The sequence below is a fragment of the Rousettus aegyptiacus genome, unplaced genomic scaffold (assembly GCF_014176215.1).
Source record: "Rousettus aegyptiacus isolate mRouAeg1 unplaced genomic scaffold, mRouAeg1.p scaffold_m13_p_8, whole genome shotgun sequence".
Taxonomy (NCBI): domain Eukaryota; kingdom Metazoa; phylum Chordata; class Mammalia; order Chiroptera; family Pteropodidae; genus Rousettus; species Rousettus aegyptiacus.
Genome location: NW_023416311.1, coordinates 26,946,101 through 27,082,211, shown reverse-complemented (window position 1 = coordinate 27,082,211; position 136,111 = coordinate 26,946,101). Strand labels below are relative to the sequence as shown.

Below are 136,111 nucleotides of genomic sequence, written 5' to 3'. Positions count from 1 at the left end.
GTATTTTCTTTCTAATGAATGTGATATTCTTACTTCATAATCCTTCAAACTATAAGTACAGGTGGAGGAATTTGAGTCAAATCTCCATTTTGCCCCATTCCGCTCCCTTTTCCCCGCTCCCTCCCGCTGAGCTTGCCCTCCTCGCTTAGAACAAGGTAGAAATGCCCTTCTGGAGAGGAGAAACATTTAGACCCAAAAAATTCACCTTCCAGAAAGGGAAAGGACATCGGGGTGAGTGCGGCTTTGAGAAATTGCTCTTTGAGAAACCCCAGGAATCAGTAACACCACCAGGAGACAGACTCCAGACAAATGGCCACTCTGGAAGAGACGCCAGTTGGCCCAGTAAGAGCCCCAGACTTAACTCCTGCCAAGACACTGGGTGTCCCTGCAGTGACCTGATGGGGTGCCAAGCCAGGAGAGGGGTGCTCCACTTGGCGATGGGTGTCACTGCATGCTAGCTGAATCTGAATCCAAACTCCTGAAGCAAAACCTCACTTTGGTTTCTAAGAACCTTTTGAGGTAAATTGTGAGATGAATAAGTAGGTGGGGGTAGGCTGGATCATTCATTATCTGTTCTCAAAGAATAGGTTTGCCAAACCCATCCGCGTTGGGTTGGTTTGGTTCGTAGTTCATGAGACCCCCACACATACAGTGTACCTCAACACCCTCTGCATAGGGAAAATGAAAGTTATTTCCCTCGAGCGGCTGCTCCTCCTGTCCCCTGACCAGGCTTCTGAGCTGTCCTCCCTCCTCCCACTCAGCCTCACCCCATCGGTCACCAAGGTTGAGGATTCTGATTCCTTCATGGCCTTCAAATTGCACTCCCACCCCAACTGTTCACCCCTCTGCCCTGCGTGGATCAGACACTAGGGACTTGATCACTGCCACACCTTCCCAGCGAGACTCTCCAGTCCCTGTCCACGCTCAGCCAGCCCTCTTCCACCAGCCAGCCCTGTCCTGCCCTGGCTTAAGTGCTTCTGTAGCTCCCAGAAGTCTTTGAGATAAAGTTCAAACTCCCCAATTTAGCGCAGAAGGCCTGGCCCCGCCTGCAGGCACCCTGTGCCAGGCTCCTTGTCTTCTGGCCAACTAGAGCCACTTGTGGTTCCTAAACATCCACACCATTCCGCACCTCCCTGTCTCCTGGGTGCTGCTCTCAGGCTGTTTCCACTTTTTTTTCAGGGCTTAGCTTAAGACAGGATGCTAAGCAGAAGGCCCAAGGCTCACAGGCTTACAGTGGTGGGACTGGAAGTCAGGACATGTGTCTCCAGTTACCTACAAGCTGCCCCAACAATCATGGAGAAGAGGGCGGCTCAGCACGAAAGTGGAACTCTCTGTCTTCAATCTAGCAAACAAAATCACAGAAGCTTTTTTCTTTGGTATTAAAATGTCTTATGTTTTTGAAAACCATTTTATTTTCTGTATATAAAAACCACACATATAAGGTAGGTAAAAATACATGCATAAACCTGGAGGGAAGAAAAAAATTAGTTTAAGCTGTACTTCCTCCAGGCAGCCTTCCTTGACTACCCTGAGATAGCTGCCTCTAGGATGCCCTGGCCCCTGGTTTCCATCACACCACAGCAATCGGATGTGGGGGGGACTTCCCAAGGCTGTGAGCTTCTCGAGAGCAGCAACTATGTTTCATCTGGCTTTGGTTCTCCATTCCCCAGCACAGTCAGACAGGAGCCCTGGCTTGTCAAAGGAATAAATGGATCTCATTTATAGGGTATCTCCACACATCTCATGAAATCCTATGGACAAATCAGAAAGATAATACATAATTGATGGCTTAGGATGAGGTCCTCACTGGTCTGCCTCGTTAAGGAAAACTGGTTCAAGGACCCCCCGACAAAAGAGAAAAAAGGCAAATCTAGGGTGACTGGCTATGAGCTCAGTATGAGCCGTGGGTTGCAGTGACTACTAAAAAGGGCAGGGCAAGTGCTGGTGGGGGCGTGCTAGGGGACAGCATCCATCAAGGCAGATGAGGGCCTGTGGTTTATGCTGGCTCACACCCCAGCCACAGGACCCCAGGCAGGTCTGCAGGCTGCAGATCTGAGGATAGTCACCCACCCAGAGAAGGGCCAAGGGCACTGGAGGAAGACGTGATCTGTTTCTCACTTCTCTGCCTTGATGATGGATCTATCTCCTTCCTTGCTGGTTGTGAAAGCCAAACCCAGTCCTTGGGGTCGGGAGAGCCCTAGAGACCACAGCAGACACAGCTAGTTTGCTAGAAATGCAGTGAGCGTTTCAAACTTAGTTGTGAATAGTTGTTGGAAAACTCAGAGTTGACCGGGAGGACAAGACCACTGTGATGTCAGCCACCTTTTCTCATGGTCCCACCTCCAAGAGCCTGACTCGCCAGCCCAGGGGTTCCTCCCCTGGGCACTGTTGCACTGTGCTTCTGCTAGGGCTGTGCACGTCTAAGCCCACTTCTCACCCACCCCTGCAATGGGCCGGGCCCCTCAGAGGGCCTCCCTGCCAGGGACATTGGAAGGCCCACTTCCCCCACCACACTTGGCATGCCAAGTATAAAGCAGACACCCAGGTAGGCTGGCCCCTGAATGGCCGCAGCAGATAGCTACCAGCCATCAATAGCACAGTGTCCCCCAGCACACAAAGAGCCTTACTCAGGCTCTGTGGAATGGATGTGAAAATCACCAAGGTGCGTTTCCAACCTCAGAATGACTCAGCAGCCCGTTCCTGCGTCACTGATTCCCTTTTTGATTCCATGAGGAGGCCCTTTCCAACCTCACCCTTGATTCTCAGGCTCCTTTCTCTTCCAAGTACCCACCCCCTCCGCTCTCCCCAGGTACAGCGACCTGGCCTTCTCCACCACAGAGAAAATAAAGCCCATTGAGCCCCACATTTTCCTTCACCCCACGTCTTCTGTAGCTTTGCCCACCTCACCTCCACCCCAGGGTGCATGGGTGGAGAAGTGTCTGCCCCTAGCTGCTTTCTGTGCATTAGATCCTGGCCCTGTCCAGTTCATCAGCCATCCCTTGTTCGTGACAGATTTTTTTCCTTCTGCCTCCAAGCATGGCCCAGTCTCTCCTTCCTAACAGAACATTCCTTCAACTCCACCTCTTCCTACCCCCAACGCCAGACCACTTTTATTCTATTCTATTTATTTACTTCTTGAAACTGTAATCCATTCAATCAATCCTTGCTCCTCACCCTCCTCCTCCTCCTTTCTCACTGTTGGCTGTTTCCTAGTTATCTTTCCAGGAGAATTAACAATTTTTACGAGAGAATATCTTCATATATTCTTCCTCATTGAAAAAAAAATTGAAAAAATTGAGATATAATTCATATACAACATATTTAATTCTGTTAAGATATACAATTCTGTGGTTTTTTTTTTTTTAGCACATTCACAAAGTTGTGCAACCATTACCCTATCTAATTTGAGTATATTTTGATTGCCCTCAAAAATGCTATACCCATTATCAGTCAAGCCCCATTCTCCTCTTCCCTCAGTCCTTTTTATGACTGAATAATATCCCATTGTATGGATCTACCACCTTGAGTCTACTCATGCATCAGTTGATAGACATTGATTTGTTTCCACTTTTTGGCTATTATGGATAATGCTACTATAAACACCCATGTATATTTTTGTTTGAATACATGTTTTCAGTTCTTTGGGGTATGTACCAAAGACTTGACTGTCCAGTGAGCCCTTTCCTTCTTGAAAGAAGTCTTCCCCCTGTGGACCTCTGAGATCGCCTGCCACCTATGACCATTCTTTCTTTCTTAAAATTGCTGGGTCATATGGTAATGCCCTGTGTGATCTTTTGAGGAACAGCCCTATTGTGTTCCACAACAGCTTAACCACCAGCCATGTCTGAGTGTTCTGATTTCTCCAGTCCTCACTAACACTTATTTTCTCCTTTTTAAAAAAATTATAGCCATCCTACTGCATGTGAAATGACATCTCATTATGGTTTTGATTTGCATTTCCTTAATGACAACTGAAATCAAACATCTTTTCATGTACTTATTGGCTATTTGTATGTCTTCTTTGAAGAAATGTCTATTTAGATCTCTTGACCATTTTTTAATTGGGTCATTTGCCTTTTAATTGTGGAGCTGTAAAAGTTCTTTAAATATTCTTTCTCTCATTCTGTAGATTGCTTTTTCACTTTTTTGATGATGTCCTTTGAAGACCAAACGTTTCGATGGGGTCCAAAATTACCTATCTGTCTTTTCTGTTGTTGCTTATGCTATCGGTATCATATACAAGAAACCATTGCCAGATTCAAGATTGTGAAGACTTATCTCTACAAGAAACCATTGCCAGATTCAAGATCATGAAGACTTATCTCTGTTTTCCTTTAAGAATTTTATAGCTTTAACTCTTATATTTAGGTTGTTGATCCATTTTGAGTAAATTTTTGTATACGATATGAAGTAGGAGTGCAAGTACTTTCCTGTGCGTGTGGGCATCCAGTTTCCTAGCACCATTTGTAGAACAGACTACAAAACTATTGAATGGTCTTGGCACCCTTGTCAAAATCAATTGACCATAGATGTATGTGTTAATTTCCAGACTCTTAATTCCATTTCACTAATTTATGTGTCTATCCGTATGCTGCTACCATACGGTCTTGATTACTACAGCCTTGTAGTAAGCTTTATAATCAGGAATTTTGACTTCTCCAGCCTTGGTTGTCTTGTTTGTTTGTTTAGCTATTCTAGGTTCCTTACATTTTTTTCCCATGAGTTTTAGGATCAGCTTGTCAATTTCTGTAAAAAAAAAAAGTCATTTTTGGGGGGAATTTGGTGGGGATTAATTTGAATTTGTAGATCAATTTGGGGAGTATTGCCATTTTAATAGTAGTATGTCTTCTAAACCATGAACATGAATGTCTTTCCATTTAGGTTTTCTTTAATTTCTTCCAAAGATGTTGGGTAGTTTTCAGTGTATCTTGCTCCTTTTTGTTAAGCCTACATTTGCCAGGCTTTTGGCCGAGTTGTCTGCATTTGCTTTCTCAGCTTTTCCTACCTTTATTGCCTCTTGGCTCATTACTGTCACCATTCTGTGGACACTACTCTGGCTTAGATCCTCAGTGACCCCTTAGTTGACTGTCCAGTGAGCACCTTCCTTCTGGAAAGAAGTCTTCTTCCCACGGACCTCTGAGATCATTTGCCACATTTCTTTCTTAAAATTCCTTCTCATGTTCCTTTCACACACTATTGTCCTTGTTCTGCCTGTCTCCTTCGCTGACCCTCCTCATCCTTTTCCTCTCCTCTTCCCCCTCTCCTTCACCTTCCCCCAGTCCCTTAAATGTTGGGGTTCTGTCCTTGATCATCTTCCCTTCCACATAAAGAGTTCATCTCAGGTCAACTCATCAACTCCCAAGGGCCCAGCCTCCATCTTCATTTACTTCAGAGCTTTCTGAACCTCCCCCTCTAACATCCCCCTCTCTGGACTTTCCATGCTATACCTCCAGGGGCCTGAGACCACCCTTCTCTGGTCTCTCCTCCATAACCTGGGACTCCTCTCATGTTCCTGAGGTTGGTTAATAATAACACCCCAGCCAAAGCCACCCAGGGGTCACCATGCTTGACTCTCCTCTCTTTCCCTCACTTCCCAAATCACATTACTTGTCACATCCTGTGGCTTTTGCACCCTAAATATTCAAAAGACAGATCTAAAGTGGCATAGGTCAGGTTCCTGCCTTCAGTTTCTGCCTCTGTGCATGGGAAGCAAGGTGGGAGTGCAGCAACCTATCCCTCAGCATCCGAATCACAAGTGCCAAATGATGGATGCAGAATGCAGGCTCAGAGGAGGGGCAGGGGGAGGTGGGCATGCACTGATCTGTGAAGGACTGAGGTCAGAGAAAGATGGAGGAAGGACCAGAGCCAAGCTGCACCATGGGAACCCGGGAGTATAGGGTTCGGAAGCTGTCAGTCCTAGCCAAGGTGGGAGGGAGAGTGCAAGAGGACAGAGGGAGTAATGGCTGGGTGTGGCTGGGAGACTAGCCAGAGTCTGAGATGACTTAGCTGCATTTCATCCACATCCCTTAGACCTTTGTGACCTGGGGTATAGCATTTAATATGAAAGCCTCAGTCTCCTTATTTCACACCTGGGTTGTAGTGGGGATCACCTGCGATTATGCTTGTGAAAATCCTTTGGAAATGGTAGAGTGCTGGACAAATTCGAGGCAGCCCAAGGCCAGACAGGGAAGCAGGCTGCACATTGCGAAAGCCACAAACACCAAGTGCAAGGCTTTTTTTTTTTTTAGGATGACAAGCATATTAGGTGGGAATCTTTCAATTCCAACTGACAAGAGACCCAACTTGAACTGGCCCAAACAAAAAGAGAACGGATTGGCTGTCCTCATGAGTTGTCCAGAGGTGGCTCTGTCTGCAGCACAGCTGGATCCTGGGGACCCAGTATGATTTCCTTGTCTATGATTCTCTGGGTTTTCCTCATTTTCTCTTGCTCCTCACCTGCTGCACCTCTCATCTCTGCTTCCCTCTTGAGTCCAGGGAACCCCTAGCTGCCTCAACCTCACCCCTTCAGGTATCAAGATCCAGAGCTTCACGCAGCTTTCACACTGAAAATTTTGATTGGCCTAGGGTGGCTCACTCTGAACGGCCAACCAGGTTAGTGCCCTCCTCTGCATTGGGGTAGGAGCCCAAGTGACCAGGAAGAATTGGGAAGGAAGGACCCTCAAAGGCCAGGGGTCCTGACTGACATGACCTCTCCCACTGCAAGGAGGAAATTTTGTGGCTGAACAGAGTGATTAATCCTCCTGTGAGGGGGTGAGAGGCAACGCCTTGGAAAGGGATGAGGAGGGCAGATCTGGGCAGTGGTCAGGAATGCATGTCTCATAGAGGAAGACCCTGGCACCCCACAGTTCTCAAGCAGTCCTTACCTTTCCACAGCCTCTTTCCTCAGCCTCACATGAGTCCTGAGAAGTAGGGAAGGATGACTTGCCTGTGCCCATTTTATAGGTGTGGGTGAACAGCTTTCCCAACATTAATGAAAGAATCTTCAGTTGGCAAATCATTACGCTGCCCATCTTCCACGGGGGATGCCTATAGAGAGCCAGCATGGGGCGTGCAGGGTAGCAGGCACGGGCCCTTTCTTTGGCCCAATAACACATTTGGGGGTGAGAGAGGCTTGCACTGGGTGAGGGGCTGCAGGGAGGACCAGACCCTACTGGGGGCTCCAGTCTTGCAGGGGCCTGAGGAAACCCAGCTATGGCCTTTGGTAGTCCAGTGCAGGATGACCCAGGCAGACTTCACGGAGGAGGCTGCCTTGAGCTTACCGAGCACCTACCGTGTGCTGGGGACGGGGATGAGGACGAGCATCCCTGGAGCAGAGGACAGCCCCAGCCAAGGGCGGCAGGCAGTGGCGTGGACCTAAGTGCAGAGACGGGAAACTCTGGAGGCTGCAGGTGCGCCGGTGAGGCTCGGCCTGGAAGTCACGCGCCCCCCGCGGGCGCTCTTCCCGCGCGGCTCCGGGGTTCCCGCCGCCCGCCTGGCGATTTGGGCGCGTCAGCAGAGCGGAAACGGGCGCGGCGCCAGCCTCGGGACGGCGGGGACGCGGCCTGGCAGCGCGGCTGCGGCTCCGCAGCTTCTGTTCCGCCCGCGTTTGTGTTGGCAGCTGCCCCCGGCGCGCGGCCGGGCGCGATGAAAGGGCCTTCTGTCTGCGCCCCAGCGGCCCTGCTCGGCTTTCATTCTTAATATAATCTTCACTTCATTTTTAACCGAGCAGAGGTTCTCTTGGAATTTTTTCCCTTCTTCCAAAAATACATGCGCGTGTGTGTGTGTTTGCAAAAGGCCCTTCACGGTGAAGGTCGAGATTGTCCTTGGGAAGGAAAGTGTGAAACCCGAGGCGGATTCAGAGCGAGATAGAAATGCCTTTTTTCCTGTGCAGGGGCCTACTCGGGGGTCACCGCCTCGCCGAGGTGCCCTCATCCTGCCCCCATCCCCGCTTGAGAGGGGAGGATGAGGCTCTTTCTTTAACCACTCCATGTTGAATGGACAGTGTGGAAATCGAGGTCAGCGGAAAGGGCCGGGGTGCTTCCTCAACGGGTCCCTGACCAGAGCCGGTCAGAGAGCACTGTCGTTCAGTGTGGCCAGCCAGGGCTGTCCTCCCAGAAAAAGTTGGGAAAGGGCACGGGTCCCCCTGGGTCCCAGGTTCTGCATCGGGAGACCATACTCTGCTGATTCCCTCATGTGGGCTTAAAACATACTGCATCAGTGCCTGAAAACCTGTTGCCAGCCAGCCATTCACCTGGCTAGGCACAAAGATGTTACGCCTAATGTAATTTTCTGGGTTATACCAAAGACTATTTGGAGAGACACCCCCCCCACCCCACCCCCACGACCACCTCAAACATCACAGGGCCAGGGCTTTCCATATATATTCCCAGGCGTTAGGTATGATTATTCACACAAGGGGAAAGGAAGTCTCAGAGAAGCTAAGTAACAAGTCACAGGGCATGAGGGTGCTGGGGCGGGAATTTTGGAAGTAGACAGCAGGAAACCTAAGTTCTCTTCTGCCCCAGTGATTTTCAAACTGTGTTCTACAGAGCTTCTGCCAGCTTTGAGGGCCCTGAAAATTTGTGATTCTGATTCATAAGAAAAAAATTAATTTAGATTTATATTTGGACTTCTGTTTTGAGCATTATAGTAGATTAGATAACCTGAAATAACATGGGTAGATCTTGAGATTATCATGCTAAGTGAAATAAGTCAGACAGAAAAAGTTGAGAACAAGACAATTTCACTCATATGTAGGATGGTAAAATGAAAGCAACAAACAAACATGACAAACGGACTCATGGGCATGGACGGCGGATTAATGGTTACCATAGGGAAGGGGGAAATAGATAAGGGTTAAAGGGATCAAATATTTGATGACAGAAGAAAATTTAATTTCGAGTGAACACATAATGCAATATACATATGACGTATTTTAGAATTGTACACTTAAGACCTATTTGATTTTATTAACCAATGTCACCTCAATAATTTTAACTTAAACAAAAGCTAATCTGAAAACCGTCCTTCTCTAAATACCTAGGAAGGCTAGGGTAAAACAAAACAGACAAAAACAACAAACAAACGAACTCTCCAACAAAGAAAAAGAAATCTCTAAAAACAAGAAATGAAGAGAGTGATGAGAACAAGTTGGCTACAGCCGCCCTAAATGGAAGAAGAGGGTGTGATGAGGGCACAGGCAGGAAATGGGGGCAGATGAGGCCTTGGACCTATCCAAAGTGGAGACTGAAACAGAGAACCCCCAGCTAAAACCGGGGCTGTCTAGGGCTATATCCTTAGTGAAATAATGTGCTAGGAAAAAAGAAAAAAAAGAAAGAAACTTTAAGCACAGAAAGACAAGACGGAAATTTGTCTCAACCTAGCTGGCAGAATTTTTTTAAATCCCCCTTGAGAGTTTGTTACCATGAGCCAGTGCTCACAGAAGTTTTAGGTTCAAATTGTCTCTACACTAAAACTGAGAAATTAACATAAATATTAGTCCAGGCTTAGTAATATCTCTGGAGTACTTAACAGAAACAAATTCGAACAAGTCCTCCATGGAGGCTACACAGGACTCCCGCAAATAAAGCCCTATCGAAGATAAGTTGATAGTGCACAGAAGAAAACTCAACCATTATCAAAAGTCTAGAGATACACATATAGCAAGATTAAACACGCCAGCACAATCTGATAGAGAATATAAAATAAGTATGTTTAAAATGATAATAGGAAGGAATAAAAAACAAGAGGAAAATGACACTATGAAAAAAATAGGCAGATGAGAGAAAAATAGAACTTCTAGTAATAAATAGTACAGTTATTTAAATTAAAAATTCAGTGAATAATTAAATAGCAATTACCCATGGTGAAGAGAAATTTAGTGAACTATATAATTTCCCCAAAGAGAAGTAAAGAGTTTAATAAAAATAACCATGACAGGTAGTTTTATAGATTACTTGCAAAAATGGTCAAAATTATTCCACTCCGATCCCAGTTTATTCGCTAAACCACTATCATACGCAGGCCACAAATACAGAAGTATAATAAATATCACTTTCCTAATTTTATAAATTTCAATTTTTCTTCACATGATTTTACAGCTGCAGCTCCTATTATCAAGAAGTGGAGTCTTCCCCCACAACATACCCCTTTTATCTAGGCTGCCTTCGTAACGTCCTTTAACCAATAAAATGTGGCATAAGTGCTGTTGGTTCTGACCTTTGGCCTCAAGAGACCTTGTGTACTTCCATTCACTCTCATAAAACCCTTAATGATTTAGCCCAGACTAGTCTGCTAGAGGATGAGGGACTATGTGAATTACCATCCCAATTGAGGTCATCCTAGACCAGCTAGTCCCTAGCTGACCATATATGCATGACTGAGCCCAACCAAGACCAGAAAAACCACCCAACTGAGTCTAGCCCAAATTTGTGATATACAGAATCATAAACTAAATAAATGGTTGTTATTTTAAGCTAATACATCAAAAGCTTTCTGATACAGACAGAGTAAGAGACATAAATAGAATGAGAAGGTCTGACAATCTAAAAGGATTTCTATGGGGAAGAAACTAGGCAAATGGTGGAGAGGACATATTCAAAGAGCTAATATCCATAAAATAACAGTTTTTGTGAAAAATACAAATCATTGGTTTCAAAAAGCACTGGTTCTAGGTGAGATAAATAAATCTGTACACATATACATCACTATGAAGCTGCCAAACACCATAAAAATCTTAAAGGAAATTAGAGAAAAAAGACGGATTGCCTTCAAAGATATGACAATTACACTGCCAGCAGATTTCTCAATGGCAACATCAGAAGTCAGATTATCTTGAAGAATATCTTCAAAGTGCTAAGAGAAAATGAGAGTGATATAGAAATTATTTAGCTAACTTATTATTGAAGAGCAAGGGTAAAAAGATCTTTTTAATAAAGACTGAGAGAATTTACTACTAAAAGACTGTTATTGATTGACTATATATTTATATACAGGTATATAGAGATATATATTCCTGTATGTCCTTTGTAGTATATGTACATATGATATATATCTCCTATGTATGATATACATTATAACCCAGGAGGAAGTAGTGAGAAGAAAGAAGCAATGATAAACAAAAAATACAAATAAAAATGAATAAACATGTGAGTAAATCTAATAATACAACAATAACCAATTAGGGGTATAAAAAATGTAATTAAAGTATTGGACACCAAAAGGCGACTAAGTTACTTGCATTTGTCAAAAGAGTAGACATACACTATCATCACTGTTAGTTCAAGTATAAAAGTTAAAATTTTAAGAGTAATCTACAAAGGGAACAAAAGGTAATGTATTAACTTCCAAAGCAATATATGGAGCAAGTGCTGGGAAGAAAAGAAAACTGAAAACTTTTCCAATCTTATAGAAAATAATAAAGGAGAAAAATAAAATAAGGAAAAAGGAAGATAAAATAAATAGCACAATCCAAGCATAATTAACCATAATAAATGAAAATGGGCAAAATTCAAGGTTAAAAGAGAACGTTAGATTAAATACTTAAGCAAAAGCCAAAAACACATAAAGAATAGGATACAGAGATATCGTAAGTAATAGAAGGGGAAAAGTTTTATTAGGCAAAGTCTAATCCAAAAATATGATGTAGCCATAATAATATTAATCCAAATGGACTTAAGTTTCTATTTCCAGATAAGATGATAGATAAGATGGAGCAACATACTCCACCCCATCTCTCCTACAGAATAAAACTATAAAATGTGAACAGATTATATATGAAGAAATAATGGCTGGATACTTTCCAAATTTGGCAAAAGATATAAACCTACAAATTCAATAAGCTCAGTGAACCACAAACGGGATAAACAGAAAGAAATTCACACCCAGACATATTTTAATTAAGCTATTGAGAATAAAAGACCAAGAAAAATGTCATGAAAAAAGCCAGAGGAAAAACATACATTTTTAGAGAGGAACAACAATTGAAATAACTATAGATTTGTCATTAGAAACCATGGGCCAGTAGGACGTGAACAAAATTTTAGAGTGTGGGAAAAAGGAACTGTCAATCTATAATTCTATGTCCAGTAAGAATATCCTTCAGGAATTAAGGCAAAAAGAAGATATTCTCAGCTGAAGGAAAACAAAAAAAGAATTTGTTCCCAGTATACCTACTCAAAAAGATTTACTAAAGGAAGTTTTTCAGACAGAAGGGAAATAATACCAGAAGGAAACTTGGAATAGCAGGATTGACAGAAAATCAACAGAAATGGCAAACATCTGGGCAAATACAATAGACTATTCTCAAGTTTTTAAAACTATGTTTGATGGTTGAAAGCAAAAAATTATAAAGTTGTTTGATGAGATTTTCAGTGTTTGTCAATGTACTGTATGACAACCACAACATAGTGGGAGAGAGTAAAAATATCTATATTATGGTTTCTACATTCCACCTCAAGCAATAAAATATTAATTCTAAGTAGCCTTGAAAAGTTAAGTATGTATATTGTGCTCCCTAGAGCAACCACTAAAAAATTATACCAGAAGATATAGTCAAAAACACAATGGATAAATTTAAATAAAATACTAAAAAGCGTTCGAATAACCTAAAGAAGACGGGAAAGGAGAAACAGAGAAACAAGGGGGAAAAAAAACCAGAAAATTAATAGTATAGTAGACCTAAATCCAAACAGATCAATAATGACATTAAATGTAGATAAACACAGCAATTAAGTGAGATTGTCAGAAAGAATAAAAACAAGACCTAACTATATGCTGTCTACAAGAAACGTATTTCAAATATAATGATATAAATAGGTTAAAAGTAGAAGAATGGAAAAAGACATGCCATCAGAAAACATTTAAAAGAAAGTTGGAGTGAATACATTAATATAAGACCAAGTATTCTTCAAAGCAAAGAAAATTACAAGGAACAAAGTCAATTTACCAGGAAGACATAACAATTCTAAATGTGTACGTACCTAAAAATAGAGCTTCAAAATACATATAGCAAAAGTTGACAGAAATGAGAGGAAAAATAGACGAATTCACATTTACAGTTAGAGACTACAGCTCTTTTCTCTCAGTAATAATACCAATTGACAGAAAATCAGAAATATAATTGAAGAAGTGAACAATACCATTAATCAACTGAACCTAACTGACGTTTGTAAAACACTCTACCCAACAATGGCAGAATACACATTCCTTTCTAGTGCCCATGGGGCATTCACCAGGTTAGACTATATCCAGGGTCATAAAACTAACCTTTACAAATGTAAAAGAAATGAAACCATACAAAGTATTACCATAGTGAACTTAAATTAGATATCAACGAGAAAGTGATAACAGAAAAATATTCAAACACTTAAAAATGAAACTGCATCCTCTAAATAATCCATGGGTCTGAACATCTCTAATTCATTCTATGAGGCCAGCATTATCCTGATATCAAAGCCAGACAAAGACATATGAGAAGAGAAAACTTCAAACTGACATCCTTTATGAATGCAGATGAAAAAATTCTCAGTAAAATACTAGCAAACTGAATCCAGCTGCATATAAAAAAAGAATATACAGTACAACCAAGAGGGATTTATCTCAGAAATGCCAGAGTAGTTCAACAAACAAAAATCAGTTAAAATCAACTCAAAATGTATCCAAATATAGGAGCTAAAATGATAAGACTTTTATAAAAAAAACAGAGGGATAAATTTTCATGAACTTGGATTTGGCAGTGGTTTCTTAAAAGCGACACCAAAAGTGTGAGAAACAAAAGAAAAATACGTAAATCGGACTTCATCAAAATAAAAAAAACTTTTATGTTTCAAAGGATACCACCAAGATAATGAAAAGATAATTGACAATATGGGAGAAAATATTTAAAGTATTCTAAAAACCCAACAACTAAAAGACCAACAACCCAATTAAAAATGGGCAAAGTACCTAAAAAGACATTCATTCAATGAAGATATACAAATGGACAATAAGCATGTGAAAAGATGCTTAACATTATTAGTCATTAGGGAAATGCAAATTAAAACCACTATGAGGTACCACTTTACATAAACTGGGATGGTTATATTAAAAAAAGAAAGGAAAGAAAAAAAAGAAAAAGAAAGAAAGAAAGAAGAAAGAGGAGAGAGAGAGAGAGAGAGAGAGAAAGAAAGAAAGGAAAGAAAGAAGAAAGAAAGAAGAAGAAAGAAAGAAAGAAAGAAAGAAAGAAGAAAGAAAGAAAGAGAGAGAAATAAGAAGAAAGAAAGAAAGAAAGAAAGAAAGAAAGAAAGAAAGAAAGAAAGAAAGGAAAGAAAGAAAGAAAGAAGAAAGAAAGAAAGAAAACAAAGAAAGAAAACAAAGAGAAAGAAAAATAAAATACAAACTGTGAACAAAATATTCTAGAGAAGATAAAAAGAGGAAATGTTTACTAACTCATTTCAAAAGGCTGATATAGTATTAAACCCAAAACCAAACAAAAACAGGGGGGAAAAAATAAATTATAAGTCAATCTCTCTTAATAGCATAGACTACATCACAAATGCAAAAATCCTCAGTAAATTTAGCATATTAAATTCAATGATTAAGAAATAGGACATTATGACCAAGTTGCAAATTATACCAGATATAAAAAGATTATTCAATGTCAGAAAAACCTATTAATGTAATTTACCATCTTACTGGATTAAAAAAGAAAAACTATATGGTCTCAATAAATGCAGAAAAAGCAATGAGTAAAATAACATCCATTTATGTTTTAAAAATACTCTTAGTAAACTATGAACACAAGGGCATTTACTTAATCTGAGACTGCTATATTATCCCCTTAAATCTATCCCTTCTTCTTTGGTAATAGAATTTTTAGCTGGGCACCTGCATTACCAGCATAAGGACTAATTTTCCCAGCTTCCCTTGTAAGCTTGGTGTGAACTGCTATTACAAAGGGATACAAAGACACATTTCCAGAGCCTTCCTTAACAGACAGTTGGTGTACATCCTTTACCTCTGCTTCATTCCTTTTTTTCATCTTGTGTAGAACTCAGAGGCTGCTTCGGACCATGATGACAAGGGCCGCATCATAAAACAGTGGAGCAATGAGCTGGAAGAATCTTGAGTCTCTGAAGATTCCTTGTAGAAGAGATGTCATACCAGCTCCTGCTCACCTACAACCAAACTGCTTAGTCAAAGAGAAGTAAATGTTTATCTTATTTAAGCCACTGTTACTGGGGGTGGGGGGATGGGGGGACAGGGGTGTTATTTACAGCTAAAATTAATCTCAGATGAACAAACCTGATAAAGAATATCTACCAAAAGCCTAAAGTAATTGCAATACTTGATAGTGGAATATAAGAAATATTACCTTAAAATCAGAAATTCTATTCCAATCAAGAATGATAAAAAGACATCCACTCCCACATCCTCTGTTCAGGATTATACTGAAGTCCTGATCAGTGCAGTAAGACAATAAAAATAAATATGATACCGTTCCAGGATGTAGGGGAGTTATGTGATTTCCCTACCTATGACCCAATCATTCCAATTCCATGCATAAGGAAACATGTACAGGAATGTTCATTATGTCATTGTTTTTAGTGAAAATGTGGAATCAATCTAAGCATCCATTAGTAAAAGAATGGGTAAAGAAATCAAAATATTTTCCCATAGAATCAAATTTTATATTATAATTAAAATGACAGAGTAGAGTTACACATGGATAGATCTACAATATAGTACTGGTTTTTTAAGAAGTGTCTTTATTTCTTAGAGATACCTATTGCAATTTTACAGATGAAATTGTTTTAAAATAATTCAGAAGAATGTTTGGAAATGAGTAGGGGTTTTAATGAAGTATGTGTAGCCATAACTGGTCATTGTTGAAGCCAGGATATGGATACGTGGAGATTTATTATAGTATTCTGTTCTTTGTATACACTTGGAAACAAACATGACATGAAAAGAAAGCATGTTGAATAACGATATTTTCAAACTTAAACTATTTACGTCATTTAAAAGCATGCAAAACATTACATTCCATAGTGAGAAGAGAGAGAAATGGAATAGGAAAATTTATGTGAAGAACTTCAACTGATTTTGTTATATTTTGTTTCTTAAAAGAAAAATTTGAAGTAAATAATGCAAAATGTGCAGATTTAACAAAGATGGATTGTGTCAGCTGTTGGTTATGTAATTTATTTTCTGAATCCTTTTCTGAGTGCTTGACACATTTGTTTAAAAATAACATTTCTGGCTATTTACAAAAGATCAACATACATACTCAAAAGTATTTCCTACCAAATGTTTACACAAAGTAAAACTTATGGCTAAGATTAATTCAGTAAATGATTGCTATTATTATAAGTAAATAAATTTGACCCTATAAAAAATATACTAATTAAATAACACTTCCATCTGTTCTGTGTATTGAGAATCTCATACGTAAAAAGTTATAATTCTTACTAGGTATTGCATCATGAAACAGCTCATTAAATAATAATTCACAAAACATACAATTTAAAGTATTCAATTCAATAATTTTTAGTATATTCACAGATATGTACAATCTTCACCACGGTCAACTTTATAACATTTTCAAAACCTCAAAAAAATCACAACAACCTTGTAACCATTAGCTATGGCGCCCCTATCCCCCATCTCTCCCAGACTTAAGCAAAAATTAATCTACTTTGTGTTTTTTATAGATTTGTCTATGCTGGACATTTCATATAATGGTATCATACAATTTGTGACTTTTTGTGACTGGCTTTTTTTTTAAAGGTTCATTCGTGTTATATCGAGTAACACTACTTCTTTCCTTTTTATGGCAGAATAATATTCTATTGCATGAGTATACCAAATTTCATTTATCCATTCATCAATTGATGAAAATTTGGCTTGTTTCCATCTTTTGGCTTATAAGAATAATTCTGCTATAAACATTTGTACAGAAGTATTTCTGTGGACCTATGTTTTCATTTGTCTTGGGTAGAATTGCTGGATCATATGTTTACTGAATGTTTAACTGTTAAAAGAACTGCCAGGTTGTTTTCCAAAGTGACTACCATTTTATATTCCTACTAACAGTGCATGAGGTATCTGAATTCTTGACATCCTTGTCAACACTCTTTACTATCTGACTTTTTATTACAGCCATCATGGTGGTATGAAGTGGTATCTAGTTGTGGTTTTAATTTGTATTTTCCTAATGGCTAATAATGTTGACAATCTTTTCATGTGCTTATTAGCCATTTGTACATCTTTCAAGAATTGTCTATTTCGATCCTTTGCCCATTTTTAAACTGGGTTATTTGCCTTTTTATTATTGAGTTATGAGAGTTCTTTATTCATTCTAGATACAACTCCCTTGATTTCAGATGTATGATTTGTAGAATATTTCTCTCATTCTGTAGGTTGTCTTTTCACTTATTTGATAATGACCTGTCTCTGAAGCACAAATTTTTAAATGTTGACAAAGTACAATTTTCTATGTTTTTTCTTCTATTGCTCAAACTTTAGGTGTCATAGCTAACAAACTGTTGCCTAATCAAGGTCATGAAGATATTTCCCTATGCTTTCTTCTAAGAGGTTTATAGTTTTACCTCTCATATCTTTGATCCATTTTGAGTTAATTTTGTGTATAGTGTGAGGTAGGGGTCCAACTTTAATCTTTTGCATGTGGCTCACCAGTTGTCCTGGCACCATTTTTTGAAAAAATTATTCTTTCTCTATTGGATAATTTTGACATCTTTGTCAAAAGTCAGTTGTCCACAGACATATGAGTTCATTTCTGGACTCTCAATTCTATTCTACTGATCTATATATCTATCCATCATTACTTTGCTCTATAGTAATTTTCATAATCAAGGAGTGTGAGTTTTTAAACTTTTTCTTTTTGAAGATTGTTTTGGATATACTGGGTCTCTTGAATTTCCATGTAATTTTAGGATCAGCTTTGGTCCCACCCATTTTATTTGTGCTATTGACAAAAATGTTGTATTTCTATATTTCATAGGCCCAACAATACATTATATACATTGCTGTATACTATTGCTTTTTTAATTAGTTAAAAAATGAGAAGACAAATGAATTTATATTGTCTTTTATAATTACATAGTTACCTTTACTGGCATTTTTTTTTCATGTGAATTACTGTCACTTGTTTATGAGTCACTTGCTTTCATCCTGAAGGACTTCCTTTATTATTTCTTTTAAGGCAGGTCTGCTAACAACAAATTATCTCAGTTTTTGTTTATTCGGGAATGTCTTTATTTTGCCTTGATTTTTGAAAGATAGCTTTGCTGAATATAACTTCTTGGTTGATAGGTTTTTTTTCTTTGAACATTTTGAATATGTTATCCCAACGCTTTCTGGCCCCTATAATTTCCGATGAGAAATCAGGTGTTATTGAGGTTTCTTTGTAAGTGATGAGCTGTTTTCCTTTTGCTCCTTTCACAATTTTTCTCTTGTCATTGTCTTTCAGCATTTACATGATGTTGTCTATTTGTGGCTCTGTGTTTATCCTAGTTGGAATTTACTGTGCTTCCTGGATATGTAGATTAATGTTTTTCAATAAATTTATGAAAATTTCAGCCATTATTTCTTTGAACATTTTTCTGCTTTCTCTCTCCTCTCTTCCTCTCTGCCAATGCATATGTTGGTGGGTTTGATGTCCTACATTTCTCTGAGGCTCTATTGACTTTTCTTTATTCTTTTTTATCTCTATTCTTCAGACTGCATAATTTCTATCAATCTATCTCAAGTTCACTAATTCTATCTTCTTTCAGCTCAAATCTGCTGTTTTGCCTCTCTAGAGAATTTTTCAGTTGAGTTATTTTACTTTTTAACTCCAGACTTTCCATTTGATTCTTTTTATAGTTTCTATTTCTTTATTAATATTCTCTCTTTGGTGCCACTTTGCCATCGTACCTTCCTTTACTTCCTTTAGTTCTTTAGACATATTTATAATAGCTGCTTTGAATTCTATTGCAACTTCTCCCCTTCTCAATGTGTAGCCTCTGATGTTGCTCCTGAAAGGTGTGCCCCTGGGTATCCTACAATCACCCTGGAATGACAGTGGTTTTGGCAGGGCTCTCTTTGACAGTCTCTTTCCCTGACCACACCCATCTGTTAAGCTCCACTAATTACTGGCTAATTGCTCTATTATTTTCAACAGTGTCCTGTGGCATGAATTGTTTACAGACTATCCAATCAAATTTGGGCTCATTTGAAGAGATAGTTCACAGAGTCAATGTTTGAGATTTGTTCTGATCCCAGAAGGGCTTTTTCCAATTGCCTCTTCCCCTGGTTCTCTCCTACAAACCAGCCAGCCTACATTTTAGCCTATGTCTCCAATGAATCTACATATCTCCTTCCAATTGATTTTCATCACAACCACCACTGTTTTTGAGAGCACCTCTAGGCTTGAACTTCTCTACACTCTCTTGCACAGAAGTCAGTTTCCTTTGGGAAGATACTGGGAGCTTGCTACTCTATAGCCTGTCTCTTCCTCTGGGAAAACAAAAACAAAAGCAAACCTCTGTGCTGTGACTCTGGAACTAAGGATATAGACAATGGTGTGCCTATCTCTGAATGATACCCTTGCTTTAGGAGCTAAGTGCTCAGTAGAGTAGAAGGGCAATAATGTCAGGTCTTGTTGGTTTGCCTTTTCCAGGACAGAACCTCTGCCTTAAAGGCCAGGGCAAGGGGGGTCAGGGCCCGAATATTCTCAGTGGTGCCACGCCTATGGTAGAGTGGGGTCTGAATGGAAGAAAGGAGCTCCCACCTCTCACCCACACTTGCCCAGAACAGCATCTTCATAACAGGTAGCTGAGGCAGGCTGAGAAATGCCGATATCCTGCCTATTCTGGGAAAAGAGCCCTCTGACTGGGAGCTCGGGGAAAGGGACATCCATGGTCTGAGCTGCACAGGTCTGGAGTGGAATTTCCATCTTGCTAACCTGGAGATGGGGAAAGATCTTGCTCAGATGCCACAGATTCTCACTGTTCTTACCAAATTTTAGTAGAGTTTCTTGAATAAATGTTTCTTCACTTGTGATAAGCCTTTAGGACCATTTCCAAAGGCTGCCTGAGTGTCCTGATGAGCAAAGTTGTCCTCCCACCCCTGGTGGAAAGCAAAGTGAAGTAGAAATGTCCCTTTTCTGTTTTAAGAAATTGAGAGTCAAGAGTTTTTGTCACCATAGCAAATCTAGCTTAGTGGTTCTCAAATTTGAGCAGGCATTAGAATCACCCAGAAGGCTTGCTAAAATACAGAGTTCTGGGCCTCACCCCCTGAGTTTCTGATTCAGCAGATCTGAGGCTGTGCCAGAGAATTCATATTTCTAAGAAATTCTCAGGTAAAGATGATGCTACTGTTCCAGGGACCACACTTTGAGAATCACTGCTCCAGCCATCCTTTCTGATATTTGGGGGTAAGTATAGTACAATAGTATTTACCTCATTACAGAGTTATAAAGATTATTGCATTAACACTTGCAAAGCATTTAAAATAGTGTCTGGCACATAGACAGACTTAGTATTATTATTAATATGTCCCAAGTTTTTTTTTTTAATATAAAGATATTCTTAGGTGTTTAAATTTTAATACTATTTGGCCTTTTACTGAAATATCCGAGATGACGAGACTTTCCAGCATTTGCAGCTGTCTCTTTTTATGACTTCTTGATCCACTTATAGTTCAGACCAATAACTGAGGAAAAATAGTCTTCAGGCAGGATTGTTAACTAGACACCGTAATCTTACCCACCTTTCTCAGTCAGCGTGCCAGCCCCTACAGAGCCGAAGGCAGCTCTGTTCCTCTCTCTGCTCAAAAGTGCTTGGGCTTTGAGACTGCAATTCCCCTCTGTTCGCTTCGGGAGTTCTCCTTTCTAGTGAACCATCAGCACCTGGTACAAGACCCTAAAGGGATGCTAATGAGAAGGGAGAAGATAGTAAACAAGTGGCAGATTTCTTCCTTGAAAAGTAAAAACGAGACCAAGTCTTGGGGAACTGGGTGTCCATGTTTTCCTCTGCTGCCTATGTCCTTCTCCTAGGTACATAAGGAATCAGGAAGGTATCACTTATTTAGGAGACTGTGGTCCAAGAGGAAACAATCAGAGGAAAAGGCAAGGGCGGGCCCTTTGAACTCATGAGAGAAAGAATGCTGAGGCTGCTATAGGATAAATTATGATTCTCTGTCTCCGTTGCCTAGTAGCTTGTCATCAGTGCTCCCTGGGAGGTCCTTGGATCAGACACTGACAATGACAGTAGCCAAAATTCTAAGTCATGTGCCAGTAACTCATTTAATCCTCCCAACAGCAGAGCAGGTACCATTCTTAACCTCATTTTACAAATAGGAGAACTAAAGCAGAGAGGGGTTGAGGATTTTGTCCAAGGTCACACAGCTAGTTAAGAGTCAGAGCCAGGATCAGAACCCAGATGGTACTAAAGTCTCTGCTCTTAACCTTGCAACTGTGGCACTAGATATTCCCTGGAATGTAAGTGCCATGTGCACAGGGACCTAGCCTGTCTTGTCCCTGGCATACCCCTGGCCCTGGAAGAATGCCTTATCCATAGGGGGTACTCCATAAACATTTGTAGAATGAATGAAAAGAGTCCTCATGTGGAGTTGGTAAGCAGAGACTTCTGTTGGATATGTGCTCATCAAGTATTGGTTGCACAAAGGAGGCTCAGAGGAGAGCAACTCCTCTGAGGTCTCCTAGGGTGTGGTGTGGCCAGAACCACTGCTCTAGTCTAATTAGATGAATTAAGTGCCTGCAGGCTCTGCCAGAGCGAGAGCCTCTCCCCTCGGTGCCCAGGGCATGGCAAGATTCTACCCGGGAAGAAGCGCCAAAGTCCAGGGAGGCGGTGCCCAGTGAAGGTGGGAGCAGGACAACTTGCCACCCCTGGTCTGGTCCAGGCCACACGCCCACATCCTGGACATCACGAGAAAGAGACACTGAAAGCAGCTCTGTGACAATACTGAGCTTAGATGCAAGAAAGAATCTAGGGTTTTCTACTATGACCCGGATAGACCATGGGTTGCAGTCAGAGAGACCCAAGTTCATATCCCAGATCCTTCATCCCCAGGAAGGCTGTCTGTCCTCCCCCAGCCACTACCAACTGGAAATAGATTTCCCAGAGAGAGACTGGGACACTGGTAGGGTGTGATCATGCCTCAAATAGGTCACTTTCCAGCTGGTCACTTTTTCCCACTGTTGCTGACCCAGAGACAGCTGGAAAACTGGCTTGCCTGAGGAGGAGGAGAGGTGGTAGGCAGGACAGCAAGGAAAGGGACTTGACCCTGTCCTGCCTCCTACCTCCCAGGCCTGGCTCCAGTCTTGTGGTGGGGGTGGTGCACCAGAGTGGAGGCCTGGGCTTGAGGCAGAGATCAAGGGCCTCGGAGGCTGCAGGGGGCTTGCTTAAAATGCAGTGCCGCCCCCATCCCTTGAGAGTCCAGGCCCTGGAATCTCCATTGTAAGAAGATCCCCAAATTACTCTGATGCAGGCCTCAGACTGTCCTTTGAGGTGCACTAGCCGAGGGGTTTTCCCTCAGCACCAACCCTGGCTCAGGGTCTCGCTCAGTTTCTCCTTCCCGTTCTGTCTCGGTGTCACTGGTATCAGATAACAAGAGGCCTAATGGTACAGTAGGATGCGTATTTGGGGTTTTCTGCTTAAGTTCCCCCAGCCCCAGCCCTTATTCCTCACCCACTGCTCAGCCCTGAGTCTCTCCAGCTTGACTTCGCCAAAGATTTGTGCTGTCCCCCTCTATGGCTGGCCCCTCAGCAGTCTCTACCCAGTTGACAGGGCCACAGGGGGCGCCCACCCAGCAGCTCTGTTTGGGAGGCACCCCCTTCCATGGAGAAGAGGCGCAGACAGCAAGCCTGGTGCCTGGTGGGGAGGAGGTGGTGGAAACTCCATCCCGGTAGTCAAAAGACGTATGACCAGAGGGCAGGGCCAAGGTAGGGGTTGGGGGGGTTGGCTGGGCCAGCTCCGTTTCATGCACAAGCGTGTGCAGGATGCCATGTGGCTATTTTTATTCCTGCCAAGGAAATGAAGTGATTTATGTGAGGCCTGGTCCCCTTCAGGGTTGTGTTATAAATACACCTGGCCTCACACTCTCGTTCGCTTGGAGAGGAAGCCTGAGCCTGTCCTTCGTGGCCTCTCTCCTGCTTCACTCAGCTGTGTCCACACATATGTGGCCTTCTTGGGGTGTCCTTCCTCTATGTAGCTGTCCCCCTTACGGTGGCTCACTCTCCTCAGGCATCAGGGCCTTGGCGCAAGTGTGTTTATCAGACACTTTCAGGAGTAATAGTTGTCTGGGAGCTGGCTTTGATGAGGGAAAAGAAGGAGAGAGGCTTTGAATTTGAGCTTCACATTTCCTTCAAGAGACAGGTCTGGGAAACAGGAAGGAGCGAGGGACACAGGCAGTAGGGAGGCAGGCTTAAGAAAAACCTCTCTTCCAGGATGTACCCATCTGACCAGTCCCCTCCTAGAAAGTAGCAGGCAAGACGGAGAGGGTGACCATGCGCCTGTTTCAAGGGGCCTCCCTGGGCCCAGAACTGGTCCTTGCCCTGCCCCTCCCTTCAGCTGCAGCAAGGCAGGCAGTGCCCTGTTACAGAAAAATCCCAGGCTCAGGACCTCTGGCTGAGCTACTCCACTTACTAACTATGTGATCTTGGGCAACTCCCTCAACTTCTCTGACTCTCGAGTTTTTCTTTTGAACATGGGTGCAAAGATTCATACCTTCTAGATTAATGTGTGTGAAATTCAGGCCAGGTTGGACCAACAAGGGTGATATTCAGGGCAGGCAGCCCCTGACATCGCCCTCTTCCTCCAAGGAGCCTTGGTCCTTCACCCATGAAGCAGGGTCACAAGGCAACATGGATCAAAGGCCCCACCTTTGCTCTCCCTTGAAGAAAGGTGCAGCTGCTTCTTCATGAGCTTCTGGGGCACTCAGTTCCTTTGCTCATGGGAAGCAGAGATCATTTAGGCCACATCCAAGCCGGAGAAGAGGATATTCAAACCTGGCTGATCAAGTGCCAGAACCGGTCCCCTTATAAACACTAAGAGATACAAGGGAACTTAGGGTTCACTTAGTATTGCCAGTCAGCTATTGCCACAATAACACTTCATAACGACTACTGGAAAACTCAGAAGCTTAGAGCAACAAGCATTTATTTCTTGCTCATGCTTCTGCCGGGCAGCTGGGCTTGGCTGTAAGCCCAGCTGGGTCCAGGACTGCTCCATGCTTCTCTCAACCTCCTTGGACCAGCAGGCTGGGTGAGGCATGTGCCTCCTGAGGCTCAGGCAAGAGCCCAGGGGGCAAGCCCAATTGCACAGCACTTTTAAAACCTCTGCTCACCTCACATCTGCTCATATCTCATTGGCCAAAGCAAGTCACATGGCTAAGCCCAACCATAATGAGTAGAGGTGCACACTCCTCCCATGGTGGGGAGTGGGAGGTGAGAGGGTGACTATTGGTAACTGATAATCTAATGAGCTGATTTTTCATCTCTGCCTTGCACAATGATGGGGGTTCCAGGAAATACTTCTGAACAAGGGAAAGGAGAAGGAACAGACTGAATGCAACACTTCCCACCTAGCTCTATTCAGAGCCAGGAGGCTTTTGTTTTGAAGGTGGGAGTGGGCGGGAATGTTTAGTTATTCATGTACTTTACTCCTTTACATCTCTGAGCCTCGTCCTTGTCCTCGGGGGAAGATCAGGATTTGTTTCAGAGGATGCAACATAAAGAGAAAGAGGAAACACAAGGGGACCTCTGACGTTCAAACATACAATTTTGCCATCTTGAAAAAAAAAAAAGAACTTAACACCAGTATCTCCCATTATAACTTACCAAGGTCCAGGACTGGTGAACTACAGGGGACCATAGAGTTTATTATGAGGAAAATAATGCAGATGAGAAGAAGAGGTGAGGGGTCCTCCACTTCCCGGATTTGGGAATTGTGGGAAAGGAAGCAACCGAATTGGGTGTTCCGACCTGGGCTTCTGCCTGGAGGGGTAGTTGTGAGGGATAAATGGAGAGAGGCAGCACAGACAAGGTTCTCTTGCCTTGCTACCCACTGGGACTGTGGAGGAGACCCCAGCAGGGATGCCCCTGCCATCCCGGGCTCAGACTCATCAGAACAGACCCAGTAGCCATTGTGGCCAGGCCAGGAAAGCCCTCAAGGCAGAATTCTCCAAGGCTCCTCACCACGTACCCTTCAGGAAAAGTCGCTGGGTTAAAAGCAAGTGAGTCAGCTGCAGAGACAGCTGTGGTGAACAAGGTGCCACCTCAGCCAAGGGCCGGGAGGGGGTGGACACCAGGCCTGTGCCCTAGAGACTGGCAAACGTCAGCAGGCACCAGTGCAGGCTTTGAGCAAGCAGGAAACTGGGCCCTTCACCCCTCACTCCCTTCCTCATCCAGGCCATCCTCTGTGAGAGAGTAGAGGCATGTGGAAGGAGTGCTTATCAGAGAGACAGGGTCTGTTTTAATCTATGAGAGACTGAGAGCTACTCAAAGGGACTTTAGAAATTATTAGAGTAGACATTCAGGATTCCCCCTGCCACCAGCCCCTACCCATCCACTAATTCAGCCCCACACACTGCTGCTGCTGGTTTCATCCTTCCACAAGATAAGACGGAGCGGTTTACTCTCTTGCTTAACATTCGTAGCCATGGGGCTTCGGGTCCACTCCACAGTCTCTCCTGACTCTCTAGTCCCTCTTACCCCAGCTGGCTCCAGCCACTTCGAGGGTGGCAGAGACCTCTGGTTGTCCCCAGTGTTTTTCCTCCCTTTCTTTCGCAGCATTTGAACCCCTGAGTTTTAGCTAAGCATGTGGCCGCCTAGAATAATCTCTTGGCTGTCCTTGCAGCTAGCGTGGTTACGAATCAAGTTCTGGCCAACAAGTTATAAACAGTGTAACCTGCCAGCTTCTGAAAGCCTTCTTTCAGCACACCAACATGTACCCTTTGCTCTTTTCTTCTCCATCTCTTCTTCCATGCCAACGCCTGGAATATGGGTGTGATGGTTGGGATTCCAACTGATGTCTTGGGCCAGGAGGTCAAAAACCACATTCCAGGGGTGTATGGTGAGCTGGAAAGAGCCTGGGTCCCTGAGGAATTCACGAATCTGAGCCACCACGTCAGCCCTGACTGCCTCTCTCTGGACTTTTGCATGAGAAGTAGGTGAGAGGTGGGGAGAGAAACATCTACCTTGTTGAAGCCACTGCTAATTCACGTCTCTATAACTAACATATTCGAACTTCTCACTGTTCCCAGAATGGGCTGTATTCTTCCCAGTCTCCAGGTCTTTGCACATGCCCTTCTCTTTTTCTGGAATGCATTTCCACTGCTGCCACCACTACTTGACAGCCAGACAAACTCCCATTTACTCTTAAAAACTCATGTCAGACACCATCTTCCCTGCGAGGCTTCCCAAACTCTCAGAGTTAGACAGGTCCCCAGCTCAGGTTCGCCTGGTTGTTAGCCCTGTGCAGGGACCTGTCCCTTCAGCAGAGCAGCACACTCCTCGGCACGGTGTGTGTCTTCACTCTCCTGGTCCTTCATGAAATTCCATTCATCTGTGAGGGTCTGGTAGGTAACATGCTGGGTGAGGGTGATTCTGAGCTCCAATCCAGTCCTTTCTTATTTTTCATTCTGTCCCCCTCACTCCCATCTCAGGCTGACAAAAGAATGGGAAGATGCTGAGGGGAGAGTCCGGACCAAGGGCAGGCAGGGGGCCCACACACCTGGGCTGTGCCACAAACAGTGTGGGCGGTAGGAGCCCCAGGTGGGGGCCTCCACTCTATCCTCAGGAGGCCTTTGGAAAGATGTTTTGGACAGAGAAGACCAAGGGCCTCAGACGAGGGCTGTGGGTGATGGGCCCAGGTGTCAGGGCTGTGGAAGGGAGAGAAAGACGTAACAGAAAAGGATGGATTCTGCTCCCCAGAACTTTATACTGCCTGGCCCGGGCAGACAGTCCAGGCATTGCTGCACCAGCTTTCAGGTGGGCTGTCTCTGCTCCCAGCTCTCCAGGGCATTACTAACAGGGGAGACGTCTTGTGGTCAGTGTCCTTCCCAGCTGCGATGCCATCAGAGTTCTGGGTCCCTCTGGGAAATTCTGCTTCCCTGACTCTTCCTCTCTGTGCTCAGAGGGGAGATGCCTCCACACAAGGACTGGCCCTGGTACTGAAGGGAAAAGACAGCCCAGCCCCTGATGGTAGGCACCTGGTGTCTGGCCTTGGAGCCACACATCTGGAGAACAGACAGAGGCCCAACTTCAGACCGAGCTCTGCTGGTCTGAAGGTGTCCATGCGGGGCCACATTAAAGTCAATATGCCAGAGAGAAAATCCACCTGTCCCTAACATTTCTTTTTTGCTGTCTGGTTCTCACAGAATAACTAGTTGGACAAATGAACAATGACCATAACGTTGTTTGGTTGCAATAACCAGAATGGATTCAGGATATTTACTGGAGGCGGTGAAGCCTGCAGGACTGGCTGACAAATTGAGCATGGGAAGTCAAAGGTAGTCCCAGACTTCTAAACACAAATCACTTGCTGGATGTGACGTCACCCACTGAAACGAGCATAAGAAGAAGGCAAGTAGGGGGCAGGAGCGGTGGGGAGAAAGCAAGAATTCTGTTTCAGACATGTTGCATGTGAAAGGTCTCTGGGGCATTAGTGGAGACAGATGTCAGATACACAACTAGATGTCAAAATTCAAAGGGGAGATCCAACGGGAGATGAGAATTTGGCAGTCACTGTATATAGATGAGAGAGGTTACTGACAGAATGAGAAATAATGCGTTCAGGCGTTCATAAAATAATGAGGAAACTGAGACCCATCCGCAAAGTGCAGCAACGCAGGTCAAGGTGAGGTCTAAACACCTTTCAGAAGACTCTAGAATGTAAGCTCCATGTGGGCAGGGACCTTGTCACTTGTCTGCTTCTCCTACCTCGGCCCTCCTGGGGAGCCCAGGTGGAGCTAATCATCCCTCCCCCCACCCCAAAGGACTCCCATCGGCATCAGACATGCCTTGCTATACTGTATATCTCTTTTTTAAAGGAAAAAAAAAGATATCAGAAAACATAAAAAATATGCCTCCAAACTCCTATGGCATTAAAGTTTGGAGAACACTAACTTAAGAGACTAAAGCCTTAGTTTGTGGAAATGTGTTGTACAGTAGTCCCCCCTTACTCACTCCCAAATGCAGGGACTCACCGTGCGCCTGTGAGGTGATATCCTCATTTTAAAACTGCAGAAACTAAGGCCTGAAGAGCTTAGGTGACTTGTCCAGGCCAGGCAGCTGGGGGCACAAGGCCCTCCAGGCAGCCAGTCCCTCTTGAACCTTTTCTGTAGCTGGAGGGGAGGTTCTTTCCCCAAGGGCACAGCCCTCCCAGCTGGGACCTGAGCCCATCCACCCCAGAGCCCCCTCCACCTACTGCCAGCTGCTGTCTTCCCTGCCTGGGGTCCCTCTGGGGGTTCCCTGGCTCCTGGCTTCCTCTCTGGGGGCAGTCCCTGGATGAGGGCAGGGAGAGGAGGCACAAAGCAGCCCAAACCCTCATCTCCCAGAGGTCAACCTCCTCATCCCACCCCTGTGGTCACACAGCAACCATACCTATGAGGTCGGAGAGGGGGAAAGAAAACCCCAACACCCCGCTTTCCACCCAGGCCCCAACTTCTCTGTATTTGTTTATTTACCTTGGAAAAGGCCCCACGGCCCAGGCAGGAAATGGGCCAATTCCAGGAGACTCAGCCGGGCTGGGGAACAAGGAGCCACATTGTGCTCCAAGCCGGGCCGCTCCCCAACCTGGGCCTGCTGCAGAGCCCAGAGAGGGGGATCTGCGTGGGGGCTCGGCAGGAAGGAGGCGTGGGGCTGAGGGGCAGCCAGCGCTCCCAGACAGCCTGCCCATGAAAGGGCTTCTGTGCGTGGGCAATGGGAGCGGATGAGGCAAGGACACTAGCAGGGTATGAGCCCTCATCTCGGTCTAGGGCCCACCTGGCACCTACTTGCCAGCCTAAGGTGGAGGGAAGAGACCCGAGAGCCTCCAGGCCCTGGTGCACACACACACCCACCATGGCACCCCCAGCTTCTCATGGGCAGATGCCACCCCTCGGTGGTGGGAGGTCATGCCTTCAGCTTCCCCTCCCAGGTTCCAACCCCTGCCAGGCAGCTATCCTGACCTCAGGCATCCCTATCCAAGGAGGGATGAAGGCTGGAGAGTCCTGTGGTCAGAGCCTTGGCCTGGCTGATGAGGCCCACCCAGGCTGGCATGGGGCTTGATGTCGTCACGGTGGTACTTGGGTAGGGCTGACCCCTCTCCAACTCTGGATCTTACTTACCAACAGTCTAGTGTCCATATGGGCTGATCTTTCATTCATTCATTCATTCATTCATTCATTCATTCATTCATTCATTATGTGGGCTCCCTATCTGTTGGACTCACACTCTCTCCCTCTCTATTCCTGCCTGACTCTCCTCCAAAGCCCTCTTCCCAGTTCCCAGAGTGCTATTTGAGAAATGCAGATCTGATTATGTCACTCCTGTCTCTGAAAGTCTTCACAGACTTCCTACTACTTTCTGGGTAAAGGTGCTCACAAGCCCTGTGAGTTCAGCCCCACCTGCCCCTCAGGCCCCAGAACACCAGTGACTGAGTGTTGGGGGGACCCTAGGGGGAGTCAGAGGTCAAATGGATTTCTCCCACTCAGCACTCAGGAGGGCTTCAGGATGGAATCCTTCCAGCTGGAAGAGTCTGAAGGACTTCAGAATTGGGATAAAGACCTGAGATAAGAAATGTGCACAGCAGTCACCTGGCTAGAGCCTTGGCGTCCTTCCAGGGCAGCCCCTCCCCTAAATTACCACCTCCCACCCACACTTAGGTCATTGCTCTCTGCTCCCACCCCTGCTGTCCTCACAGCCAGACATTACACTGTGTACGTGTTTATCTGGTGTTCCCCTCCTGACCAGACTTTTACTGTGTCCACAAATGTGGGATAGTAGGTGCTCAGTAAATATGTATGGAATGAAGGAAGCAGGTTAGGAAGGGATAGAGGACGGAAGGAAAAGACCAGCATAAAAGGAGAGATGATCTGTTTCTAGACGGATAGGCTCAATATTGTAAGAATGTCTGTTCTCCCCAAATGTAATCTATAATTTCAATAAATCTCTAAAGCCAATAGGATTATTTGAGTAGCTAAATAACAAAGTTCATCTAGAAGAGAAAACAAGGAAGAGCCATGACAATGACCAAAACAAAGAACAATGACAGCGTGCCTGCCCGCCCGGTATTAAAGCCATCCGCACATTCATAATAATTAAAACAAGGGGCAGCCATTGCTTACATGTGTCAGAACTATTAGGAACAGCTTTTCCTATATTGACTCAATTGATCCTCATGTGAATCCCATCTTACAGCTACTGCCATTTCCAGATAAGGAAACCGAAGCACAAGGGAAGGAAGTAACGGGCTCAAAGTTAGCCTAGTGTGCCCTAGGCCCTGTTCTAAGCACTTTGTATCTACCATCTCACTCCATCCTTACAATAGCCCCATGTGGTAGGTACTATTACTAATTTCGTCCAGCTATAATATATTAATACTGAGCAAAATGCTGTGACACAGTGGTAAAGAAGGCAGACTGAGCTTTAAATGGGTCTAAGACCCAACAAGTGAAAACAAGCTACAGGATGATACATATTTAAGAAAAACGTAGAAAACTTTTATCTTGCGCCCATGTGTAGGTAGAGATAAGTGCATAGAGAAGTGGAAGGAAACCCAAGGAGACCCACAGCGTTACTTCTGCAGAGAGGAGAGAAATGGAATGTTTGCTCTTTCATATACTTCATGTATATTTTCCTTCTTAAATAGTAAAATATAACACACAGAAAAATGCCCAAAACTTAAGTGTTCATATGAACACTTGTATGACCCACCCAGTCACAAAGTAGGAGGCTGCCAGCCCTCAGCAGCCTCCCGCCTGCCTTTCCCAAACCTAACCAACTCCCTGTCCCCACCCCAACTGCCACATCCTACCTAACGATTACAACGTTCACCTCTTTGCACTTCTTTACATTTATCATAAATATCCATCTAGTTTCATTTTGTCTGTTTCCAAACTTTATATAAACAAACAGTACACGTTCTGTTGGACCTGTTTTCTTTCACTCAACCTTATGATTTAAAGACTCACCATGTTGATGTATGTAGCTATCATTTACGCATTCTCCTTGCTCTATAGATTCTTACTTGACATATTTTAAAAAATGTTTTATAATGAAACCAGAACAGGGTGATGTGAAAAAGATCAAGGTGCCAGCCGATTCACTGTCTGGTGAGAGCCTACTTCCTGGTTCATACATGACCATCTCCTCCCTGTGTCATTACGTGGTGGAGGAGACTACGGAGCTCTCTGGGGCCTTTTTTATAAAGGCACTAATCTCATCTACGAGGGATCCACCCACATGATCTAATCACCTCCAGTCCCCACTTCCCACTACCATCATCTTTAGGGTTAGATCTCAACATAGGAATTTGGGGCAAGGAAAACATGAATAGTCAGTCTATAAGCAAGCCCCAAACTAGAAACAACCCAAATGTCCATCAACAGAAGAATGAGTAAATAAACTGTGCTACATCCATTTGATGGAGCACTACTCAGCAGTGAGAATGAATGAACTCCAGCTACATGCAGCAACATGAATGAGTGGCACAGATAATTTGCTGAGTAAAAGAAGCTAGACACAAAAGAGCAAATATTGTATGATTCCATTCCATAACAATAAGAACAAGTACAGCTTAGCCAGGATGGGGGCAGTGAGAACAATGGAGCCTCTGGTGGAAAGGGGACCTGAGGGAGCCTTCTGGGGTCATAGGCATGCTCTGTGTCTTGATTAGGATAGTAGTTACAAGTGTGTGTTCACTTTGTTAATAATTCATCAAGTGGAACACTCAAGATTTGTGCATTTTAATGTAAATTATGTTTTTTAAAAACTATAAGCATGTATTAACTTTAACTATAAAATTAATTATAAATAAATAGAAGCACCCTGATTTTATTCACTTGTAACTATCTGGAGGGACATATTACCTACTGTTAATAGAAACACCTTGCAGAGAGGGGAAAGGTGGGGGCCGAAAGAGTATGGATTTTCACTTATTATTATTTAAATTCAAATATAATCTAAAGTTGCCATAATGTTCATTATTTTAAAATATATGTGCTTATAAATTATATATATTATATTTATTTTTCTTTAAAAAGAGTAACTCAGAAAGCAATGGTGAATATAGTCAGCAGAAGGACAGTCCTGAGCAAAGACAGGCCCAAGACCAGGGCTTTTGGGTGTGTCTGGGGCCAATGAAGAGCGTGAGTAGTGGGACCCTGGGCTCCATAAGTACGAAGTGGGCTCTAGTCAGGAAAGCTGGACAATGAGGCCAGGTCAAGACCTGAATTGCTAGGCCGAGTCTTTTGTGTCTGATCCTACAGAAGGTAGGAGCCAGTGAAGGCTTTGGAACAGAGTAGATGTGATATGTCAGGAAGATCTAGCCTGTCTTAGAGGGACACCATTTGGGGTCAGGAGACAGGGAAGGGAGCTGCAGCAAGATGGGCTGGAAGTGCCCCCAGGGTGGCCCTACCTAGATAGGAAAGAGTATGGAATCATGGACATTTCTCATCTGCAAAGGATGTGAGAGGGCCTGCTGGGCTCTCCTGGGCCAACCCTTCTACTTTCACAGCAGGTAGCTTCCTTTGCCCAGGCGCAAGAGAGAAGGAAGGGAATCCCAGGCAAGAAAAGAAAAAACAAAGCTTCTGTTAGTTTGTATGCTAGTCTGAGGGAAGTTCTACACCCGGCCCTCAGGAGGAGATGAAGCTGGGCCCTGTCAATAGCCAGGGCCAACTTATCCTTCAGGCTCGTGGGCACTGTGCCAGGGCCCACAACACCTTTAGAGACCCACTAAAATATTTTCTTTTAAAAACAGAAGAAAAAAATAAACTTTTAGGTCAAAAAGTGTTTTTATTTATAACAATATATTCATGAAATAGTGTATTCATAAAATATAGTTCATAGTCATAAAATATAATTTTTAATATTTTGTTTTAATGGAATAAAAGGTCCAGGAAAGCAGAAGTGCCTAAGGACCATGAAAGTCAAAGTCCCAACAACAACAGGGCTTTGTGTGAAGACTTGGGGCTTTGAGAGAAGACTTGCGACAACCATTTCCCAGGAGTCCTGGAGACTGAATGAAGAACGTGTGTGAGAGAGAGGGAGTGAGAGGAGGTAGGGAGCGTGGGGAGGGAAGGTCTGAGTGTGAAGTGACAGTGCTCATGTGTGGAGTCCTCACCCTGTACTGGGCTGAGCTGCCACCTGAGAATCATCAGCCTCCCTGGTGGCCTTGGAACATGGGCTCCCCCAGAGTATCCTTTCCCTGCTGAGAATACTGCAGCCCAGAGACATTGGACAGATTATCTAAGATGACAGCTGTGGGGCACAATTTGAGTCCAGGCAGCTGAACCTAGAAATGGCGTTCCGAACCATTCCGTAACCTCAACTCTCAGGGCCTGAACACCTCAAAGATAGACGTGCAGTTTTCCCTATGTGGGTGCCTGTGGAAATGGCAGTACAAGCACCAGAACATGACATATGGGTATTTGGAGCGGGGGGAGGCGTCTGTCTTTCCTGTGAAATAACTCCCCCTTCCCTTCCCCACCTCATACCTGGGAAAGGCCAGGAACGGGCAAGGATCAGGATAAGCCAAGATGGAGGGGCATGCCACCAGCCCATGGGAGCTCCTAGTGCAGCCCTTTGTGCTGGAGAGACATGCAAGATTTCAGACATGTGGACTGGGCCGTGGAAGCAAGTGGACCTGTCTGGTGTGTTGATCTAAGGCAGAGAAGTAAAACAGAACACAGGTCTAGTGTCGGGAGGCCTAGGGTCCAGTTCCATTCCTCAGCCTCAGTTTCCTCATCTTTAAAATGGGGGCAAACAAGGTTGTGGCTATGAAAGGGCCTCACAGGATACAAGGACTACAGGATGGACTGTCATCCAAGAGGGCTGACCCAGGGAAGGAAAGGGGTACTCTGGAGACCTGGGAGGCCCTCCTCAGGTGTGGTGGGGTCTGGGGGCAATGTCTGCACCTTCTCCTCCACAGGTCCACCCCAGGCTGAGGTTGGACATGATCTGGAGTAGCTTAAGGTCACACCTCTGCATCTGACAGGGCTTGTTTGGGCTTCTGCCCTCACAACTTGAGGGGCCACTGTGACCTAGAGATAGGCTCCTGCTCTGGCTGCCTGGCGGGGCTAGGCCAGGGCAGGAGAATGCCTCAGAACACACTAGGGACCATCTTCCCAGTGGTGGGCAGAGTACTGAGGCAAGGCCAGCTTGCCCAGGAGGCTGGTGACTTTCCCCAGAAGGAGCCACAGAGGGGCTCCCACAGAGAGCCAGCAGCGTTGGGGAGGGTGGTGTCCCAGGTCTTGGGCAGAGGCAGACCCACCAGGCCTCCGTCTTAGAGGGCAGTGTGAGGCCCACAGCTGCTGGGAGAGCCTGCGAGCCTCCATCTGAGGCCCCTCGCTGGGCTGGGCAGGATGGCGGGAGGGTGATGGGGCCCAGGCTGGGGCCTCTTTCCTCCTTACTCGGCAGCTGAGGTTATTTTTTTCCCATCGGCTGCTGCCGAATTTCCCTTCGAGTTGGATAAATAAGCAGCAAGTTCCAACGTCAATGAAACAGGAGCTGGAGCTGCTGCACAAAAGTGGCTTTCAGCAGTGGCAGGCACCTCTGGGAATCCTGGCCACAGGGTGCCCACATCGGCCCAGCAAGGCTGGAGGATGGACATCGATGGGAGCACCCTGGAGATGGGTGCCCTTTGCCCCCACAAACACAGGCACCACGTCCCTTCCCAGCAGCTCCTCCAGAGTCCCTGCACTGAAAGGGCCTGCTTCCCGCTGTTAGCTCTGCCTTCTCTCTGCCTTCAATGCCCTCCTTCCCTCTCTGCCCTTAAAGCACCTCCGTCTCCAGGACTTATACTTTGGTCACCTCTTCTGGTCTCCGCCCCTAGCAGAGCCCACGCTTATTTTTGCTTCTGCCACTCCGCACAGACCACTTAAAACACCCCCTCTCTTAAAACCTGTCCATGGCTCCCCATTGCCTTTCCAGCTTCACTATGGACTCTGGCAGCCTGCTTCCATTTCTCTCTAATGCTTTTGCAAAGGCTGTTCCCTCTGTCTAGAACATCTTCCCTCTCTTCTATTTGGCTCCCACTTGGCTTCAAGACTCTGCTCATATGTTACCTTCGTTGATACTCACCCCCAGCTTCCTACTCTAATCACAGATATCAGCTGACACCAGAGTTGCCACTGTCCTATCTGTGACTCCAGCTGATCAGGAGCAGCCAGAGGGCAGGTGCCCTGTCTTATTCATCTCATGTCTCCAGCACCCAGCCCAGTCAGTGCTGTGTGCTTCATAGAGCATAAAGAAGGCAGGGCCTGGTGCAAAGTAGGTGCTCAGTGAATGTTTGCTACTATAAATTCCCACAAAATCACATGAACATTCCATCTATATAAACTTACATAAACTAAATGCAAACTAATGTATAGTGACAGCAGTTCAGTGGTTGCCTGGGAAGGGGAGGAAGAATACAAGAAAACTTTGGGGGGTAAAGAATATATTATGATTATTTTTTAATCCTGGCACTATGGCTTGCCCTAGATGAATCATTTCAACTCTCTTTAAGCCTGTGTTCTCATCTAAAAATTAGAGTAAATAATAACTACCTTATAAGGTATTTTAAGAATTAAATGAGATATAAGTTAATACTTAATAAATGGTGGTTATTATTAAGCTCATTTCACACTATATTGACTGGTTACTGCACACACCAGCTATACATGTGCCAGGTATTATGTTAATGTGCTACTTCCCAGTAAGATATGAGCATTTGAACTGGAAGATATTATCTGGATCAAGTATGGTGATGATTTCACATCCATAAGTCATATGTCAAAACTCAATTGTACACTTTAAATATGTACAAGTTTATTATATATCAATGATGTCCTATAATAATGCTATAAAAAATGTACATATCCATTAATCCAGCAGGTTCTCAGACTCCATGCTACAGAAACAAAAGCACAAGTATGTTCAGGGATGGGCAAATGTTTTTTATAAAGGGCCAAATAGTAAATATGTCCAGCTTTGCAAGCCAGATTGTCTCCATCACGATTACTCAACTCTGCCATTGTAGTTTGAAAACAACAATAGATTCTACACAAACCAATGACTGTAGCTGTGTTCCAATAAAATTTTATTTATAAAAACAGGCAGTGGGCCCAATTCAACCTGTGGACCACAGTTTGCAGACCCTGAATATAGATACTTACATCCAAGTCTAGATAGACCATAACATAAACCACTTAAATGTCTACTCCAAGGGAATTTGCTGAATAATTTATAATAAATCTACACTATAGAAATCAGAGTAATGATTTTAAAAAATGAGTTGTATCCTGTGTGTTGTTGACATGGAAACACATTCATGAGAAAAAAGAACAAGGCTGGAGGTATCACTCTGCCTGACTTCGAATTATACTACAAAGAGACAATAATCAAAACAGTGTGGTGTCGACAGAAAAATGGACAATGGACACACAGGCCAAAGGAACAGAATTGAGAGTCTAGAAATAAACCCACATATGTATGGGCAAATAATTTTTGACAAAGGAGCCAAAAATATACAACCTCTTCAATTAATGGTGCTGGGAAAACTGGGAAGCCACACACAAAAGAAAAACTAGACTGCTAACTATCGCCACACACCAAAATTAATTCAAAATGATTCAAGGACCTGAAAATATGAGACCTAAAACAATAAATTGGAAAGAAGAAAACATAACTACTAAACTCATGGACTTTGGATTTAGAGAGGATTTTATGATTTTAACCTCAAAGGCAAGGGGAGTTAAAGCAAAAATAAATGGATGGCCTATATCAAACTTAAAAGCTTCTGCACAGCAAAAGAAACCATCAATAAGGCAAAGAGGCAATCACTGAATGGAAGAATATATTTGCAAACACCTCCAATAAGGGCCTGATCTCCAAAATACATTAAAAAAAATTCATACAACTCAACAATAAAAAAACAAACAATCTAATTTTTAAAAAATGGGCAGAGGACCTGAACAAATACTTCTCCCAAGAAGACATACAAATGGCCAACAGATATGAAAAGATGCTTAACTTTACTAGCAAATAGGGAAATGCAAATCAAAATCACAATGAGATACCATCTCACACCTATTAGAATGGCTATCATCAACAGAACAAATAATCATAAGTGTTGAAGAAGTTGTGGGGATAAAGGAACCCACATGTACTGCTGATAGAAATGTAAATTGGTATAACCACTATGGAAAACAGTATGGAGGTTCCTCAAAAAACTAAGACTAGAATAACCATATGACCCAGCAATCCCTCTTCTGGGTATTTACCCAAAAAACCTGAAAACATTTATCCACAGATATATATGCACCCCGATGGTCATAGCAGCATTATTCACGGTGTCCAGGACATGGGAGAATCTGAAGTATCCTACAATAGGTGATTGTAATAGATAAAGAAGCTGTACACATACACAATGGAATATTATTCAGCCATAAGAAAAGATGAAATACTGCCATGTGTGACAACATGGATGAATCTTGAGATAATCACGCTAAGCGAAATAAATCAGACAGAAAAAGTTGAAAACCATATGGTTTCACTCCTATGTGGGATATAAAACTGAAAACAACAAACAAACATGACAGAGATTCATGGACATGGGTAGTGGATTAGTGGTTACCAGAGGGTAGTGGGGAGGAGGGAGGGAAATAAGGGTAAAAGAGGTCAAATACTTGGTGATGGAAGGAAATTTAACTCTGGGTAGTGAACACACAATGCAATATATATGTGACATATTGCTGAATTGTACACTTGAAACTTATTTGATTTTATTAACCAATGTCACCCCAATAATTTCAATAAAAAATAAAAAATGTATTTTATTGTGAAATTTTAACATATACAGAAAAACTGAGCAAAATGTATAGTAAGCACCTGAAATTCTCACCACCTAAATTCTACCATTAACATTTTCTACACTTATTTTTATCTTATATCCATCCATCTATTCATGATAGACTGTTAGGTGAGAAAAATGAGGTGTACCGTATTAATTCTATTTTAGTAAAAGAAAAAGACTGCACTGTAAGTGTTTGGAAAGTCTAGAAAAAAAGTATCAAAAGAGATGCCTGAAATTTTAATACTAATTACTTGATGGCTAAGATTGTAAGGGGAGGAAGAAACAGTTATTTTATTTCTCTGCTCATCTCTAATGTTGAATTAGTTGTGAAAATTTTAAGTCTTAGGAAGGGTTTTTAAAAACACTTCTTTAGTAAGAATGGAACAGTCTAGTCTAGCCCTTGATACCCCTATAAAGGGAAACTGAGTCAGAAGGGGCCCAAGCGTCAGGGAGGTGGGCCTATTCCAAGGCCACCCAAGTGTCTCACCTAGCCCTGCCCTGTGCAGGTGCACATGTGTGCATGCGCAAGAATAACCAGGCCCCTGCATATCCTTGGGTGTGCATACATGATTAACTCACCCCTGACCCCCCCACACACCCCGTACACACACGCACGTGTGCACACTCATACACACATACACACACGTCCTGGCACCCACCTCTATCTGCCCAGGCTGCAGTGACACTAGACAACCTATCCCTTCCCAGGAGCAGGAATGTCAGTATACCTGCAGGGTCCTCCATGGCCAACAACAGACTCTCCTAAGGGATGTCCTGGGCACCTAGAAGAGGTGCAGGATGACCATCCTCCTAGTTCCTGTTTACTCGCAGACACTTCTGTTCCCCAGAATCCAATAAACACCCCTTCCCCAACCTCAGGCCCCACTTGCATCAGCCTCTTCCAGAAAGGTCTATAGCCCCCTCCTTATTACAACATTCTTTTCATTCAACAGACATTTTTGGGACCCTCTTCCAGGCCTGGCACCAAACCACCCAGGCGCTATCAGGCTTGTGAAGTGACAGGCACAGGTGTGGTGGATGCAAGGCACAGAGGTGGGCACTAGGGCCATCGGAGAAGGGGAAAGATCAGGGAGATCATCCCAGAGGAGATAATATCTGAGTAGAGCTGGGGGAGGGAGGGGCAGTATGTCCAATGGGGGCAAATGGTGGCTCCGGTCACGGGTCATGGTCACGTCTGGGAAGATGTGGCAGGAAGGGCCTCCAGAGTGCAGTGCTGGGAAACTGGAGTGGTGGGAGCGGGGCACGGATCAGGAGGGTGTCCCTTTCCAATTATGCAGGGCAACTCGGCCCACAGCCAAGGGTCTCCAGGAAGAAGGAATCTCCCGCAGGAGGAGGAGCTGACAGAGGCTCCGTTCCCACCTCACTCCTGTCTCTGGCCCCTCTGCCCAGTGAAGCAGGAATGGGGGTGGGCATTGATGGTAATCTCCCTCCTCCCAGTCCCCTCAGTCCTCCTCATAGTCTCCCTTTCAGTGAGTGCCTAAGGTATTATTCTGCCTTTGTAAAGAAGGGGATCAAGTGACAAAGCCGGGTGGGTGGGCAGGCGGCCCAAGAGGCCTCTTCTCTCCCAGGCAGCATCTGCATGGAGGAGGGGCTCTTCCCCACCCCCCAACCTCTGGCTTCCCAAAAGCAACTGTTGCCATGGTAACAGGCCCAGCATCCTATGACTCCTGGGGCGCCCTCCCCATTATGGCTGCCAGAAAAAGGGCCCCCGGACTCCTCTCCACCCTGGCAATGGTGGGGGAAGGGAGGCATGGGCACAAAAGACCTGGCTCCCTAGCTAGTCCTAGCAATGGGAAGGCTCCACCAGTCTGAGCCTCCCAAGCCAGCTGCCAGCGGAGTGGCCGCTCCAGAGCCCCCACCTGAGCCACAGGATATAGAGGCTTGGGAGGCAGGGCCATGCTCCATTATTATCCATGCACCTGTGCCTCCTGGGGACAAGATGAGAAGAAAAATAAGATGTCCCTATGGTCTTTTAACAGTAGTTTGTATGGGGAGGGGACAATGGAGGGCTAACAGTACATGAGGGCACAATGAGAGCACAAGTTGGGACATAGTAGGTGGGCAAGGACCCTGAGCCCACAGAGCACAGCCTCCAGCTCTGTCCAGGAGACCTGGCGGCTGCCCTTAGGAGGTGATGCTGGAGGCTGCTGTGCCAACCAGGGCAGCAGAGAAGGGCTTTCTGGGCTGGAGAGATCGAAGGCTTGGTGGCATGGTGTTTCCCAGGTGGAGCCAGGAGGGAAGAGCAGGAAATGAAGAGGCAGATAGAGGATTATGCCTTGGAAGGGCTTCTGCTGCCATCCCTAGGAGCAAGAACTTCACCCTGCACAATGGGAAGCTGCCACTAGCATTTTGAGAAACTCTGTTGTCCTTACCAGGTAGTCAAACCCAGGTCTTTTTTCCAGAGGTTCTCCACTCCTGTGCTACCTCCTTAAGAAATTCAGTATCTTGCAGCAGCACCTCTCATGGCTCAGGTGAGCTGAATGTATACTATACACTACAGTGCTAGCTGCGTCTCCACAGATGACCACAATGTGTCCCCATGAGTGCATACCGGTAATAGCATTTTTCTTTCCTTCTCCCTTCGCTCCAGCACAGCTCTAAGAGTGGGTGAGCACTAATTACAACTGCTGCTCCGACTCCTTCCTGAGCTCTTACCATATGCCAGACTCTATCGCAGGGCCATGTTGGCTGAGCTGCGCCAGCTGGGCAGGTACCCTTTCTCTGGTGGTAACAGGCAGTCTCATGCAGCGAAAGAGCCTGAATGCCAACCCTGAGCCTTGTGAACTCTGTAATCTAGGGCAAATATTTTGAGTTTTCTGAGCAGCAATTTCTCATCTGTAAAATGGGCACAGAACTCCTTGTAAGACTGTTATAAGAGTGTAAAAGGTCACTTTAAAATGTGTAGCCTGGGCCCACTTGGCTAACCATATGTCCTCAGTCAGTTTCCCAGCCCCCTTGCAGTGCAGGTCGCTCTCTCAGTCATTCATCCTTTAGACATCCCTGAGCAGCTGCTAGGATGTCTGGACATGTGCTGAGCACACATACTGAATCTGAGTCTGAGTCTTCCAGGTACACCTAGACCAAAGGTGTGAGGGCAGACCATGGTGGGCAAGGGAAGAGGGACAGCAGTCTTAAGCAAGTCTTAGGCCACAGCAGGGCCCCTTGGATGATCTGCTAGAGGCATTTGGGTTTCACCCACAAAGCTATGGAGGAACCATAAAGGGAACCTGGTTGGGCAAAGGCAGAAGGGCTAAGGTGCCCTGGGACCCTAGGGAGCCCCCATAATCCCAGCCCCTCTGGAATGCTTGTACTGGTGGTGGGGGGTGGGATGGGATGGGCAGTCAGGGGTCTCAGTCTCAGACCTCATTCATTTATCAGCTGTCACCGGCAGACGGAACCATATCCCTAGGGGGTCACAGTTACTGTACTGGGCCTTGGTTCCATCCATAAGAAGGGAAGGACAGTCCTCTCCCTCCCCATGGCTTAAGTGCTGGAAGCAGGGGGAACAATCCAGTATCATCAGTGATAGAGTGGTGAGGCAGGTATGTCCATGCGTGTCACTGTACATGGTCCATGGCTCTGCCTGCACAGGAAAGAGAATGGGTCTCTCTGGAGAGCTGTGGAGAGTGGTGATGCAGGCCACACCAGAGAGCTGCAGGCTCCCTGGGCAAAGAGGAATTCCCTGCTCAGCCAAGGGAGCTCAGAGGACAGGAGGGGAGGAAGGAGAAAGAGACCAAGGGTTTTAAGTCAAGTCCTCCAGCTCTGTGGCAACGGTTTCAAAGCCGGTCCCAGAGGTGCCGAGGGGGTATCCTAGAGAGTGGCGCCTCTGGATTGATAGGGTAAGAACACCTCTAGGAGGGAAGCACAGAGGCATTGTGAAATGAACCGGAGTTGAAGTCAGACAATCATAAATGGAACCCTTAACAGCTCTATGTCCTTCGATATGTCGCTCCTCTCTGAGCCTCAGTTTCCCCACTTGGGAAAGGGAGAGCTGAGAAGAGACAATGAGGTCAAGTGCGTAGTGTGACAGATAAACAGCATTTGTGCCACAAATGCGTTGTTAATTTTTACAGGATTATCTGCCTGATTCACAGAAAAGGAACCTGAGGCTTAGGGAGAAGAACCCAAAGTCACATACAACTATGAAGAGGAAGAGGAAGCATTTGAACTGTCACTGAGTGCAGGGCCGAGGCTTCCCTCCCACGCATGGAAGCCTTAGAAACGGTCTCCCCCCGCCTGGGGTAAGACGAGGCTATCCAGTATAAGGGTGGGGCAGGGCACTGTACAGGCTGACTGTTCTGTCGCGAGGAATGATTGGGCAGCAAGGTAAGGAGAATAACCGAGCAGGCAGGCGATATCGTACTTACACCTGGCCCCGCAGGACCGTACCTCTGTGGGTGCCAGGCCTGGGGTTGGGGCGGAGGACTCTGCGAGACGCGGCGCCTTTAAAACCCAGCCATGGGTGTGCCCAGCACACGGAGGGCCCGCCCCTGGGCGTGTCCGCTTGCCGCCCCGCCCCGAGGCTTGTAGCCGCGGCCTCCCGAGGCGGCGCCGGCGCTGGCTCCGCGGCTGCTGGAGTGGCAGCGGCGGTGGCACCTCGGCGCCTCCTCTCCCGCGGGCTGCCCAGAGCGCCCAGCTGCGCCCTGACACACGCGGGAGCTCGGCAATGGCCCGCGCCCTGCGACGTGACGGGTGGGCACGGGGGCACTGGACGGCTCGGCCCGAGTGAGCCCGGGCCGACCTCCCGCCCTCGACCGGGCCGCCCGGGATGGCCGTGCTGCCGCTCCGCCGAGCGCTGCTGCTGTGGCAGCTGCTGGCGGCGGGCGGTGCGGCTCTGGAGATCGGCCGCTTTGACCCGGAGCGCGGGCGCGGGCCAGCTCCGTGCCAGGCGGTGGAGATCCCCATGTGCCGCGGCATCGGCTACAACCTGACCCGCATGCCCAACCTGCTGGGCCACACGTCGCAGGGCGAGGCGGCGGCGGAGCTGGCCGAGTTTGCACCGCTCGTGCAGTACGGCTGCCACAGCCACCTGCGCTTCTTCCTGTGCTCGCTCTACGCACCCATGTGCACGGACCAGGTCTCGACGCCCATCCCTGCCTGCCGGCCCATGTGCGAGCAGGCGCGCCTGCGCTGCGCGCCCATCATGGAGCAGTTCAACTTCGGCTGGCCGGACTCCCTGGACTGCGCCAGGCTGCCCACCCGCAACGACCCGCACGCGCTCTGCATGGAGGCGCCCGAGAACGCCACGGTCGGCCCCGCAGAGCCCCACAAAGGCCTAGGCATGCTGCCCGTGGCACCGCGGCCCGCACGGCCCCCCGGAGACGCAGCCCTGGACCCGGGCGGCGGCGGCACTTGCGAGAACCCCGAAAAGTTCCAGTACGTGGAAAAGAGCCGCTCGTGCGCGCCGCGCTGCGGGCCGGGTGTCGAGGTGTTCTGGTCTCGGCGCGACAAGGACTTCGCACTCGTCTGGATGGCCGTGTGGTCAGCGCTTTGCTTCTTCTCTACTGCCTTCACTGTACTCACCTTCCTGCTGGAGCCTCACCGCTTCCAGTACCCCGAGCGCCCCATCATCTTCCTCTCTATGTGCTACAACGTCTACTCGCTGGCCTTCCTCATCCGCGCTGTGGCCGGGGCTCAGAGTGTTGCCTGCGACCAGGAGGCAGGTGCGCTCTACGTGATCCAAGAGGGCCTGGAGAACACGGGCTGCACCCTTGTCTTCTTGCTGCTCTACTACTTCGGCATGGCCAGCTCGCTGTGGTGGGTAGTGCTGACACTCACCTGGTTCCTGGCGGCCGGCAAGAAATGGGGCCATGAGGCCATTGAGGCCCATGGCAGCTACTTCCACATGGCAGCCTGGGGCCTGCCGGCCCTCAAGACCATTGTTATCCTGACGCTGCGCAAGGTGGCTGGGGATGAGCTGACCGGGCTCTGCTACGTGGCCAACATGGACGCAGCCGCACTCACGGGCTTTGTGCTGGTGCCCCTCTCCTGCTATTTGGTACTGGGTACCAGCTTCCTCCTGACCGGCTTCGTGGCCCTCTTCCACATACGCAAGATCATGAAGACAGGGGGCACCAACACAGAGAAGCTAGAGAAGCTCATGGTCAAGATTGGGGTCTTCTCCATCCTGTACACAGTGCCTGCCACTTGCGTCATTGTGTGCTATGTCTATGAACGCCTCAACATGGACTTCTGGCGCCTTCAGGCCACAGAGCAACCATGCTCCCCAGCCAGCATGCCCGGTGGCCGGAGGGACTGCTCGCTGCAAGGGGGCTCAGTGCCCACAGTAGCCGTCTTTATGCTCAAAATCTTCATGTCACTGGTGGTGGGTATTACCAGCGGTGTCTGGGTATGGAGCTCCAAGACTTTCCAGACCTGGCAGAGCCTATGCCACCGCAAGATGGCAGCTGGTCGGGCCCGGGCAAAGGCCTGCCGGGCCCCTGGGGGCTATGGCCGTGGCACCCACTGCCATTATAAGGCCCCCACTGTGGTCTTGCACATGACTAAGACGGACCCCTCTCTGGAGAACCCCACACACCTCTAGGGAGACAGGCCTGCACAAGGGCGGCTGTTGTCCCTTCCTAGCACCCCCTCCTCCGAAGGAGACAGCTGACTAGCAGCTGCCCAGCTGTCAAGGTCAGGCAAGTAAGTGCAAGGGGGCTGAGGACCAGAACGGGGAGACTCTCTTTCAACCCTCACATGTGAGGACCCAGTGAGGCTTACTCCCCTATGGCCTAGTGCAGGGGATTTGCCTGGCTGAGGACCCACAGGGTCCTGGAGGAGCATGTGGAGAGGAGGGGGCAAAAGGGCATGTGGTCCAGCAGGGAGTTTATTTAATGATGTAATTTATTGTTGAGTTTCTCTGGAGCTGTGACTGGAATAAACCCCCGTGTGGCACTGCTGCGTCCTCTCTGGGCTGGGAAGGGGAAGCTAGGAGGGTGGGGCCTCTGCAGGAGTCTCCCTTGTGAGCAGAGCTGGGGTAAGTGCTGGGCTCACCCCCTGCCCCCATTCTCTGGCTCCCCACCAATCTTGTCATCCCCTTTAACAGCTGTGATTTGCAGGAGTCCCAGATTGTGTGTGTGTGTGTGTGTGTGTCCCCTTTTGCCTGTCTTTGCTCCTTTTGGTAACCTGCTTGCCTGTCTGAGGCCTGGGTTCCTGCTTCCCAAAATGAGACTAGGATGCCTGCTGGGAACTCAAGGACTCCCCTGGGATGACATCCCCACCTTTGGCCCTGGGAATCTAGCCTGCTTGGGCTGTGGGTAAGTCTTCACTTTCTGACTCTGCTTTCCTCATTTGTGTAGAAAATGAGGGCATCGGCCTGTCTCAAAAGTTCCCTTGGAGGTTTAGGACCTGCTTCCACTGCCTCCTGTAGCCCAGCACGCTGTACCCTCCTGGGGCCTAAGGCTAGAGTCTGACCATCCTCATTACCTTCAAAGACTGCTGGTGCATCCACCTCATTCCTTGGGACCCTAGTCAGGGCACCCCACCCGCTGGTGGTATATGGGCATCTTGGTAGCAGATATGGGCATGGAAGTGGAAGCCATCGAGGATAGTGAGAATTGGGCCCCCAGCCCCTAAAGGGCTGTGGAAAGATTTGAGATGCTGAGAACAGCAGTGAGAAGTGGGGCAGGTGCAGGGGATAGGAAAAGGTCTCAGGTATATCTGTGTGCCAGATCCCAGAGACCCCCATTAGCTTGGGGTCAGACCCCAGGACCCCATCTTGGCCTCAGCTTTAGCCACTGTGACTCCAGCTAGATGAAGGTCCCTGAGTATTATGACACAGAGCAACATTCAGTGTCACTGACAGGAGGCCTCAAGGATCCGACCCTATTGCCATCCTCATTTTAGAACCAAGGGAAGCCTGAAGTCATCTGCTTCATTTCAGTGGTAGGGCTCAGGTCTCTCAGGCCAGAGCTCTTGCTCTGCATGAACCACCCACCTCACAGGACAAGAAAGAAACCAGATGAAAACCAAACAGGTTGTGTCAATTTCTCACAAGCAACATCAGTTACGAGGCATTTAGGGCTGTCCCTCACAAGGAATAGTATTGACCCCCAGGGGAACTTTGCAACCCTTGCACCTTTGCTTCCACATTTCTTGCATGTGAAATGCCCTCCCCTCCAAATCCTTCCCTTCTCACAAGGCACACAGTAGGTACCTGTGCCTTCTTTGACCAATGAAGGCAAGGGACCCTAACACCTTGTAACTCTCCCTATAAGGGTCCTTGGGGGAGACAGGATGAATTTATTGAAGCTGACAGGGGCCCAGGTTCGGAGTGGGAGGGGCAGTGGCTGCACTAAGCTGGGCTTATAGGCTGGGTTTGCAGGGAGTAGAATTGAAGCTGCTAAGGGCCTGTACCAGGGCAAGCTGGAGCAAAAAAAGGATTTCCGGAGACAGGAAGAGAAATACAAGTGTGTATGGGGCAAAGGGTAGAGAGGAGGGTGAACACCAAGGTGGCACCATTTCATCCCATTCCTTGCCAGTCAGTGGACAGGGGAGGAATTGATCCTTGTTATGTTCTACTCAGTCGAAACCAGACTGGCTTCTAGGAAAACTGGGATGGGGTTGGGGGACAAGGGGGCAGTGCAGTCAGGACAGGCTAAAGGACTACATAAATTCCCAAGGAGGCTCTGTCTGTTCTGAGGCTGGGATGGTTCACATGGGCCAAGACTTAGGAGGGAGAGTGGACCTTGCCAACTAAGGCTTCTCAGTGCTGGAGGACACTATGGAAAAGTCTCAGGCCCTGGAGGAAAAGGAAGAAGGAAACAGTCATTAAAGACCTTTCACAGAAGTCCTCCATTTGATCCTCCTCTCCCCACTTTACAGGCAGAGGAAAGTGGAGGGCTTGGCTGGCTCAAGATCACACAGCCAGGCAGTCTGCAGCCTCTGGAGTTTTTGTGACTCCCCCACCACCACCCCTTCCCGGGGGACAGCAGGTGTTATAACCTGGGATGGTTTTATCCAGAGAAGCCCCTCCCACCCCAACAAATTCCAGAGCTCCAAAATGCCTCAGAAACCAATACCTGCTTTGTGTAGCCCTGGACTCTCCCCTCAGTGGCCCTGGTGGCCCAGCACTTGGGTTTTCAGAGCAGTATGTCTATGTACACATGTCCACATGGTCTGAACTTGTGCATGGGAGGGCTTGAGTTAAAGGAACTTCTTAGCCCTGACATCAGTCCATATTAGTTTCAGGGAAACATTCAAAGTTCATAGGAGTCAGCGGGGGTGGACCTTGACTGAGGTTAGACTTGAGGAGAGTCCTGTGGGGAGGGAGGTGTCAGTAGCTGCTCTCAGTCCCATCTTGGAGAAAATTCCAGGACTCGAGGGCAGTCCTGGGTGTAAAAAGGCCTGAAGGCTCTGGGCAGGGGTAGTAATGAAAGCGGTAATGGAAAGGAAACCCTTCCTACTGGCTTGAGTTTCTGGCTAAGGAGAACCTGGCTCCCTGGAAAAGTTAGAGACACCCACCACCAAAGTGGCGGCTTTGGAACCCAGACACCATGTCACTGCCACCCTGTGTGCCCCTTCCCCAGAGACAGGGTTTGAGGAAAAAGAAGAGTAGTCAAGACAAGGGACTCTGTTGGTTCTTATAAGTAATGTGCAGATCCCTGTCCTCATTTGCAGTAGTCAACCAAAATCAGGTGGCTTCCCCAAGGTCACACCCCTGGGGAAAAAGTATGAGGACTGGGCTGAGGTTAGATAGGACCATCCTAGATGAAGTGACATGGCTCCACGGACACTGTCCCAGTGTGGCCTAAGAAACCCACCCGAGGGATAGGACTGTATAGATGTGGGCTGGGCGCCCAATTGTGATTGTGTAGAAAATGCTCAGCGGTAGCAGTTACCTTTAGAGCCTGAGGGCTGGCTGATCAAATTTGATTTGACCTTGGGGCAAACTGCTTATCCACCTACAGGACTAAAAATGCCTGAGTGCTCAGTGTAGGCCTGACTCAAAGTCCACATTCAGCAAGGCCAGTGGCAGAACCTGCACTTAGGGCTTAGGTTCCTTCTCAAACTTCTCATTTTACCTTATGATGTCCCAGTTCAGTTGGTCAGGAACTGGCAGTTTCCCTTCTCAGTCAATGGGATCATGCAGTAGCTCTGCAAAATCTTTGAAGTCCATAGGTAAGCTGCCACCTCACAGTGACTTACTCAAATCAACCACTCAGACTTTATAAAAACTCCCAGAATAAAAAGATTAATGAAGGTATAAAGAAAAAATTGGCAATGTGGATAAAGTACTGAGGCTGAGTACATGAGAATCACTACATTAATACTCTTTTGGTGTTATATTTGAAATTTTCCTTGAAAGTGTTTTAAAATGTCAGGAGTTTCCCCAATATTAACTCTTGAAGAACTATATAAATTCCCATAGTGAAGCCTTAAAAAAAATCCGTTTCCCTAATTCCTACAAGTTTCAAATGAAATTTGGAGGGGGTTTCAGAGAGAGAAGGCATGCTTTAATATCCAGAAATGTCTCCTGGAAGCAAAGAAATGAGTAGCTGGATCTGACCTGTGGTTAAAAAGACTAAATCAGTCCAATCCTCTCGATGTGGAAGAAGTTTCCAAGAGTCAAAGGGAAAACAGTGCTCGGGACGATACTATGTATGCATTACCACCCCGCCAAGAGCACAAAGACAGACTCACCAGAATTTCCTTCTTTATAAACACAAGTACATAATGTTTATTTGAAATTCCAATTTATTACAAGTTTACCCCTCAATGGGGCCCTTCCTCCTTAAAGACAATTTTTAAAAAACAACAAACAATTCAGGTGTCACTGAAGTGGGAACACAGGAGTCTCAATGTTAACAAGAACGGACTGGCTCTAGGGTAAGAGGCAGGAGAAAGTGTTGGCGGCTGAGTTTATGAAATTGTAATGTCAGTGCTAACTCCAAGCCTGTGGGAGAAGGGCGTAAACCTATCCACCAGCCAGCCACTAGAGCAAATCCCCAAAGTCCTTGAATGAGGACAGGGAGGAAATGGACCACACCTTGCACACCTTGAAGTTTAATATTAAGAGGCTTTATTCTCAAATTCTATGAGTTTCAATTCCTTTGGTGGAATCTTTTTCCTTAATTTAAACAGGTACAGAAGAATCTAGGTGCTCAAAATTCCAAATTCAAAGTTGATAGAAAAAAAATGAAACCCTGTTCTGCATTTATCAAAATCTGCCATAAAAGGGGAAAGAAGACTACAAAGTTTTGTCTAAATGTAACTACTAGCACTAGAGTCATTGTGGGAAGGGGCTATCTGAGCTTTGCCTACCGTCCCTCCTCCCACCTCCCACTGACACTGACCACTGAAAGATTCAGGTTCTCAGGGAACAGAGTCTGAGGCCAGGAAAGGCATGGGAGGAGGCGGATGGAGGCAGAGGAAGAGGAGGGAGAAACAGCCACCAGGGCAGGCAGGAGAACACTCCCTCCACTACCAGGTCCCACCGCTTGCTTTGATGAGCCTCCAACCATACTTCTCTGAAGGTGAGAGGATAGGCTGAGGGAGGCGATAGGGTAATGGAAAGCAAACACATTATCATATAAATTGTACTGTACATGTGCCAAAGCAAGATGAAATATTTTACAAGATGTTCTTTATACAATATCACTGCTGAAACAAGCAACTTTTAATAATTAGAAAAGTCAATTTTTAAAAAATTAAACATTTCAATTCTTCCTGCTTTTCTTCTGCTCCCTTAAGAGCCTGTCTGGTATGTGGGTGGGCTGGGCTCCAACACCCCACTGGCCAGATCCATCAAAGTAAAGGTTATATGCATGATTACAAGCAGGACTCCAGTCTTTAAGTGAAGTGCCTTAGGTTTTTTTTTTTATTATTATTATTATTCTTTTTTTTTTGAGGGGGTGAGGTGGGGTGAGAATGGAAAGAGAATTGTCACAAAGAGGGGAAGAATATTCAGGAATGGCTCCAAGACATGTCCCTTTACTCTGCCAAGATCAACTCAAAGGATTACAACTGTTTCATGATGCTGGTGAATACAGAATTCTGTATGGCACTCACTGATACCGTCACCTGAGAGGGAGAGGGAGGAAGAGACAGAGTACGGGGCTTAAAGAAACATGACTGTATATAAATATAGATTTTAAAAAATCAACATCACCTTCCCGACTGGCCTGTACATTTGATTCTTCTATGTAATACAGTAATCCCTACCCTGGAGACCGGAGGGCTTGATACTATTGTGGTGACCAAAATAGGAAAGGACCTTAGGAAAGAAGAAAGGAAAAGGAACTGGGTCCACAAGAAAAGCCATACCCTTGGGCTCTTCCTGGAAAATTTCATAAAGGGAGGTTGAGGCCATCTACCACCCATACTTCTAGGCAGAGACCACCAACCCTTACCTAGGCTCTTCAAAGAACTCTGCTTGATTAAGATCCTATGGAGAGTCTTAGAAAAACAACACAGGCTTGGGATGACAAGCATTTCTAGATTCCCTGTGATCTCTTCCCTTCCACGTTCTTCTCTGTCTTCCTCTCTCACCTCTCTCCCACCCTTCCCTTGCTGTCCCCTTGACTCCCCCAACCTCAGCTCCCTCTCCCTTACCAGGGCCCCACCTCTCTACTTCTTCTGTCTTCGTCCCCTGGACTGTCCAATGGGCTCTGGCTCACTGTCCCCTTCATCTTCAGCAACCCGATCAGGAAACTTCTTGCGTTTCCTACGGATATATGGGTGGCCAGGAAGGTGTTTATGCAACAGAGCCACCAGACATTGTTCTGTCTTCACCATGCAGTTTAGCACATGGCTGCCTCGGCAGTTGTAAAGCTCAGCATTGAAAAACACTTGCTTCATGTCGGTAAGAAACTCCTGCACAGAGCGGTAGCTCCCACAGGAACATTTGTTCTGCATTGTCTGGAAGTCCATGGGGTGGGTGATCACATCATAGTAGTCCTCAGCTTCATCTCTGGTCACAGGCTCCCTGTGGACAAGAACCAAATGGAGATATGAGCATAGCCTTGAATACAACTGACGGAAACTTTGTTATCAAACCACCAGCCACACAATGCCCACCCCTGTTGAGATCAGCCAACTAGAAGGCACAGAATTGTGTTCGCCTTGTCCTAAGAGCTATCCCTACAGGTTTGGAATGCTAATCCCCAGGCACTGAGACATGTCCTAAGGGTGCAGCTGAGTACTTCCTTAGCCAGCTACAAGGCTAGTCATACTCCTCTGTCCCTGAGAACACAAAGCTCACCTGAATGGCCAGCTGAACCGGTACTTCACAATCTTGTTGAGGATCTCTTCACACTTCTGCAACTCCAGGCTTTGCCTTCGGGAGCTCCGCTTGGTATGAAGCACCTGGTGCCAAAGTAAAAAGACTGTTATTACAGGTCCGAGAGAAGACAAGTGGACAAGCCAAAAAATGTGTTCATATGGTTGAAAGAGAGAAAGAGTTCGAACATTTTCTAGGAGCAGAGACGATCAAAATCATCTGACTTTCTAGACAGGGAGCACTCTCAGCCAGGGAACAGGCATCTTACCCTCAGCCCTTGCCTCCTCCCTGATGGATGGTAATCAAAGAAGCAGAGGGCAGGCAGCAGTTGCCATATTATAGTAGTCCTGCTAGAGGTCAGCTATAGAGGGCCACTGTCAACAGGACGCTAGCCTGTTAAGAGCAGATGGACCTGGGATTATGGTTAACTCCATGGATGGCTATAAACAAGCAACTGCAGAAAGCCAGATGGGTTATGGGGACCAATAGTAGCCAATGTTGTGGGGGTAGGGAGTCTCAGGAAAGAAAAGCAAAAGGTACAATTCCCTTCTTGGGCTCTCCTGGCTAAGGAGAAAAGGGGTGGGGCCTCCCTTCAGAAAGCCATAACAGACTGTTAACTCACAGGGGTAGGAGCCACAGACTTAAATGGGTTAAAGCTGGGCAAGTGGGAGAATCTCTTAATGCTCTTTGAGCTCCCTAATGACTTGCTCTACACCTCCAACCCACCCCCAACCCTAATCTGATCTGTCAAAACAAGCACGTTTTCAAGAGCCTCTTTTTATTCTTTAAAGCTCAAGTGAAATCTAAAACAAAACCACTAAAATCACATTAGTTGAGGAGCAGAAGGGAGAGAAATGTCCCTCCCATAACAACTGTCAGCAAAAGACCCAAGAGTGCGGCTCCAACATTGCTGACATTCCCACAATGAAGACCCAGCCCCTACGAGCCATTGGGGACACATGGATACTATTTTAAAATCCTTAACAAGTCGTAGGCTGCCTGTTAACTGGAGGAGACAATGTTTGCAGGCTACAGCAGGGGAATGCCGGACATAGCTGTTCCTGGAGGGCCTGCTGCCTCCGTCTGCCTACAGGCCCACCCATCAGCCACCCTCCAAAGTTAGGGAGGAGGGAGGAGAGGGGAAGGCTCCCACCTGTCGCCAGAGGAATTCCTAATGCTGGAGTAGGGGATAAGAAACAGAAACATCAGAGGCAGGACCATAAGTAATTCTTACCAGCTCATCAACCTCAGCATCATCCATAGGTGGTGCCTTCGGCCGAGACCTCCTGGTTGAATGTGGCTTCTTACCTGGTCGTCGGCCTGGCCTTGCCACAGGGGGGATGACACCCTGCTTGCCCCGGATAGTCTTTCGAGGTCTCACTGAAATAAAAAATATGGACTGATAGAAGAACAAATGAGGATGAAGGAAGCATGTTTATGGAATGGGAAGATAATGTGGACAAGCAAAGCAATGGCTTCTTTGAGTTACAGGGTACTCTGCTATTTATCTCTTTTACCCTACCTAACAAGGCACTTTAAAGGTAGCAGTAATAGATTAAGAATGGATACCTTTCATCAACTGCCAAAGATCTTTTAAGAGTCTCTTCAGAAGGTCAGTGCCTTCAGTACTCTGGCCCTACCCTGTTCAAGTTACTCTAGCGAATGAGGCCCTTGAAGGAGTCAAATGTGAACTGACTCAGGAGAAGAGGCCTTTTCCTGCAGCTCAAGCTCAACCTGAGATGGTGTAATGTATTTACATGTGAGAGGAATTTTATTGTAGAAGAAATACTGCTTCCTAATTCCCAAAGTTATCCTAAACTCACCATCACAATCTTTTCAGAGAAAAGCTGATATTTATGTGAAATACTTATGCAAAGTCTTCTTCATTGAATTCAATTTAGGGCTAGCCCCAGTCCTGCTTTCTTGCATTTCTGAAAACCATAGACAGTGGGTCACTTCCATAAGAAACCGCCCAGGGTCCCCAAGGAGAGAATAAAGAACACAAAAGCACCCAAGACTACTTGGGAGAAATTGAGGTGTCTCAAGTTTATAATAGGTGCTCAATGTTAGATGAACCAACATTTTCTCAGGAAGCAGTGCTCCTTAAAGATTAACTCAAGGTTTCCCCACAAAACAAAATTTCCCTAGAAAGTTGGGAGGTGACATTTGGACAGAGACAGAGGTATACATAGGCAATAATACAACCAATTAATAAACAATGTTCTATATTCTACTTCTGGACCATGATAACCCTCCATTGGCTATTTTAGGGTCTCTAGCTCAAGATCAGCCTAGGAAAAGAATAAGAAGCTGATAGCAAGGATGAAATTTGGGATGCTAGGGATAGCCACCAACACACTGACTTGAGTTGCACTAGGGAACAACATCTTTGGTGGCCTAAAAGGCAAAGCAGACAAAAAGCTCTGAGATACCAAATACTTTCTTCATTCTTTTGGCAGATAAAGCCCTCCACCCTGGAAAGGAAACAATTCTTTGGAAAGAGAGCAACAACTCAGAAGTGGAAAGCAACAATTAGTTTGAAAAGAAATAAATCAGCACATTGCTATATTAAGAATCTGTTCCCAGACAAACGTGCCTCTGAATCTCAACTTCCGGGAAGTAGATGCCAGCAGATGCCAGCCTCTATGTCATGCAGGGTTAATGGACTGCTTATCTCCTCACCCTGGATACCTGGAAAATCATGCCTTGTGAATAAACAAAAGGAGCCCAATAGGAAAGGGAGAAACTGAGGTGTCCCAAATTAAAAGCTTGAGGGACTGCAGAAACAGGAGCAGGTGTACAAATCTGAAGCCCTCAGGTTTTGGCAGCACCACTGCAATAAGAGACTGGTCATGCCAAACATTCTCTCTCTGCTTATACCAAGTCTGAGCGTTCAGAGTGCTATGATCTTGGGAACTGAACCATCCCTTCAAAAGCTCATCAAAATCTTGATCCATGGTCTCTTTTCTACTAATGTACAAAGGGTCTATTTTGGAAAGAGGAGAGCTGTTTAAAGGGGTAGATTGCAGAACTTTAGGCTTAACCCTGACAATGGTAAGACTCAGACTCATGAAATATAAACATGAAAATAACAGTCAACATGGTGAGAGTAAATGAAAAGGCTTTTTTCTCCCATTGGCACCTAGTGCCAAACAAATCTGAACCTTTCTAACACCATTACACCTAAACCATGGAAAACCAGTATTCCTTTTTCAAACTAGCAAAGCTACAGCCCTACACACTATAAGGAAGAGAAAATCACTGTAACCAGAGAAAAAAAAAACTTCTCTGAAAGCAGCACTGCACCAGAGGCCAAAAGAACTATTAGATGGCAATGGGCCTAGACCTTCTTTATCCTTTGTCCCCAGACAACGAAGGGTTCAGAACTAGCAGACTTGTTATAAAACATACTTGGGACCTTGAATTCCACTAACTATTGGACCACATGGATCTACCATAAATTGACATTCTTGAGACCAAGCTATCCAACCTCCTACTAGGAAGGCAGTTAAATGGCACGCATCTTGAAAACCATGTTAAACCATAGCAGTGGAGTCACGAGAACAGCCACAACATGTAAGAAAATGACATGATGGCAATGGTGAATATGTCTTGCCAAGTAAGCTGAAAAGACTGTGTGGTTAACTAAGAAGGCAAACTGAATACTTACATCGCAAACCAGCCACCTCATAATCTTCTTCTTCTTCTTCTTCTTCCTCTTCTTCCTCTTCATCGCTCTCATCATCTTCACTGTCCTCAGAGGCAGACTCTTCAGTATAATTCCTGTGAGGTGGGAAAAGCATGTAGGGAACATGGTTCTAGGTCAAAGTGTTCCTACGGGGATAATAAAGTCCCATAGAGATTCCAGCAACTCTTTCTTCTTCTCAAACTAGACAGATTTTATTGTGAGGGAAGGGACCCTGAATCTAGGCCATGACACAGGAAACAGAATAAAAAACTAAGCTTCAACAGCATACCTCCTCCACCAGGTCCCAAGTGCTTTGATTAAGACACCAATGGCAATAGAACTCAAGACCAAAATGCAACCCCACTCCCTCTGCGCACAAAACAATACGAAACTCTTATTCCTCTTATCTCACAAAAACAGCCAGATAATGTAACATTTCAGATATTAAAATGTGTCCCCAACTCTGGGTGGACTGAAAGAATAAAAGCCCAGACAGGTGTTACTCCACCTTGATGGCCCCCTTCCAGGAGCTAAAACAGCTTGCAGATGACCATAACATCAAAGCAATGGTAATCCCAGCTCAGACAGCTGGTCCAAAGCCCCACTATTTCAGAGTAGCATGCCTCATCTCTCTAAGTGTAGCTGGAATGGAGTGAGAAATAACCGAGTAATACTATTAGGTGGGGTCAGGATCAAACAATTCTACCCTTTCAAAGAGAAACCAAGCCAGAGTGCCTATAAGCTGCCCTTTTACAACCTTAAATTTCAACGTGAAAAACAACAGTATTATCTTGGCAAATATTAGGTACCTCCTCCTTATGAGGCCCTGTGTTTGGCCTTATTGGAATTATGGTGAAGAAAAGGAGCACCATCTCTAATCTCAGGGCACTAACAATCTCATGAGAAGACAGTCATGTATAAAACTAATCATAAAAGCAAGATGCAACAAAACATTCTTTTAGAGATTGAAAATTCAGTGGGAATACAGAGGAGGAACAATTAATTCTAAGGATGTAAGGACATTTCAAAAGAGCAGTGAAATTTTCGGTAGGTTGTGGCCAGTTTACCCAGGTGGGAGTTCTGAGAAGAGGGAATATTCTCAGTTGGGAGGAAAGCACAAGCAGCAAGGATATACAGTGAACAGTCTGTAACAGGGACACAAACATGGGAACAAAGGCTCATAAAAACACATGTCAGTATTGTATAACAAAAGTCTCAAAAGTTAGGCTAGGGAGTTTGGAGTTTATTGACGAAGCAATGGAAAGACTGAAGTTTTTGAATAAAGAAAGTGACTTAAGCAGATCCTTCTTTGCCTTATGTAAACCATTCTGGTACCGCCACAAAAGTTGGAAGGATAAAAGGGAGAAAGATATTAGGTAAAGAGTTGAGAAGCCAATGAAGAAGCCCAGTAAGAGATGTAGGAGGACCAAATGACAACAGGGATCTTGGAAAATGGACAGCAGGAGATTTATTCATTAGATATCTGGACGCTGATTTGATAACATCTGGCAAATGAATATGACTATAGAAGAGGGAGAGAAAGATGTCTAAGTTGACACCAAAGTTCTAATCATGATTAAGGAAGGGAAATAATAAGAATGGATAAGAAAGGTAAATTTTAGCAGGAGTTTTAGCAGTGGGTGGTTGTAGAAGTAATCACAAATTAAAAACAGAGTGAAAGCAAAGCAGAGGAAAAGTTATTTTAGAAGGCACGGTCAAGAAGACAGAGAACATGGCTGGTAGTAAAAAGTAGAAATGTCAACATTAGGCTAAAATTAAAACAGAGCCCTTTGAGCTTCTATTATAATACCTTAATGAGCAGGCTCTATACCCAAAGATGAACTTAAAGGTCCTTAGAATCATTCCATTTGAATAACTAAAGCTAATTATAACAGCTACTTACTCATTTTTAAAAGAAGAAATTCTCACCTGCCACGGGAGTTGCGCCTGGCAGTAGCAGGCTGGCAAGCTGGGCACTGCCACTCACCATCTGGTACTTCATAGAGGGCCGGCCTCAGACAAAACAGGTGGAAGGCTTTATTACACTCGTCACACAAGATCAGTTTGTCATCCTCACCTGCAAAGAGATAAAATTGTATAGCGTTGTCAGGAGCATAGCAACAGTCAAGGAGTTGTTAAGAAAGAGCCATTCGCCTTCAACACCAATTAAGAACAAATGTTCTAGCATAGTGCTAGTCCATTTTTTAAAAAATGCAGCCATTTTCTGAAAAGAAATATAGCACAAATTAGACCATATGAAATTTAGGGCTTAGGTCTTCTGACTCATATCCCAAAATCTATCCAGGGCTAAGACAGGACAGTTAATATTTACTAAGTAGCAGCAGAAACCAAGTGATGACAGGAAATTTTGTTGCTCCTTTGGCACTAAGAAATGAATGTGCCATGAAGTATTATATTTTTTACCCTTCCTCCTCCTGGACCCCCTAAACACTTCCCAACTCATTCATATGTGATATGGTTTTCTTAAAACACTTGGTTTCCCTACATTTGAAAATACACTGAACCAATTTAACATGGTCCTTTCCCCTCTCCAACTGTCATTATAAGTCAGTTTTCAAAGCAACCGAATGATTTTATACAGGGCTTTTCATTCTTGGAAATTAATTTCTAACCTAATTCACAAGATAACTTCAGCTACTGGAGAGTTAATCACTGGGAAGGCTTTTAGCTGTGAAATTCCTTTTACACATTATAAGTGTTCTGTCAGCATTAAATAGTACCAAATGCCTTGCTTTGGAGGACTCAGGGCTGGAAAGCCCAAACCTGAGTATTCTTCACAATGTACAAGTACTGCCCTCTGTTGGTAGCACCTTCTTACTTCATGAATAACTAAAATTCATAGATGATAAAAGGAATTAAAATGTCTAAGTTAACTATTTTTGCTACCTATAGAAAATTTAAAGATTAGAGAGATCAACTGCTCTTATTTTCTATTCAAAATTGAGTAACAAAGGGCCTGGTTTGATTTGCTGGCATGTGATTTCAAGGACTAGCACTTTATAGCCCAGAAAATAAAATCTGTCCCACATTTAAACTCTGTGTACACAGAATTTTTTTAGGGAAGAAGAGACCAGGAGAATGGAAGTCTTAGTCCCCAATATACTCAGATAAACAACTTTGATCTGAATATACCTTTCTTTCGACAAACTTTGCATCTAGCATTTTCTGCTGACATATCCCACTTGATACAGGCATCAAGCATCCCAAGCAGAACATGCATTCTGGAAAAAGTCTGAGCTTCACGGATTGCTGTCTTCCATTTTTCCAGAGCAGATGCAACCTAAACAGAGACCAAATCAGGCCGGCATTACTACAATGACCTCAAAGATATGAATTTTTCACATAGTACTGACAAGAGTACACTGAAAGAGGACTAGGAACAGGTAAAGATACAAGAGCATTCTGAGTACATTTACCTCCTAGAGCTCCTCCAGTCTAACTCATTTATGGAAGAAATCACCGCTCTGAAGTGTTAAAAAGAACTTGCCAAAGTTCACACAAAGCATTAAAGGGGGTAGGGGAAGGTAAATGACTAGAGACAGGTCTCTTCTAGTGAAAACACCTTCTGGATTCAGTGTCATTTAAAAGCAAGAATACTTGTTTAAATGCTAGTATGCAACAATGTCAGATAGTTAATAGAACTTTGGTTAACAAGAATCAGTTTCTACACTAACATGACATACTACCAGATTACAGGGCCTAGAAATAATAAATAATATCTATAAAACATTCTACAGCCTTAAAAAAGTATTAAGTACTGATATAAAATATCCATCTTGACTTTATCACCAAGTTCTAACTTGAGGTGAAAAATGTAAAGTCCCAGGGGTTAGCCTGACTTCATTCTGAGTAGTTAGTAACTCTCAGTATAACCTGCACTGCCACTTTCAATCATCAGAAAATGCAATTAATTCAGAATCAGCCAAGCAAAACATAGTCACGGTGGTAGAAAATATAATCAAGAATTTTAATGATAAACACAACCTTCTTCCTTATAAAATATACATTCTAAGGAGAAATGGAAATAACACTTTAGGATAAGACATTTAACTTTATTACTGTTTTATTAGTCAAAAGGTAGTGTTTTTGATGTTTCAAAGCACTTCCTGCCTAAATGATTAGGTGAGCATCCTTGTAAACAAATGCAAATGTGGGGGATACAATTCTCAGATAGTCAGAAAACAACACAGACAAGGTAAAACTTAGGCAATTCACCAAAAGCAGGAGGCTAGGTTATCTTAGTATCATCAACTTTGTGGAGGTCATATTGCTTAACCTCAGTCAGTCATGACTGAGGTTATCAACCCTTGCTGCTTTTACCATTCAGCAGACACCACCAGTGCTGGATTTCACTCCTCTGCCCCAAGAAGAAATCTGTAACAAGTAAAACAGTTTTCCTCCTACTGAAAGGCCAGTTAACCTGGAAGGCCATAGGCTTTAAAATAAAGCAGCAAGTGACAAAGATACTTGAGCTACTTCTGAAGCTGCGGTCTGAAGGTTGAGGAAGAAAAACTAATGCTGCCCTTTCTCTTTTCTATAAAAATAGAAAATCAGAGAGTCTTGCAGGTATAAATTTATGAATAACAAGAATAATATAAACGCACCAAAACACTCTATTTAAGAGGGTGCTAAAGTTGTAGTGGATACTGATTCACTCGTTCCTTACTCCAACCTCCAAATACAGATATTTCAACATCTGCCTTTGAAATACAGAATTTCCTTCCTTCCCTGTCCAGAGCTCCTCAGTAAAATGTGAGGTCCATTATGACAGCTGTCTCACTGGTCTTCTTCCCCTAATGTAATAGAGCTACCATATGGTACCAAGACTCTCAATGTAATAATGACCCAAGTCTCTTCAATGAAATATAAATTTTAAGATTTTAGGTTCAGTTCTTAAAAAGAGTACAACTGAAAAATGGCAGAGTGACTAAAATGGGCTTTGCTGCCATCTAGTGGACAATCAGATGTATACAACTATTCAAGAAAAAGTCATATCAGCTTACAGTACTGCTTTTTTACTTCCTGAAGTTATTTCCTATAATTATAAATCTGGGTTCTCAATAGCTTGCCTGGCCTTATTAACTGAAGATATCTTAGAAATAAACTTATTTAATTTCATTTTTAAAACATTTATTGAGATAAAATTTGCATGTTAAAGTATACAGGTCAATGGTTTTTCACATATTTATAGAGTTGTGCAACTATCAAGATAATCTTAACTTTAGAACATTTTCATCTCCCCAAAAAGAAACTTGTACCCATTAGCAGTCATTCCCCATTCCCTACCTTAACCCACCACTCCCCCAGCCCTAGGCAACTACTAATCTACTTTCAGTCTATAGATTTGTCTATTCTGGACATTTCACGTAACATGTACGCTTTTGTGACTGCTTCTTTTACTGAGCATAACGTTTTCTAGGTTCACCCACATCACAACATGTAACGATAGTTCATTTCATGTTAATTACTGAGTAATATCCATTGTTTGGATGTATCACATTTTGTTTATCCATTAATCATAATGGATACTTGGGTTGTTTCCATTTTTGGCTATGAATGTTTCTGCACATTTGTGTAATGTTTGCTTATTATTTTTCATGGAAAGAAAGCTTGTCCAATGTCTCATAGCAATTTGGGCCAATTTATCCCCAACCCTATCCTGTTATACCTACTGAGTTATATATCTAGACCAGCTTAGACCCCAACCAGCATTGAATTATGAGGGTAAAAACATTAGGCACATGATCTGATAGAACATCCTGGTCTTCTCTCTTGGCACAAAATTCCAAACAGGCCAACATATTAAAAAATTTTTTAAAAGATTTTTAAAAACCCTACCATATTCAAGACAGTGTTTTTAAAAACAGATCAACAACAGCAAGACAAAGTTTTGACATTCAACACTGGTGGCACCCAGTAAATATTCTGTCATGCTATGTTACTAGGAGGTGAAAAATCCAAATTCTCTAGTATGTTTAAATAAAGGTGGTCCCAAGTTAGAAGCGGGTATAACAGAATCAAGAAGAAGCCAGTTTATATGCAAGTCACCGTTAATCTCTTTGCTTAACAGTAAAAAGGCAGCATCATATCTTGGCAAAATTATGAGGCTTCGGACTACATTCTTCCACAAAAGAATGTATAAAATTGAAAACATATAATCAGGTTGTCGGGACAAATTCATCTAGGACATAACAGAACCCAGGATTCCGCCGAATTATCCAATGTCTTCCCATTTTACACAATAAAAAGAAATAAGCAGTAAATATTTGAAATCATCAACTATTACAAAAAGAGATTTCAGAGAGAATCTACTTTTATACACAAGGAAACTAATGCCCAGTTTAGAGATAAATATTAGCTCATGCAAGAAGGTAGTGCCAGATGAAAAAACCCTGGCCTCATATGAAGTGGAAACCTTTAAAGCAAAGGACAGTGGAAAATTTCTTAGCTGTGGCAAAGCTGACCTTCGGTGGAGAACTAAAGGGCATAATGCTATTTTAATGAAGAACACTGCTGAACTACTCAATAGGCAACCTAATTGATTTTCCAAGAAACTCTCCCATGTTTTCCATTTGTGTAGTGTGTGTCTGGGCCTCAAGGTTAAACCTGCAAAAAGTGCTCGTATTTTCTTCCCCAATCAAACTAAGAATAAAGTTTCATATGACAAGCTAAGAAGAGGTTACTTCACTATGGGATTGAATACTAAAACAGACAATCAGAATTCTACATCTGTTAGTTCTCAATAAAAAAGCTTTACAGGTAAAGAAATGGCAAAGAAAGGTCACATCAAGAAAGACTCTTCTGTATGAAACTGAGTTAAAAATAAAACCCACCTTGTACTCATCATGGCCAAAAATTATGTCTAATGAGAAGAGATTTAGCAAGGAGACTTAAGCAACTGAAGTCTTAGATTTCATCTAGAAAATCACCAAGATGGCATATAATCATTAAAAAGAACACATTAAAGAAAGAACCAAATCCTAGTACAATAATGATATGTGTGAAGTCTCTGAGGTTATGTTATGAATTAGTAGTTAAACCTTCATCTGAGTCTAAGTTCTCTGCTTACCTCTTCCCCAAAACGATCTTCTTTGTATCATATATTACCCTTGGCTTCAGGAAGAAGAAACTTAGGGGAACATGACAACTGTATTTCAAATAACTGAGGAGCTTTGGAGAGTAGACTTAGTCTGTGTAAACTGGGAGGGTAGCTGTCAATAACAAGAAGGCCAAGTTCAGCTCAATCTATCAAAGCCTATGACCCCGGCCATGAACTGATTAACTCCAATTTATTCTTCAAAACCTAGCTGATACGTTCTCACCTCTGGGAAGTTTTTCTAATCTGCTCTAGGTATCCCTCCCTCACAGGTGAGCCAAGTACTGCTCTTTCATCATCAGTACTTGTCACACTACTATAACCATCTCTCACACTCAAACTAAGTTCCTTTTGGACAGACTTCTGGCTTCTCTCATCACTGTAATCTCCAGACTTATCACAGCGACTGGCACAGGCAAACCTTTACAAGTTGTTTGTCAAAGAAGAAAAGAGAAAGAAAAAGATCGAGAAATCAAAAATAAGGGAAAGTATTCCCTTGGCTAATGGTTGGGACCTCTCAGTGTAATGTTTTCAAATTCTTAAGTAATCTGAAGCAGACATCTAATACAAACAAAAACAAAAACAAACAAAAAAACAAACAAAAACACCAACAGAGCTGCTAATAAAGAAAAACCAAAGACAACATCAACATAATATTCATCAGTAAGGAATTTAAGATGTTAGAAAAACAAACACACATCAGGTAGATCTACATGGACTCACAGGGAGAGGGGACAGATGCTCAGGATATGTTGATGAGTAGAAAAACCGTAGAACTTTATGCAGAGGATTCCATTCTGTAAAAATCCAACAAACTCATCTTTGTATGTATATAGAAAATAAATCAAACTATTAGAGAGTGATATTCTTAGGGAGTAAAGTTAGAATGAAGTTGTTTCATATTTTACTTACCTCTCTCATTTGGTTTACTTACAATGAGTATGCTACTTTTAAAATTAAAAAACCAAAAAACTGGATGTCCACATATAAAAAAATGAAGTTGGACTCATACCTTTTAGTGCCTACAAAAATTAACTCAAAATAGATCAAATATCTAAATGTTCAAGCTAAAACTATAAATCTCTTTGAAGAAAACATAGGGGAAAAGCTTCATGACATTGGATTTGGCACTAATTTCTTGACCATGACACCAAAAGCAAAGGCAACAAAAGAAAGAGATTAGAACTTCATCGAAATTTAAAACTCTTGGGCATCAGAAGATAGTATACTACAGAATGAAAAGGCAGCTCAGGAATGGGAAGAATGTATTTGCAAATCATATAACTGATAAAGGATTACTACTGAGATAATATAAAGAACCGTACAACTCAACAACAAAAATCCAAACAACTCAATTAAAAAATAGCCAAAGAACTAGAATAGACATTTATCCAACGATAGAAAATAGCCAAGAAGCACAAGAAAAGATGCTCGACATCACTAATCATTTGGAAAATGCAAATCAAATCCATGAGATACTTCGCACCCTAGGCTACTGTCAAAAGAAATAGAACATAACAAATGTTGGCAAAGATGTGGAAAAATTGGAATCCCCGTGCGTTACTGGTAGGAATGTAAAATAGTGCAACCACTATGGAAGACATTATGGCAGTTCCTCAAGAAATAGAGAGAAAGCTAATCTATGCTAAGATTGACTATTTATCAATATTTTGATAACCTGTAAGTTCTGTGATGTCTTTTGTCTTGCATCTCTTTGTCTACCTGTATATCAGTAACTTATAAAGAATCTTTGTAGTCTGCATTTAAATGACTTCAATACATTTCAGTTCCACTTTTTTATTTGACCCAAAGAAACATTAAAAAGGTCTTGAACACTGCTAGTGTGTTTTAGAAGCCTGAAGTTAGTAAGATGAAACCCAACATCAAGAATTAAAAGCAAGTAACTCATGTGGAAGGAATGTAAGGAAGAAAACATTGGGTGGTTTGGCTAGAGCATAATTAGTACACAGAGCATTAACTAGATTCTCTGGTTTTCAAAAAACTGAATTGCAACAATTTTTTGATGTGCTACTTTAATTTTTTAGTAGCAAATAAATGTGTGTATAAGGATCTTATTAAAATTTGAGGCATAAAAAATGTAAACAGAATTCCTATTTAATCCAGTAATTCTACTTCTGGGTACATACCTAAAAGAACTGAAAGTAGGAACTGGAACAGATATTTGTAATCCATGTTCACAGCAACATCATTCACAATAGCCAAATAGTGAAAGTGACCCAAGTGTCCGTCCACAGACAAATTTAAAAAATGTGGTATATACACACAATAGAACACTACTCAGTCTTAATAAGAAATTTTGGCACATGCTACAACATAGATGAACTCTGAAGACATAAAGCCAACTTAAGACAGTCACGAAAAGACAAATATTCTATGATTCCACTTATATGAGGTGCCTAGAACAGTGAAATATACAAACACAGTAAGGAAAATGGTGGTTGCCAAGGGTTGGGGGTGGGGACAAAACGGGTATACTCTAGTGTTTATAATGAACATAGTTTCAGTTTGGGAAGATGAAAAAGTTCTAGAGATGGATGGTGGTGACAGTAGCAGAACAATGTGAATGTACCTAATGACGTAGACCTGTCATTATTTATTCTTTAAAAAGAATAAAATGTTAAATTGTTTGTTATGAGTATATTTTTAAAAAATTTTAAGAACTACAATACCTTTTAAAAAAGGAATCAGCTCTGGTAAGGTGGACGGGGAGCACTCTGACCTATTCTATTACTCAGCCCTAGAGGCAGGGCTATACTCCACAGACCAGACTGCAAACCACAAAATTTAGTGAAAATGACAAAAATGGAACACTGGCTAAGGGAACAGTGCTTACAATAGCATAGGGTCAGACTATTAAAAACAAATCACATTCTTCTAAACAGTTATAAAACTACATCTTCATTAACTAGATACCTTTGCTTCCTCTGCCATTTTTTTCTCTTCATCCACCTCTTCAGTCTTTGCTGAATCCTCACTTTGGAGTTTTCTTCTCTTTTGCTTGGGAGCCATGAAGCCTTGCAGAAATTTCTTTATAACACTGGCTTGAAGAGCAATTACACACTCACCAAAATCTTTCAGTTTCTCTAATGAGATCACCTACAGGAATTGGTTTAAAAACCATATTGAGAGAAAGGCCAAGAGAAAAATGAAAGGAGACTATCCTTGACTGCATTCAAGTCAACCTAGACCACAACAGGTCACATAAAATTAATTTATCTGGATTCTTCAGTTCAACAGATGGCTTATGCATTTAAAAGTAGCTGATTACTTCCATCTCCTCAATGAAGGGATCCACGAGATGCTGAAACTTGTCCTACTTAAAGAAGTTAGTCAACTCATCCATTCACTCAGTAACTGAGTATCTATTATGTGTGAGCTATAGTCACAAGGCAAAGAAAAACTGAGAAAGAAAAAAAATTTTCTGACCTTTTGGCTTATCAACTATAAACCAAGTAATATGCTTTACATACTTTACCTCATCTAAGCCTGACATTATTTTATGAATGAGGAAACAGAAGCTAAATCGCTTTGATCTAAATCATGTTCTTAAATACCAAACACTACCTTCTCAGTCACATAAGACTTACCAATTAAAAGATATCATTTTATGACCACAAAGGGAAACAGAGTGATGATACCCAATGTTAGCAAGGTATGGGCCTGGGTTTGGCACAAAGTAGGCAATTATTTGCTAAATAAAAAAGTAAATATAATATCTGAAAATGGCAGTGCTTTGGGTTGAATAATTCTTCAAAAGATCATGTAAAAAACATAACGATGTTTAAATTCTTTTCCCCAGGAAATGTACCAAGAATTCATAACCCAACTAATTTAAAAGAAAAAAGATGCATATATAAGATACATATATAATTCGCTAATAGCAAAGAAATATAAACTTTGAGAATAAAAGATTTAAAATCCTATCGACTCCATGGGTTATTATGAACCCTAAAAGGATACAGACTAAAATAAATAAAAAGTGTTTATAAATTAGAAAAACTGGGAGAAAAGATGTAACTGCTCATAAAAATCACACAACTGTAATACACATGCTACAATGCATATGAATAATTTTAAAAGACTCATAAATATTATGTGAAGTTGATATGAACTTTATTATTTAAAATCAATATAAAACATTTTACAATAATAATTGATAAATAGTATTTATTCTCCAATCTTCTCTCTAGCTTTGACACCTAAACCTAAAGTGGAACACTGGGGCTTTTATGGGTCCTACTGAGCAGTAAACAACAGGACTAAAAATAGGCCTTGAAATGGACTCATCAAACTGAATGAGTGTTCACCGACATAAGCATAACTGTACTGAGATCATCAGGTATTAAGAATGGACAAAAACAGGATACACAAACATGTTTCACACTTTAAAACACAGCACCACATAGGAACAGACATTAAATAATGTTATGGGACTATGGCTCCAATATCGGTTTTCATTCAACTTAATAGAAAACCTCTTTTTAAACAAAGATTCTGAGCCAACTATTAGATTTTTCTAGATACCAGAAGATGACAAAGGAAAAATATCTTAAGTACATAGAGAAGTTTCAGTTCTACACATGTCTTTCAAGAGAGACCTAAACATATGATTTCCAGGATCATTTGGGGAAGTCAAAAACAATATCAAGAACAATTCCAAATTGGGTTTCCATAAGCAACAGATTTCAGTGTGTTTTTGTATGTTCTTACCCGAGCTTCAAATTCTGATGTTTCTTCCACATAACCAAGACCCCCCTTTTGTAACCTTGTTGCAACTTCAATGAGATCACTACGAAGAAAGTTTAAGAGCTCCTGGTTGCCATCGCAAGATTTTAGACCCAAATTTGGCTTCCGGGCCAGATGAATAGAATGAATAATGTCCTGATACCTAGAAAAGTTGAGGCAAGGGGAAGGGGGAATAAATAAACTTTTGAAGATGGTCTATAAATTTCAATTACCTGAATGACATGTTTCATTTCTACATGACATGTTTAATCTCTCTGGTGTTTTTTAATATCTCATGTTTCTTACATACATTTTCAAATTTCTCTTATTCTTGATTCATTTTAAAAACACATTTTACTCTATATTTGATAAATTCCAATATATGAAGTGGGTTGGTATTCTTAGCTTTCATCCATGGTACCTGGGGTTTGTATATTTTTTAACATTTTTACCATGAGTACTTGGAATTTTATCTGTGGGAATTCTTTGAGGCCTGGTTTGAAGCTGTGCTCCTCCAGAGGGAATGTGCATTTGCTTATGTCAGCTGCCAAAATTGCTACCAATCCAAGACAACTTTAAATCATCTGCCTGAAATTCTTCGCAACACAGTAGATATAAGATTCAACTGAAAACCTAAACAAGGACCTTCAAGTTCACTCTTACACTAAAGATTAACCCTCTGAGGCCCCAGGAAAGGACTCCAATAAGACTGTCCACCCTGAGTGAGCTGGGCCATAAGCTTTACTGTTGGCTTCCTACACCAAAATTAAAACTAAAGCTCAAAAGTCATCTGACTACTAACTTCTCTATTCTTTCTAAAGAATAAGCGTTTTAAATATTATTTTCCTCTGAATACAACTTCATTGTGTTTCACTGGTTTTCTTATAAAGAATTTTCCTTTTGTTGTTTTCTAGATACGACATAATTTCCTTTTTACTTCTTCTTTGATCTAAGTGTTACCTACGAATATATTTAACTTACTACCAGTTAAGATCTTTTTAGCCTTCTTTAAATAATTTCTAATTTTACTGTAATCTGATCAGAGAATGTATCCTGAAACATTCAACTTTTTAAATCTGTTGATTTTGTTTCTGTGGCTAAGTATACGATAAATTTCTATAAATGTCCAACGAACCAAACCAAAAAATTATTTCTTTATGCTTCCAATTGGCCTAGTTATCTTTTTGTACTTTTAAAAAAATTCTTTTTTAAAATGAGCTATAACTGACTGTACATCCTTTAATTTATATCCTTCATCACTTTATGTATTTTCTTAAAAGTGTATATGTATATTTATGAATCTGAACCTCAAATATTGACATATTATCTTATCACCTTGTCCTCTCCTAGGGGAAGCAACTCAAATAACCACCACCAAGAGAGCAGATAATTAAATTGGGGGCAGATTCACAAATATTAGAGTCATGGAATATATAAAGGAAAATAATGGAGTTCAATTAAAAAAATGGATGGCTCTTTAGAGCTGTGTAAAGAGTGGTAAGTCCCAAAAGGTAAATACTATTTGAGTTTTTAAAAGGTTCAAAACCAAAACAAGGTAGGGTTATTTTTTAATGTTCAACAAAACCAAAGAAAAAAAGTACAAGTTTTATTTTTAATCCTGACGATCTCAAACCTTTTAATGGAAGGATTTGATCTGTTCACCTTTAGTGAATGGAATAAGTCCTTTCAATCTAACACATGTGCCTACAAATAATTTTAACAGAAGGAACATTGTAGAACTGAATTCTTTCATGATTCTGTTAACTGAGATTTTTCCCTTGTCTTTCTTAATTTGCCTAGTCACATCTGTATTAATACAGCATAATTCTGAACATAATTTTACATATTAAACAGTGGGCTAAAATCATTACCACTGATAAACACATTACCACTCACAAAAGTCGGGCACATTTGCCCAAATACATAATGAATGATATTTTCCTTCTCTCTTCAATCAAATCTAAATTTAACCATGAAAGTACAGTCAGAAATTGAAGGTGGCCTTAAGCCAAAACTTTGTTCTGGCTTTGATAGAAATAATGGCTAGAACAGGAAGGACACTAGCAAATCTAGATGGAGCTGATGCTAATGTTGTAGAGAACAGTTTTTATTTTGGGGTTGTTTTTTGAGATGCAATTCACGTAACATTAAACTCACTATATTAAAGCATACATTTGCAGTGGTTTTTATGTTGTGTAACCATCAAAACTACCTAATTCCAAAACATTTTCATAATCCCATAAAGAAACACCATACATGTTAAGCAACCATTCCCAATTCTCCCCTTTCCCTATCCCTTGACAACCACTAATCTACTTTGTTTATGGATTTGCCTATTCTGGATGTCTCATACAAATGGAATCATACAATATATGGTCTTTTATGTCTAGCTTCTTTGACTCAGCATTATATTTTCTAGTTTCAGCGACCATGTGTCAGTACTTCATTCCTTTTTATGGTTGAATTTATGGACATATGAACCACATTTTATTTATCTATCCATCCATTGATGGATATTTAGGTTGTTTTCATTTTTTAGCTACTTTGAATACTAACAGAATACTTTTGAACTAATGTGGAACTGCATTTGCAAAACAGCCTAACTAAAATGAGGCTTTCAGTGAGGTACATGGCATGCATTATTCAATGACTAATTCTGCTACCCTGTATATACATGGTTTAAAAGCACATTTTTTCAAATAAGCATGATGTGCCTTGGCAAATACCAAGCAAAAGGAATATAAAAGACTTATAGACATTTTTAAAAATTTGATTGATTTTACAGATAGCAAGAAAAAAAAAAAGCCTAAGATAGTTATAATATCTAATGCTGAAGAGAAGACAGATGTAAGGAAAAAGATGAAAATCCTTACCTTTTTTCTAGTCTCTCCTTAAGCTGACTTTCTCTTATTCCCTGAGGGTGAAGGCAGTTTAATAACTCATCCAGTTCCTTCTGACTATCACACAAAAACCTGTTGAGGCAAAACAGACCTAAATAATTCGGGGGAGGGGGAAATCAAACACGAAAAAGGATCAAGGGTAGTTGGTGGGATTTGGGAGAACAGGATCCCAAACTTGCTCACAACAAGAACTAATTTACTATGTCTCTGAGTTCTAACATTTACTTTATCCTTGGACAGTGGAACCAATGTTTTTAGAAAAACATAACGAAACAAATTTTATAAAGTTAACCCATTTCCCGTTTAGAAAAAAGTGCAGCTTACTGCCAGTGTTAATTTTATATAAACACGTTCTTTGAAGCTGAAGCAAATCTGACCAGTTTTTAATGTAAAAATAAAATATAAAAACTGTTCTTGAAGTTTTTTCTAAACAGAACTTGTCTCTAATCCTAATGTAACAGAAATGTATTATATTAATCAGATCCATCAAATCAATCTTCAACTAACAACTGCTTAAGAATGATGTCAACATCACGCGTAGGAATGCTACATTTTCTAGGATTTAACATTTTCAGCAATCGAGAATTACTATATTTTGTAAACGGAAATACCACTACTAAAAACAGAATGCTACAAATAGAACAATGTCCTTTGTTTCCAAAGACTATCAATATACCACAGCAATGCAAAAATAATAAAAGCGAGACATTTCGCGGCAAACTTTGGGGGTTAAGGTTAGGACTATAATCCGCAAATTATCTTGGGGTAAATGCTATAGCTGCTAGTGCCACTGGCGAGTATTCTCGCAGCAAACAGGAAATGGGTTAATAGGCACACTTGTCCATACACTTTCAAAGTATAAACTTATATCCAACAACAAAAGATAAATAAATGGTCATTACACCAAAGATGATCATAGTTAAAGCAGTTAATTAAGTCACAAAGCAGAAAGGGCCTTTCAAAATCTAGCTCCCTGCCTAAAAGAGAATTGACACAAAGAAAGATTAATGGCTGTGTACGTAACTTTTATTCTTTAATTAATGAAAAAGAAAATCGTAAATACTTCCATTACCAAAAAGACTGAAAAGTATTTCCAATGCTATATGATCTATCATATAATATACAAGGTTAAATTACAAGGCAGAAAAAAAAACCAAAATTTCAAACTTCTGAAAAAACAAGTATTTCCTTATCAAAAAATCAAGTCTGCTTTTAAAGCAATAAGTTTATATATCCAAGAAATCGAAGTCATACAAAATGATTTTAAGAGATAAATCATTAACTCATTGGTATTAGATTAAATACTTTCTCAACACTGAAAAGGAAAAAGAAAGAGCAACCAGATGAATGCTCACATTACCATAGGTTCTGTCCTTGTTTGGGTATGGTGGTCTCTACAGCACAGATTTCTGTTGCTTGTCCATGCTGTGTGTTCATGCCTACATTTTTGCCTAGGTTTGCTTTCTTACCTAAAAAAAATTTATAATTAGATAGAATATAGTAAATATCCAATTCCTAGTTTCAAACCTTAATAGTACACAGTACCAAAGCCAACAATGAATAACTACTATAAGCTTATCCCTGGAAGCTTCAAATGTCAGATATGATTAACTTTTTGTAAACCAGTTCCTACATACTAATATATGGCATTAATATAGATAGACCTTAGGCTTTTACCTGAAGCCTTACCTAATACAATTGGTTTGCTTTCCTGCTCTCATTCTCTCCCCTGAAATATTAACATTATAATCTTTTTTAGTCTTTTCAGTCAGGTCATTTTAAAGAGATCCTGCCATGTTGGAACTAAAAAACATGAAGCAAAAACATACACCAGATGCTCTATAAGTGAAAAGATTTGGATGCCAAGAAACACAGTCAGTCTCTCATTTCTTTGGAAGCTCTGTCTGAAGACGTTGACTTCCATTTATTGCTCTTCAACATAACTGGCCTCACCTGGGTATTTACAAAGCCTACCAGAACTAGATTTTTCTAAGTATTACAATCTAACACTTAATATAATTCAACACAAAAACACCTTAAATTGAAGTTTAGGGCTGTATGTTAATTTCCTTATTTAACAATATTGTGAGTTTGAATTACGAGTTCCTTTAAAATCAAGGAAAACTAAGTTTTAAAAAAAGATTTCTCAAAAAAAAAATAATCTAATATTTGAGAAGCAATTTTTAGTAGGTTGTAGGAAGTAGAGCTGGAAGGAAGTTTACAGATCATCTAACCCCAGTGGTTCTCAACTGGTAGCCACATTGCCTCCCCTGGGACAACTGGCAGTGTGGTAGTGTCTGGAGACATATTTGGTTGTCACTATTGATATCTAGAGCGTAAAAGCCAGGGATGCTGCTAAATATCTTATAATGCAGAGGACAATCTTTGTTCGAGGATAACAAAGAATTACTTGCCTGAAAATGTCAAAACTGAGGTTGAGAAAACCTGATCTAACCTAACTATTTAATCAAAAACTTTTATTTCAATTTCTTCCTTGCAATATTACACAGTTGACACCTGAACAAAAGAGGTTAGAGGTGCCAAACCCTTATGCAGTCAAAAATCTGCACATAACTTTTGACTCCCCTAAAGCTTAACTCCCTTCAGTATCCATGAGGGATTGATGCCAGGACCCCTCTTAGATACCAAAATCCAAGGATGCTCAAGTACCCTTTATAAAATGACGTAGTTGGTCTTTCACATCTGTGGACTCTCAACCATGGGATGGAAATAGTACAGGTATTTACTGAAAAAAGTCCACATATAAGTGGACTTGCACAGTTCAACCCTGTGTTGTTCAAAGGTCAATACACACACACAAACACACACACATACTCTATATATACCTCAAGATAAAATATTCACACATATACATTTAGAAAAGTCTATTTCTGCATTTATTTTACCAATTGAGCATATCCATGTAACCAGAACCTAGATCAGTAAACAGGATATCAGTGCCCCTTCACGACCCCTTTCTCATTTTTTAGTTAGATATTTGTTGTTTTATCTCACTAGAATTTGAGGTAAATGACATTTAGAACCTTATATGTCTTTTTTGCAATCTTGCACATGAAAAATTGGTAGGCACATAGAGATGCTCCATAAATACTGAATAAATGAATTCTAAAAGGAGAAGAAGACATATAACTGCCTTAATGGCGCCCCCTACCTCAAGTCTAGCCCTTCAGGGACCTACAAAGAGATTTTTGAGGGACAAAGTTTGAAAACTACTCATATAAAATCTAATACAAGTATTAGAGATGTTTAGGTATTAAATTTTATATGAGTATTTTTCATGCTCTTTATTTTTCACATTTTGACTGGAACAAAGTAGGTAATCAAAATGTTAGTTTCCTCCCTTCTTTCTGTACATTTCACGCCCATCCACCCCACTCGAATACATCTACCTAAGAAGGCAATAAAGAAATTCTGCAAATGGAAAAGGTGAAAGAAGAAAGACAGTTCTAACATTTACCATACTTGAGCAGGGTAAAATAACTAATAGATATACATACTGCGGGGACAGTAATCCTCATCAGGAGAATCAGCATGGTCTTTGCGGTGATGGCTGAATCGGTAGTCAATGCTGTCATGCACCCAGCCTTTTTCAATGAACAATCCTGGAACTTCATCTGAGAAGAGCCAGTATCTACAAATCACAACCACATATTAATAACATAATAATAAATCATGAGCATAGAATGACTTTACTGTATGGGAAGACGATTACAGAATATTACTGAATATTCTGAAATATACAAAGTATAAAGTAAAGCAAAGAACACTAAAATTTTTGACATTCGAGACTTAATATCTGTAATTTTTATACCTTCTAATATTTCTTTACTTCAGCTTCCATACATCGTATGTATTTAAAATGCATTGCTTTCCACAGCCATGCCACTCTGAATAAGCCTGATCCCGTCTGATCTTGGAAGCTAAGAAGGGTCGGGCCTGGTTAGTACTTGGATGAGAGACCACCTAGGAAGACTAGGTGCTGTAGGAGCAAAAAACTGATTGATTAATTAATTAATTAAGGGATTGTAAGTTGACAGATTATAAGGTCCTTGCAATCTGTGAGGTCAACCAAGGATTGCCTCACCTAAAAAAAAAAAAATTAAAAAAATAAAATGAAATGCATTGCCATTTTTAAAAACCTCTATTTGGCTTATGTTTCACCAATCACTATAATTTAAGTTTCATATTTGTGGTATCTTCAAGGACAGGATCATGTCCTATTTATCTTTATGACCCTAGCATCTGGATAGTAAATATTCAATAAATGTGATGAACAATTGTTTCCAAAATCCATGAACAGAAAAATTTGTCTATTCTTAGTAAAGTTTCATAACTAGAAAAACATAAAGGCCCTACAAGATGACAAAAAATAAATTTAATGACTTACCTATTATGGTTTCGATCTGTACCAATAGGAGTCCTACGCATGACAAGTTTAGCTTTGGCAATTCCCTCTTGGAATGCCTTCTCAGCAGCTGCTTTGTGTTTTCGTATTCGTTCTTCTTCAGCTTCACGTTCAAGTTTCACTGTTAAAGATAAAAAGAATCAACTAGATTTTTTTTTCTAGTAAATTCTATTCTATCTAGTCCTCCTATGTATTTTGAATTTTGGTGATATCACAGCCATCAATGTAAAAATCTTTCTCTCCAAAATGTAATATATTAATTTAAGTAATTAAGTTGACTTTATTAGTAATTTTAAATATAATCTTAAGTGGAATTAATTGAAAGATTTTATGATAGGGCCAGTCATAGGATCCTCAAAATGATCAGGATGGATAAAACAATAGGCATTTCAAAATAAAACAAATTTCAGCCTTGAGAAACTTGATAGTAAATTCAGCTTATTAGCCCTGGTAACAAGAAAAAAGAATTGAGAAAGCAAAAACAGGGAAAAACTGGTGAATAATAATTACTGCCTATCAAATATTATTTTTTAAGTTATTTAGCAAGTTACTACGTTTTTTTTGTTTGTTTTCTAGGTGAGGCAACCCTTGGTTGACCTCACAAATTCCAAGGACCTTGTCAGCTTACAATCCCTTATTTTTTATTTTTTACGCCTACAGCACCTGGTCTTCTTAGGCGGTCTTCCATCCAAGTACTAACCAGGCCCGACCTTGCTTAAGCTTCCAAGATCATATGGGATCGGGCTTGTTCAGGGTGGCATGGCTGTAGACTACTAGTGTTAATATTTTAAACAGTTTTAATCAATTTATTTTTTACCATTTATTGAATGGATTTATCCTATCCCAACAGAAATTTCCCCGAACAAAAAACTCAATTAAACACCTACAATATGATGAGACTCTAGAAAATATAACAATCTAACAGTATTACTTTAAAAAAGTTAAGACAAATTTCATTTATTTAAATCCAACATGGCATGTTACCTTTAATAAACAATTTTCTAGCCTGAATGAAACTATGCTCACAATAATGATTTCAGTAAAGATCAGTACACAAAGGTAAATAATGGCTGAATCACAGTAAAGAAAAAGCTCCTTCCTCTGCAGCTACAAACAAACTAGGGCAAGTCATCAAAAGACCAAATTTAATGCAGAAGTTACAGCACCAAACTAGATATGAAAGCCCTGAACTCTAATTCAAATACTAGTATTGACAAAATATTAATATTCTTTACCCCATTTCTCTATCAATAGAATATTGTCTGCCTTTCTCTTATGTTAACTATAATACACAGTCACACTTCAGAAACTCAAGAAGAAATCATTATATTTCAGGTAAAACACAGCTGAAGTATGATATAAAAACCTCCATGCTGTTTATGCAATACAATTATACGGCCTTTCAAACTGGCAAGTACATATATACACATACAGTGTGCATCCATATGTAAAAACATTTCAATGGCCATTAGTGGTATAACCTAAAGTCTGTTTTAAAAGAAGTAATATTACATATTTCCTAATGAAAGAACTACTCAAGTAAAGTTGTTTGACTTAAAACCTCTCACATAATTTAAGACTATTTCTAGATATCTGTCTGTCTAATCCTGAGCATCCAACTTTGACAAGTAAATGGTTTTTAACATCTTCATTTCATAAGCTGGTAACTTTCCTAAAGTTGGAAACTGATCAAAATAGTTCATAGCCTTAAAAAAAAAAAAAACTAATATACTTTGTAGGTTTACTGTAAGGTAATAGCAATTCTGAAAGTATTTTTGTGTACATTGTTAAGACTGACCAAATAAGTAAATATTGATATGGATGAATGCCAGGGTTCTCAGGATACTAGAAGAGAGATACAAACACAGAATAAAGAACAGCAAAGTAGAACCCTTGGGTGTTAAGCTCTATTTAAAATAAATTTAACAGAAGTACCAACTTTATATTCTGAAAACTATTGTTTAAAGAAATTAAAAATCTAAATAAATGGAAAACATCTCATATTCATGGATCAGAAGACAAAATATCATTAAGATGGCAATAGATCTATTAGATCTATAGATCTAATCTACAGATCCCAAAATTAATCTATAGATTCAAAACAACCTCTATCAGAATCCTAGGTGGCTTCTTTGTAGAAACTAACAAGCTAATTCTAAAATTAGTGTGGAAGTGCAATGGACCCAGAACACTCAACAATCTTTACAGAGAATAAGTTACATTTCCCAACTTCAAAAACTATTACAAAGCAAAGGTCATCAAGACACTGTAATATGGTATAAGAATAGACATACAGATCAGTGGAATAGAATTGAGCGTCCAGAAACATATCGATACATCTATAGTCAAATGATTTTTGACAAAGACGCCAAGATCATTCAATGGGGAAAAGAATAATCTTTTCAACAAATGATAATGGGATATCACTGGATAGTGACAAGCAAAAGAATGAGGTTAGACCTTTACCTCATACCATATACAAAAATTAACTTAAAATGAATCAAAAACCTAAAGGTAAGAGCTAACACTATAAAACTTTTAAAAGAAAACAGGAGTAAATCTTCATGACCTTGGATTTGGCAATGGATTCCTAGATATGACACCAAAATCGCAAGCGACCAAAGAAAAAAAATAAACTGGACTTCATCAAAGTTTAAAAATTTGTGCTTCAGTGGACACTATCAGGAAAGTAAAACAACAGTGCATAAAATAGGTGAAAATATTTGCAGGTCATATATCTCACAGGAAAGGGTTTTGTATCTAGTTTACATAAAGAAACTTACCTCAATAAAACAAGACAATCCAATTTGAAAATGGGCAAAAGATATGAATTAAAATTTCTCCAAAGAAGATATACAAATGACCAGTAGGCACATGAAAAGATGCTAGAAATCATTAGTCATCAAAGAAACGCATATCAAAACCACAATGAGATACCAATTAGCAACCACTAAGATGGTTATAATCCACAAGTCACATAATAACAAGTATTGGTACAGATGCAGACAAGTGGAGAAATGAGAACGAACCCTCATACATTACTCATAGGAATGTAAAATTGTGCAGTCACTTTGAAAAAGTCTGGCAGTTCCTCAGTTAAACAGTTACAATAAGACCAAGCAATTACATTCCTAGGAATCCCAAGAGAAATGAAAAGATATATCCATACAAAAGCTTGTACACCAATGCTCATAGCAGCATTATTCCTAATAGCCAAAAAGGTGGAAGCAAACCAAATGTCCATCAGTGATGAATGAACAAAATGTGGTATATCCAAACAATAGAATATTATTTTGCTATTAAAAAGAACGAAGTACTGTTGAAACACACTATAATATGGATGAACCTTGAAGACATTGTAAATGAAAGAAACCAGTCATAAAAGACTACATATTTATTAAATGACTCCATTTATATGTCAGAACAAGCAAATTTACAGTCATGGTAGTAGACTGGTAGTAGGTGGGGTGATGATAGCTAAAGTACATGGGGCTTCATCTTGAGGTGATAAGAATGTTCTAAAATTGTGAAGGTTACACATATCTGTAACTATTAAAAAATACTAAATTGTGTATCGGAAATGGAAGAACTGCATGGTTTATGAATTATTTAATAAAGCTGTTTATTTAAAGTTTAGATTTCATAGTGCTATCAAAGCCCAAAATTTTTATGTTCTTCTTAATAGGGGAAAAATTAACAACTAAGTTGGCAACTATGCTGAAGGCTTCAAATACCCTGTCACTCAATTGTTACAACAGTCTTTACAAGCATATGATAAACTGAGGCATGAATAAGTAACTTGCCCAGAGGAATACAGCTAGTCAAGGCAAGGTTTTAGCCCGTATTAGCAATTCTCAAGTCATACATTATTTTCACTATGCCTATTTGTGGATTTAATCCAAACCAGAAAACCCAGAAAAGATGTTATCACATGAATCTAAGCCAAACTATAATTAATTATAGAACGTCAGGCTGAATACTCATGCTAGAATATTACATACATAGTAAGGTCTGTGGTATTACATAAACAACTCAATGGTTATGACAAATAAGAGACTCTACCGTTACCTCAGTACTTTTACTACCTTCTAAAGGCTTCCCCTTCTCTCTCAACATGAGCTTTTACCTTTCATTTCTCTCTCTTGGATTTCCCGTTCTTTCTTTGCCTGAATGGCAAGTAGCCGTCTGCTCTTCACAGCACTAATCATGTCTTCAGCTTCCATCTCTACCTGGGGCTCAAACTTCACAACTTCTTTTTTCCTATCAGTTTTGCCTAACCCATTCTCCTCTTTTCCATTTTCCTTATTTCTGGCTTCCATTTCTTTCCGTTTCTGTTTCTCTGCTCTCTTCTTATCATTTTCTTCCTTTAACACAGCAAGCCGTTCCTTCCACAACTCTGCAGACATCTGCTGCCTCGTTTCCATATGGTCTTGCACTGAGTATGTCATGAGAATCCTGTGGCAGAGAGCTGTTAAGATCTGTAGCTTCTCTTCTGATGTTAGTTCAAAAAATTCAGAGGTTTCCAACTTCTCTAGGAACTCATCTTGTACCTCATTGTCCTCAAATGGTGCTGAATCTTTATTATCATCTGTGTCTGAGCCCTCACTTTCCTCCTGAACATCAGATTTGCGTAAGCAGAGTCGCACCAGCTCTGAAACAGAATGCAGAGTCAGAGGGATTTCTGACAGCTTCATTCCCAATTCGCCATAATCTTCTGCTATTTCATCTTGTAATAAGGTCTGTAAGAGGATGACCAACACTCTATTTAAGTATAAAAAGCCACCCTTTTCTGCACTCAAGGCTTCCATAAGGGACACAGCAGTAATAGGATACTGAGCATCCGGTAATAGCAGCCCAGAATAACAGCTCAAGAACTCCACCACCATGGCCACATCCCCAAAGAGTGTGTTGGGCAGCCCTTCAGGAGTATCCACCAATCTAAATGTTGGAAGGTTTTTGCCAGTTAACTCTTGGTCCTCGTACCGCTTCTGTTTTTCTAGTTTCTCAAGCATTTCTTTCTCTCTCCGCTCTTTGGCTTTCTCTTTTAACTTTTCTTTCAGTTCCTCTCGTTTCTTCTTTAAATATTCTTTACGTTGCTCTTCAGACATAGAGGCCCACCTCTTTTTGTGTTCTAGAAGCTCAAAGCGTTTTTGAACAATACTTCGCAATTCTTCCGGGAGACGAGCTCTATCTTCGCTAGAGAGAAGACGAGCTGTTTTGGAGATAACACAGGACAGGGCACTCTTCTTGTCCTCCCTGTCTTTGTTTTCTTTGTAGTAGGCAATAAGGTGTAGGGCAGCAGGAGGCAGATGTTTATGAGGTTTACTAGAAGACCTGGGTGTACCCCCAGAATTCCGTGGGGCTCGTGTCATCTTCTGAGTGCCTTTAGCCATATCCAACAAAGTCATTTGCTTCATTTTGGTTTTAGGAGTCTTCAGGCCCTTTTTTGGAGATTTGGAATTCCCTGTGGATTTCTGTCCATTCAGGATACCTTTGCTTCTGCCCTTTGCTTTTAAAGGTTTGTCATTGTGCTTCCCTGGTTTCTTGGCATGTGGGCCTTTCTTAGGAATGTGAAAGTTAGCATGTAACTTGTTGGGTGACATCATCTTCATCACTTCTTCCAGATGCTCTTCCGGAGATTTGGAATTCTTTGAGTTCTTCACTTTGAGTGGCGAGCCATTCAAAGATTTCTTCAAGTGTACATGACACCATAACTTAGGATTCAGTGGTGAATTCAGAGAAGAGTTGTCCGTCTTGGATTTCTTTGAGGGCTTCCTGTCTGGGGATCCAGTATTTTTCCTCTTAGTAGAAGGGTTGAGAGTCATGTACTAGAATTTAAGAAGAAAAGCAAAATTAATTTTAAAAACTAATTTAAAGAAGCAATATTTTAGCATCCTAGAGGCCCTGTATCTGCTATTAAGGTAAAACTACATATTCATTTTTCTTCACAGATACTATGTCCCTGAAAAAACAAAATATAAATGTTAATGTTTTAGCCATACCAAAATTTTCTTGATACCATCCTTAAAAATCTATCCTCTAATATTAGACATTTTTGCTATGCAACTAACTTTCTGTTTATACACAGATTGGCAGTTCTTAAAATACTTCAAAGAACTATGAACACTTTCTTCAAAAGCATACAAAACTAAGCATACAATTTCAGAGTCCACCCATGGATCCCGGATTAAGGATACTAGATATAGATAACAGCAACACTGTTCTCGAGACAGAACCAGATTTTTATCTTTTAGCCTTTGTTCCAACTGGGGGTATTCTATGCTTTAAAGGAGAAAGTTTACTATTTAAGTATGTTTGTCTAAATTCAGAAGTATATTTCCTTATTAAAAGTATCAGTGAATATACTGACAACAAAAAGCAGTGCAAACAAAAACAAATAAGGGGCCCTAGTGACCCTTGACCTCCTAGTTCCTCAAACTCCCCTTTGTCCTCTACCTACACCTCAGACACTCATTCCCATGAATACATTAACTATAAGCCCTCTAAATTCTCAATTTCATGTAATTCTTTTTGATCATTCCCTCACATCTTTCTAAGTCACACCCTCTAACACCCCAACTCTGCAATCCTTCAATCCCACCAAGACCTTACATCTTTTAATTCTTTCACACTTTCACCATGCTCACTTCCTTGTCCTTACCCGGATTAAATTCCACAGTCAATCACTGTAAGCAATCTTGCATAAAGCTACAGTTCCCTTGTCTCCCTTGCTCTATTATATCTAGTTACTCCTGGCCTGCCCATGTTTGGCTTAAATATAACTAGAATAAAAGATACAATGACAGTGTGTGTTCTTAAATTCATAATCAGGTTCCTCAAACGGGTCCTGAATGCCACCCAGTAATCACAGTGTATTCTCTTAGCCCATTTACTTTCCCACTTTCCTAAGACACACATCCTCTCCTGTCTCCTCAAACACCAACCTTATCCCCATCATATATGTTAATAGGTTAGAACCAGTCAACCAGTCATGAAAATGTTGTTTGTTTAAATGTGTGTTAAAAACAAACAGACAAATACTTGATTTGGATGCTTTAAAGAATACAATTACAAAGAAAAAAAAAAACTGGCAGCTAAAACATAAATGAAATAAAAACCAGCAATGAAAAAGTACAACTAATTTCAAAAAAAGTATTCCTTCAAGTGATAGGAGAAAAGACTAGATAACCTCTAGAACACTTAATTCTAAAAAACTTCAGGTTTTTGAGTGGAAGGAACTAACGATAAGAGCAACATGTAAAGAAGTAATCTAGAGGCAGTGGATAAGACAGGTTACTGTGGAATGAGACAAGGAAACAGCTAAAGACTATGGAATATGAAATTATGAGCCCCTTTAAAAAGGCAATAGGTAAATAACTATTGTGAAATAAATCCCAGGGATGATACAGAACACCTATGCTCTTGTTTGAAGTAAACAAACAGGTATAGTAAAATTTAGTAAGCTGTATTACAATACCAAAGAAGATTTAAACGTTAAGGATATAATCGGAGAAAGAAACTCAGAGAACCAAGGCAGTAGAAGAGGTATAAACAGGGTCTACAATGAATAAGGTGGCTTACACTTAACAAGCCCTTCTTCTGGCTAAGTTCGCTAACTTTAAAGGCCAATCTGCCCTTTAAGAATTACAGGCAATTGCCAGTTATTGTTCTTCTGGCTGGCTGTTTTTGGGTTGTTTCCGCAATTATCATCCTCAGTATGGGCTGACAAACAGGTTTCATAATTTACAGACTATACACACTATCAGTGACTCAGGGATACTATCCCCCAGAAGAAGCAGAATTTCCCAGTTCTCATTACCCAGAAACAAATTTCAAAAGATTAAAGAGAATAAGCAAAAATAACATAAGATTCAAGGACAATAAGAGTACCAAAGAAAACTGTATTTCAAAATGAACCTACAGATCATAGGGTGAGACCCAACACAACCCAGGCAGGAATTAAAGACAAATATGTGTCTCCCAAGAGTTAACCATCCTCTTCAGCTAGTCTTAGAAAAATCTTCAGAGTACAGACAAAATAGACTGATACTTTTTCTAATGCTCAGGATAACAGTTATACTTAAGTCATTCTAAAATGAAACTTATCACTAAATTTCACTAAATAAAAAGTAAGTTTCATTTTTACCATTTAAAATAGATATGTTTTAATAGGGTCTAATATAATTGGGCCACTTCTTAATTTACTGATTATGTTTCTATTTTAAAAGTCACTCAAATTTAGCATAAGTTTCTTTAAATTTCTTCTACTTAGAAGCACTGCATTATGCAAAATGATACAAGAGCTGGTATGGTTTAACCATTAGAGGGTCCAGCTACTCTTTTTTATTTATAAGGTGTGGTTTTTGCCAAGCCACACTGTATAATTCTTTTTCTCTTAAAAATGAAATAAATTAACTCACCCAACCCCCTCCCAACAGGCCAGCTCCCAGCGTGAGCAGTCCTTCAGTAACTGGATCATCTCAGCATAGGGCATGCTGGGCAGTCACAGCCAAATGGGAGCCAGCATGGCTGGACTCAGGGGGATCTGAAAAAGTATAAAACCACTTATGTGCTAAGGATCTCCCCTATTCCCATTCAGTATAAGTAATCTTCTAGAGTAATCCATAGGAAGGGAGAAAAGAACGGACATCTGGATTAGCAGTATTATAGTTTTTGGCAAAAGCCCTTCCTAACTGCTAAACAGGTAAAAAATATCTGTCTCAGCAATATGAGAGGCTGTCAGAAAATATATAATCAAAGAAACAAACTCAGAGAACTAAGGCAGTATAAGAGGTATAAACAGGATCTACAATGAATGAGTCAGCTTACACTTAACAAGCCCTTCTTCTACATTTGTTCCTTGTCACTTGGAACAAACCACCACCACACATAAGGAAATCTAATAAATAAATAAAAATAAATAAATTTCATTTATAGTAGCTCATTCAGATGCTAAATTTAACTTAATAGTAAACAGCAAGAACCCTGAATTAGAAATTTTTGGCTATCTGTGATTCTTCATTCACTGCTCTTGATGGCCCAAGGAATCATGTTAGGAGTTTCAAGGCAACATTCATGTAGTGGGTTTAACTCAGTCTAGATGCCTTTATCTACAAATTTGTGAAATATGTTACTACAAAATATTTTTCAGTATTTTGAAAGTTAATTTTTTAAAGCACTTCTGCTCTCGTCTCCAACTCATATAAACAAACTTCAGAGCCAAAATTTAAAGAAAAATCTTAGGACTCTCAAAATTTATTTGAAACATCAGTTATTAGAAGATAAGAAACATCTCTAAAAATATATAATTATCACTAGTAATGACACAAAATTACATCATGTGTCTCCTGATGTCACTGAGAAAAACATAACATCATTTCTGTGATATTTCTACCAAAAATTCATAGTCTAAATAGAATCATGAAGAAATAAACCCAAATTTAGGGGCGTTTTGCAAAAATTGGCTTGTATTCTTAAAAAATGTCAAGGTTTTTAGAAAACAAAGAAAAACTGAGGGATTATTCCAGATGAAAGGGATTACTCAAGAGACGACATGTAAATATATAATACTATATTTGATCCTATTAAAACCAAAACAAAATTTTTTAATGGATTTTTTTGGATAAATGGCAATAGTATGTTTCAATGTTAATTTACTGATTTTGTTAACTGTACTACAGTTACATTAAAAATATCCTTTTATTTTCTTTCCTTCTTAAATTTAAAAAGGTTAGACAGAAAATACCCTTGTCTTTAGACAACACATATTCAAGTATTTTGTAAAAGGGCATCCTGTCTTATTATCTACTCTCAAATATCTCAGAAAAAAACTATTTGTGTATGTGTGTATATATAGAGAAAATAACAAAACAAATGTAAATGTTAACGTTTGAGGAATCGACTGAAAGAGTACAATCTACTTGAAAGGAAATTCTTTATAGTATTTTTGTCAACTTTTCTATATGAAATTATTTCACAATAAAATTTTTAAAAAATGTATTAGGAACCAAATTAAATCAGTCTAAATTATTTCGGATTCCGAATGTCAAACAAAAGTCTTATTTTCTTGTTACATCTCTATCCAAAAGCTTCCTCACTAGGACACAGCAGTCCAAAATAAGAGTTCAAAGATTACCAAGAGAATAACAAAACACCAGATCTGCATGTACTAGAAGAGAAAATGAACTAAGCCGATTTCATCTAAGATGACAGCTATCACTCAATTACCCTGTAAATCATTTCCCCACGTCATTAATTAGGCCTACAAAAAATTGTTATCCCTAACCTCAACCACGGTTGCATTTTTCTTGAAGAACAGAACTTCTTAAAGAAATGAATTCACTAGCTATGTTCCTATTATAGCTATGCGAAACATCACAAGACATAAAATGAGTAAGAGTACCTGTAATTTATATTCTAGAGTTAACTAGACCACAAACACACCCTCATCATCACACTACGCCCTACTCAGGTAATACTCCAAAATTCTATACCTCTCTTCTCTCGCACCCAAGATCAGCCCTTTCCTAAAACTATTACTCAGAACTTGCTTCCTCTCTCCAGATCTCATCTCTCAACAGTTGTATTCAGCAGCCTACTAGAACATTAAATTCTACAAAAAACAAAGAGAAGACAGACAAAAAAATGTTTTAACCTACTGATTTTGCGATAGGCAGATGATATGTGATCAGCTCTAATTTTCAATGCATTACTTAAAATTTCTTTTAGCTGAGGAAAGAATCCAAAGCACTGTTTTATGGTCTATTCATAATCTTTGTCTTTACTATATTCTGTCCTGGCTGATACCAAAAGGTCTTTAAGAAAATTAATTTTACGAATAAACAAAAAAATACTATGTAAAATTCAGAAAACAAAAATCAGTAAAATATCAAATAGCATTGGGGAATAAGAAATCATTGTTTAAGGTAGGAAAAATAAATAAAAAGACAAGTATGTGCTCTTAATTTTATAGATCAGTATTTTACAAGAGTCCTAATTTCTCTTACTAGGTAGAACCACTGTCATAGCATTTTAGTCTACACAAGCTTGCATGTTCAAACCTCAATCTGAATTACAGCCAAATTTCATTAAGTTAATATTTTAGGCCCTCAATAGGAAATTTGAGTAGCCATTTTCAGAAATTGCTTTTCAAGATATTTCCTGGAACTGTAGTCTCTGGCTCCTACAAAAAGTACAGATCAGTTTTTTTATTCTTATAAACCCCAAAGACCTTTTATCCATAAATTCTTAATCTTTCTCTCATTTAATACACTTGAATCATTAAACTAAAACACATTAAAAGACAACTATAAAATTTAAAGAGGAAAATATTAAAGGACTCAAATGATAACAAGCCTAAAACCCAATCAAAAATGATTTTATATAGGATTCTCATACAATAAAGATAGTTATCTCAAGTTAAAACTACCAAAAAGCTGTATCAATTCAAAAACTTCGGCAATGAAATAACAATGAATTAAATTACCCCTCAATAAATGAAAATATTAAGGAACAAATTTAGATTTACTAAAGTGTCATGGAAAATTTAGTCCTGATCTAGAAAAAAACAATTCCTGAATTTTTTCTTTTTATACAACTAATAAAAATTTAAAGAGCATAATGAAAGATAATGCTTGATCATGCTGATCTCAAATAAGAAAACATGTTAAATGTCAAACTATGGTTAGAGGTCTTTATCAATGTTTGAAGAAATAAAATAATTTCTCAATATTACTTTTGTCATCAAAATCAATTTAAGATATCTGAGGTGATTTAATTACATGACTCAAAATAGCCTTAGCATTTGACAATTAAAAAAAGGGGCGAGGGGTGCTGGAACTCTTAGTTTTAATGGATCGGCAGCCCTCTTCTGCTCCCATTCTAGCCCGGAGACCAAGATGAAAACATCGGTATACAAATAAGCGAATTTACCATCAAAGATGCATAAATACTCTCATAACCTACATTAAAAAAAATCTTACTGGAGAAATCCTGAGATAGAAAAAGACAATTATGGAAATCCAAGGCCAGGGGGTGAATGCATAGTATAGTGGTTAGCACATCTGCTTTACATGCAAAAAGTCCTGGGTTCACGCCCCAGGTGGAGCCTCAACCATACCCCAGGTGTGCCAGGCCCCTGGGGTGCCAGGTGTGTGGAACAAGATGCCTCGCCTTCAGAGATCCAGCCAGTTCTTAAAAGGAGATGGCAACATCCATAGGTCAGGGATGGAAGTGCTGGGGAGAATTAAAGTGGGGGAATCCGAGGCCAATGTCTTAGCTTTTGTCATTCATTTTCTGTTGCTTCTAATTAGACTAGCCTCCATTTCCATCTGGTAAGATTTACACACACAAACACACACGCGCACACACACAAACACACACGCGCGCACACACACCCCATGCAACTTCGGAAGAATGTCTTGAAGATCGAATGAGATAATTAAAGAAAAAAACACGTTTTTAAGAGGGAAATTTAGATTTCCTAGATTTTCTAATAACCTCTCAAAGTAATACTCATTCTAAGTCCTTTTCAAGGATGCCAATACATTTAATCATCTTTTTTGATATACAAAATCAGTTTTCATGTTTAGAAATCAATATTCAAAATATTTTTTGTATTTATACCATACCTCATTCCGAGAAAGATGTGAGGCAAAAAAGCATATGTATTAATTTTTTATATACATAATTATGCAACCATATAGGGGAAATTGTCAATGTGGCCTCTCCTATACAAACCCCCATACATCATAACCTATGTGAGATAAACCTAAAAATTTTTTAATGCATTATGTGCTGTGAGAGTTCAAAATCTGCTATAAATCTAACCTTATTGGAGCCACCTAAGAAAATGAATTCATCTAATATAGTGCTCTATCCTGCTGTCCAAAAATTAACAATGACCTTACCTTGTATGGATCAAGTAAAAAGTCACTGAACTTGCTGGGCAGGGAATATTTCTTCACCAATTCGTCTTCTACCACCCAAGGTGCATTTTCACCAGTGCCAGCCCTTAAGGCATTATGCCGTATAAAATATCGAAGTATCTCCTTATTCGGTGGGCGTTCTGTACGAATCAAGCTGTCCGCTGGCACATTACTGATAATCTAGGTTAACAAATATAAGTAACTCATCACTGGGTAAAAAGCAATTAACCAATGAGAACAAAGATTTATATTCTCTCCAGAAAAATCATAATTCCTTCTATAAAACAGATGAAAGGAAAAGTAGAATTTTCAGACAGAATGTTAAAGGTATCCCTAAGCAATTTGTCAGTATGTATCAAAGTCCGAAGATGTGTATACCCATTGAACCAGCAATTTCCCTTATTAAAATTCAATAAATGGACAGTCATCATCAACTACTTACAAAAGCAAAAAAGGGGAGGAGACTATATAAAGGCATATCATTAAGAGATTCATTTTAAAGTTAAAAGACATCCATGTAATGGACACCATGCAGCCATGGAGGAAAAACATTTCTCAATCAGGACAAATTATCAGAATAATCTACGGTGCTATTAAAATGCAAATGCATGGGCCTCACCCCAAACTTATCAAATCAGAAGAATCTCTGGCAGTAAAACCTGGGAATCTACATGTTTAATAAACTCCCCTGGTGACAATCATATACACTACAACTTGAAAATATTATGTTGGAAAAAAATGTAATGACAATATAGATGCTCACCATATAGCTAATGAAAAAAGCAAGCTACAAAATAATATGAATATTCCTTCAACGCTAACCACCATTAACTACATCTATATTCATCAATTATCATCTCTGAGCATGAGGTTAGAGATATCTTTTTACTTACTTGTATTTTCTATCTTCCTATAAACACTATTTACTACATGTGAAACAAAACAATTTATATTCATCAATAAGAATATAAATGATAACTAAGGAAATGGTTGAGACTCCCTAGAAATGTTTTAACTAGCTACCTTGCTGAATGAAAGGTTAAGAAACCTAGTAAAAAAATATATTTAACGTCCAATTTTCAAATATAAAGAAATCCTAACAATCCAGCTATGTCTTCAGATCACTATGAAACTAGTGAGTCAAAATGGAATAAGACTTGTCAACACTGTGAGGTGGAAAAAAAATAACACTCTAAAGCAGCAAAAGATCTGGGTTATAATCCTTCCCAATCTTGTTTACTAAATTAGGAGCTTTGACAGAATTATTAATTTCTCAGACCTTACCTGTTTCTTCTACAAAACAGTTAACATGAAGAAAAATGTGCAGCTGCCTTCCACACCCAACTGCCCATCCTGCTTCTTTCTAATTAGAAGATTTTACATACAAGTATGTATCTGAAAGTAATATGCCATATTTCATGCAATCTGAGATCTTATTAATAAAAGACATCATTTTATGTACCACTAAGAAAAAAGCTCTTGCCAACTGATTTTAAGATATATGCTAAGACGTTTTTAAAAATATTAAAGATGAACATCTTAGAATCGATAAAAACATAGTGCTCAATTATTTTAAGGGTATTTACTATTTTAGATTAGTAAATCTCCACAGATTCCATGTAAAAGCACAGATTAGTGGTGACTCATTTTCTGTATTTAACTACATTAAAATTGCTCTACGTTTAATTGGGAAGAGCTATTACCTCAGGAAGTCTGTAACCTCTGGAAACAGATTCTTATCTTTCAAACAATCTAAGTTTGAAGCTCAAATGCAAATTATTCTTAACTCTAATAATTCCTATTTTTTTTAAAAAAAGGCATGTAATCTCCTAGGAAAGTAAAAACGATTCAACTTAAAGTTATAATTACTAAGACTAGAAAACCACTCAAAATTTGTTGTAGAAACACAATCGTTTACATTTTTTAGTACGTTTTCTCTGAGAAAACTAGCCCTATAATATTTTCTTAAAAAACATGTACTGTCTACAGCCATGCTACCCTGAACAAGCCTGATCTCGTCTGATCTCAGAAGTTAAGAAGGGTCAGACCTGGTTAGTACTTGGATAGAACACCACGTAGAAAGACCGGGTGCTATGGGTGTAAAAAATAAAAAAAAAAAAATAAGGGATTGTAAGCTGACAAGGTCCTTTGCAATATGTCAAGTCAACCAAAGGTTGCCTCACCTAAAACATAAAAAAATAATAAAATAAAATAACATGTACACGTAAGAGAAAAATATAAAGTGCCAACTAACCTTATCTTCATTTTGTAGTTTCACATCATATTTGTGAGGCAGAAATTTTGGAGGAGCCCATTTCCTTTCTCCTTTTTTTAATGAAGTAGGCAGTTTTCTTGGAGATCTACGTGCTCTGTCATCTAACAATAGAAAATTAGTGAAAAACATAATTCTTTTAATTCTATCCACTTATTCATTAATAACTATTTTACTGAATACCTACTCTGTACCAAGCACTGAATAATGGGGCACCAAGATGAATCATAAAATCCTTACCTTGACTAGCTAAAAGCTAAAGTCTATGGGAGGAGTCAACAATTATAACACAATGTGGTAAATACTGTAATAAAAGTTGGTAAAGAAAAATATTATGAGGAGAGAGAAGCAATGTCTAACAGTCTGGAAAATAAGCAGGAAAGGCCTAGAAAGAATATGATTTGTTCAGATACTGCAAGTAATAAAGTATGGGTGAATGTGATCTAATTAAAGTAAAAAAAAAAAAAATCAGACTAAAGAGTTAAGTAGGGGGCAAATTATAAAGAACCTTGTATACCTTTTAAAGAGATTGGAATTTATCTTGTGGACAGTAGGGAAAGAAAGGATTTTTGGTCTAAATAACCAGATGTACATTTTGGAAAAATCACTAGTGTGAAAAATTAAGAAAATACTTTCAGCAGTTGGAAAATGAATAAAATGGTAAGGCTAAAGATAAGGAAATCACAGACACAATGCTAAATATCTGAATTAATGCTCCTGGAATAGAGAATGAAAGAGCCAAGAGGTATCTAGAGAGACAGATTTGGTAACCAACTAGATGTGGGAATGTTAAAGGTCTCCAAGTTTTCTGCCTTTGGGACCAAATAGATGATGATGTCATTAACTGAGTAAGAAAGTTAAAAAATAGTAGGGTTCTTGTTTACTTGCCTTGGAGAGACAACATAAAGAGATGATCAATTTAGCTTTACATGTGTTAAATTTGAATTGTCTGAGACAAACAAGTGAAAACTAGATCTAAAGTTAAGAAATTAAAATGATCTAGGTTTAGGAATCATCAGCCTATAGACATATTAATAGTTTAAAACTGAGGGCATGAATGAAATACAACAGATTTGTATTAAAAAAAAATAAAAAGGCAGAAACAAAACCCTATGGAAAAAAATCTAAGGACTAGCAGGGGGGAAAAGGTAAAAAACAATGACAGCAACAAAAAAATACCAGAAAAGTAGTTGGAGAACTAAGAGATATGACTGAGACCAACAGTGTTAATTAAATATAACAGAAAAGTAAAACAAAGACTAAGAAATCAGAGGATTTGGCAATTAGGGAGTCACCTATAATCATATTAGGAATAGTTTCAAGTGTAAAGAAGCTGAAGTTAGACTGTACTAGAATAAGAAATAAAGTGATGGTCAGAAAATGGAGAAATAGTCTTAAGAATCTTAGTTTGAATAAATAAGATATAAACAGAACAGAATCAAGGGAGGATATAATTTTTTTTTTAAAGAAAATGGATTTTATAAATCAAAAAGAATCATTAAAAAGAGGGTTAAAAAAACACTGTAGAGTGGAATAATAAAAGTTAATCCAACCCTTGAGAAAATAGGAGGGAATGGGATTCAAAGCACAAGTACCTTGGCCAGGAGGAAAGATAGCTCCCTTCTAAGATGGAGGAACAATACAGAAATTTATAACAGGGAGGTTAAGAACACAGCTGAAAAGTTCCTACCTAATATATATATATTTTTTCCCCCATAAAGTAAAAGGCAGGTCACCTAGTGAGAAAATATTTTGTATACTAGAATTTGTCTATCATTTCTATGAAAATTCTTATCAATTTTTCCCCTGAAAGTATTCAGAGGACATTATAACACTAATTCTTAGCCTGTCCTCCACTCTTTCCACTTACTAGCAATAACATTATACCTCAATAATTAAAAACTAAACTAAGGCACACAACACTCTAAAAAAGAAGCTGAAGCCTAAAACTAGGGGTTCCTGGTACATAATGCTTAAAGCATGAAATTAATAATTGTAATACATCACTGGTAGTCCAATGATCTGATTCTACAAGAAAAGAAGTGTTAGAAGACACAGCATCACCCCAACACCTCACCAAAACATTTTATCAATGTCAAGCCTTGGGAAATATAAGTAATATACATATTAGAGAACTTCAGGATCAAAAAGAGAAAAACTGGAAAACCTAAGATATTAGCATTCATAATACATAGTGAAAAACAAAACTGAAGTATCCATTAACCTGAAACTAAACTAAAAAATAAAAAAATTATTTTAAAAAAAGTGAAATAAAGTGAAATTATCAACAACTGGGGTGGACCAGCTATAACAACAGTATCTAAAGTTTCCTAAGGATGTCCTGATGTCCCTCTAAAACTATCTACACATATGCAAAACATCTGAAAGACACAAAATAGAATGGAAAACAGACAGCATAACACTGTAATGTGAGATTCTAATTCCAACTCTGTAACACTTAAATATGAGATAAAATTATCTGATCCTCTAACAGTCATGGGGAGAGGGATCAAAGTACATAAACCCTTTGAGTACTGATACTTTGAGACAAAAGAAATCTATTCCGGTCAAATTCCTTATTTACGGATTTTTTTTTTTAACTGAAGGCTTCAGAGGCTGAACAATTTTCCCAATGGGCTATGTCTCAGTTCTTCAGCTTTCAAAACAATATTGTTAGAATCACCAAGTCACTAAAATTTTTTTTCAGATATCAGTGTTTCAAAATTGTGGCGGCTTTCATCATAGAAGGACTGAAGTTATAGAATATAGATAAAAAGAAATATCTTAGAACCACCACACTGGCTTGCAATGTGAAGAGACATGAGATTAGAATTTGTTCCTCCTACTCTTACCATTCCCCCCACACACACTTATATACATATTTCCAACCTAAAGAGAAAAAGAAAGCAAACTTTCTTTACCGTCTTGAGTAGCTAAGTATGTACACACAGATTACTAAGCAACTAGAGGAAATGACTTTCCAAGGGTCTTAACTATATAGGGAGATTTACAAAGTGTTGTGGCTATTTTAGTTGTTTTCTGAATCATAATGAACAAAAGTAACTCTATTTATCTACAAACCTCAATTACAAGTTTAGTAGCCAAAGAATGCAAAAAGATTTGTGTATAATAAAATAAATGGAGTCATGTAAGAAAGCTGGCATTATACATACTAATACTCTCTCTCCTTCCTTCATCCTCTTTTATAATTGCCTCCTTCTTCTGATGCTCCTGAGCAATCTGGCCAGAATTCTCTTTGTCACTTGAAGGAGAATCACAGGCACCATCGGATTTCTTCTCAGTGGCCTCTTCATCCACTTTCTCCAAAGGATGAATCTTCACAATCCTCACCTTGAGCATTTTTTCCTTCCCAACCTATAAAGGAGACAGGAGAGAGAATCAGAGATAATAAAATAAGAACTAGAAATCTAAAGATAATACTTACAATATATTATTCAATATACATTCCACCTTACCTGACAAAAATTCACTTAAATTCGAAAGTAGCCAAGTATAGCGATTTTTCCAATTTTATTTCCCAGACTTCTAGGTTAAAATGTGACATCTTAAAAGAATAAAATGACCGCATTGGTACATAATTCATGTACCAATGTACTAAGCCCAAAGGGCAATCACTGCACAAACCTCAGAGCTGTGTGATTACAGTTCAAGAATTTCCACTTTATAAAATACCAATGATACAGATATCCAATTATTCTAGTACCACCTATGGAAAAGACTATCTTTATTTCACTTAATTATCTTTCCACCTTTACCAGAAATCAGTAGTGTGCATGTATGTGTATATGTATGTATGCACATATGTAGGTCTATTTCTGGATACTATTTCATTCCACTGATCTATTTGTCTACCTTTACACCAATTTCACACCATCTTAATACTTTAAAATTTAAAGGCACTAAATCAGATAGTATTAGATCTCTAACTCTGTTGTTCTGCAAAGTTGTTTTGTATAGATTCTTTGTATTTCCAAATAAATTTTATAATCAGCTTGGCAACTGCTACAAAAAAGTTGTTGTGATTTTATTGCAATTGTATTGAATCCGAGAAGAACTGACATGTTAATATTAATTTGTATGACCCATGAAAAGTTATCTCTCTCCATTATTTACGGTCTTCTTTAATTTCTCTTAGCAATGGTTTATAATTTTTAGGTAGAACTCATGCATATCTTTTGTCAGATTTACTCCGAGTATTTCGTATTTTTTAATGTTATTAAAATAGTATTTCTTTTTAAAATTTCAATTTCCAATTGTTTGTTGCTAACATGTGGAGATACAAATTGGTTTTTGTATATTTATCTTGTATCTTGCTACCTTGCTAAACGCATTTATTAGTTCTAGCAGCTTTTACAATTCCATGAGAATCGCCAGACCGACAATCATGTTGTCTGGAATAAAGATAATTTTACTTCTTGTTTTCCAATTTGGATGACTTTTATTTTTTTTTCTTAACATATAACTAGCTAGAAACTCCAATACAGTGTTAAATAGAGTGGAAGAGAAGACATTTAATCTTTTACCATTAGGTATATTAGCTGCAGGTTATACTGTACATACCCTCTATAATAAGATCAATGAGTTTCTCTTGGCAGTTTGCTGAGATAAGGAATTGATATTGGATTTTCTCAAATGCTTTTTGTGTAAACTGAGATGATCATATGGTTTTTATTTATCAATAAGAATTATAAATTTAAAACCACCTCATATTCCTAGGATAAACCCTATTTGCTCATAATGTATTAACCTTTTTAATATAGTGTTGAATTTCCTTTGCTAAAATTCTGATTAGAATGTTTACATCTACGTTCATAAAGGTGTTCTGAGAACACAGATTTTTTCTCTTACTATGTAGTTTTTTCTTATAACGTATTTATGTGGTTTTGGTATCAGTGTAATGCTGACCTCATAAAATTAATCACAAAGAATTCTGTCCTCTTCTATTTTCTGGAAGAGTTTGTACAGAATTGGTATTATTTCTTCCTTAAATACTTAGTAGCATTCACCAGTGGAGAGGATTAACTGGACCCATAAATTGGCACCTGACATAACGATTTTTATCTCCTTGCCTGGGGTATTGGTCATATATTTAAGCCATTTGGACAAAGAATCTTTCAAGGCCCATTATTCAGCTGTTCCCTGTTTACTGAACCAGCCATTAGTTTCCAAGAGGAGCAGACTGGCCAGGTTGATGGATCTGTAAGAAAAATGTGTTTACGTCTGTGTATCTCTCTCTCTATTTATCTCTGTATCCTCCTCATGTCTGTGTATGTTTATTTTCTCTCTTTGCCTCTCATTTTCATTTGGTAGGCTCGTGAATGTTATCTGAGTGTGTCTGTGTCCATTTGTATGTCTACATGTGTGAGATTCTTTGTCTGTCTATGGCGATCACATCAACCTTGTGAAAATAAGACCCTTACCTAAAATAGGAAAATAGTAACCCTCCCTACTTTCTTTTTAAGCAACTCACTTGTTTTGCATCTTCCTTTTTTAAAAGTCCCATTTCCCTACTCCCTCTCTTTTGACAACCATCAGCTAGTTCTCTCTATGGGTCTGTTTTTTCTTTTTTTGTTGTTTTTGTTTTTAGAGTCCATGTACAAGTGAGATCACACGGTATTTGTCTTTCTCTGTCTCATTTACTTCACTTAGCACACCCTCTATGTCCTTCCATGGTGTTTGGAAATGGCAAGATTTCATTTTTAATTGTTGAATAATATTCCATTGTATATATTTACCATATCATCTTTATCCATTCATCTATTGATAGACATGTAGGTTGCTTCCATTCATCATCTACTAATGGACATATAGGTTGCTTCCATATCTTGGCTATAACTAGTAATACAGCAATAAACATAGGGATGCATATATCTTTTTGAATTATTGTTTTGTTTTCTTTGGATAAATACCCAAAAATGTAATTGCTAGATTGTATGGCAGCTCTATTTTTAATTTTTGAGGAATCGCCATACTGTTTTCCATAGTGGCTGTACTAATTTATAATCCCACCAATGGTGTACGAGGGTCCCCTTTTCTCCACATCATCACCAATACTTATTTGTTGATTCATTGATGATACCCATTTTGACAGGCGTGAGGTAATCTTATTGTGGTTTTAATTTGCATTTCCCTGATGATTCGTGATATTGAGAATCTCTTCATGCCTGTTGGCCATCTGCATGTCCTTTTGGGAGAAATGTCTGTTTAGTCCTCTGCCCATATTTTAATTGGACTGCTAAGGCTTTGATGTTAAGTTGAATGAGTTCCTTATATATTTTGAATATTAACCCCTTTATCAATGAACATAGGGATGCATATATCTTTTTGAATTATTGTTTTGTTTTCTTTGGATAAATACCCAGAAATTTGAAAATACCTTCTCCCATTCAGTAGACTGTCTTTTCGTTTTGTTGTTTCCTTTGCTGTGCAAAAACTTTAGTTTTATGTATTTCTATTTTGTTTGTTTCCCTTGTTCGAGGAGATATACCCAAAAAGATATTGCTAAGAATGAGGTCAAAAAAGTTTACTGCCTGTTATCTTCCAAGAGTTTTATTGTTTCAGGTCTAACATTTAAGTCTTTAATTCATTTTGAGTTTACTTTTGTATATGGTATAAAATGGTCCAATTTCATTTTTTTGCATGTATCTGTCGAGTTTTGCCAATACCATTTACTGAAGATTGTCTTTATACAACTGTAGATCCTTGCCTCTTCTGTTTCTGTAGATTAACTGACCATATAAGTGAGGATTAATTTCTGGGCTCTCTATCCTATTCCACTGATCTACACATTTGTTTTTCTGCTAGTACCACACTACTTTAATTATTATAGCTTAGTAGTATACTTTGCTATCAGGGAGCATGAGTCCTACTTTGTTCTCTCTGAAAATTTCTTTGGCTATCAGGGGTCTTTTGCGGTTTCACATAAATTTTAGGACTAGTTGTTCTCATTCTAAGAATGCCATTGACATTTTAATAAGGATTGCATTGAATTGGTATATAACTTTAGGTAGTAAGAACATTTTAACAATATTAATACTTCCAGTCTATGAGACAGGATACCCTTCCATTTAGCTACATCTTGTTTAATTTCTTTCCTCAATATCTTACAGTTTTCAGTGTACAGGTTTTTCACCTTTTTGGTTAAATTTATTCCTCGGTATTTTATACTTTATGATGTAATTGTAAATGGGATTGCTTTTTAATTTTTTTTTCTGATTGATCATTATTGGTGTATAGAAACACAGATTTTCTGTATATTGATTCTGTATCCTGCAACTTCACTGAAATCATTTACAAGTTCTAATAGTTTTCTGGTGGCCTTTAGGGAGTTTTCCATATATAGTATCATGTCATCTGTAAATAATAATAGTTTTACTGCTTCCTTTCCAATTTAGATGCTTTTTATCTTTTTCTCTTGTCTGACTACTGTGGCTAGAACTTCCACTACAATGCTTAACAGAAATGGTGATAGCAAGTATCCTTGTCTTCTTGTTCCTTATCTTTGAGGAAAGTCTTCCAGCTTTTCACCGTTGATAGTAACTGTGGGTGTGTCATATATGGCCTTTATTATGTTGAAATATGTTCCTTCTAAACCTGTTTTATTGAGAGTTTTTATCACAAAAGGATGCTGATTTTGTCAAATGCTTTTTCTGCACATATTGAGACGATCATATGGTTTTTATACTTTACTGTGTTAATGTGATATATCACATTGACTGATTTATGGATGGTGGACCACCCTTGCACCCATGGGATGAATCCCATTTGGTCATGGCGTAAAATCCCTTTAACGCATTGTTGAATGTGGTTTTCTGACACTTTGTTGAGAATTTCTGTATCTATATTCATCAAGGATACTGGCCTGTAATTTCTTCTTTTTTGTAATGTCTTTATCTGGTTTTGGTATCAGGGTAATGCTGACTTCATAAAATGAGTTTGGAAGTGTTCCTTCCATTTTATTTTTTGAAATAACTTTAAAAATAAGTCATTTTATTTAGACTAAAGTTTGAAAAGTACTGGCTACTGTTAGTTAGGTCTTCCATCGCATACAACTGAAATCACTTATAACTCACATGAGTTAACAATGTAAACAACCTATTTAAATATCTGAGCCTGTTTCCTATCTCAATGTTTCTATGCAGATTCTGCAAGACATTATATTATGTAGAATGATTAGCCCAGTATCCAGTAAATACAAGTATTTAACAAATTTGAGTTCCCTTCCTCCAGATTCTTACTTTAAGCTTTCAAAACATTACACAGAGATTGCTTTAGTGTTAGGTATCACTTTAGTAAGTTATCCTTGAGCTATCTGAGCTAGAAAATTAAATAACAAATTTAAGTTGGAAAAGAAAAAAGTTAACTCATTCACTATTGTAGTGAAATGAGATTGTATGCATGTTGGTAGCATAGATTTCTGAGTCTTTTAAACAAAGTATAAAAAAAATTACAAAAAAAATAATAAAAGCCAAGATAGCATAGTTATTAAAAAGGGATAACACAAAGAAAACAAGAGTACAATGGTACACAGTCTAACCATTATAAGATTAAACATTTCTAATAATAAATATGGTTCTAAAATGTGGTCCTTACACTTGATATGAAGCAAAGCAAACTTCATGTTAATACAATTTTATAAACACAAAAATGTATTCTATAATCTATACTAGACACTCCAATCCTGACATATGGTTAGTGAGTCAAATCGCATTTAAAAAGAAAAAAAAAAAAAGAAGGTGCTTACCTCAAAGTCACACTCTTCTCCCACAGCATATTTGGTCATGATCTCCAACCAAGCAGTATCTACTAACTTTTCTAAAGAGGCTGTGTTATGGTGAACCATTTCCAGAACAAGTTTCTCATACCAGGCAGGAAACTCCTCCTTCAAACTAAACAAGTATGTTATTAATTGCCAAGAAAATGCAGAAAAACCTATCTGGAGCTTTAATTCAGGTAAATTCAAACATTTCTTTAGCAAATATATGCAAGACATTGGGTAATAAAGATTAAAAACCATGTGGCACACAGGAAAAAGAAAGAACTTTTAAGTAGCTTTGTCAGACTGACCTATCCAAGTTAATTTTCTCATCTATAAAATGTAAATAATAGGCATATCATTAATAAGGTTGATTTTTTTCCCAAGTTTGTTTTTATAGTAGACCCCCTTTTTAGGTGTGAATTATTTTTTCACAGCCTTTTCCTAGTTTTTGGTTAGGACACCATAACAAGTATATTTGTTATTTCTCAATCAATAATATGCTTTAATATATATTCATTTAGTTCTCATAATACCTTATGAAGTACCTAGAATTTTCGTTTTATGAATAAGGAAAATATATCAGGAAGAGGTAACATGTTGGAACCACGACTTGAACTCCAAAGCCCTATGATGTACCACTTTTCACTAGCAAAAAAGAATTTTAATTATCATATCCAATATGGGCAAGTGAATAGTGCAAAATTACACTCATATACTGCTGTTAGCCTGTTTCAACTCTTTGAAAGCAGTCTGACAACAATTATCAAAAACTGTCATACATGCACAAAGATATTCACTGCTGGGTTCTTGATGGTAGCAAAAACAGGCAGCAGCAACCTTAATGATTAGTTGTTAGATATTCAATTCTGACCAGACTGTAATATTTGTGCTGTGGACAAAGGGAAGCATCGGGCATGAGAATTCACGTAAATGCAAATATTAGGCTTACTGTCGTATTACAATATTCTCAATTGCTTTCTGTACTGTTTATAACTACAAATGTTCCACTAACTGACTGCTAGACTGAAAATCTCTTATCATACTCCCTCCCTTACAATTAACCCACTGAGTTATATGCTATTTCCTAATCACAACCCATAAGCTTCTCCTCTCCCTCCCTTTGTTAAGGTTGTTACCTTTGTTCTCTCTCCACTATCCTCCCTTATAGCTTAATCATCCTTCCAAGACGTTCTCAGACTTCCTCAATTTCATAAGGCTTTTCTTGGCCCCTATTAACTCACTCTCTTCTCATTAAACCTTACAGTCACTCAGCTTAAATTTCATTGTTATTTCTGAATGAGACTGGACAATTATGTTCAGATTCTTTTACTAATTCTGTATTATTTATATTCTTACAACCGAAAAAGATTTCTAATTCGAATAAAAATTGTAAAACTTGTCTTTTTCAGTAATTCCTCCCATCGCCCCCTATATTTTGTTAGCTATCAAATCACATAAAACATTCCCCAAGTGTGTTCTTCAAAACCTCACTTTCATGTAATCAGTTCTGATGTCAATTAAATTTGAAACCCACAAGATTAAACCAAGCTTAAGCTCCTTTACTACAGGTCTTCTGGAAATCTTTAATATGTTAATGTGTTATGGCTTTTCAAAAACAAAGTACGTAGTAGTTTTTCCAAAGTTATGGCCAAAATCCTCTTTTCAGGAAGAATTAAGAGAATCCATCTCATTCTTTCTATTCCCAATAATGCCATGACTCACTAAACACTATCCTAGCTAGCCTACAGACTTCACACCTGCCTCTTCTCTAACTCATCCTACACAATGCTTCCAGATTAAACTTCTCAAAGCCCAAATTCGATCATCACTGTACCATATGTATCTTTTCTGTTCAAAAATTATTGCCATCCTCACTGTTCACTGAACACAAATGTCTCATCTTGTCTTCAAACATCACCGTCTTCATGAACTTTTCTCTAACAACTCCAGGTTAGTTTCCTTTTTTCCTAAAAACACACCCAGAGAAAGTAGCACTATCTCTATTTGCAAAGAGCAAACAGTACGTGCTTACATATAGTGCAGAGGACTGTGCCTAGGTACAGTAACCAATTCAAGAATGAGTAAAATATGAGGCCAGCCCTCAAGAAGTTTACAGGCTAATGCAGGACGCAGCAACAGCCCATGGGCCAAATCTAGCCTGCTATCAGTTTTTGTAAATAAAATTTTATTAGAAGCACGGTCACTCATTTATATATTATCTATGGCTGTTTTTACTGTACAACCTGAGTTGAAAGTTGAGACAAAGACCATATAGCCCATAAACCCTAAAATATTTAGTAAAAGGCTCTTTAAAAGGTTGGCCAACCCCTGTTCTAGCACACTAAAAAGCCATATACATAAATACACTAATCAAAAACGGAATGATGTAAGTCAGTGGCCCCCAACCTTTTTGGCACCAGGGACTGGTGCTCCTATGAGAACCTTATGCCTGATGATCTAAGGTGGAGCTGAGGTGGTGATGCTAGCGCTGGGGAACGGCAGCAAATACAGATGAAGTTTCACTAGCTTGATCACTGCTCACCTCCTGCTGTGAGGCCAGGTTCCTAATAGGCCACTGACCTGGTACTGGTTCTCAGCCCAGGGTTTGGGGACCCTTGATATAAGTGACTCAAGTAAAGGAGCCACAGGTGCCAGCCAGGTTAACAGATTTTAGTAATTATCAGTCAATGATAGAGCCATGACTAGAAACCAGGTCTCAACTGAACCTAGTGCTCTGTTATATCAGCAAAAGAGCAGATTAGTATTAGATTACTAAACTGTATGCTTTCTGCTTGTCTGATATCAAGAGAAACCAATGAGAAGTCCATAGAAGAAGCTTCTATTCCGAATTACCAAGAGTGGTTTTCATCATCACTAGTTTCTAGTTATCTTTTACATGCGCCTACTGCCCAAACTGAGTGTTTTCTTTGAGAAAAGACCCAGATAAGTAGGCACTTTGAATACAGACAAGATTTTTAAGACATCTCATTCAACGAGCCCACTTAAATGGTCTTCAAATTGTGTATTTATTTTTGATAGCTGCTGTAAATACTGTCTTAAACTTCAAATAATCACAAAATAAAACTTTCTGCTAATCTGCTGCCTCCAAACTACTTCTAGATCATATTTACTTCCATTGCTTAGAACCACATTTCCAGAATATTAACAAGGTAAAAGTACAGAGCAAAAACTTTCAAAAGCCTGGTAAATATCTAAATAAGTATACACAAAACTACATTTCCACACACTTTGTTACTAGCAAGAAGCCACTAGGCAAAGGCACTCAGACACCATTATACTAATGTATTTCAATTGATGCCCCATAAATTTAAATACAAATATTGCTTTACAGTTGCTATTCCCCCTTTCCTAATAATATGAAGATGGTGCTAGAAGAGCAATGCTTCTCTTACTTACAGTTCAGCAACTTCCTGTTCCTCCTCCCAGGCCTCCTTGTGTGTTAGCTGACTACTTCCGGTACTCTTACACGTCCAAATGCGTTCACTGTACCTTTCCAAACGGGCTTCATATTCTCTGTTAGCAGTGGCTCAGGAAAACAATATTCGAGCAACAGATATCTAATCCATATCCATAAAATACTACATATAGAAAAAAACCTATAATATCCTTTCTATGATGTATAGCATGAGAAGATAAAATCAGTTTTTAATTGGCAAATCCAAACAAGATGATTAAGACTGAACTATGATTAGAATGGTTTGTCATGTTTTACAAATAAAATATTAACATTTTAGTATAAATGTGATTTCTTCAATTCGCCCAAGTTTCATTTCAAAAGACAGTACTAAAAATTCCTAAGAAAAAATAAAGGCAAAATAAGACGTAAGTCTTAAGGAATAAGAATTTAAGGTATGTGGAATTGTTACACAACTTAGATGGTTAGCAAGTCTACAACTCAGTTCCACAGTAAGATGAGATGACCAGTCCAGTCTTACATGCAGTTTGAAATAAACCTGGTGCATCTGCTAATGATCCATTTACTTAAAGCCTTCCAGTCTACCTTAGAAATACCTGTTGATTCATTAGTAGGGTTTAAAAAAAATTCCATAAAGTCCTAAAAATAATTTTGATATATTTATCCAGCCTTTATGTTGTCTCCAATAATAATACATTCACAAGTCATTTACCAGTTGTTGTTCCTGAAAGAGTAGGAGGAAGAGAACATCATAAATTAGTGCCATATACATGGTAACTTTCCACGACATCCCAACTGGAATTCACTATCAGCCAGACACATTCAAATTCAAATGACAAGTAACTAATTTACTTTTAGTATAGCAACAGATGCTATGCAATAAAATAAACTGACACCACAACTAGAGAATTAGCTGCCAATCTCTGTACTTTCCAAGTGATACTTTTTATGCTGGTTGAAATAACAGTATTTAAACAGCTCCCCCTCCATAATATTACTTCACAAGAATTCATTTTTAATATATGGAGATGGTTGATTTTCCAGGGTTATGATCAGTGAAAAACAGAACAGAGATGAATCCACAGGTATTCCAAAATAGTTTTAGCCAACAGTAAAAGCAACTTTCCTCACTACATCATTCTCTGGATCTAATAAAAACAATACAATAAGTCTATTTCCCTCATCAAAGGTGGTGTTAAAATTTAAAAGATAAAACAAAATAGAGTTAATAGTAAAAACCAGGAGTCTGACTTCCATATAAAGCTATGTAAATCCAATTAATGATAATTTATAAAAAACTATATGGTCCCCCTTTTCTGCAGTTTCGTCTTCCAGTTTATTATCCAATCAAATGTGGTCCGAAAATATTAAATGGAAAATTCCAGAAATAATTTATTGTTTTAAATTGCAAGCCATTCTTAGTGTGATGAAATTTCGTTCCTCCTGAATCATCGGTTTGTCCAGGGTATCCAGCTGTAAAAGGTGCCCACCCATTAGTCACTTAGTAGCCATTTGTTATCAGATTGACTGGTTGTTGAAGTGCTGTGTTCAAGTAACTTTTGCTCTATTTAATAATGGCCCCAAAGTGCAAGAATAGTGCTGCTGGCAATTTGAATATGCCAAAGAGAAGCCTTAAACTTTATCATATGTACGTATGTATAGGAAAAAACATATATAGAGTTCAGTACTATTTCAGTATTTTGGTACTATTTCAAGGCACCCATCCACTGAGGGTCTTAGAATGAATTCCCTGCAGATGGGGGAAGGGAGAGCTATTGTACAGAGAGAAAAAGAACTAGTATGGCTTCCATTATCATAACTAATCAATCAACAAGATGGATTTGTCTTCTGTTTTTGTGTGCCTGTTTGCACTAAGAGAAAGGAAGTAAAATAATCAGTAAGTGGATTCATTTAAACATACAAAAAAACTTAAGATTCTAATACATTTGTTAACTACATTAAAGAAATTCACTGGGTAATTAGGGAGAGGGCAAATGATATCAGCAAATATGTCCTAAAAAGAGAGAACATGAAGTTTTCATGATTAGTTATTTTAAAAAGTAGGAATAATGCGCCCAATTGATTCACCTTGATCTAGACCCATATCGTCAACATACAATACTGGTACTGCCTAGATGCCTAAGTGATATCTCAAATCCAACTTTTTCTAAATTCTTACTACCTCTCTCATCCCTCCCAAATTTGCTCCTTAACAGATATTCCCAATCTCACCGAAAGGCCCTAATTCTCAAATCAGAAATCACCCTCATCTCTCCAGCCCCTAACTATAATCACTTATTTCTCAATTCAGTACTTTTTCTCCACTAACAGCCATTATCTAAATCCAGCCTCTGATCCTCATTTCTCACCCAGCCATAACATTTTAAAACATTTTAACTGGCCTCCATGGTAATCCTCTTCTCTAGTCCTTTATGTATCTCACCATAACATCCTTTTTTCTCAATCTTGTTTCTAAACTCATTTCTTCTTCTGATTACTTTAAAAATGTCATTTGCCCACAAGTCCCCTAAAATAAAAATAAATTCACACAGAGAAGCAATCCTCTGACTCCCACAGTACTGAAAAATCACCCCACCAATCCACATTTTATTGTGGTTTATTTTCTGTAATTTTTATTATTTTGAAAAGAAAAAGGAAACTTTTTTCAAACAATATATATTTAAATACGAAACATTTACTACGATTTGAATGAAAGTCCTTTCTACTCTAATATATATCTTTCCCATCTTCCTTTGAAAATCACTGCTATCAGTTTAGCATTCTCAGTTTGGGTGACCTCATCCATTTCCATAACTTCGATTACAATCTACATGCTAATAACGTCTATCACCAGCTCAGTCTCCTTTCTCTGAACTCCAGGCCCATATAAACAGTAGTAATATAGACATCTCCATTTGGTTATCCACAGAAACTCAATACAAGAACGTCCAAACTAAACATTTCACTTCCTATCCCCCTCATTCCTAATCAAAACAGAAAGAAATAACACTTGCTCCTCATTCTGGGTTCTCTATATCAGACAATGACACCACTAACCAAGTGACAACCAAAACATTATCCTTGACTCCTCCCCAATCACCAAATTCTGTCCAATCTACCTAATTTATTTCTGAATTCCACCTATTGTACTTCTCTCCACCTCAAGGAAAAATAAATTTATTCAGACCCCATTACCTATTGCCTAAATTATTTAAGGACCACTTCACTCAGTATAGCTGCCACAAGTCTCAAGGCTGCAAATCTATTCTCAACACTGTAGCCAATGATCATCCTAACCTAAAAGCCTGCTTTTTTCCTATTCAAAGTTTTCAACAGCCTGCACTAAACTTAAGGCAAAGTTCAAATTCCCCAACCTAGCTCACATGGACCTGTGTGATGCAGCACTTTTCCGTATCTCTCACCTAAGCATCTCCATTCCCACTTCTTCACTCCAGCTATATGAAACTTCTTTCAATTTTTAAAAATCAAGAACCTTTCAAACTCATTAACTCTTCAAAGAACAGAGTCCTCTATTCGTCATCTAACTAAATTCTAATTATCTTTCAGATCTCAACTTAAAAGTAACTTTCCCCAGAAAACATTCTCTGAAACCCTGAAATATGGTAGGTAGATTGTACTGTTCTTTCCAAATATTCACCTCCCTTCCATAAGAGGATTTTCTACATCACCCACTGCCATGTGGCTTGCAGTGATTCAGGTGAAGAAGAAAAATATCCCCATCCCACTGATATGGGGCTTGGCCACATGACTTGCTTTGACCAACAGACTTGAGTAGATATGACAGATGCCACCTCTAAGAAGAAACTTCTTAAAAAAAGCCATCATGGTTTCACCCAGCTGTTTCTGCCACTGCAGACTGAGACCGCTCCTTCAGCCTGGGCCTTGGAATAAGAAAAATGTATCTCTCCTTTTTTTAAGGTTTCTTTTTCTTTTTAAAATGTGACTACAAGAAAAATTTTAATTCTATGTTACTCACATTCTATCTCTATTGGACAGCACTGTAACCTAAAGTTTACATCTAAGAATGAATGCCTCAGACAAAAACACAAAATTTTTAATTGACTAGTCATCAAAATTACCTTAATTTCAAAACTGAAATTCCTACAACCCTTAACATTGGATATTAAGTTCATGTAACTTTGTTCTGATTACTTGGACTTATGTTAAAAGAGAAAAAAAGTGAAAACGAAAGAAGGAAAAGCCCACTAGAAGGATACTGAATCAGCTGCCTCTAAATCCTATTTCAGATTTTAGATTACCAAAATAAGTTGCTCACTCTCAAATAACCACGCAGAGCAAATGCTAATTGAGGTTTTTATGTTCCAGCCACTGCAGCACATATAACTGCGGACAAAATGTCAAAGCAATTCTCCAAAGGTTGTGTAAGCTATAAATGATAAGATATTTTCAATCCTAGACTATCTCATCAGGTATCTACTTTTTCAATAGTTCAAGAGCTACCTCCTCACCACAAAATGATACTTTTTTGTTCTCTTTAGCCTTGTAAGGATTGTTTCTTTCAATAAAGTACTTGATAGCCAGAAAGAAAGTGGCCCATGAAAAGTATAGAGGTTAAATAAGCACAATCATAATCCTAAGAGTTCTAAGTGAGATGACAAAGTGCCAAAACAAGATTTGCTTTTTATCCTATTTTCTCTCTTTCGACCAGTCTGTCGTTAAGTTCAAAACAACTCTAATCTGGTATGACTTGTTATTTTAAAGAAATTAAATTATAAAAATTATGTAAGAGCTAGTATTCCAACGGTCCAATAAAATCCTGTCCTTGCAACCACAACTTTACTCGACTCTTAAAATGTGCTCTATTTAATGAAGATGTACAATGATGTTTCGAGAACATACCAATACTCGCAGCTTTAAGTCAATAAAACATCACATAAATTTGCTACAGAATATACATAATCAAAAGGCAAGCATTAGAAGAAAATTAAAGTGTCAAATCCTATTAAAAACATAATTGTAAATATAAATTAAGAACTGGAAATAACTACTTCAAATGCAGCTGTTACCCAACCACATATTTGTTCTCGTCTACGAAATCCCTAATAGTCTAATAAAGAAATATGCCAACCTACCAACCACACAATACAACTGTTTAAAAATCGTCTTTAAAGTGCTTACATTTGTAGAAATTCCCAAGTGAGCAATTTCACCCCAAAATATAACACAATTTAATAATTCCTTTAAAAGGGTTCTAAATACTGATATTGGAAATTTTTTAAATGAAGATTTTTATTAAATACATACCATTTTAGAAGTTTCAGTTTTCAACTGTAATCGTTAAAGAGTAACTCCTAATATATATCATTATATTTCAATGATTTCAGTAAATATGAAAAAGCCTGTGCTGCCAGTTCAAAATTAGCTATCTACAGCCATTTTTTTACATATTCAGTACCCATCAGACTTAGAATCTGTCCTCTACTGCATGTTTCTTATGCTTCATTAGAACCAGACCTGAAAAATTAACACCTGATAATAGTGTGAGTAACCATCAACTGCTAAAAAAAAAGACATCTGAATAGCATTTTAAAAGGATATGGCAGATTCCCACAAGTAATTCTTTACTCCACCAATGTTTGGAATGTTATTTAAAAAAAAAAAAAGTAGGGCATCTTTAGAATAATGCACATTTAGTAGAGCTAGTATACTTGACCAGAGCATTCCAAAAGTCCTAAAAGGCCAAGGAAAAGAACCAATTACCACTCCCACCCCTCCCTTAAATACATCTTTATATCACAAACTGACACAAAAGTGGACTAACATCGAAAGGAAGGAGGGTCATTCCTCGGTTCTTTTGATTTACTTACAGGGATGACGTAGGCAAAAAGCACAGAATTCTCAGCCTGACTCTCATCATTTACAGTGTGTGTGACCTTTAACAAGTCAACCTCAATTCTCTGGGCCCACCTGACAAACCAGACAGGAGAATCTGACCATCTAGATCAATTCAGCTCTGAGATGCTATAATTAGTTTTTAAGAGCCTCCTTACAGCATGGACTCACTTTCCAGGTCTCATTGTATGTAAACATCCAATATTCACAAACTGCACTCAAACAAGAATGAGATTATTCTATAAAGTATTACATTAAAAGGAGAATCAAGGAGAAATTAAATGATATCGCTCACATGGGCACTTTCTTCTCTATACAGAAGTTAGCAGAAACCACAAGAAATCAGGTCCTTCCAAAGGGAAAGGGCTAAAATTATACATTAAATAAAACTGAGTAATACATTAGCCTTCACTCTTGAAGTTTTCAGTACATTAAAGAAAGCCTGATTCAGAAACCATTTTTACACTTAAGCTTCAAAACGGACTCGACTGGCATCGATTAAAAAAAAAAGTAAATACAAGTCGTATAACTTTTAACCGAAAGACTAATAAGCTTGTGCAAGAAACAATGATTAGAAGATGGGATGCTTCGTATTTAAAACATTAGTCTGGTGCTTCTAAAATACAACATAAAAACCTTAAGTCTATCATGGTACTTATTTATTATTTCACTTAAAATAAAAAACCAACCTCCTTCTAAATCATCAAAACTTCAAACCTGAGCATACCCAGGAAAGAAGGGCATCAGCTCCTACAAGGTAACTGTTTTCCTTCCCTTTCCTCTAAGTCTGGAAATTTATTCTTGGTTTTGTGCCTCACAATCCTCTGTCAGTTCATCACCAGCCTAAAGTCCACTCGGCAAGAGAAAAAACACAAATGCCCCCGCAGAGATCGGGGTACAACGCAGTCGAGACTTGTACAAGTCGATCACGAGGCCACAAGGATACAATTTCAAAAACTTACGTTGAAGGTTTAATTTTAAAAGAAAAAAGCAAAGAAGACCGTGCTCCCCGTGGTTCTTAGGGCCTAAAGCCAACCCCGGGGGGGGGGGGGTCTCTTCTCCACAGCGAGGCCTGGGAACAAAGTGCGGAGCCGAGGAAAGGATGGCGAGCTAGGGGCTCCGTAGCGCCCTGAGAGGGGCCGGCCCGCACCCCCGCCTGCTTGCCCCCAGAACCGCGGGCTCAGGCTCAGAGTACAGGCCCGCCGTTGCCGAGCACGTTGACATCTGCCACTGGCGCAGGGCAGCAAGGCCCACCCGCCCAGCGACCCCCAACCCACTCTCCCACCCCGCGGGCGGCCAGGCCGGCGCCCCTAGAAAAGGATACTCCCGGGTGCGGAAGGCCTCCTGAGTGTGCGCGATGGTGAAGAGTGGCTCCTCGCCGGGAAGCGGCTTCACCAACGGGAAGGGCTTGCGGCCCAGGAGCGGCGCCATCGCGGTGGCGGCGGCTGCAAAGAAGGCGGCAGCAGCAGCTCGGCGAGCCCGCGGCGCAACACTAGGCCCCGCGGCCCGGAGCGAGCGCCTGGCTCCCGGGGGTGGGGTGGGGGAGGGGAGGGGTGAGAGGGCGGTGCGAACTCGGCTCCCTCACTGCTGGCGCGGCCGCGCGAGGGCCATGGAACTGGACCTAAGGGCACAGAACTCCCACGCACACGGCTGCTCTGCCCGGCAGCTTCCAGCCAACCTTCGCTACCGGTCCCCGCGTTCGGCAGTCACGACTCCTCAGCTGCACAGGAGGAAATTATTGAAAAATGGCGGGAGATTCCCCCCACCCCCCCCACTCGGCCAGCTCACACACTAACTTGCTCCCCTGTGGCGCCGGTGGCGAATGCTCCAATAGGCGGAGAGCTGGTCAGCGCTCACAGCCTATTGGCTCAAAGGAACTGCCGCTCTGCTCTTGGGTCCCGCCCCCTTCCCCGACTGCTTAGTTGGGTTGCAGCGCATCAGAGGGCAGTATGAAGAGGTGAAAGGTCACGTTATGTAAGCTATGGTGCCGGGCGTGCAGACTTCCAGAGGCGGAGTTGGTGGTGGGAAATAGCAGGGAACCGAAAAGCCGGGAATTCAAGGAGGTCAAGCCAGAGAAGCCCCTTAACATATACAGACACTGCGCCATCTGTCACTGACGGCGACACCGACATCCGGGAACCACTGTCCGTGTGGCGTGTCGGAGGGGGGAGGGGGAAAGCGCGGCCAGGGGCTTTGTCTTTCCACTTCTGCTCCGCCCCCTCCTTAAAGGCGCCGCGCTCGGCCACGCCCGGGTAGAACGGATGGGAGAAGGGGTTGGCGGGAAGTAACCCCAAGACCTGGCCCAAGCAAAGGCCCTACTGAAGGGCAACTTGAACTCCAGCCTCTTCACCCCAAAGTTGACTTCTGGACGAGAGTGTGGTTGAGAACTTTATATTAGTATGGTGCTTGTTTCTAGGGGCTGACAGGAAAGGATAATAAAGAAGCTTCTTGACAAAAACATGTTAAAGGGCATCCATCTATTAAAGAGACTATTCCTTCAAATGGTCTTTACTAGCAACTACAATGTTAATAAACCTGTTAGGTGTTATAGGGGGAAAAAGACTGCCCTGAAAAAAATAAGACAACCAATTATATGAGACAAGTGCTGAACAAAGTGCACAGTAAATAGTGATAACTGGGTAAGGACATTTGATCTGCTTCTCCAAGCTGACTGCACCCATAGTCCAAAATCTGTTTGGGTATGCAATGCAATCAGAAACACATTCATAGTAATTCTCTTCCTACAAAAGTGTTTCAGTTCAAAGATCCTCAGTGGCACAAAGAACATACTTTCCCAGCTTGTTCATCAACAGGGCTAGACTACTAGATGTCCCTGAATGCAGCATGCCAATACCAGACCAGACCTTTTCTCCTTTTCTTCTCACCTTGTGGTGAGAAGTATACCCCCAGTAAAACAAGCTTTCAGTCAGAGGCTACCCCTATGGATGCTTCTCTGATTACCTACCAGAGAAAGGAGGTCATCTTCCTTCAGAAGCCATTGCTTCTAATGATTAGGAGAAACCTCAGAAAATATGGCATTTGAGTTGATTGTAAAAAGATAAGTAGCACTTGACTATGCATAAAAATGATAAACGTAGGCAGAGGGAGCAGCAGGACAGACTTGGTAAATTCAGAACATGTGCCTAAAACAGGTTTTGAGGCAGAAAGTATCAAGAGATGTGAGTGGCAAAAGAAGTGATCACCCTGGGAACAACACTTGATGGTTTAATTAAAGTGACCACTTTGAAGGAAACTGCAGTAGTTTGTGGCAGTGATAGCAAGGGCCTCAAATGTAACAAGATCAGTGGAGACAGGCGGACAGATTTGAGAGGCACAGGCTAGGCGACTAATGGGATAGACATTTGCATGACTAGATAGCTAATAATACAGAGTAAAGACTCTAAAAACATTAAGCAGCAAATTTCGGAAAAATATTTGGTATTTCAAAAAAAGCATCTAATGGCACATGAGAATGGTCATCCTAATTTTTTAAGCTCTTGGGGCCAATATGGGCTAGAATCCAGCATTGGTATTAGTAGAGATCTAGAATGAGAGAATCAGCAATAGGCTGTTTCAGCCATGAGAACCTGAGGCACCCTGGAGAGCCATCCAGAACATAATTGGAATTCTGAATCCCAAGTGGAAGCTGGAGGTGAAGCTTCGAGTCCACAGCTTATCAACTGGAGTCCCAAAATAAGGAGTTGATACGGGCCTCTCCAAGTAAAGAACAGTGCTTACCTTGGAGAGGCGGAATTGTTGTTGTTGTGGTTGTTGTTGTTGTTGTTGTTGTTATGTTTTTCAATTCATTTTCTGTAGTACTAGTTTTACAATATAAAAAAAACTTTAATGTGACTCATTTGGTGGATGTCCTTCATTTCTATGGCTCAAATTTACAATCTGATTAACGTAAGATTTTAACATCTTGTCCTGAAGATGGGGGAAAAAATGGGAACAATTAAACTAAAGTAACTATCAGTTTCCTGTTCTTATATTTTAATTGACTCTTGTTGCCAATAAAACCCTTGTGAGTTTACTCTCTGTCCAGTCTTTGAGTGCCTAACTCTCACCAAGCCCCAAGTGGACCACTTCCTCCTAATTCCCAGAATTCACTATTTATTCCCCACTGCTGTAAGTATACTTCTTTCTCCTCTATGCATCTGAATTACATACTTTTCTTCCTAATGCCTTTTCACGATTGTTACTGCCCACATTTGCTTTCACTGAATTCTCAAGGCTTTTTAAATCGTAATCTTAGCAAAGTTTGTTGTTCAATGTGTTTTCTCTCCCAACATTTGAATAAACAATAATAAAGGGCAGAGATTAAAACGTGTGCTTCTGCCGCTCAAAGTCAACTGTGATTGCTTAAATGCAAGAATGACACAATAGAAGCATAGCACATTTCCCTCTGCAGGTCTCCCCTGGGTAGTTTTATGACATGAGCTCAGTCAGCAGGGCCTGTTTTTGTGGTCTGTGTTATATGGAGCTATACCCTGCCACACACCCAGCCTTCACTGATGCAGACACAGACCGTTGCTTAGAAAGTTCCAGCTTATGGCTAGTCTTTTCCTGCCTGTCTTGGTTCCTCAAACTTAAAACATTCCAAACCCACAATTTATTATCTTCTTCCCTCTATCATTTGCTCTATCTGGGTGATTTTTTTTTTTATTTCTATTAATGGCCTCACCTTCCTTACAACCTCACAGGTTCAGCCTCGATGTCCCTTGAGCTCAGCAGCCATAGAATCAAATAGATCAGTAGTCCCCTCTTATGCCCAGGGAAATGTTCCAAGACCCCCAGTGGATGCCTGAAACTGCAGATAGCATTGAATCCTACATATGTGACAGGCAGAAAATTCTGAGGTCCTAAATTAAATTACAGCAAGCCTGGGGATGGAAGGAGACAAGAGAAGTTAATCGGTTAACTGCAGGGGGCAAGACCAACAAAAGACTCCTTACATTCCTGAATGTATGTTGAAACTTTGGATTAACTTCCAGGTGGCTATTTCCTCCATTCTCCGGAAAAGAAGAGCTGAGTGGCTGACTACTAGGCAGTTGTACTTCTTGCTTATGCATGAATTTTCCAGACTGCTGCCAATCCAAAGAGCAAACGCTTCTTCCTTATGGACTATGCACCTATCCCAGAAATAGTCCTACTTCACCTACCACCCCCTTTATCTATAGCCAATGTAAATGCTTTTTAAAGCAACTTTTATCTTTATTTTCCAAATTGCATATAAGAGCTCATCAACTCCAGGAGGGTAGACATATTGTCTTCAACTAGCCCTGCTGCTGGCGATTTAAACTTCATGCTTCAGGGCTTGGGTCTCTCTCTGGCTAGAATTTAGCTCAAAAAATACCTTCTTTTAGAAAAGCTCTCAGTCATGAAAGTTTGTTTAACGTATGTATCCTACATTTTTTTCCTATACATATACATGTTTTCACTTAAAGGAAGCACTATGGCTTCTCTTTGGCATATCTAAATTGCCAGTATCACTACTCTTGCGCTTTGGGACCATTGTTAAGTAAAATAAGGGTTACTGTGATTCTGCCAACAGTTGATCCGATAACAAAGATGGCTACAAAGTGACTAACAGACAGGTACTGTACATTGTGGAGACACTGGACAAAGGGATAATTTATGTCCTAAGCAGGACAAAGCAGGATGGTGTGAGATTTCAAGACACTGCTCCAAATAATGTGCAATTTAAAACTAATGAATTGTTTACTTCTAGAATTTTCCATCTAATATTTTCAGGCCACGGTTTCCATAGGGTAACTGAGACCATGTAAAGCAAAACCACAGATAAGGGGGACTACTATAACATCAATTCTACCTGCCTAAGATCTTGAACTATCCCATTCCTGCCATCCCCACAGCATTCTACTTTGGGCCTTTATTATTTCTGGCCAAAACTACTACTAAGACTTCCTTTCTTTCAAATATTTTAAACATTAAAATTATGTACTTTTCATGGTAAGATGAACATAGTTCTAAAAAGGAAACACATAAACAGTTTAAAAAAAAAAAAAGTTCTACAAAAAGCAGCCCATCGGCACTCTCCCCATCCACGTCCTGCTCCCCTAGGCAGCCATTTTCAATTTGTTAAGCTGTTTCCTCTATTTTATCTCCATATTTCTAAATAACCTATGTAATGCTGTCTTAGTTTTTCCATTTTAATATTAGCTGCTGATTTACTTTGATGTAAAATGAAGACTTAGCCCTTGTCCTCTCCTAAAAACACATGTACAAGAATATTCTCAAAATAATTATATTGCAGTCAGTTAAATCAAAATTCAGTGTATAACTTATGATTATGGATTATTCACAGGTGATCCACATGGTGAACTGACTACATTTCCTCTCTTCTTTTGTTTCCCCTGGTTTGCTTCAGTCTATTATTATTTCATTTTCTAGGAACTGCTTACCTATCACTGCTCACTGTCTCCAAACTGACAGAACTATAAGTCTCCTCTCAATATATACAAACACATAAGGTTGACAAGGTCCTTCTACTATGTCCCCCTGCCTCTCTCTTTCCTTTCCATCATATCTTGCACATATGTCACTCCTCTGTTCTTGGCTTCTAACAGTTGGCTCTCTAAGCTAACAGAGTAAAACCGAACTATTTGACCTGACCTTCAAGGCCCTCCACAATCTGCCCCAAATCTTTCTATATCTCTCAAACTCCTTACTCTTCAGCAAAACCAGGTTTATCTATTTTCTAAATACCATTTCCCACTAAAAGAATCCAGAGCTCCTTGGAAAAATAACTAGGGCTGGCAAAGTTCAAGTTGCAAGAGGAACATCTTATTGTGCCTGAAAGTAAGGAACTGCTCAAATCATGGGAACATGTCCAAAGGACACAGGAACCAGCATGAAGGGATCTAACTGGCTGAATCTGAGACAATGTGAACATTAAAAAAAAAAAAAATGATAGTAATGGATTAACATAATACATATATTAATATAACTAATATAATAATACTGCATATAAAGGTAAATTTATGGGCTTTTAATAATACTCAGATAAAGAGAAACAAGTGAAAGATGAGGGAAATCTGTTATTTACAGAAATCTGCCAGTGAATGAATATATAAAAAATGATAGATTTACAAAAATCAGCATTTTGCAACCTCCAATGAAGTAACTGATTCAGAAATAGATCATCAATGGATGCTAAAATCATGGGCAAAAGGTTGTTGGAGAACTGTCTAAAATTATCACTTTCTACAAAGCACTTATTTAAAAGCACACTACAGGTGGAAGTCTGGCAGACACCACTTTAGCCAAATGATCAAACTCAGCATCACCAATAATGGGACAAACTGATAATATGTGCCTCTTGGTATAAGCCAATGAGAAGCACACATTGCTTCTGTAGTATTCTAACTAGAATTATCTAACCTGAAACCCTTATAAAACAGACAAATCCTGATTGTGGGACATTCTAGAAATAACTGCCTGGACCCTTCAAAAATATCACTGACATGAAAGATACCTATCTACCTACCTCCCAAAAAATGTTCTAAAAGAAAACTAAAGAAGCATGAGAACTAAATGTTGTGTGTGTGTAGCCTTAGATTAGATACAGGATCTGGGGGCGTGGGGAACTACTATGAAGTGCATTATCCAGTTTTGGAAATTTGAATGTTCAGATTAATTATTATTATATCATTGTTAAATTTCTTGAGTATGATAATGATACTCCAGTCATGTTGAGGAATGTCTTTATTCTTAGGAGATAGAAGCTCAAGAATTTAGGTAAAGAGTAAAAATAACAGCAACCTATTTTCATGCAATTCAGCAAAAAAAAAAAAAAAAAAGATACAGCAAATGTGGCAAAATGTTAATAATACTTGGTAAATCTAGGTGAAGAAGGGCTTTTATAGCTTATTGAACTATTCTTTCAACTTTCTGTAGTTTTGAAAACTCTCAAAATAAAGTTAGAAAAACAGACACCCAATTCCCAGGTCACTCCCTACACATACCCCATGCCTCATGGCCTCCACTTATTTGCTCATGCTAACCTGCCTGGAGTAGTCTTTCCTCACGTCCAAATTTCTCAAGGCTCAGCCTCAACTGCCACCTCTTCTATAAAACTTCTATGATCTCGCTCAGAGCCGCCAAGATTGTTCTCTGAGCCCTAATAGTATATTACCTTCACCATCCATGCCCCTACCCTTGCCTAGACTATCTAGCATTTCTACCTTACTAGACTATAAGCTCCTGAAAGGCGGAGGCCACATGTCTAGCAGTTGAACTTTAAAGAGAACCCAGGATGTGTTGTTGACAAATATTTGTAAAACAAAGAAATACCGTTTTCCAAGACGATAAGTAAATCTGCTCCATACACTCACCTTTTGAATACTCTAACGTTCTCTTGAGCAAAAATCCATAAAGCTCTATTGCTCATTAGTGCTTATTCATATTTAATGAATTTGGCAGTCTCGTATGTATTTTTAATTCAAATGTGCATATGCATTGGGCCTACCACTTACCCTGAGGGAATTTACAAGTTATTTGTAAACACCTTGTGGTCATTCCTTGACTTTTCCCCTTCTCTTTTTTCTAGTCCTCTTCATTAACTTTTACCACATTAAGATTCTGGGATGGTAGTGGAGACTTCTAGCCTGAACTTCTTAGAATATCAATGAAGTGGTGTTAAACTGGAAGTCGATAAAAGAAGAGATGGTTTCTACTACACCTTTTTGTGATCCTACATGTTCCTTTGTGGGCTCTACTCCATCATCTATCATACTACGCTTTATGTAGTTCCTTGAAGAGGTCCAGCTCCTAAGCCAGCGTATCAGTCTCCTGAGGGACCGGATGCCTGCCTTCCTGTGTTCCTAGTCCTAGCATCTAGAAGTAACCAAGAATGCCAACTGCTCTCTCCTTGCTAGTTTTCTGTCCTGTTTACCTTTTGTGATACTTGCTTTCCATAATTCCATAATTCTGTTTCTCATTTGGTTCTTTTCTAAATCTGCCTGGTCATTTTTATGATCATAGTCATTATACTTTCAATAACTTCATTTCAACACATTAAAACATACTTATTTTATGTACCACAAATTCCAGTATCTGTGACATTCGTTTAACAACTTGACAGTACACATTGTTAGTATTTTTAAGAAAACACTAGGAATAACAAAACGGGGCAGAACCTGGATTCTAGTCTCACTAAAGATACCTGGAATCCCTGAGAGAAATGAGAAGATCACGTTAAGGAATAATAAAATGAACTTCTTGAACATATAGAATGCAGAATTCTTCTTAACCCTCAGGAACCAAGAGCAAAAAGGAAAGCAGATTTGTGAATGTCAGAGTCTCGGGAAAGGGGCAAATAGGAAGCTATTGTTTGAGGTAATGAAAAGTTTGGAGCTAGATAGCAGTGATGACTGCACAATATCATGAATGAACCTAGTTCCACTGAACTGTAGACTGTAAAATGGTTTGAACGATCAATTTTATGTTATGTTTATTTTGCCATAATTAAGTTCAAAAACTTATGAATACCTTCTAAGGACCTGGATGTGGAAAACACATTATTGGTTGCATTCGGTGTACACAAAGACAGAATTATAATTTGAACTACATGACAATTTCAAAGGGCATCTCCAAATCTTTTCATCAGAAAGACACTCTGTGGAAGTCGTACAATTGGCAGAGCCCAGGCCACAGTGACTTCACAAGCACTCAGCCTCCACCCTCCCCTGCCCTCACCCCCATAACCTTCAAGAATGAAACATTCGGATACTAACGAGACATATTTCAAATAGTTTAATTTTAAAAATATTCTATTCAGTGCTAAAATATGTCTTCACTCACTGTTGCCCATTTCCGTTTCTTAAACTTTTTTAAAACAAAAAATAAAATCACAAAGTTTAATTAAACATGCAGATTTCAAAGAAAAGGGAACTTTTGAGAAAGTCTTAGCTGAAGGAGTACTGTGGGGGACAGGTATTGTTGTCAGACCTCAATTCTTGCTGGGGCAGTTTGTGGCATGAGCGCTGGGGACCATGGTAGGAGGCAGGGGATGCTGGAATGAAATGTACAGGTGAAAACAGGGAAAGCTGCATGTGTTTGCTGGGGGAAGGGGATGGTTACGGTGGGGGACAAAGAACTGTCAGCAGCTAGAGAGTCCCTAAGAGGCAGGATAACCTCAGGAATGGGCAGAAGTGCCAGGACAGCAAGAAATCTATATGGACTTTTCTGCCCTCATGTGGAGAAAAGCCCCTTCCCTCCAAAGTCTCTTCCTAGGCATTCTCCATCAGCAGCCTAGAGGGCACCCAGCCCTATGGGAAAGTCCAGGAATCTATAGTCGCCATTCAAGTTCAAGTAACTCTAGACACTCTCCTCTCTAGAGGGTGCCTTCCACATTTCCTTCCTCTTGTACAAGCACCAGCAGCTCAGTCCAGAGGTTCTGGAGCAGAGACTGCTACCTGAAGGTGACACATGAACCTTGGGATGGCTGTTGCTCCAGCCTACTTGGGGTGCATAAAGGACATGAGTGCTCCTCTTTCTCAGGAGCAAGCAGACACAAGTGCCAGGGACAGGGAGATGATGCTACAACCCCAAGTCGTATGTCAGCCTTCCAGCACAGAAGGCTCCTATGTGCAGGCTCTGGACCCCAGTGCTTGCCCTTACCCCAGCAACACAGCATGGCCAGAACCAGACCCAATAAATAGAGGCGGGGCCAGGAGGCAAAAGGCGCCAGGATAGTGCTAGCTTTCTGATGCTGTCTGCGGCACTGCGGGTTGGTCCACACAGAAGCGTTTCAGAGGTGGAGCAGCTGAGTCTTCCTCTTCCTCAGCAATCTAGGAGCAGCCAGAACATGGAATTATAGGGCCATCCCTCTGAAACAGAACCTCCCCATTCATCCTAATTACAAACCAGAAGCCCAATGCTACCCTTCTTTAAGATAACGAAATGTCTTTCCCTACCTTATAACCCAGAGATACCAGTTTCCCATGTTGCCTTCCCACCCTACTATAGCACATTCAATGTGATAGATAGATGCAAGTCCCGTCAACAGAGTCCTTCCTTTCTTTTTAGAAACTGGGAAATCCAAAGTGCTTCCTTACCTGTGTCTCCAGCGGAACTGGTTCTTCCTTTGTGAGGGTAGGAGGTTCATCAGCAACTTCTGAGGCAGGCAGGGAGGGCTCTGAAAAAGCAGCAAGGTAAGCATAAGTGCAGGGCCCCCCTCAAGCTTAGGGTAGCTTCCCTAAGAGCTATGTAGAGGTGCCTTCATGAAGAGATAACATTTCCAGAAAATCAATATATATTATAAGAAATTCTCAGGATATAATACAAAGGAAAGTTAGAAGGAATAAAACTGAAGACACCCAGTTCCAGCAATTACTAGCTATGTGATCTTGGACAAGCAATTTAACCTAAGACTCCATTTCTTTATCTGTAAAATGGAGATAATAGCTGCTATTTCATAGGGCTTGGGAACTATATCAGGCATTAAACATGAAAGTACCTCACACAGAGCCTGGCACTCACTGGTGTTGCTTATTTTCTTCCTTCATTCTGTGAGAGGGGAAAATACAACCGTTCTCCAAAACGGCCAAAACTGTTAACAAATGGCTTGAGGCTGCCAGGTTCTGTGGCATTTTCTCTAACCTCTTACTCTAAAGTAGAGAAACATCAAAAGCAAAAGCAAGGCCCCTCCCAGATCCTTATCTTGGGTCAACTGACACTTACCCTCAAGGATTTCTTGACCCAGAGTAGGGGGCTGGGAGTCATCTGTGCGGAAGTCAGAGGTGTGTGCTGGGCTCAGGGACTCGCTCTGCTGGGGACTGGGGCTCGAGTTAGTGCTGCTATCCACCTTGAGTTGATAGACATCAGACACAGAACTCTGGTTGCTGTTTTCATCTAAAAACCGAATATGACAAAGGCAACAGCTGAGGGTGGTAATTTTTCCTCTAGAGTAATGCAGTACAGAGCCAAGGGCTTGGTATATCTCAGGAAGCCATGGACACACCAGGTACAAAGATCCCTGCTGCAGACACATCCTGAATCGAGAAGGCAGACATTCATGGGGCTTCTTTGCATGGCAAATTATCAACAAAGTCTAAGTTAATTAATTTAAGCATTCTCTATTTCACAACACATATTCTAAGCACCAGATGCAGCTGGAATCTTTGGATTTATACAACATGTATATTTCAGGAAGGTCAGGATATAGTTATTAATCCTTTATTACTCAGCAATTATAGCTTAGACCTGGTATTCATTCACTGTCCAGTGAAAGAGAGAAATAGCTGTGCCTTTCGACCTTTCTCACAACAGACGATGTGTAGAAAATGACAAAATCTTTCTGACACTCTAGGCTATCTGTAAGAGCGGGGAGTCTAGAAGTAGTTAGGTCAGGCCCTTCACTGGTCTAGGCTCCATCTCATGCTTCAAGTCCAAGAGATTCCCATCTGGGAAGCTGTCTGAAGGCTTAAAGTCACCACCTAATTTAGACACATATGTCAACTCCTTCCTCTCCCTTACTTCCAGCTCCCAGTCACCAAATCTGATACATCCTTCTGCTCTATTACTTGTATTCATTCCTTCCTCTCCTGCTGCCTTAGTTCAGGTTTCATTATGTCTGCCTGGCCTCCAGTAATAGCCACCTAACTACCTTTTCTTCAGTCCCACATACTCCTAACTGTACTTTAGTCCACTGCCAGCATGATCTTTCTAAATCTTCAATGGTTCCCCTGCTGCCTAAAGCAGTGGTCCCCAACCTTTTTGACACCAGACTGGTGCTCCTATGAGAATCTAATGCCTGATGATCTGAGGTGGAGCTGTGGCAGTGATGCTAGCGTTGGGGGGCAGCTACAAATACAGATGACGCTTCGCTCACTCGCCTGCTGCTCACCTCCTACTCTGCGGCTTATTCCTATCAGGCCACAGACCAGTACCAGTCCGTGGCCCAAAGGATGGGGACCCCTGGCCTAAAGGATAAATTTCAAACCCTAGTGCTTCTCTGGGCAGGCACAAAATAGCCCTATCACAATGTACAATCCTTTCTAATCTCCAGGCTCATGGCCTGTTGTTAGTCCATATATACCCTTGGCTCCATATGGAAGAGCTGTTTCATGCACAGGTGCCTGTTAGGACTTGCTCTTTCTAGTCTTCCCGAAAAGCCCCTATACAAGCCAACACTGAGCTGAAGCATCATATCACCCAAGGAGCCCTGTGTCCCAGGCTCCCTTGGGTGGAAATGACCACTCTCTCTTTTATGCTCCTGTTGTATCCTATACACTCCTGCATTTTTATTATTTTACATGCCAGTTTTCTTCCATTATACCCTATGCAGGCAGGCTCTATGGCTTATTGGTCTTTGAATTTCTTGTGCATAGTACCTGGCACATAGCAGTTGTTCATCAAACAGTCAATGAATGAAAAAGATGAGCTCATGGCCAGAATGAGAAAATGGAGCCTCATACGTCTCCTGGAGTTCTATGATTATTGAGCGCCCCACACATAGCTAGAACTTTTTCCTTGTATTCTCCTTCCAATACTGCACTGACCTGGCACGGGGGCAGGGGGTGGGGGGGAGCGGGCGTTGGGGAGGAGGCAAGGGAGAGGAGATACCTGCACACTACCAGTCTCGTTTTGAAAAGAACGTCATAAGACCTTTCTAGTCTTTACTTCTACAAAGACCACTATCTTCTATGCTAAAATGGAAGCTGCACTGTATTATAAAAAGAATAAAGCTCTGTCGCTTTTGAGCCTGGGCAAATACTTTTCTTCTCCAAGCATCAGTTTCCTTTGCTAGGGATGATGATAACTGCCTGGTTTCTATCACAGGTGGAATAAGGATAAAAATGAGAAACTGAAGTGAAAGTGCTTTGTAGACAGTAATTGCCACACAGGTGTAAAAGATAACACTATGAATACAGTGCTGACACAGGCAGGATGTTTATTGAAGATTGGTTTCGGAGGCAAACTTATGCTAATTGTGAAAAGGCAGATGCCCTGGCTTTGGGTGACCTACTCCAAGGCACTATCATAAAATATACAGGATAAGAGTCTCTGATCCAGAAAACCAGGAATTAACATGAGGTCTGTCATTACTAGTTATGTGACTTTAGATATGTAACTTCACTTCTCTGAGCCTCAGTTTCCTTAAATGGAAAACGAGGATGCTATCATCTATCTTCCAGGGTTATTGTGAGGTGGAAATGAAAAGATTTGTTTAAAGTGCCTAGCAAGATACCAGCAAAACAGTAGGCACTGAAATGATACACAGAACTAGTCTTTTTAATGGTTTCATCTAAGTGTTCATTTTCCTGCAAGGAAGACATATGGATGTAACTCACCCTGGAATTCAAGAAGGAGAGAGGAATTGGCTGAAGCATCAGAGGGAAAGCCATTAGGTTCCCGGGTTGCTGAACCGTTCGATTTTGACTTTTCTTTCTAGAAAAGGAAAAAAAGAGGAATATGACAGAGCTAAGAAGGACACTCACAGAGAGGGATAATGGTGCTGAGACACCACAGAGTTCTGGGTTAGGAATGAACAGGAATAAAGACAGCAGTTAAGCATCCAGGGCCCAAGTAATAATAAAATCCTGGACAATGTGTCCCCAAGCCTCAGCATCTCCATTTGAAAAATGGACCTATCTTGCGCTAATACCATGAATCAAAAGAGGCAGATACGTATGTTTCCACCAGAGTTTCTTATGGTATGCTTCTGCTTTCTGCCCTGATCAGAATGCTCTACCACTATTCTATGTGGATGGGCAAGAAACACAAAATATTCATTTTAGAAAGATTCTTATTTTAGAACAACAGCAGGAAAAAATAAGTGAAAGAAGAATGGACCTCTGACTGGACAAAGAAGTCACTTATATGTAATGTAAGAACTTATGGGGTAAAGAGTCCCCTACTAGCTCTATTCCCGACCAATGAACCCATCCATTCAAAATGATCACCCATGTCAACCTTTGCCTATAGCATTATTTCTTTCAAGTAGGATGTCGGTTACACATACTGGGGAACCACAGGGGGAAGGTAAGCTAGCTTGCATCAAACGAGCCCACAAGAAAGGAGAGTTACTAATGAGAGTATCCCAAAAGCCAAAAATTTAAATCTGGGTAATCCCAAATTAATTCATATTGTTTATAACGTCTATTTACTATACATACATTGCACTAGTAATAGTTTAGTTTTTGTTTATAACTCTATCTTTACAATAAATTAACTGTACACATGTATGCATGTCCTTCCCTTCATTTTTCCTGTGCACACAATTTTAGTGTAATAACACTTTACCATTTTACTACATAAACTACATAAACGTGATTTTTAACAGCTGCATAACGTTTCATATGCTGCAATTTAATCACTTCTCAACTACTGGACGTTTAGCATTAACTTATTTAGGACTGTATTTATTGCTACTAGGAATGACACCACAATGCTCAATTTTTACTTTTTCCTGGATTATTTTATTCAGATAAATACACAAAAAAATACCTTCTAGATCAGAAAATATAAACATATTTTTCTTAAAACACACATTACCACACTACTCTCTAAAGTGATAGCAGCAATATATTTGGTGTACTAGTTTCACAGCACCTATGCCAACATTTGGCTTTATCATTATATTTTTATGATCTCTGCTTTATCTTTATTTTAATAATTGTGTTCATGTAAAATACATATTCACTATAGGAAATTCTGGAAATACAGAAAAAGAAATGAAAATCACCTGTACGACCAGAGATAAGCTACACATGTATTTGCATAAAAATGGATCATGATATAGTATTATAACTTGCTTCCCCTCCCTCATTCAACACATTAAAAACATATTCCTATACCACTGAGTAATCTACATCTTTTTTATAATGGTTACAAAGCTTTACAAGATGCAGGTGCACAATAACTTAATGAATTCTCCATAATAAGATCTTTATTTTGCTTGCAATTTTTAATACTATGAACAATACCTTGATGCTCAACATTGTAATGTACCTTGTACACGTCATGTTTACCTCCTGAAGATTAACTCCTAAAGAAAAAACTTCTAGATCAAAGGGATATTTTGAAAGCCGTCCCCCATCCAGCTTTATTTATAACTGACAAATAAAACTGTAAGATATTTAAGTGTACATTGTGATGATTTGATGTATTAACTAACCGTCTAGTTAATTAATATGTCCATCACTGAAAGCTTTTAACTGTCTGTGTGTGTGTGTGTGTGTGTGTGTGTGTGTGTGTGTGTGTGAGAGAGAGAGAGAGAGAGAGAGAGAGAGAGAGAGAGAGTGTGTGTGTGTGTGTGTGTGTGTGTCAAGTAAGGCCAGGGACTTATGTGAGAAATAGGTTGCAGCAGGGGACTTTCTAGCAATGTCCTTTCCCCATATATACAGACTACTCAAGAAATTTAACTGCCTGACCTTTGGGCTTTATGGGTAATAGCATCACCAGAGCCAAAGTTGGATGAAGAATAAAAGGTGGCTCCGAGCCCTCCTAACTTTCATCCACCAGATCCTTGGCCTTGGTGATGACAAGACAAGCTGGCTGCTCCTATATAAAGGTAGCACTAGGGAGATTGGTATTGGGAAGTAGGGAATATGAGAAAGGGGAAAGGCTGAATCCTGAGGTTATAACCCCATCTCTCAAATTCATTTAGAGGAAGAGAAAACCAGAGCTTAGGCTTACATATTCCTCTTAGATACACACTACTAGCCAAGGCAGCTCAAAAGTACCAAAAAAATAAAGATGAGTGAGCAGAAAAAAACTACCAGACATCTAAGTAAAACAATGAGAAAGACAAGAAACAGAACAAGCTATACCAGCATGGTAATGGAATAGAAGAATTTATATAAAACATTGTAAGTCTGCTCAGAAAGATAGTGATACTAGAAAGTTGTTTTGAAGAAGAACCAATTGAAAATTTTAGTATAAATAATGCAGTTGTTCAAAAAAAATTAAGTAAATAAGTTTAATAACAGAAATAGACACAGCTGAAAGAAAAAATTGGGTTGAGAAATCAATACATGAGGAAAGGATAAAGAGATGAAACAAATAAGAGAAAAGTTCAAAAATAGAGAAGCTAGATGTGAACATCACAGGAGAGTCTTACAGAAATCCTAGAAGAACAAAGACAAAATAAAATTCTAGAAGTTTCCAGGAATACAAGAGGATCACCTAAAAAGAATCAAGAATTAGATTGACATCAGATTTCTCAACAGCAACACCAAAAGCACAATTGCATAATAGTTTCAAAATGCTGAAAGAAAATAATTTTGAACCTAGAATGTCATATACAGGTAAAATGATCAATTAAACATGAGAGTAAAACAAAGATATTTTCAGGAAGTTTTTTTCTACAAAAGCCCTCTTTGACAATACTCTTGAAGGATGTATTCCAGGAGAAGAGAAATGAATCTGGAAAAAAACAATAAAAAGGTGCAAAGGGTTAGTAAATAATTAATAATGTTTACTTTATTAAACAATGACTAAAACAAAAATTTCTGTAAAAACCAAAATAGTTGAACTGAATATCTGATATGAAATTCCAGTCAAAACTAAAGACAAGGTAGGGATGGAAGAAGGGGAGGGGTGAAGACCAAAGGTGAGTAAAATCCATTATGGGTGTTATCAGGTTTAAAGGGTAACAGATTTTGATAAGCTTTATAGGGGAAAATAATAAGTCTTATTAATTTAGAGGTAGCAAATAGAAAAAAAAAAGTAGACCTTTCGAATCAGAAGAAAATGTATTGTCATCATGAGGTGGAGATAAAAAAAAAAAAAAAAAGAAAGTGTATTATGGGAGAAATTCTTGTCCATATTAATAGAATTTTTAGGTGGTCACATTTTCCTAGGCTTCCTGGCCACTAGATATGCCCAGGCTATTACAAGTATATCAACTTCTAGGAAACTCCTTAGATTCATGAAAATATCATCTGTCATCCTTCCACTCCTGCTGCCTCTAACCTGAATGTGCCGATGAATGGCTGGAGCTTGACCATGGGTTACAAGGTCAAAAATGGAGCAGAGGAATGGGGAGTTGTTCAATGGATTTAGTTTTAGTTTTATAAGATGAAGAGTTCTGGTGATTGATTGTACAATAGGTAAATATACTTAACACTACTGAACTATACACTTAAAAAATATATTTAATGGTATGTGTGTTTCACCACAATTAAAAATAAAGTGAAATCAAGAGAGCTATTACTCTCTAAAAAAAATTTTTTTTTAAAGAAAAGAAAGGTTGGAAGAGCCTGAGTCCCTGGGGACTCCTGGAGCAGAATCACCACACCAATCCTGGATACCATAATTCTGTTCCTCTAAGAAGAGAGATTTCTTAAGACATTTAAAATTATGAATTATAAAGAAAAATCTTAATTATGTTGTCTACATTAAAATTAAAAACTTCTATTACTGAAGGCAGCATAAAGTGAAAGTCACAGAATGGGAAAAGGTATGGGTAGTATACTATTTAAAGAATTTGTGTCCAGAACACAGAGACTTCCTACAAATTATAAAAGACTAAAACCAAACAGACTTAAACAGGCACTTCCTAAAAGAGGAAACCCAAAAGGTTAATAAACATTGAAAAAGTGCTCGATGTCATTAGTAATTACATAGTCATCAAATTAAAACTATAATGAGATATCTTTACATATAAGTCTAACAATACTAACTATTGATGAGGACTTGGAGCAGTAAGAACTCTCATGTTTCTGGTGAGAATACATATTGGTCCAATCACTCACTTGCATTAGCTAGTATAGGTCAAAATACACAGACCCTAAGACCCAGTAGTTCCACTCCTAGGAATATCTCCTAGGAAAACTCATGTACATTTTAATTAGGAGAGTCACAGGAGTATTGTTCCTAGTATCTCAAACTGGGAACAACCCAAATATCCATGTACAGGAGAATTAGAAAGATAAATTATGGTTTAGTCCTATAATAAAATCCCATATAGCAATCAAAAGCAACAAATAACTCCAAAGACAACATGGATGAATTTTATAAATAAAACGCTAAACAAAAAAAGCAAGACACAAAAAAACAGACATTTCATGATGCTGTTTATATAAAGTTAAAAATGTTTACAAACGACTAAAAAAGTGGTAAGACAAGCCAAAGTAGGAGTATGATTTCCTCCAGAGAAGAGGAAGGGGATGCTGGGAAGAATCACACAGAAATCTCTGGGAGAGTTGGCAATGTTCTAGTTTTTGACCTGGGTTCTTTTGACAAGGTTATCAACTTTATATGTATTCATTATAGTGCACATTTATGTTTTATATACTTTTCCGTATGTTTTATATTTGAGATTTTTCAAAACAATTAGGGGGAAAAAGTTGGAGACAATCTGGGTATTCGATTACTAGGGAATGTGTAGATAAAAGTGGTAACTGCATACAAAAGAATATAATGCAAGAGTGAAGGTAGTAATTCTTTATAATTATGGAAAGTTCTCAAAAACAAGGATGAACAAAAGAGTAGAAAGAGAGATTATAGCACAATGCTATATATAGGTGTAAAATTTTTAATTACCAATATGAGAATTTTATGTGTTTTTCAAGAATACACAGGTGTCCAAATAAACCCATGGAAGAGAAATTAAAAAGGCATATATACATATAAAACATATAAAAATACACTATAGTGGGTAGCTATTGGATAAGAGTAGGAGTCGATGAACATTTTCGTAAAGGGCCAGATGATAAACATTTTAGACTTTGCTAGCCATTAGGTCTTATGGCAACTACTCAAGTATGCTATAACTCAAACACAGTCACACAATGAGGAAACCAATGGCATTGCTGAGTTCCAATAAAGCTATACTGACAACCACAGGGAGCAGGCCTGGGCTATAGTTCCCTGAGCCCTGGAAAAGCGGAATGTAACCCAGGAAAGGGAATAAAGGAAATAAATAATAAAAAGGGACTTTGTGTGGACCAATGACAGAGAATACCATGAAGCATTTTCAACTCGATTCTGGGGAAATAAATTCCTTTATAATTAAGAAACAAAGAAAGAAAGAAAGAAATCGGTACCTTTTTGTTGTTGGGATTTTCTTCTACACTTACCTCCTTGTTGTCTGTCACAGGAACCCACTTAAATATCCTAAGGGATGTGTCACCCACAGTTACCCACTTTTTCTCCCTGAAAAAAAAAAAAAAAGAAAAGAAAAAAAGGACACTTCTTAGGACTGATAAAATAAAATAGATTGTCTGTTAACTTGTACCTTCCTACTTCTCAGCAGATCATTCCTTCAATTTTAAATGCCTTCTAAACTTCTCCATCAAATTACCTTATCCTTCAGTACAAAATCATCCTTTCCAGAAAAACTTCTGATAAATTCCTTTGGCTCTGAACTCTCTACTTGCCACCTTTCTTTACGTACAGTGTACCAAAGCCTTTCCCTCTACCTCCACCTGACAGACTACACCAATATAGAGTACCAGCAGATTTTCAAATTCCAGTATCTACCTGGAATCACTACTTTATTTTCCAAAACTTCAATTTCATCGATACTTTAAAAATCCTATTACACAAGGCCCTGCAGGATACAAAAATGTTTAAGATACGGTCCCTACCTTGGGAGTTCAGAGGACTGAAAAAGATAAGAAAATCACTCTAACACATGAAGGCAATGAAGTTGAGAAGAAGGCTGAAAGACAAAGTAAGACTAGGATATATCCCATGGAGCGGAAAACTCCTGACTCTTGCGGAACTCTGGGTTGAAATACGACTCCACTTAAAAATAATTGCTGGACAGGATGCTTCCAGCCAAGAGAACCAAGCCTTACACTGGCTTCTGGAACAAGTGAAGACCAAACCATGGCATGACTGCTTTAAGGTGTTTTTGTTTTTGTTTTTTACACAGTAAGTAATTTATGAAATAAAGCCTTAAAAATGAGTAGCTCACCACCCACCCACCCACCCCCCCCCCACCCCGGCACATATCCAGAGATAGACAAGTGACATTCTTGAATAAGACAGTTAAAGAGGTGGGGAGCCTGGAGTATGACCTCAAGTTTCAGGTCCAAATTTGAGATTACAACAAAGCAAAAAAAGTAACTCTTACTATTGTATTCATGATGCTGTTCAGCAAATGACATCACAGAAATATAAAGAGGGACTGTGATGTAACAAAATATTGGATATTAAAAGTTAATTCCTGGACAAGACACTCCATTTCTTAATATACAAATATTTAATATACAAGACACTGTGCTAGGCCCTGGACACACAGAGAACAAGATACACAGTCCCTATCCTCACAGAGCCTGCATTCCAGCTGGAACCAGATATAAAAGAACCCATTTCACAATATGTCACTTTATCATTAGTCACTTTATCAAACTGCCATTTTTGTAGGTTAAAAAGTCAAATATAAGAAATGTCTTATGGTTCAACCTAATACAATTGTGGAAAGTTCTATGTGGGGGACTTTAATAGATTGGAGATCTTGAAAGGTGTCCCTAAGGAGACAACTTCTGAGCTGATTTGGGAGTTAACTAGGTAACGGGGAAGTGAGGGCAGAGGAAGGAGATACCAGGCAGCTGAAACAGCAGTGTGGCTCCAAGCGTGCTGGGAAAGAGGGCAGTCTGAGTGGGGCAGGAAGGACCAGGTTTGGTCCTTTAAGAGCAAGAAGTCATTAAAGTATTATTTTCTAAGCAGGGGGGAGTGCTATGATAAGATCTGCACTTGAGAAAAATGACATCGCTCTGAGTGCAATGTGAGGAAATTGACCAGGGAATGAGAGAGGTGAAACAGGGAAATCAGAGAAAGGCTGGTATGGTGTGCCAATTCTTAGATTTCACAAAATAACCTAGGAGGATTAGAGGGAGAAAAATCATGATTTAATGTTTATAATGGGCCCCAACTATATACAAAGTCCTTGGATATAAAGAGATATGGAACTTGATTTTGAGGCGAAATAGACAAATAAACACGCAAATAACGTCCAAGGTAACGAAGCCCCGTAAAGGAGGTGGAAGGTAAGCGGCAGAAAAGCTTGGGGAAGGCTTCCTGGAGGGAGCTAACAACGGCCTAGCCTTTCAAATTATTGGTAATCAGAGAAAAGCACTCAGGAAGCTGTCGCAAGTAGTTGGCTGTGAAACTCTGCAGCGATAGTATATTGTAGTTCCTGATAAAAAAGAGGCGGTCAACCGGCGCCTGCAATGAACGTTATATGAGCCGTTTACAAACGACGGGTAGGTCTCAACTTCTACACTAACAGCTTCCAGAGCAGCAACAGACAACGCCTACCTAGTTCGCAGGGTGCGGGCCGGTATTAGGGGAAAGAAAGGGTTTTGATTTCGATGACCACGATTGCTTCCCGTGGCAGGCAGGTTCCGAGAACCTCTCACCAAACTTAAGACGAGTTAAAACGTACAGCGCTCTCTATGGAGGACGGGATACACTCAGGCTGTTAGCTAGTATATGGGACAGTTCCCAAAGTAAAAGGCTCCAGAGGCGGGCGGACACCAGGACGAAACCCGCAACAAGACCAGTGTGAGTAGATCATTCCTTGGGCCAGCGCGGCCGGAAGCCAGCAGCTCCTGAGCGACGCACCGCCCACTCACAGGTGGGCAGGGCCACGAGCCGGTAGAGCCGCTGACTGGTCGCAGCCAGCGCGCCCTCTGACCTCACGCCGACGCGAGCGGCACCCTTCCTCCCGCCTTCTCCAGCTCCCCCCTCCCCCCAAGCGCCTGCCAGTCGACTCCCATCCTGCCCGCCGCCGGCGCTCTTCTGGGCCCAAGCCAGTGACCCCCTGCCAGCACCCTCAACCGGCCCCTCACCATTTCCGCACTTTCTCAATGGCCGCCATCACCTTCTTGATGTCGTCCTTGGCCCGGCTGCGGGTCTCGGCCCGGACCGACCGGCCTGACATGGCGGCGGCGGGAGCGGCGGGGGCCGGGGCACTGCTCCCAAGACGCGGGGAATCGCGCGCCTCACGCGCCGCCACCCGCCCTCAGCAGCAGCGTCACCGCGGCGGTCGCCCCCACTGTGCGCGCGTGCGCGACGAAGCGCGCGCACCCGCCCGCCCCTTGGGGCTCGAGGTCTCAGCGCGCCTGCGCGCCCCGCCCCAGGCTTCCCTCCCTAGGTGCCCCAGGAGTCCCGTGGGTCCCCAGGCATGCCCGGCTGCGCAGCGAGTGGGCGGCATGTGCTGGCCAGCGCAAGGTGCGAGGTGCTGCCAGTGGTATCCCTGCTGCTTTCCCAGGAGGTTTGGAGGTCGGCAGCTTCGTTCTTTAGTTGGGGTTGCCGCCTGTGTTATGGACTTAACCGTAATGGGACCGCGGTTCTGCACGTTCTTGTCTGCCCTTCCTGTCTAGCGACCTAGCCCCTCGGATACATACCGCTGTTCACCACCACAGAGAATTACACATCTTCAGTACGCCTTCCGACTTTGCACACACCTGTTCCCCACTTGGATGAATTGACCACTTACTCTTCTAACATCCAGTTTGAACTCAGAGAAGCCTTCCCCTGATATCCTAGAGTTCCACTTTGTTCATACTTAGCGCTCTACATTACTGTCATTTAATTCAGCAGTCGTTAATTAAATGATGCCTGTGTTGTACAAGGCTAAGTTCTGTGGACAAAATCTGGGTTTTTTTTCAAAGAGCTTTCAGTTTAGTAGAACAATCAAACCGGAAACTGATTTAAAATGCTATTTTATAAATGCTAGGCAAAGGAAAGTACGAATTACTATCTAATTGAGGAGTGTCCAGAGGCTTCTGGGGGAAAAATGACCTTGAAGCTGACTTCTGAAAATAGAGTAGGTATAATTGCCCAAGGCATAACTGTGTCCACAGACAACATAGATGCTCAATAAGTGTTTGTGTGAATATTGAATCGTCAGTACACCTCCCATCAGACAGGTATTTATTGATGTCTGCAGTATGCAGGGAGGGTCCTGTACCAGCCTCTTCAGGAGACAAAGGAAGCAGGTGACAATTTACATAGGTTGGTAGTGGCTACTTCTCTCACCTCTAAAGAAAATTCTTGTGTACCCCAGAGAATTGCCTAGCTAACCCTGAACTTCACACAGCCTCTGACTATGTTCAGCCTTTCATGATGGACCAATATCATGGCTTGATAAGCATATGTATTCTTGCTAGTGAGAGGCCCAGGAATAGTGTCTGCCTTACTGAGGAAGAATTGCTGAATCAGCATATGAGGAACAGGATGATTCTAGAAATAATGAGTTCAAAGGTGACAGGCACATATGTTTCTCAAACCCAACTGATCCAAAATAATACAAGCACTGCCTGAGCACCTGCTATATGTCCTATAGTAGTGGACACTGGGTGACAGAAAGATGAGTAAGACATACTCCCTGCCCTTGAGGTGAGAATAAGGAAAAAGCAATAGGAAAATAAAACGCAAGGTGTAACATGTTAAGTATCATGAGAGAGGCCAGCTCTCTAGACTTCCTCAATTCTGTTCATAGGTCCTCCTGTTCTAGGTACACAGCCCAACACTGGCAGTCTCTCATTCTTTTACATGTTTTGGCCAGCCTCTTGGCTGAGGTTTCTTGCTATAGCTTCTCTCTACTACATAGTCCCCTGCTCCCCATGGCTGCACTAGCCTCCTGCATCCACCCCTCCTCCAGCCCACCCTGCCAGTCAGTCACCTTTCTCAGGCCATCCCTTGTACTGAACACCCAGCGATCCACTTGTTTCCTGCCCACATCTGCCCACCTGGCCCTACATTCCCCACTTCCACTGGAGCTCTCTCTGCCTAAAACAATGATCAAAGTAGGCACCTACCAACTCTGCCCTACAGACTACACAAATGTCCTCTGTTGACATACTTTTTTAAAAAATCACACCTTGACATTTTCTAGGTGAAAGCCTTATGCTAGATACTGAGGGAGATGCAGAGATGATCCTGGCCAGACCTCTGCCTTGGGCAACTTGCATTTGAGGCAGTGGCTTCCCTTCTCAGAGTAAAAGCTACAGTGGACTAAATGTCCCATCTGTTCCCACACCTCCTCCTCCCATTAATTCTCTGACTTCACCTACAATTCTACCCTTTACTATCTGTGTTCCAACTACACCAGCCTCCTTGCTCATCTGAAAACACCCAGTAAAACTCCCACCTCAAGGTTTTTATTCTGTAGGTCCCTCCACCTGAAACACTCATCCTGCATATATTTGCATGGCTCATTGTCTCACCAACTTCAGGTCTTTAGTCAAGTGTTATCTTCTCAATAAAGCCTTCCCGAGCCACCCTAAGACTGCAGGATCTATCCCCACATTTACTGTATCCTCTTACCCAATTAATTTTTCTCTGGAGCATTCATCACCAGCTGAAATACTTTACTTACCTATCTTGCTTATTTTCTGCCCTCCTTCTGGAAGTTCCATGAATGTAGCAACGTAATCCATTTTGTATTGTTCACTGATTATCCCTAGCACCTAGAACAGAGCCCGGCACACAAGTAGATGCTCATTAAGTATTTGTTTAATGAATGAATGCCCAGCCTCAATGTTTCCTCTTCCATGAAGCCTTTCCCAGATCACTTCATATAGGAGGAAGGACACTTCCCTCCCATGATCCTCCCTCCCACCACAAGACCCTGAACACAGTCTACATTACACTTAGAGGCAGGGATTTCCAGGTCAGGCAAGAGAAGCCACCCTGAAGATCACATGACACTGGGTGGGTGTCCTTGTATGTTCCTGAAGATCATATGTTTAATCTCAAATATGAAGTTCTTTTACATGTTCATTTGCTCTTTATTGTCTGCTGTCCCCTGAAAATGTCAACCCTGTGAGGGCAGGGAACCCATTTTCAGGTTCACCAACACATCCTCAATGCCTAGCACAACACTTAGCACAGAGGAGGTACTTAATAAAGAGTTATCAAATGAATGAATAAATGAACACCATTCTTCCCCACAGGCTCTCTCTAGGTCATGAGGGTGGAGCTCTCATGAATGATATTTGTGCCTTTATAAAAGGGACCCAAGAGAGCTTTGTAACCTAGGTATGTGCAGCCAGGCCTGCTTTCTCTCTAGGGCCCACCATCAGCTGTTTCTTCTCTTTCTGTCCTGTCCACATTACCTATAAATCATCCCACTTTCTTTGTCAGAGTGATTTAGCACCATTGCATCACTCACAGTCCACCCTCAGTCAACACACATGTTGGCCCAGTGCACCTTTAATAACCATGCCTCTTGTAAAATCCTTTCTGTAACTCATCACTGCCTAGTTCAAACTTATATTGTACATTACAGGTCACTCAGGGTCCAAGTATGACCCCAGTCATGGGGAAAAGAATGCTAGGAGATAGAAACTCAGGGTCGGAATACTGGCTCAGCCATTTACTTGTCTTATGGCTTTGCATAGGTGATAGGTGACCTAGCCACTCTGAATCCCAGTTCTGTTTTGTTTCCCCCACCCCACCCCCACCCCACCCATGAAATGAGTTCAATAACAATGGCTTTGTATTCCACAGGGTTATGTTGAGAATCTGGGTGAGAAAAGGTGTAGATGAGCTTTGTAAACTACAAAATGCCTTGCAGGCAGAAATAGTCTTTTTGGCTTCCATTGCCACTGCTCCTGCCTATACTCTTAGCAGCAACTGAACAACACCTGTTTCCTGAACAGAGTTTGCGCATTTCCACCTCTGCTATTTACTCCTGAAGCTTCTCCCCTGAGAAATGTCACTCCCTCTCCTAATCCACTCACTACCGTCTTTTTGGGATACCCATCTTTCAAGACTCAATCCCATCCTTACTGAGGCCTCAGAGAGCTGAGTTCCCCTCTCTCAACTCTTTCCTTTTATTTAACCTCCCAGAAAGCTAAGATCCTCACCCGGGTTGCTTCAGTGGAGGACAGGGCCTGAGGAGCCTGGTGATCTCTGTGGTTCTAGCTTATAATCCTTTGTGTTCATTTCCCACACTGATATTTATGAAAATCTGTTTGAAGAAAAGCCTCAGAAGTAAGAGTCTGAAATATACTGAAGTGTTCCCTTCTCTCCCTTCTTGGGCTGTGTTAAAAGCTCTATTGAGAGAAAGGACAGGGGACAGGGATCAATGTTTCCCTTCTGTGAAAGCCACTTTGGAAGCTGCGCTCCTTTGTAAGCCCACAGAGGTCCAAGAAACAGTCCTGAGGAGTAAGGAAAACCTGTAAAAGGTTATATAGAACTCCCTGTGCCTTCTTAAGCAGCAGCAGTGAACCTTCTGGAATTCATTGAGAGGTGTATGGGCTAAAATGGAAATGGTTCTAGGAGGGCTTCAAAACATTCACAGGTAGTGGGTCCTTGATGCCTTGCTAATGAGAAGCACTGGGAAGAAACAAGAAGACAGCCAGGAAGGGCTTGTCGGAGGCAGAGTCCAGTGCTGCCTTCAACTATGAGGACCGCCCAAGGAGCTATTAAAATACATGTTTTGGGGGCCTGTCCCCCATGAGGTTTTATCTCCATAGTCTGTAGGACGGCTTGGACATGCGTATTTTATTTTCATATTATTTACTTAATATATAATATGTGCACATACTAAAAAATGTAAAGGGTACAAAAATGTTAGTACATGTTGAAGTTAAGTGATGGATACACAGGGGTTCATTATACTGTTCTCTCTACTTTGTATACCCTGAAATTTTCCATAATAAAACTTTTGTTTCTTTAAGGTTCGAAGTTTAAAAACAATACAGCAAGTTCCTCTGTCTTTCCTTCTCTGGTCCTGCAGCCACCCAGTTCCCCACTGCCTGACCTTCCAGAGAGTCTGTATGAATGGTATCAACCTCTCTGCATCTGGGAAGTTTCAAAAGACAATGATGCCTGGGTTCTTCTCTCCCCCTTACCCCGAGGTTCTCATTTAAGGGTCTGTATCCTGAACACTGCAATTTGTTTTTTAAGCTTTCCAGATCTCACTAATGTATAGCCAAGTTTGAGAAATACTGGTCCATACATTAATGAACATACACACAAAAGTACATATTCTTTTGTTTTTCCACAAAAATAGTTGTACCACACTCTACACATTATTCTGTACTTTGATATTTTGTGTAATATATCACTATATTCATCTCCTGTTGCTGCTGTGACAAATTACAACAAACTTAGTGGCTTAAAACAGCACAGGTATATTATCTTGTAGATCAGAAGTTTGACATGGATCTTACTGGGCTAAGATCAAGGTGCATATCTTCTGGAGGCTCTAGGGGAGAATCTGTTTTATCAGCTTCTAGAAACTGCCCACTTTCCTTTGTTCATGACACCTTCCTCCATCTTCAAAGCCAGCAACATTAGGTTGAGTCTTCCTCATGCTGCCATCTCTTTGGTTCTCTTTTATGCTTCCCTCTTCTACTTTTGAGGACACTGTGTCTATGATTATATGGGCCCACTCATATAATCCTGGAATGTCCCTATTTTAAAGCCAACTAATTAGCGATCTTAATTCTCCTTTGGCATGTGCAATGGACTGATCATTTGTGTCTCCACAAAATTCTTATATTGAAATTTTAACCACCAATGTAATAGTATCAGGAGGTGGGGCTTTGGGAGATAAATAGGTCATGAGGCTGGAGCCCTCATGAATGGTATTTGTGCCCTTTTAAAAGGGACCCAAGAGAGCTTTGTAACCTAGGTATGTGCAGCCAGGCCTGCTTTCTCCCCAAAGCCACAAAGAGGAAACATCTTGTATACTCTACTCATGCCCCATGTACTGGAGCCAAGTTC

General features: G+C 40.6%; 3 protein-coding genes and 3 pseudogenes across 3 annotated transcripts; 3 read left to right on the top strand and 3 right to left on the bottom strand.

Moving 5' to 3' along the window:
• The first annotated feature begins 42,619 nt into the window (after positions 1-42,619).
• FZD9 (frizzled class receptor 9) lies at positions 42,620-44,957 on the top strand. The gene has a single exon (XM_016146486.2). The coding sequence runs from the start codon at positions 42,829-42,831 to the stop codon at positions 44,602-44,604; it is 1,776 nt and encodes a 591-aa protein (XP_016001972.1). The 5' UTR covers positions 42,620-42,828; the 3' UTR covers positions 44,605-44,957.
• Positions 44,958-48,709: 3,752 nt separating this feature from the next.
• BAZ1B (bromodomain adjacent to zinc finger domain 1B) lies at positions 48,710-109,206 on the bottom strand. Its single transcript, XM_036225363.1, has 19 exons — positions 108,771-109,206; positions 101,554-101,670; positions 98,122-98,266; positions 92,531-92,732; positions 89,340-89,461; positions 87,068-87,265; positions 78,286-79,987; positions 74,142-74,280; positions 73,252-73,385; positions 71,094-71,202; positions 69,707-69,805; positions 66,819-66,996; positions 65,022-65,204; positions 58,124-58,271; positions 56,900-57,047; positions 54,953-55,065; positions 52,517-52,662; positions 51,265-51,368; positions 48,710-50,988 (listed from the first exon to the last, which is right to left on the bottom strand). The coding sequence occupies exons 1-19, from the start codon at positions 108,875-108,877 to the stop codon at positions 50,631-50,633; spliced, it is 4,452 nt and encodes a 1,483-aa protein (XP_036081256.1). The 5' UTR covers positions 108,878-109,206; the 3' UTR covers positions 48,710-50,630.
• Positions 73,624-73,742, top strand: LOC118607465 (annotated as a pseudogene).
• Positions 74,811-74,930, bottom strand: LOC118607262 (annotated as a pseudogene).
• Positions 89,067-89,185, top strand: LOC118607068 (annotated as a pseudogene).
• Positions 109,207-117,208: 8,002 nt separating the features above from the next.
• On the bottom strand, positions 117,209-130,426 carry BCL7B (BAF chromatin remodeling complex subunit BCL7B). The gene is made up of 6 exons (XM_016146564.2): positions 130,219-130,426; positions 127,498-127,573; positions 121,765-121,861; positions 119,153-119,323; positions 118,528-118,607; positions 117,209-118,260 (listed from the first exon to the last, which is right to left on the bottom strand). Exons 1-6 carry the CDS (start codon positions 130,308-130,310, stop codon positions 118,168-118,170), a joined length of 609 nt encoding a protein of 202 aa, XP_016002050.1. The 5' UTR covers positions 130,311-130,426; the 3' UTR covers positions 117,209-118,167.
• Positions 130,427-136,111: the final 5,685 nt, after the last annotated feature.

Bases quoted from the DNA above. Each gene is read 5' to 3' on its own strand.
- FZD9 (XM_016146486.2), top strand. From the start codon at position 42,829: ATGGCCGTGCTGCCGCTCCGCCGAGCGCTGCTGCTGTGGCAGCTGCTG.
- BAZ1B (XM_036225363.1), bottom strand. From the start codon at position 108,877: ATGGCGCCGCTCCTGGGCCGCAAGCCCTTCCCGTTGGTGAAGCCGCTT. The intron at 101,671-108,770 runs GTATCCTTTTCT...CACTGCTAACAG, and splicing joins GAGGCCTTCCGCACCCGGGA to AGAATATGAAGCCCGTTTGG. The intron at 65,205-66,818 runs GTAAGAACATAC...CAATTCCTGTAG, and splicing joins CATCAGAATTTGAAGCTCGG to GTGATCTCATTAGAGAAACT.
- BCL7B (XM_016146564.2), bottom strand. From the start codon at position 130,310: ATGTCAGGCCGGTCGGTCCGGGCCGAGACCCGCAGCCGGGCCAAGGAC. The intron at 127,574-130,218 runs GTGAGGGGCCGG...TTTTTTTTTCAG, and splicing joins ATTGAGAAAGTGCGGAAATG to GGAGAAAAAGTGGGTAACTG. The intron at 118,261-118,527 runs GTAAGGAAGCAC...GGCTGCTCCTAG, and splicing joins CAGTTCCGCTGGAGACACAG to ATTGCTGAGGAAGAGGAAGA.